The sequence below is a fragment of the Eleginops maclovinus genome, chromosome 5 (genome assembly GCF_036324505.1).
Source record: "Eleginops maclovinus isolate JMC-PN-2008 ecotype Puerto Natales chromosome 5, JC_Emac_rtc_rv5, whole genome shotgun sequence".
NCBI classification, from domain to species: domain Eukaryota; kingdom Metazoa; phylum Chordata; class Actinopteri; order Perciformes; family Eleginopidae; genus Eleginops; species Eleginops maclovinus.
The window spans coordinates 16,576,304-16,709,825 of NC_086353.1; the positions used below are offsets into that span (position 1 = coordinate 16,576,304).

The 133,522-nt window shown below is 39.8% G+C and overlaps 7 protein-coding genes and 17 non-coding genes across 33 annotated transcripts; 22 read left to right on the forward strand and 2 right to left on the reverse strand.

Moving 5' to 3' along the window:
• Positions 1 to 7,962: 7,962 nt before the first annotated feature.
• Positions 7,963 to 11,396, reverse strand: LOC134865295 (fibroblast growth factor 20-like). Its single transcript, XM_063884794.1, has 3 exons — positions 10,833 to 11,396; positions 9,518 to 9,621; positions 7,963 to 9,372 (listed from the first exon to the last, which is right to left on the reverse strand). Exons 1-3 carry the CDS (start codon positions 11,155 to 11,157, stop codon positions 9,127 to 9,129), a joined length of 675 nt encoding a protein of 224 aa, XP_063740864.1. The 5' UTR covers positions 11,158 to 11,396; the 3' UTR covers positions 7,963 to 9,126.
• Positions 11,397 to 16,575: 5,179 nt separating this feature from the next.
• Positions 16,576 to 44,939, forward strand: micu3a (mitochondrial calcium uptake family, member 3a). Of its 10 annotated transcripts, XM_063884347.1 has the most exons (16): positions 16,576 to 16,884; positions 20,572 to 20,719; positions 21,995 to 22,026; positions 23,159 to 23,237; positions 28,443 to 28,490; positions 28,877 to 28,959; positions 29,419 to 29,490; positions 30,959 to 31,000; positions 33,506 to 33,601; positions 37,171 to 37,185; positions 38,619 to 38,713; positions 38,822 to 38,993; positions 40,697 to 40,805; positions 40,925 to 41,082; positions 42,687 to 42,751; positions 43,493 to 44,939. In XM_063884347.1, the coding sequence occupies exons 1-16, from the start codon at positions 16,621 to 16,623 to the stop codon at positions 43,497 to 43,499; spliced, it is 1,485 nt and encodes a 494-aa protein (XP_063740417.1). In that variant the 5' UTR covers positions 16,576 to 16,620; the 3' UTR covers positions 43,500 to 44,939. The 10 variants fall into 10 exon arrangements, with proteins under 10 accessions (XP_063740417.1, XP_063740415.1, XP_063740418.1 ...); XM_063884345.1 differs by lacking the exon at positions 42,687 to 42,751 and having other exon boundaries at positions 43,496 to 44,939; XM_063884348.1 differs by lacking the exon at positions 37,171 to 37,185 and having other exon boundaries at positions 42,687 to 44,939.
• A 2,153-nt stretch (positions 44,940 to 47,092) lies between these two features.
• On the forward strand, positions 47,093 to 47,307 carry LOC134865349 (small nucleolar RNA U3). Its single transcript, XR_010165940.1, has one exon. It is a non-coding gene; the product is annotated as a small nucleolar RNA U3 (small nucleolar RNA).
• Positions 47,308 to 47,749: 442 nt separating this feature from the next.
• On the forward strand, positions 47,750 to 47,964 carry LOC134865350 (small nucleolar RNA U3). The gene has a single exon (XR_010165941.1). It is a non-coding gene; the product is annotated as a small nucleolar RNA U3 (small nucleolar RNA).
• A 444-nt stretch (positions 47,965 to 48,408) lies between these two features.
• On the forward strand, positions 48,409 to 48,623 carry LOC134865352 (small nucleolar RNA U3). The gene has a single exon (XR_010165943.1). It is a non-coding gene; the product is annotated as a small nucleolar RNA U3 (small nucleolar RNA).
• A 442-nt stretch (positions 48,624 to 49,065) lies between these two features.
• LOC134865357 (small nucleolar RNA U3) lies at positions 49,066 to 49,280 on the forward strand. Its single transcript, XR_010165948.1, has one exon. It is a non-coding gene; the product is annotated as a small nucleolar RNA U3 (small nucleolar RNA).
• A 438-nt stretch (positions 49,281 to 49,718) lies between these two features.
• Positions 49,719 to 49,933, forward strand: LOC134865371 (small nucleolar RNA U3). Its single transcript, XR_010165962.1, has one exon. It is a non-coding gene; the product is annotated as a small nucleolar RNA U3 (small nucleolar RNA).
• An 8,890-nt stretch (positions 49,934 to 58,823) lies between these two features.
• LOC134864157 (G2/M phase-specific E3 ubiquitin-protein ligase-like) lies at positions 58,824 to 68,143 on the forward strand. The gene is made up of 11 exons (XM_063882947.1): positions 58,824 to 59,234; positions 59,537 to 59,608; positions 61,106 to 61,531; positions 61,994 to 62,054; positions 62,192 to 62,339; positions 62,454 to 62,543; positions 62,639 to 62,928; positions 63,541 to 63,764; positions 63,875 to 64,075; positions 66,255 to 66,444; positions 67,209 to 68,143. The coding sequence occupies exons 1-11, from the start codon at positions 59,124 to 59,126 to the stop codon at positions 67,514 to 67,516; spliced, it is 2,121 nt and encodes a 706-aa protein (XP_063739017.1). The 5' UTR covers positions 58,824 to 59,123; the 3' UTR covers positions 67,517 to 68,143.
• Positions 68,144 to 68,175: 32 nt separating this feature from the next.
• LOC134864158 (uncharacterized) lies at positions 68,176 to 70,803 on the reverse strand. The gene is made up of 2 exons (XM_063882948.1): positions 70,513 to 70,803; positions 68,176 to 69,300 (listed from the first exon to the last, which is right to left on the reverse strand). The coding sequence occupies exons 1-2, from the start codon at positions 70,603 to 70,605 to the stop codon at positions 68,191 to 68,193; spliced, it is 1,203 nt and encodes a 400-aa protein (XP_063739018.1). The 5' UTR covers positions 70,606 to 70,803; the 3' UTR covers positions 68,176 to 68,190.
• A 1,573-nt stretch (positions 70,804 to 72,376) lies between these two features.
• On the forward strand, positions 72,377 to 72,591 carry LOC134865372 (small nucleolar RNA U3). Its single transcript, XR_010165963.1, has one exon. It is a non-coding gene; the product is annotated as a small nucleolar RNA U3 (small nucleolar RNA).
• Positions 72,592 to 73,031: 440 nt separating this feature from the next.
• On the forward strand, positions 73,032 to 73,244 carry LOC134865353 (small nucleolar RNA U3). Its single transcript, XR_010165944.1, has one exon. It is a non-coding gene; the product is annotated as a small nucleolar RNA U3 (small nucleolar RNA).
• Positions 73,245 to 73,686: 442 nt separating this feature from the next.
• Positions 73,687 to 73,901, forward strand: LOC134865365 (small nucleolar RNA U3). Its single transcript, XR_010165956.1, has one exon. It is a non-coding gene; the product is annotated as a small nucleolar RNA U3 (small nucleolar RNA).
• A 441-nt stretch (positions 73,902 to 74,342) lies between these two features.
• Positions 74,343 to 74,557, forward strand: LOC134865343 (small nucleolar RNA U3). The gene has a single exon (XR_010165935.1). It is a non-coding gene; the product is annotated as a small nucleolar RNA U3 (small nucleolar RNA).
• A 442-nt stretch (positions 74,558 to 74,999) lies between these two features.
• LOC134865355 (small nucleolar RNA U3) lies at positions 75,000 to 75,212 on the forward strand. The gene has a single exon (XR_010165946.1). It is a non-coding gene; the product is annotated as a small nucleolar RNA U3 (small nucleolar RNA).
• A 442-nt stretch (positions 75,213 to 75,654) lies between these two features.
• Positions 75,655 to 75,869, forward strand: LOC134865344 (small nucleolar RNA U3). Its single transcript, XR_010165936.1, has one exon. It is a non-coding gene; the product is annotated as a small nucleolar RNA U3 (small nucleolar RNA).
• Positions 75,870 to 76,311: 442 nt separating this feature from the next.
• Positions 76,312 to 76,526, forward strand: LOC134865345 (small nucleolar RNA U3). The gene has a single exon (XR_010165937.1). It is a non-coding gene; the product is annotated as a small nucleolar RNA U3 (small nucleolar RNA).
• Positions 76,527 to 76,966: 440 nt separating this feature from the next.
• Positions 76,967 to 77,181, forward strand: LOC134865346 (small nucleolar RNA U3). The gene has a single exon (XR_010165938.1). It is a non-coding gene; the product is annotated as a small nucleolar RNA U3 (small nucleolar RNA).
• Positions 77,182 to 77,623: 442 nt separating this feature from the next.
• On the forward strand, positions 77,624 to 77,838 carry LOC134865356 (small nucleolar RNA U3). Its single transcript, XR_010165947.1, has one exon. It is a non-coding gene; the product is annotated as a small nucleolar RNA U3 (small nucleolar RNA).
• A 441-nt stretch (positions 77,839 to 78,279) lies between these two features.
• LOC134865351 (small nucleolar RNA U3) lies at positions 78,280 to 78,493 on the forward strand. The gene has a single exon (XR_010165942.1). It is a non-coding gene; the product is annotated as a small nucleolar RNA U3 (small nucleolar RNA).
• A 443-nt stretch (positions 78,494 to 78,936) lies between these two features.
• LOC134865354 (small nucleolar RNA U3) lies at positions 78,937 to 79,151 on the forward strand. The gene has a single exon (XR_010165945.1). It is a non-coding gene; the product is annotated as a small nucleolar RNA U3 (small nucleolar RNA).
• A 1,992-nt stretch (positions 79,152 to 81,143) lies between these two features.
• Positions 81,144 to 81,358, forward strand: LOC134865348 (small nucleolar RNA U3). Its single transcript, XR_010165939.1, has one exon. It is a non-coding gene; the product is annotated as a small nucleolar RNA U3 (small nucleolar RNA).
• Positions 81,359 to 87,327: 5,969 nt separating this feature from the next.
• vps37a (VPS37A subunit of ESCRT-I) lies at positions 87,328 to 93,858 on the forward strand. The gene is made up of 12 exons (XM_063883876.1): positions 87,328 to 87,772; positions 88,910 to 88,984; positions 89,517 to 89,634; positions 90,112 to 90,215; positions 90,408 to 90,624; positions 90,941 to 91,011; positions 91,173 to 91,300; positions 91,409 to 91,467; positions 91,581 to 91,649; positions 92,011 to 92,154; positions 92,271 to 92,359; positions 92,572 to 93,858. The coding sequence occupies exons 1-11, from the start codon at positions 87,666 to 87,668 to the stop codon at positions 92,349 to 92,351; spliced, it is 1,173 nt and encodes a 390-aa protein (XP_063739946.1). The 5' UTR covers positions 87,328 to 87,665; the 3' UTR covers positions 92,352 to 92,359; positions 92,572 to 93,858.
• Positions 93,859 to 94,341: 483 nt separating this feature from the next.
• On the forward strand, positions 94,342 to 103,148 carry nsmce1 (NSE1 homolog, SMC5-SMC6 complex component). The gene is made up of 8 exons (XM_063883877.1): positions 94,342 to 94,538; positions 95,288 to 95,419; positions 96,688 to 96,809; positions 97,206 to 97,283; positions 97,524 to 97,670; positions 102,023 to 102,139; positions 102,465 to 102,591; positions 102,996 to 103,148. Exons 2-8 carry the CDS (start codon positions 95,302 to 95,304, stop codon positions 103,028 to 103,030), a joined length of 744 nt encoding a protein of 247 aa, XP_063739947.1. The 5' UTR covers positions 94,342 to 94,538; positions 95,288 to 95,301; the 3' UTR covers positions 103,031 to 103,148.
• A 3,609-nt stretch (positions 103,149 to 106,757) lies between these two features.
• caly (calcyon neuron-specific vesicular protein) lies at positions 106,758 to 119,331 on the forward strand. The gene is given in 7 exon segments (XM_063882950.1): positions 106,758 to 106,819; positions 111,144 to 111,371; positions 114,204 to 114,466; positions 115,128 to 115,247; positions 115,931 to 115,943; positions 115,946 to 116,043; positions 117,448 to 119,331. Coding segments are annotated over 5 exon segments (597 nt in total). The 5' UTR covers positions 106,758 to 106,819; positions 111,144 to 111,371; positions 114,204 to 114,337; the 3' UTR covers positions 117,685 to 119,331.
• The last annotated feature ends 14,191 nt before the right edge of the window (positions 119,332 to 133,522 follow it).

A 133,522-nucleotide genomic window follows, 5' to 3' on the forward strand; every position in this document is an offset into this window, starting at 1 on the left:
TATAGACAAATTAGCTAATTTGTCCCTGAATTGAAATGTTTTTAAAGCCACCGTCTGGAGTTTAGCTACCTTTAGTGGTCTTTAAAACTAATGTGTCATTGAGGTTTTTAGTATTGCTTGCCTATGTACTGTATGTGCTTAGCATGCGGGTGACATGATACACACATTTCAGTTACTGCAGAGAAACGCAAATGTGTATTTCACCCCAAATCAAGGTCAACTTATTGATAGCAATAATAAATGTAGAAATGCAGAATAAACAGAAACAGCAAATTGGTCAACGCAGCAATGATGGATGTTAATATACTGTAAACATCCATAAACATCCCAGCAGAATGTGTGTCAAAGTTTTCAGCTAAGTCTCAACTTACAAGTGTCTCATTTTTGTGTTCAATAACATTTTCAATAACTCCATAACTCATTAGTTGCAATACAAGTGGTTATTACAAGGGAATGAGTTGTGGTGAGCACTACTTCTCCCTGCTTTGAAACATTGAAATCTGCTACTCTTAACCCCCTCTTCAACACACACAGGTTGTACAATCAACCTGTCTTTGCCAAGTTTTTGTATTTCTCATTATTTTGCACTTTATTTTATTCTGTTGTGTTTTATATTTTTTTTAATCATCATTTATGGAAAACTAAAGCAAAAAAATACAAAAGTATAAACACAATCAACACATAAGGCAATAAGAATGGAGATTTTGTCAACAGAAAATATGCAGGACAAAAAAGCTTTATAGGAGCAGAGAGTCCCACAGTGGAAGATTTAAGCCAGTAGATGCAAACCCACTTAGGATTGATCACAAATTAGGAAATAATCAATTCAACTCCAATTGAATTCACATCAAGCAGAGGAGAAAGGCCTTTCAACAGAGCAGCAGAGGCATTCTTCCCCTCCACCATTGGTGGTGTGTTTGACACACATTTGTCATGTCGAGACCTTGTGGAGAATTCCAACCGATTATTCAGGAAAAATCCATAGCCTTCTACTCCCCTGCCGTTTTCTGAAAAATCTCTGCCGTCATTTTTGTTCTTGTCGTTTCTCATCTGTAGGGCTTTGTCCTCAGGGCAATGCGGAGTCACCTGGGGTATAAGATATTTATGGCGACTATACAGACTGTGTGAACTGAACTGAACAAACACACACACACGCACGCACACACGCACACACACACACACACACACACAAACACACACACACATCTCCCCCTTGATGAACACACAAACGATGTCCCATTGATCCACTAATCTAGTGGGGTGGGGAAATGCAAGACTCATTCAGTTAAAATCATTACCTCCCCTAAAAGATAGATAGAGATGAAGGGATTTTGAAAGAGAAGGGACAAAACTGGAAGGTGGAAAAGAAAATATGGTAGATGAGGTGACAAAGAAATATGAGAAGAAAAAAGAGTGATGGGGGGAATTAAAGGATGCTGAACGAGAATCGCATGAAGTGTGATCCTAAAATAGTTTTGTGAAAATTCTGCTACACAGAGCATCAGCTTTTTGCTTGTCTAAATTCTCCTGTCCACTGTGATTCTGATTCTGCCTCTGTCCCTTTCTCTCATTCTCTAACTCACACAAAAAACGTACACAAACACACATACACACACACACACACACACACACACACACACACACACACACACACACACACTGCTGAGAGGCATGTTTTGCAGAGGGAAGTCTTTGCAGCGGTCGATAGCACTTGGCGAGTGATCTATCGACAGAGTAGGAGCGTGTGAGAGATGAGTTCAATATACTTCAATTTAGCTCCACTTGCTTTAATTACTTCCACCCTCTGTGTGTGTGTGTGTGTGTGTGTGTGTGTGTGTGTGTGTGTGTGTGTGTGTGTGTGTGTGTGTGTGTGTGTGTGTGTGTGTGTGTGTGTGTGTGTGTGTGTGTGTGTGTGTGTGGCAGTTGTGTGTAGCCTAGAGGCTGACTGGTGTTAGACTACCCGTGAAGGCGGATAATAAAAATACAGCTTTGGCCATTTATTGAAATCAGGGTCTGATCCCTCAAGGTGTGAGTTTATTAAAGAATGTGATACAGTTTATGTTTATACTGCCTATGAAGAGTAATGTTTTACGCAGACTTTATATATAACTGCCTGTAAAACCAAAGGTTGTCCTTGCGTTTCTGTTCGTATACAGATTAAACTAGCAAACTGTTATTGTGTCAGATGTTCCTCCATGTTGCACGTTATCTATCTCCCTGTATTAATCCTCATCTGGCATGTAAATGGAGTTCTTGCTCCTATTAAGAATTGGCGAGTGAATTTGTCTGTGAATCCATAGCATTGAACATAAAGATTTTTCACCACAGGGGAATAAGTGTCGCTTTTCTAATATCTAAGCCCTTCTTTGCGCTCCTATCAGTTCCGAATACCTTTTTCTACGCATTTACACCTATGTACAAGTGACCATTCCCAGCTCATATAAGGGAGCTTGCATAAATGACAAGATGGACAAATCAAAAGCAGCTTTATGCAGAAATGGTAGCATTAGTCTGCAAATTCTGGTTAAAATACTCATACTTTTTATAGTTTTAGATTTGCAATTCAAATGCACTAAATACTGACTAATCTGAACATTTTCTGATTTCAAGAACATGTTAACGTCGTCTCTGTGAACAAATATTCAGATGTAAGCATGGATCTTAATGCACTGTAGTGTCATTGCAAAGCTGCAAGCACAGCTGTCGTTTCTTAGTGTTGTTTTGATAAAAGCATATGTACTTAAATATTTAAAAAGTGAGAGCTGATAATCCCACATGTGAATAACTTTGTTAACTCAATGGATGTGTGGCTGTAGTTTTTCTTTCTTACTTGACTGCCTAGTTTCCTCAGTCATATGACACTCAGTTATAACAGCCAAGTGATTTCACACAGACTACAACTCAAAGAGGAAATTAACTTAAACTTGCTTAGTGTTCAATAGGGGTGTCCAACTCCAGCGGCTTAAAGGGTTATTCCGCCTGAGTTCATCATGACAATAACCACTTCCTGAACACCTGCAGGTGTTGTTTACTGGCAAATGTGTAAATGGGGCACCCAGAAGCATAATTCAGTCAGTTAAATTAATTAAAGTTCTCAGATACAAACAGTTCGACGTTACAAAAACTGGTTTCTTGTAAAACTCTTGCACCACCAATTATGGCTCATTGATGTGTTTACATGACTGCAGGAAAAAAGTTGTATGTGCTCGCCCTGTTTTGTGACCTAAGGCCGATGTAACCAATAATGGCAACACCTATTGTTGCTTGATTTGCGTTATTATCTAAGAAACAACCTTAGTTAATCATAAAATAAAAAGAATGTTCATGATCTATCTTGATATCCATGAAAACTCGCTTTTACACCCAATCCTATGCCATGTTGTTTGTAATTTGTGGTTTGTGGACATGAGCTGAAGACAGTGGTTAGATGGGTATTTGACATGGAATCTGCACAGTGCTTTTTACTACGGCTGCTTCTGAACTGTCAATGATAACAGGGTTGAAAATATGTGCACCGGTGTGAATCTTTCATCTGCAATATGTCAAGTAACACTCTTTCATTGAAACAGACCAAGAGAAAACAGCAAGAGGGTGTGGACGTGCGCTTAAAGTACACTTGGTGTACTTTAGCCTGTGATGTGGTTTGACTCTGTATTGTTTCGTCTTCATGGATAATCAACACTTGTTTTGGACAAATTCCTCACACTGTTTAGGCTGCACTTTCTATTACTCAAAATGTATTCCGTTTCCATAATAACTTTGAATCTTTATCAACTAATAAGTTAATCAATGTTTTTGGGAGTCTTGTTAGTGTCTACCTGGTAATTGTATGCGAAATCGTCACCATATAAACTCTATTTTGTTCTCTGCCCACTCCTGAGGACAATATTCTTTAGCTGTTAAATTACCATGTTTACAAGTTTACAAGCCTTCAGTGGATTTTTAGAGCTTTTCCCCCCTAGCGGGAATCAACAGAGTAAAGTAAATCTAAAATCTTGACCGGAAAGACTAAGCTTGATCACAACGAGTGAGACATTTCACAATATCATTTAATTAACAGCTAACAGTCAACATTGGTTTCTTTAAGTTCACCTGCTGCACCGAAAACCACAAATTTTCCTGAAACACACAGGGAACACCTTTTGAAGGCCTTGTTCACGTAGAGGTGTTTCAATCAGGACGAACACATTAGAGCTTTGGTAGAGCTCTTTAGAATCTTCGATAAGACCTAGCCACTGGTGGTTACGTCAGGGTTTTAGAGGTTAAGTCATTTGTTAGTTAAAAATGGGATGAGTTCATGGCTGTTTCATTTGTCTAAGAATTTGGAAAGGAAGCTGTTATTTCTTTCTTTATGTCTGAATTCACCACAGCTGAGTCATTCACACAGCACCATTAATCTCACGCACAGTGAGGCGATGACAGACTGTGCGCGCACGTCTTAAATGTGTGTGCGTGTGTGCTTGTTGACGACTGCAGGAGGAACACCTGTGTGGAGGCAGATACGTACCAGCAGAGATCACTAACTTCTACACCTGCCTGTTGAGAAAAACAAAAAACATGCACATTTTCACACACACACGTGTTGCATGTGTGAATAGTTGTGCGAAAATGACGGACTTGTATTATATGTAAGAGTTTGTAATAGGACAAATTGATATAGTTTTAATGTTGTAAATTGCACACCAATTCCCTTAAATTCATGAAGGCTTTTTTTCTGTTTCTGATTTTGTATTCACTGTGGGGCCATACAAGAAAAGCACATCTCAAACTATTCCTTTAACTGCTTTCAGTGTTGTTTATTTCAGAATAGTCATTTGGACTTTAAAGATTAGACAGCACACTTGAGGGGAAGATAATCATTTTTCCCCTTATCTACTCCTTTTGCTCAGGTTATCTCCGCATTGACCATTACCTGCTTGATCCAACATTGGAGATCTAACCAGTCAATGGAAAACCCCAGAGAGGATAGACAGAAAGTAAAGAGAGGGGGTGGAGGTACGGCAAAACACACACAAATACACACAAGCCTTCACACATCAGTCAGACAGCCCTCTAGTCAGGAGAACCCCTGGCTCACCTTCACACAGATTTTCAGATCATACACACGCACACACACACACACACACACACACACACACACACACACACACACACACACACACACACACACACACACACACACACACACACACACACACACACACACACACACACACACACACACAGAGACACTCACAGAAGTTGTACTGACATGAATCTACACAGTCACTTTGACTCACATAAACATGCCTCCCCCTCCCTGCAAAAACACACACACACTTCAAAGGAAGATTGTAACCTGACAGGACGGCAACACTAAGAACCCACATGCAGCTCCTTTTTTTTCTAATTCTCCCTCTCAGAAACCCACCTGTTTCTTACAAACTTTCAAGTCATAGCTCTCTATCTCTCTTGCCTGGTTTCTGTGTGTGTGTGTGTGTGTGTGTGTGTGTGCGGTGTGTGTGTGTGTGTGTGTGTGTGTGTGTGTGTGTGTGTGTGTGTGTGTGTGTGTGTGTGTGTGTGTGTGTGTGTGTGTGTGTGTGTGTGTGTGTGTGTGTGTGTGTGTGTGTGTGTGTGTGTGTGTATGTATGTGTGCATTCATGTGTATATGTGTGTGACATACACTCTCAGTCAGTGTACGTATGCTGGTACTCAGGCGCTGTCTGTCTGATGTTCTTATCCTACACTGTATACCCTTATCAGAGGATTATACACACACTGAACCGTATCTTAACTAGACACAATGTAGCCGTGCTACTGCCTGCACAACTGGGCAGATGTGAACCGCAGCACCCTGTAATCTTATCTGATACATGTTGCCGCGGTGATGAGCCCGTATGCTGGCACCGGCCTATACATGGCAAAATGTCCTTGATGTGAAATGCAGCTGGAGACATAAAACAATTTGAAATAAATCTGACAGAAATGGTGTTTCCCTAGTGTCAGGCAAACATAGGCCAGATGTTGAATGGTGCGAGCTGACGGGCAGCACTGAGCTTAGCTTGAGTAAGGTCGATCAGGTTTAGTTGAGAATTTTCGATCCCATCTCAAGCACGCAGGTGTCCTATGGGTGTCAAAGCAGGTGGTTCAGACATTGTACTTACAAAACTCACAGTCTGTTTGAGCATTTAGCCTGTGCAAAAAAGAATAAAGGTTTCTTCACTTTACGTTGGGGTAAACTCCTACATCACACGTGGTCCCTAGGTCCTTCTCTCTGCACAGAAGGCTTAAATTGCACCAAGGTAATTCAAGAGATTGATAAATTACTGAGCTCTGGTAATTGAATTGTGCTCCAATGTCACTCTACTTTAGCTCAATCTGATTACACTTTGATTATCAATATACTTATAGACGCACTGAGAAAAAGACACAAACACACATATTGACTAAAGATCACACTTAAAGGCCCATTTAGTTGCTGTTTTGCTGCTTTTGATTATACAGCAATATAGTCCTCAGCAAAAAAACGTTTGCACAATTTTCACCAAACTGACCGTTCTAAGCTCCACCCCTAGTTACTGTTCCTGTCAATTTTTCTACTTTATTTTTTATTGTAGCATCTTTTCTCGTCACTCTAAGAAAGGCATCTTGTTCCGCTGTCTTATTTTACAATGGTATAAAGACTTTACAAGAGAATCGGTACCATCTATTGCTTCTCTCAATGAACCAACTTCTGATAGTCACATAATGGTAGTGCATACAAATACATGTTTGTGGCTATCTTAATGCTTGGAAAATTATTGGATCATTGAATAATAACTGTTAAGGGAAAGGGTTATCAAGGGTTTAATTGCTGCATGAAATGATCGTCTCCTAACTGGACTTAGAGTTGAGATTGTTTTTAAAACGTCTGTTTCTAAGGTAAACAATTAACTTTGGAAATCAACACACGTAGCTGCCTTCAATGGACTGATAAATAATTATTCTTTCTATTTATCATATTTGTTGTTTTATCTTCCTTGCTACATAATATCTTAACTCTAACACTCAAGCAAGAAGAACTCAGCCTAAAAGATGATGCTATCATCCAGCAACAGTTAGCCTTTAACAATGCAACCATACTAGTGGTACTCGGTCCTTGCCGGAGTGAACAATAGATCCGCAGAATTTTACACAAACGGACTCATTCTGTGTTATTTGCTAAATTAATCCGAGCTGCTACGGTATAAACAAGATGTGAAATGCTTTATCTCACCGAAAGATTTTATAAGTACCTTAATACGTGTCAATATCTCAATAACAAAGTGGTATGTTGGCAGCCATATAGACAGATACAGTGTGTTGAAAGGGTGCTCCAGGGATATAACATGTACTACTAGCCTGTATAAAAGAGTTGTATTTGGTTTTCTGTGACTCTCTGACATCACTACAGTATGTGATGCTTGTGGAGTTTAAGACGTAGTGCCGTATAATCACGATAAAACATTACTTTGATTGATTAGATGACGATACCATATTGCAGTGGCCTGCAATTGATATTAAACGATACTATATTTGCCATTTGAGACCATCAGATACATTTATATCGACTCACAAAAAGCAACTAAATGATGATTTGACAATTTTATTAGATGGCTCCTTCACACATTAAAATGAAAAACAACAATCTTTAATTTGTTTTAACTGTTGGTCATTAAAGTGCGAAGAAAAAATAATTTCCTTGTGTTTAAGTGCAATTGTTTTTGTATCTGTTAAGAAAAACGGTGTATCTTAAAGGTGATGATATGTACTGATATTTTCACTTTGCATTGACAATATTGGATTGTTTGATCTTTCAATTAATATCATCTTCATCCCCATTGTGATACCCGTAACGTTTACCAGGCAAGGAGGGGCTGAATTGCATTTTGGGAATTATTTGACCTTTTTAGGATCCAGTGTTTCCAATGCTTAACTACGTTTTTCTCTGTCACTGCTGCATCAACTTAATTCTCTTCATTTTTAATTATATTTGACACCTACTTTTAGGTGAAGGACTTGTTGCTCCAACAAAATCTTCAGATGTTGAAGGAGATAAAGCTAACCCAATAACAACAAATAAGTAAAAACTCTCTCATGGCTTGTTATTGATATCTTTTTTTTAATTTAATCTCATACCTGTAAAAATATATTCTCAAAATAAATAAATATATGAAATAAATATACTGTATGTCCTAGGAAACAAAAACTCATAAATAAGAAAACAATCTGTCAACTGGTTCGTAAAGGCGTCTTCGTCTGTCCCGTGCTCGGTGTTTGTTCTACAGTTAGTGGGAGAACCACAGATTTCCTTCACTGGGTTCTAGCAAGAGTCTCTAGAGTTCTAACAGGACACGCACTATTCCACCACAGAAGAAGTCCTTATAAAACTCCATTGGATTTGTCCTTCTTTTCTTTTTCCGCATGCACTTTTTAGAAAAGTCATATTTGCTGAGCAGCATCACTCTTTGGAGTAGTTTCAAAGTGAATCCATTTAAAAAGTCAGTCTGGTCAAGATGATTCCCCGAGCTCTCAGACCTGTTTCCTACAACAGACATGGCTAATTTCTAGTGCATGAAACTACCTTTTTGTGTAAACCAGTCACACTGTTTAGTGGACTAAGCATTTTCATAAATCATTAATTTAGCAGCCACAGTAGTGTTTTGAATAAAAATAACTGAAAACTGTGAAACTGACAAGAGTCACCAGCCACAGCATCTAAAGCTGGTAGCAGCATTTGTTAGTCACGTCTATTAGTTCCCTCACTTTCTCCCTCTTGAACATGCAATTTGGACTAGCAGGTAGATGTATTTAATGGAAAATCAATAAAATCCATGAATCATCAGTTTGGCTACCCGGGCTTCTGCATAGGCCAGTAAAGGGGCAAAATAAGGGGCCCAAGTTGTCAGTCATGGGGCCTTCACGTCTTCCACAGGAGATCCCTTGTGCTGAGTCAAGCTCCCTGACTAGTTTCCTTCCTCCAAACCATAGGATGGGGCTCTTGATTTGGCACACTGTTTATGAATCCATTTTGTCCTGATCTTCCATCTCTCTCAAGAGGGGGTAAGGATTAGGTGCACTTGGGTTGCTTTCCAGCTCAGACAGAGTCATGATAATGTCCCTTCAGTCTCAGCTCTGGCCCAGTATGTCCCTGTACAGCTCTGGTACTCTATCTGGGTCCACAGGCCTCGGGAGGAAGTGAGTGAACCTCTGATGTCGTCTCGACCTTGTTCCATCCCGGGATGTCCCATCTTTATTGAGAGCAACAAAGTAAAATGCACCTTTTTCTCCATGCCGGTATATGTTTGATGAATATGTGTTGTACCAGTTTTCTTCAAATTGCTCCTTAAAGATGGATTCAGCAGAGAGCTTTTCCTGCACAATGAAAGAAATGCAGAGGAAGAAATTAGTTGCGAGGGATGCAAAATGTGCCACCTTCTGGCCGTCAGATATGTTGGAAATTGATATAGTGATAATGGATGTGTGTGTTCAGTGTGTAGTCACCAATGTGTGTACTCACCGATCCGTACAGCTCTCCCTTGTTGTTCATGGCAAGGTAGAGGCCACTGTCCACTCCTCGGATGCTTACCAGTCCCACAGCTAGACTGATGAACTCCAAAATACCTGCACACATTACATTACATCCACTTGTCAGACATTTTGGTTCAAAATGGCATACAATAAGCATATTCATTCTCATTAACATATCTGATACTACACATAAGCATCACTTTTATATTTTAAGTACAATTTAAAACAGTCCTGAGGAGGTTGCACAAAATCCTAATACTGTATTTTTATGACATCATTTAGGTAAGCCAATGAAGCATTTCCGAAGAAAGAGCTATGAGACTAAAAGTGACTTGCACTCAGTACAAAGAAAAGTACAGTAAATATTACTATTCACACCAGCTGACTCTGTAGAGCAAGGCTGGGTGTCTGGAATGGCCTCTGGAATTAAGCAACATCCAAGTCTCAAATGGAATAAATCAAGTGCCAGGAGTGCTACAGCCTGCAGCACCAAGAAATATCTTCGAGGTCTACTTTTGATCTGCTGTAAACTGCAGATGTCTTTCTCTACAACTAAAGATAGGCTGGTAAAAGTAAAGAAAAGCGTCTAATCTATCTCAAAGAGGAAAACACATAAAATACTCGAAGCAATGTACCATCTGGTAAGCTCATTTATATTCTTGTAAATGTGAGTAAATTGTTTGAGTTATGGAGAATTAGAATATAAGTGTAGACTTTTTTGAACTCTTTTCTGAAAAGTAATAAATAAATTCACATTGTTTATTTATATTGTTTTAAAGAATTTGTATATGAAGACTTAACTATGTTTAATGTTTGTTTTATTGTTATGTTAAACTTATTTTTATATGTTTTTAATAAACAAAAATGCGATAAATCTAAAAATCTAATACATCTTGATGCTTTATAACATCTACTGTTAGATTATGTGTTACAGCAGCAGCTGCCATCACAGTGGGCTACTTCAATCATATTAGTATTGATCATAGTAACCTGTGCGGTGGAAGGATATTATCATGTGGTATTAATAGTTTTAAACATTCAATCAATCAGTTAACATTACGCTGAACATCTCTCTCTCTCTCTCTCTCTCTCTCTCTCTCTCTCTCTCTCTCTCTCTCTCTCTCTCTCTCTCTCTCTCTCTCTCTCTCTCTCTCTCTCTCTCTCTCTCTCTCTCTCTCTGTGTGTGTGTTCCAGGATCTCCACCATACCTGTCATTCTATTCTACAATAGTGCCAGTGGACTAGTAGGCGTACTCATAATAATAATTATAATGAATATAGATGTATTTTTGAACTGGTATTTACCGAATCTGCTGTGGTCTTTCCTGGTGCCCTGCACGGTGCCATCGGGCCGGATCTCCAGGTGGAAGCCGGTCCTGCAGTAGAGCTGACGCCGCCTCAGAATCCCCTTCAGATGGCTGAGGTCCGCCAGGCTCCGGGACAGCCTCTCCGCGGAGACCAGGTGGTCATGCTGCTGCCCCATCATCAGTCCGTTCACCGAGTTGTAGTCCACCGCCCCGGCTGGGGTGAGAACGAAATGAGAACCAACGGGAGCCGGAGCTGCACCCGCGGGGCCAAAGCTGTCCAGAAATCCGTTGACGAAGCTCCCCACCTCCGCCGCTGCCCCCATCACAGATAAGACCGCTGATCCGGGTTTACAGCACAGGAGATCCAAGTGATGAGCGGAGAGCCTTGATACGAACCGGCAAGCGAGGGTCAGACCGTGAAGAGGAGAATAAGAAAAGTTGGACGTGCAGGAGGAAAAAAATCCCAAATGAGTGCACGTTTTTGGCGCAGTCACCAGCACCTGTAATTAGATTGTCATCTAATTAAGATTAAACTTCCGCGTTATCTTGACGTATGCCGGTATCCCTGGTTGCAGCAGCCCGTGTCCCTCTTCTACTCTCTCCTTCTGCTATTTATCCCCCTCTCTCAAATACTCTGCCTCTCTCTCCTCCTCACCTCGGGATACTCCCCTTTGCTCCGGAGCACTTGAGGGTTTTCCTCTCTCTCTCTCTCTCTCTCTCTCTCTCTCTCTCTCTCTCTCTCTCTCTCTCTCTCTCTCTCTCTCTCTCTCTCTCTCTCTCTCGCTCTCTCTCTCTCTCTCTCTCTCTCTCTCTCACACTCACTCACTCACTCACTCACTCACTCACTCACTCACTCACTCACTCTCTCTCTCTCTTCATTTCAGCCTTTTATTTCTGCAGTACACTCTCTCAGCTCTCCCTCCAGCAGCAGCGTGTATCGCAGTGAGACCAGCACACTGCACTCCACCGCACTACTCCCTATGGATATTCACCCCGAGTTGCCTTCTTATGCAAATGCACCCTGATCTCCTCCCTGTATGGCTCATATCTGTTTCCCGTTTGATATCCCTATCTGCATCCCTCTGCTCATCGTTCTGCTGTCTCACCTTTGATGTTCAGTTTCAGTGCAGAGAGCGCAGGGACTTGGAGAGGAAATTAAAAACTACTAAAATAAATTAGCATCGCAGGGTTTTCCCCCTTCGCTTTCCCTGCAGCAACACAAGGGCTTCACAGAAGCTCATAAAGACGCAATATTGCTCATGGGTACATCAGCAGTTGCAGGTTTAACAGAGTTTGTTAGAGGGGAGTGTGCGTCTCAGCAACTACTTGGGTGTGAAATGGACATAGAGTGTGTGTATGTCAAACAGCATGAAAGTGATATTGCCATCACCAGGGGCGTAGCCAACGGACGGGCCCGTCCTAAAGATGCATAAGCCCCCTCAGTTAGGATGGAATTATTTAATTTAATACTACAAATTAATACGTTATTGTTTGTTAAATTGGTTGATAATGTAACTAAAATATCACCACAAACGCTCCTGAAATAAAGAAAATGTGTTCGATTTTTTATTTGCTTGACGGGTTTGACTGACATCTGTTTTAGCCAATTGTGAAGTTCCCTTGGCTCAGTCACGTTGCGCCAATGTGTGTAGTGTGTTCAACTAACTTCTCTAGCCAGTTCTTTGTAATGTAATGAAGTTTCCGCTTGCACTAGAGTTTACTTTCTTTTCTGTAATCCCTTTGGTGAGTTGCAGCAGCGATGAAGAATTACTTTAAAAAAGCCCGCACTGACACAAAGTGTAACCCTGATGCAGGCAGCAGATGATAATGCTAATTCACGAGCCGTTGAAGAATCCAGCCAGCTAGATGGCTCTGGCTCTGGTCCATCAACCAGAACTCAGCCATCACCCGACACCAACCCGTCCGCTGCAGGTCCTTTGCAGGAGTGCGACCCAACAGCTCAACTCATCCAGACACAGGTTTCTGACCCAACTGTTGAAGGATGCCCACCTACCTCTGGAAGTGACCGCAGCATCGAGAGTGGGAGAATGTTAGGACTGCCATCAGATCTGTCAGGAGTACGTGAACTGGCAACCCAACCACGTCTTAAAACATTCCCTACCAGTGTGATATCTGGAAAAGGACGGTGCTTCTCAAGCCGATGGTATGATGAATTCAATTGGATTGAGTACAGTAAGACTAGGGATGCAATATTTTGCAAGGCACGCAGGCACTTTCTGCACGCAGGTAGGCTAATGTATTATTTTTTTAATTTGTTTTCTCTGCCTGCGGTGGCAAATATTTGTGTATGTGTATATGTTTCTGTTGTAAGGGGAGGTTGGACATTGTGACTCCTGAACTTTGTTTGTGTTGGATTTAAATCAATCGATCTTAAAGTGTGCTTGATCCAATGACTGTAAAATAAGCTTGATCAATAAAAACGTGTTTACAGATTCCGTTTCATTAAAACCGGTAGATTGGACATGCTTGGTTATTGAGTACGCTACAGTTGCGATAGGGGGTGTCTGACCTGTCTTTCAGTTTAGCAGTAGGTTATAAAGATTAGGCTTGTGAGGTGGACCGTGAGTCGTGCCCGCTCACTTTTGCCGAGGCCGGTCCGAAAATAAATGTCTGGATACGCCACTGGCCATCACCCTAAACGCTTTACAACCCCACGCCCCCGTTTCAAAATGACTCAGGTGCAGCGGGGGAGAGAGACGGAGGAAAGCCCCCATTTGCGTAATTTTCGCACTCTGCTGTTGATTTATTGCCCCCGTTTTATGTAACCCAGTCGCACGTTTACAGCGCCCGCACAGACACAAATACAGACACACACTCGTACACACGCACCCACACACACACCTGTGCAAACGAAATCACTTGACTGTCAATCCCTTCATTGATCTTTCCACTGGGCTTTGAACAGCGCAGGAGCCCATATAGCCTTAATTGTGGTCTTAAAAGACGAATCAAAGACACTGAGGCTTCAAAGTGCAGGGATCTTGTAAGGGGATCAGGCAATAACAACCAGAAGAGGGGAATATACCTATTTGAACTCAGATAATACCCCGACACTTGACACTTGAAGGGCTTCAGAAGCTGGTAATTCTTTATGTAAATGTATAGTGATACACATCTGTTTTATTAAACAAACGTTTGATCGTATTGCATTGGTAATATATTAACGAAACAAATGTCGTCATGTTTTTGTCACGTTCTGCAAAAAACTTTAACTCATTGCAGATTAAAGACTTTCAATTCAATTTGGCTTGATTTGCAGAAAAATGATTAGTATTGCCCACAATTAGGCACATTTACATGGAGTATGTTGTATCAGACCAAAATGTTGACCTAATAAATTAATGGTTGACCTGTAGCCTTAAGAAAAACCTGATCTCCTTTCTTCATTCATGCCATATTATTTGTTCAGATCTGTGTTGCTTGGGGTCACACCGCACTTTGCATCTTTGATTTAAGACTGAGGTGTATCCAAGCAGTGGCACAGGGGCCATGTTCGAGCCTTTATGGCATTGATTTTGGCAGCTATGGAGACACGCGCTCGCGCACACAAACACACACGAGTGCACAGCTGCCCCCTCCCTTGGGAGTTGTGTTGATAAATGAGTTGAAGGTGCAGAGGTGTTTTTGTGCGCGCGTGTGGTCGCTCGCAGGTCAATTTGTATTCGTGTCGATTTTTCCAGCGTAGCATGACCACAACACAGAGGTGGGACAACGCAATGTGTTTTTATTTTATCTTTTTTTTTTTTTTTTTTACTGTTGTGCTCGTCTATAAATATACATAAGTGTATACTGGTTGTGTACAACCGTGTATAAGATAGATAAACAGGGTGTGCATGTTTGCGCGTAGCGTGCGTCATCCTCCCTCTATCCCTCGCTTTATTAGTATTTATGAGCAGTAAAAAACTTTTTCTAAAGGGAACACGATCGATCGGTATCGCCTCCAGGCTGATCAGATCCTGATGTATTGGATATCGGCCTGGCCACAATGAAAATGTCAACTACAATGCCACATTTTCACACACAAGGTGCAAGTAAACATTTCCGAGGGTCACATGGTTTGCTTTAAAATAAATGTTTTGTTGGTTTACTGCCCTGTTTGTGACATGGGACTGAGAGTGAAGCCCACTATGCCAAAGCAGTCAATGAGAAGGAGGAGGAGGAGGAGGAGGAGGAGGAGGAGGAGGAGGAGGCCCCTAGGGTTATACCCCCATCACCCACCCACACACACACATACACAAAAAATAAATGACAACCTAATCGAATGCCTTGATAATGGAATAACTAAATAAGTAGCCTAGAGGTTATTAATGCAAGTGGTTTCCAAACATTGGTCTAGGGAACTCCAGGGGTCCTCCTCAAAAGGTAAATGTAAAAGGTCCCTATCAAAATGTAGACTTGTTTAATTCCATAGTTAGTTATTTATGTCACTAAGAAATATGCATACGCTCAGAGATTTTACCCTCACCACTTGGATCGGTCTGGTTCAAATATAAATCAACCACAACAATGCATTTTGTATAGCTTTATTGGACAAACTGGTAGGCTATTACAGAAAGTTATAGCTTGGGGCAATAGGGATCCAAGGATTTTTTGTACAGCTATATGTTTCAAATTTGCAGGAATTATTTTGCATTTCCATCGCTGTAACTTAGGTGTAAATTAGGTGAGTATGTTACCAGTCACCGTGATCGACAAATCTTGTTTGGATTGTGATATTAAAGGGACAAATTAAGGCCTTACATGCTATATCAAACCCCCTTCAAGAGTTTATTTGTATCAATAGGTTTTGATAGTCATTGTTTGATCTGTTTTCAACTTTTGGCTAAATTGAGCTCATAGGTTAGAGTGATCCACCGTGCTTCATGTGTGAACAGGTGACAGGCCCATCTATTAGTCTTCTCTTCTTTATTCTCTCAGCTTCAAAGGCAAAGGAAAAGCCCCACCAGGTTAACATAAGTCTAACATGTAAAGACTTAAATGAAGAGTTCATCTTTGATATTTGTTTGATATCTTCTCTCCATTGGCTCCTCTGATCTTGAACTTCCCACTGGAAATGTGATACCCCCACTGACCCTCAATGGAAGGTGCAGAGTTTCAAATGTATATATCATTGGTCACTTAGAAACTCCCCTGTGTAAACCAAGATGTATTCAAGTTGAATCCAATATTTAGACTAAGGGTTATATTTGAGGCACTATGTGATTTTCAGATTGTACACGCTTGTCAAAGTTTCACATGTTAGTATAAACCTGGCCAATTTAGAAAACGTAGTTGCTTATTTTCTTAATGGTTTGTTTATACTTCAACTTTTGCGTTGATGAGTATCTACTTAATTTTTTACTCAAAAACACAAAACATTAATTTATAACATTCATACTTATAACAGAGTAGCCTTATAAAGATATACAATTCATACATTAGGGTAGCCTACACTTTTAGACTTTAAGTATTTTAACATCAGTTTTATTATGTATACAGAATGTATAGTCCAGACTCATGTCATTTTTCTTAGTTACTTAAATGTGGATGTTGACTACACTGTTTATATACGACGTATTCTTGTTTAGCATTGATCGCGTTTTAAATTAATCACCCACTCTCACTCAGTGAATCATCAAGTCCTCTCGAGGGACTAAACTCTCAGCCTCAGCATCAAGAGTGTCCACACATCTCGCGATGAAAGGCGATACTTTCTGCTGCCTGCAAAGTTGTATCACAGCAGCAGCACAGCGACAGCAGCAGCAGAAGCAGCAACAACAGCAGCAATGGCCGCTTTCCGCAGAGTGGCAGCACTGGCCAGTAAGCTAAAACTCAGGACGGCGGCGAATACCGATCTCATCGGTGGTCAGACGGCCACTGGAGGAAGTACACGGAAATGTCTGGCTGTTGGGATGTGTTTCGCAACGGGAGGCGCCGTAGCGGTTTACTTCTACAACGATATGTGGAGCGGTAGAGACAGGAAGAGGATGGGGAGTCACGGAAACAACAGACTGCTGCCGTCCATCCCGACCGTTATTGCAAAGGAGAAGGTAGGAGGCCGATATTTGTTACGGAAACAGTAGGCTTTAGAGACACGCAGAGAGGAAAGTCAGTGGCAGGAAACGCCTAAACTTCAGTGTTGACATAGGGGCCTCAGTGTCAAGAGCTGTGAGGTAAAAACGAGAGACCACTGAGAGAGAAGGCAGAGAGCTTTCACATCTACTTCCACTTAATCGGTCGGAGACGATCCTACTTGTTTTTTGCTGTCATAGTTTTTCCTTTCGGACGGATAAACGGTGTCATTTGTTCCCAGCACGCCCAGTGGAAAGTGCTCGCTCACGGTTTTGGCTGCAGGACGATGTGCGCACGCAGATGTGGAAATGTCGCTCTCCGCTCGAGCTGGTGCTGAAATGACAACACGATGGGGATGTTACTCTCAGTGAGGCAACATCTTGCATTCAAGGCCAGTGGTGTAAAGTAACTAAGTACATTTACTGTACTCAAGTACAATTTGAGAGACTTGTACTTTAATTTATTATTTCAATTTGTTTAGCTATTTTGTACTTCTACCCCACTACAATTCAGAGGTAAATTAATGATTTGAAATACAAACAACACTTTTAAAGGGCTTAAATTACATCACGAGTAACATTCACAATTAGCTGCACCTTTACCAACTTTGATAACACTTTAATGGCTCAATAATTATAATCAAAACATATATTATTAGAGTACTTTTAGTTTTGTTACTTTAAGTAGATTTTGATGCCACTACTTTCTTTTACTTGAGTAACATTTTGAATTCAAGACTTTTACTTGTAACTGTTGTCCTACTCTCTGGTATTTTAAGTACAATATCTGAGTACTTGTTCTGTTCAAGGCTTACACTTTAAAATTAAATACACACATTTCGGATATGTTACTAGTTTCAAAAAGGCCCAATTATGGAATAGCTTGAAACAGTTCCTACAGTTTGATGTTAAATACTTGGTTGCTTGAGAGCGTAATTATTTGTAACCTTTCCCAGCTGTGTAGGAATACTCAGATACTTTCAACCTCACAATTACACATGTTAAAAACAACACATTACAAGTTACAGTTTTCTTCTAAGCTTCTCAGAAGTTTATAGTATTATCCATATAGTATTATTTTAAAATGATTGACGTCTAAACATGTAAATAGGACTTTTCAACTACTTTCTATATTTGTATGTTTGCCATTCATAGGATGAAGATTTTTTTCTGAATCAAAAAAACGTGTACGTTAGTGGTAAACTTACTTTATACCATTGTCTGTGCCATTATTTTATATATTATATATGTATATTTAGTCAAGCTGAAACAATTAGGCCTAGTTGGTGACTGAATGTGGGCTTTGGACTGATGGTTGGAAAAAACAATACTAACAATAGAAGAACTTTTGGAAATGTTTACTATTTTCCGACATGTTAATAGGCCAAACAATTAGTCAAATGTGTTGGTTGCAGCGCTATTCCAGACAATGTTTATACTACTTTAATGCATGTATGCTTGATATGCCTGTATTCACAGTATGTATACATATGTGCATTCCTAAACAGAAATATATGCATGCACTTGCGTGACATATGAACATGCTAGCATATACAGCATGTCCAGGAATGTTGTTAATTTAGTATTTTTTTGACGATTTTTACGTGACCTATCAGGATTCTGAAGAATAAGCTGTAATTGTGAAAAAACCCTTGCAGGAAAAGAGAGAAAGAGAGATTCTTTTTTATTCTATAAGGAAACAAAAAAGCATGCTGCAAGAAAACTAGAGGGAATCAGTTGACGCTGGATTCAGGGGACTTTCTTACAAGATCTGGGAACATTTTCTTTGGAAACAGAAGCATGAGATGGACCAAACTTAGCTTAGCTTAGCCAAGGCATCAGAAAACAATTTGTCTGGATTTTGCATTACTACAGAGTGACTCAATGTCTTGTTGGACGAACGGCAGCCATGGACACTAGAAAATCACATAAGGAGACAATGGCTCCACCAGAGTTGGGCGCGGCTGGGTTCGGACAGACACAGGACCTCTTGGGAATGTTTTGGCAGCGTTGTGCTCATTTGCGCTGGAAGAACTCCTAACATGGTTTAAGGAAAGCCAAGCACCTTGGATAATGTAAGTCTCAGATGTCAGATTCTAAATACTTCTGAAGGAAGGAGAGCAAAGCAGGAGATTGAGCGGCAGCATTGATCTGCGGCGATCAAGAGACACATGCAGCAGAGGGCTGCTCATTATGTCCAATATCTTCTATCACTATATACTGTACATTTTTCACATCTTGACGAAGATATATATCACGATGAAACGTGTTTTTGGTAGGTCAATAACTAGATAGTCATAATAAAATCACACTTGTTGTATCACAGAGAAAACAGCTACTTCCTCTTTGTAATTGTATGATTCCAACAGGAATTGTCAGCTATTTTTAACATCTCGGACTCAAAACCTGGTTCTTATATGCTGGCACTTTAGCCAGATAGATTTACTTTAATATCACTCAATTAATAAAAAATGTTAAGAGATGGACTAAAATCTGCAGCTGTGATGGAGAACCCTGGGTTGCCTGAGGGGAAAACACCTGGAGCATCTGCTTTGCCGTTAGGAGAAAAAGGCTCGGCGACAGGTTTAGTTGTGGCTACGTATCATTATAACCGCGCAAGAACACAGTGTCCCACACTGACTGTCATTTCAAATCACTGCCATTTAATTATGTTTTTCCAGAGGAGCTCGCATTACTTTTTACATCATGTCGTGCCGCTTGGCATGTGAACCGAGCTGCCTTTGCAGAACTTTATAAACTTCATTCATTAGTGAGAGTCAAAGCCACGGGCGTCTGTGCTCTTACACTTGATTACAGTGCATTCCTATGAAGCCGAGCGCTCATCTCCTATTCATGCCTTCAAAAGCCCCCTCGGTGAAGGCAGCATCAAAGCTTTATGAATGAATCTGTGTGCTCATTAGCATGTTAGCTGTGCTGAGCAGGAACCTGGGTGCACTGGTCCCTGCGGCCAAACAGGTTTAAATTTGGAAACCTCTCTGCTAATTACACAGCTCCATGCAGCACAATCTGTGGGAGCAGCTCTCCTACACTGCAGCTAATCAAGTTGAAGCCCTGGCTCCTCACAGAGAGAGAGAGGGACAGATGCTAATCAAGTAGAAAGTAGTGACAAAGTATTTGTGTGTGTGTGTGTGTGTGTGTGTGTGTGTGTGTGTGTGTGTGTGTGTGTGTGTGTGTGTGTGTGTGTGTATTTGTGCGCCCCATCTCCTGTTATTGTACTGCATCAGAGGTGCTGACTGTTTATAATCTCAGAGAGCTAAATGTAGAAAAATGATGCCAAGAATAGATAGATCTCCTCATTATAGAAGTTCAAAAGCAGTGAAGAAGCACGGACAGTTTAGATTCTGCTGTCTGTGCGTCAGAGTTCCCTCTTATTGGATGGGGAAGCCTGCTGGTAAAATACTTAAAGTTACATCTTGCGTGTACCTTTGGTAAAGCCTATACTTTAACATCACTCACTATGACATATTGTAAGTCATGTAAAATGCACACGTTTGATTGTTTTGTGTCCTGCTGTTAACTGTTTTCTTGTTTTAATTATGAACTATTTTTAAATATCTTTTGATTATTTATTTATTTTGTTATATTTTATTAATATGATTTTATTTAAAAATAATATTTTGCTCTGTGTTTTGTTTTTGTCTGCAGGCACGTCTGTTTGACTTTGAGGACGGAGACGTGTACATGTCGTCCCATGAGCATCGCTTCCGCATGTTCAGCTCTGTGGAGTACGATGGGCAGCTTTACATGACTCCTCAGAACTTCATCGAGTCGGTCACCATGAGCGAACCCAAAAGTATGTTTCACGCAACACAAGTTTACCTTTTCACGTGGGTTCAACACTACCTACCTGGGACATAACAATGTGGGTTGAGTAGATTATTGTAGCTTTTATATATTGTGTAGAGACCTTGCTTTAATGGTCCAAAGTGTCTTTGAACTTCCAAAAGAGGATTTTTACAAATGTTTTCGCTTTTAGGGAAACTTCATTCTATATTTCTATATGAGCCATTTCAGTTTAATGCAGCTATAGAGGTTCTTGTCCCATTTTCGTTGTAGATGTGTCTTTATGTGCTTTTGATAACTGACGTACCCAACTTAATTATGACTGCGTTAAGGTGTTTTAATTAACCGATTAAAAAAGAATAATGTGTTTTTAGTTTATAGATGGACCTTTCTGATCTAAAATTGATGTCCCAACATGGATGCTAGTGCCAGGTGATAGATTCCTTTTTTACCAAAAGTTTTAAAACTCCTTAGTGGGTACGTCTTTGCTGTTTCTGTCAGCCTGCTGCCAGTCCTAACAGATTAGCCTTGGCCAGCCAGCCTCAAAGCAGATGGCTTTACAGCTAATGTTTAGTCTGAGGTTAATGTTAGTCACACACACACACACACACACACACACACACACACACACACACACACACACACACACACACCGACTCCCACAGACACACTCACACACACTCTACTTGTCCACATTCCATTTGCTCATATTGGCTCTTTCTCCAGTAAATATCTAAACCAGACACTTAACTTATTTTTTACTTTGTGAGAACTGCTTTAAAAATGCCCTCACAAGTGGAGATTATCACAACCAAAACTTCCGAAAGAGCTGCCATTCCCTCCTTCAGCGGGCATGTGATTGTATTGCGTGCAAACTGTGCACCTGTATGTGTGTGTTTACATCCAGCCAGGCTCACTGACACACGATACAGCTGCACATACCCTCTCAGCAGCCGACATCCTCTAATGCCCCCTTTGAAGTTGAATTAGATGAACTTTGTTGTATAAAACAGAACAAAAGTAGTATGTGCTTTTACGGGGACATTCCACGTACTACAAAGACAAGCACGGGGCACTTTAGACGGTACAAATGGGCCTGTGATGATGACAGTGTATATACAGTGAGTGTGTCTGTGCCTGTTGGTGTGTGTGTGTGTGTTGTGACTGTACTGGGCACATTAAGACCCATTTCTAGATCATACAGATGCTATCTAACCAAGCCCACCCAAACTCTCTTCTCCTCTTTCCCTTCTTCTTCTCTCCTCTTTGTCTCGTTCCCTGGCAGACAAGAGGCCCTGGAGGTCCCTGGCCAAACAGGTGGGACACACACTCCTGATGCTTGTTCCTTCTGCTGTTGCATGTTACATCTGTTGCACACTCTGCAAGGTCAAAATACTGATTTTGACAGGATTGTTTCAGAGAAAGAATCTAAATGTTAGCATTTATGCATGATTGCACGTCATTATTGGTTTTATTGTCACATTATGCAAAGAAAAAAAACACGGGAAGGAATCCCTTTAGGGGCCACCAAATGTAAACAATATGTCCTATGTATACTGGTCACTTATGTGTACTATGAAAAGCTGTCCAGGTATTTAAAGTGTGAAATACAGCGGCTGCAGAAAGTATCCTGACCCCTTCACCTTTGGAAAATGTGAACTTGTATTACATTTTCAGCTTAAAATGAATATAACAAATGAACATGGAAAAATAGATCGAGCATGTGTTCCATTAAATTGGAACAAATCAGGTGCCTTTTATAATGCAAATGTATTCATATCAGTGGGACAAACCATAGTTAACTTAGTAATTATATAATTATTGTATATTTTAGAAACACTGGAAATGATCATTTTCTCTTACCAGGTTAAAAGCCCAATACAATCTTAAAGATACCCTGTGTTTGATTTTGTTTGCATATGGAGCCTTTTAACCAACGATGTTGTGTGCATTACAAGATGAGGCACAAAACATGTATTAATTTATTTCCTGACTCAAAAATCGTTATTAGATTTATTTATTTATTTACATGTGTTAATATCCATGTTTACATTGACCCACAGTCAACTTTTTCCCAGTCAGCGTCCCTTGCAAACATTACACATTTGCATTTCTGCTCTCTGCAGTAGGCCCTAATATGTATCGTGTTACCCACATGGTCATTCTAGTAGAGTTTTGCATGAGATACAAGCAAAACAGGAACCTGCTGATCAAACATTGCTCCATTGTTCTACCAGGGACCTATTTACATCCGATAAATGGGTACAGCTCATGTTCAAAAAGCCATTTTCTTGTTTTCGAATGTTCCTTTGTTTCACTTTATTGTTTAATTGGGAATCCCTGCATGATACCCACTGTCTCTCTCTTTGTTAATGTCATGGTTTGCAGTTTGAAGGTGCAGGTTTGGAGTTAATTGATATTTGTGTGTTCGTTTTCGTGTGTTTATCAGGAGCTGGAGAAGATTTTGGTAGAAACTCCCCAAGTATGGAGAGGATCCTCCAAACTGTTCCGCAACCTGAGAGAACGAGGTCAGAGAGAGTACACACACACACACACACACACACACACACACACACACACACACACACACACACACACACACACACACACACACACACACACACACACAAACAGGAGCAATGGAATCTTGAGTAAACACACTCACACTTAAATATTACTGATGTATTTGCTAATCAGATAATAACAAAGTCAATAAATGTCAATGCATAAGGTTCCAGGATTTTGTAGCTATTCAGAATCAGAATCAGAATCCCTTTATTCGTCCCACAGAAGGGACATTTTCATTTGTTACAGCTAAAAGAGCCAAAGACAGCTTAATATTACACAAAGATACACAAATATATACAACAATTATACAATTTTACAGAAGACAACAATAGACCTCAGAAACCGTTCTGAGGTCTAGCAGCCAGGTAAATATTTCACAGTTGTTAACTGTATATATATTATTACAGTTACTATTGCATTAGAGATAAACTCATAATGCAAATGTTGCTATAACTTATAAACAGGTCAATTATTGCCTTTGGTCAGTAAGAATTTTTATATTTGTTTTATAAAAATGACACAATTTGTATATTTTAAGTACATTCACTGTATGAATACCAGGGCTTACCTGCTGATGTGTGACTAAATAGCACTTGTGAGCTTGTGTGTGTGTGTGTGTGTGTGTCACTGTAGGTGTCTCTAATCCGGGTTGAAACCATGCGGTCCTTCCTTACAGCCAAACAACCTGCTGAAAAATCTAAAAATAAATCTCCTCTCCTTTTCTCCTTTCATTCTACTCTTGTTCTCTTCTCTTCATTCCATATGGAAACAGAATAAATTAAACAGCACCAAAGACATAGAGAGAGAGAGAATTTCCCCCTTATTAAAGTATTGGATTTAGGAGTATGTAAAAGAGGAATCATACAGTCTGGGAGTGAGTCCCCATAGTGATAATTACACACACACACACACACACACACACACACACACACACACACACACACACACACACACACACACACACACACACACACACACACACACACACACACACACACACACACACACACACACACACAGATGCTAAATATATACCCTATCTTCATCTACCGTGACAATGTTTTACACCATGCAACTAATGGGTTGTGAGTGTGTTCTACATTTACACTTCAGGGACCAATAACCAGAAGCAGCGCCCTCATCCTTTTCTTAAAAACAGAACTGGAAAGGAGAAAATGAAGAGACAGAAAGAAGATTGTGAGAGGGAGCACGCAATAGAAAAATGACAAGAAAGACACATGCAGAGTAGGGAGTGAAAATTAGACATGTCAAATAGGAGTGGGGATAAATTGAGATGTTGAGAAATTGTAGAGAAGTACTTGGAGTGTAAAGGAAAAAATGTACACATAAAAACCCAGGGAGGAATGAAAGAGCACAACAACGCCAAACATACGAGACAAATAGGCATGGAGTTTGAACAATAATGAACAAATGAGTTAGTTGTTTTATTACGTGTCAGATTCAGTGTTTTTCTACCTAAAGATGTGATCAGACCAAGCTATCACAAACAGGACCCAGCTTTGAAGCTAATTTCATAGTGGCCAAACCATGGAATTACAGCTTCTTGGTTTGTGACTTGCTACCACTGGGCACAGAAATACATGTGCCTTTTGACTTTTATTGGCAAATAGACATCTGTAAATAAATTAAGCTAATTATTTTTATATTACTAGAATAGCTTTTATTTCAAATGTTTAAGTCATTTTTGCCTTCTTTGGGTCGTGCCTCCAACACTGTATCCGAAAGGTATTAATGCTCTGAATCTAAAATTGAAAACCTTTAAGTTCACCAACATCTGGCAGTCATTTCCTTCCAGTCGTTTGCTTCCTGTCTCTGTACATTCATAAAGAAGATTCATAAAAATATATTTTTTTGTAGTGGCTTGTCTTTGTGTGAGTACAGCCAGCGACGCTGGTATCGGCTTCACGTTGTGACTCTGTGTGATTGTCATCATGGCAAACTGATGCTGAAGATACATCTGGAACTGGAAGCTGTTTTAAGCCATTTGTCAGGTGTTTATATTTCTGTCGTTCAATATAGTGACAAACCCCCACTTTACACCCCTGTTCAAAAATGTTAATGGGTAGTGGAGTTCAAAACCAAGGCTGAGTTTGAAGATGGGTGTGTAACACATTTAGGAAGTGAGGAAGGGGCCATTGCCACCCCCGCTTTACGGCCATTGCCCAATTTGGCGTCATGGCTACTGTAATATCTTGCAACATGGTCTCAGGTTGTGTGTGTTTTTCTCAATTTGTAATACTCATTAGCTAAACACACACACACACAGACACACACACACACTCAAAGACTCATAGCGGCATACTGTACACTTCTGTCAGAAGACTCCAACATTTTGCAGAGAGCTTTTTACGAAGCAAACAATCATTTCAAGAATGATCACACAAGCACAATCGTCATCATCAGAATAAGAAACAGTTTGGAACAAAATGTATTTAAGCTCATCATTCATTCTTTTGCCGTCTCACTCATGAACGAACACACACAAGTGTACAGTCACATGGGACAATTTAGTTCTTGCAGCACCTCTCTCTCCTCCCACCCTCCAACTTGCTCAGTTTAATGAAAAGGGGCTCCAAAGGTCACATGCAGTGTGTGTGTGTCTGCATAAAGATGTTCTAAGTTGTTTAAGTATTTGTTTGACATCAGGGTGTTTATGTTTGAGAAGTTTAAAGATGACTTTCTTGTGTGCACCCTGCGCTGAATTCCTCAGGGTCTCACCTATAGGTCTTTATTAGAGGCACTTAATAAGGTTATTTGTGGCAGATAAATGGACCCCCCCTGACATTTCATTCATATGTTATTATTTTTATATTTTAATTGACTTTGTTTTCCGGATTTTAAGCTTTGAATGTTTTTGTATATTTACAAGACTGTGTTTGATCAATCACACAATGCGAAGAAGTTAGCTAACATCATTGAGTGTTTTTAAAGTGGCTGGCCTCCAACTGTTAACACTTCATATGTTTCTCACTGGTGAAAACAGTTCATTTCTATACCACACACACACACACACACACACACACACACACACACACACACACACACACACACACACACACACACACACACACACACACACACACACACACACACACACATTCGGCATTCAACAATACCTCTTTACAAATACTGTTGTTTTTAATACCTAAACCTGCTTTCTTGCTGTGTGTGTGTGTGTGTGTGTGTGTGTGTGTGTGTGTGTGTGTGTGTGTGTGTGTGTGTGTGTGTGTGTGTGTGTGTGTGTGTGTGTGTGTGTGTGTGCTTGTGTGTGTGCTGATGTCAGGACATGCTCTCCTCTTCATACCATGATGAGCGAGGACAGTTCAAATCCTTGGGAAGGATTTGGATTTCTGAGAATGACAGAAGTATGTCTCAGACAAAGGAATGCATAGTGTTGACTGTGTGTGTGTGTGTGTGTGTGTGTGTGTGTGTGTGTGTGTGTGTGTGTGTGCGTGTGTGTGTGTGTGTGTGTGTGTGTGTGTGTGTGTGTGTGTGTGTGTGTGTGTGTGTGTGTGTGTGTGCTTGAAAGTAGATAGCAGTACTTTAATTTAGAAGCATCCAATGTATTCAGCATTGTGGTGAGTTCATGGTTAGGTGAATATTAGTAATAAATAGCATGCTGGGCATTCACATGACAGTCTGTAGCTCATAGTAGATGGAAAAGCAAAACATTTTCATAACATGAACAGTTCCATATCTTGTCTTAGAAACCTTTATCTTGGTCAGAAAAAGTGATGATGTATAGACACCTTATCAAGTTGTGGCTTGTGGAAAAGATATTCAACAGCTATTGTTTTTTTACTTTGTGTCCATGGAATATTACATTTTGCAGTTAATTGTGAGTAATTTTGCAAGATAGGAACGTCTCTGCTTTATGAAGGGTGATAGTGAGAGGTGTTTGGACTGAGGTGTACCTGCTAAACTGCTAGAAGTGATCAGCTGAAGGCTACAGGAGACTGGTCCACTGTTGATTCTCAGTGAGATCAGATTTACCACTTTCATGTTAGACTAATAGATTTGGTTTACATTTGATTTCAAAACTAATGTGGATCTGAAAGGGTCTTTAAGATGTTCGAACGCCGATGAGCAGTGATATTTTATTATCATAAATGAGTGCTCCTGTCATATGAATCTTGCAAGTCAGGTTTGAAATTGATTTCCTACAGAAACTGTTATTAAAGACATTCTTTAATTGGCTGCAACAGAAGCTAATGATATGTTTTTATTTACCCTGCCTAATAGTTATTAGCACACTTTTCCAAATAAAATAAATATAAAATGAACAAATTCATAAACAGTGAATTGCATAAATGATGTTATGTAAATATCCACAAAGCAAACATAGTGTTATCACCTGCATTCAGTTTAGTTTGCAATGATCATTGACTTTGATGGACAGTTTTTCTCCAAATAATGATTTGTACCTGTAAACCCATCTTTGTATCCAGCCACATACCCCTGAAAGTCTGTGAGTACAAACATGCAGAATGTATTTGAGAAACCCGAGCCGTTTCAGAGTGTATCTCCTGGTCTTTACACAGCTCAGGCTACATGAAGAAAATAGAATTCAGTTCCAAACCAGCTCCTCTGCACAAAGCAGTCGGTCATCAGAAAAACACAAGGCTCACACTGGTTTTCACTGGTGTCATGTTCAGTGAAACACACACACACACACATGGGAAAGCAGTCTCCCGTAACACTCAAGCGAGTCACCCTGAACTATCTGAGCCATCAGACAGAGAACGAAAAAGCGGGAGAGAGAGAGAGAGAGAGAGAGAGAGAGAGAGAGAGAGAGAGAGAGCTACAAAGATTCCTAAATGGGCCTGAGGCAAGAAAGGATCACCTCCTGAGACATTTTTCACTTGCTTATCCAAACACAGACACATGCACACACACCACCAACCAGTGTCTTTACTTTGGACACTTGGGGTGTGGAAAAAGAAACGATGTGTGGCCAAATGGCTGTTGGCAGCTCAGCTCCGTAAGACACATTTTTAGATGCTATCTTTGTGAAAGGGGGGGGGGAGAGATTATGTGTGTGTGTGTGTGGGTGTGTGTGTGTCTGGTCTTTGAACATCTGTAAACATTGTGTGTGTTGAACGTGACCTTTTCTTTAACTCTCTCTATCTTGGTCTCATTACCAGGCATCATCTCATACACAGAGTACCTGTTCCTGCTCTGCATCCTGACAAGTGAGTCTTTTCAGTCTCTTGAGAAATCCTCTTCTCATCTTCTGCTTTCTGATTTTACTTTTAAGAAGGAAATTAAGAGAGAGACAAAGAGAAAAAAACTGAAAGTAAATCAATGTGTTAATACAAAATAAAATATTAACTGTTTGTTAAAGTCCACATAGATTTATTCACATGCCCCACCTCCCTCATGTTTAGCCTGTATGCCTGCTATTTTTGAATTTAGAATTGCCTTTAACACACACACACACACACACACACACACACACACACACACACACACACACACACACACACACACACACACACACACACACACACACACACACACACACACACACACACACACACACACACTCACCCTATGTTCTCTCCTCTCTGTTCTCCAGAGCCCCATGCTGGCTTTAAGATTGCTTTCAATATGTTTGATGCAGACGGCAACCAGATGGTGGACAAGAGGGAGTTCTTGGTGGTGAGTCTCTGATACTGGGAGGAAATCCACCCAATGAATGTTATTTTTAACATCACTCCTGGCACAGATGGGCAATGTTATGATATCAGGGATATATACATATGTATATATGTATACAGCCCCAGAAAAAATTAAGAGACCACTCCACATTTTTCTTAAGTTTTTATCTCTGCATGTATGGCAGCCATTCCGACAGAATAGTGATGAATTACTATTACGTTAGTTACACAACTGAAGTTTTCTGCCACAAGCGTTTCAGTATTGATTTAAACTTTGAATATACAATATGTGACAATAAATCCCTTTAAAGCCAAACTAGAAAAACCGACAATCTCTTTATCAAGCTGTCAAAAAGCCCATACTTACCGACAATTTATTGAACTACAACTTTGGCATTCAGTGAATTTATGTGCATCTGATCATTTCAATGCTTCAAACTCGGCTTTTCTCTCATTGTAGCTTCAGGAAATCTTCCGGAAAAAAAATGAGAAAAGAGGGAGGAAAGGAGATGCGGAGAAGTCGGCCCAGCTGGTAAGAAAGTCGGTAACGAGGTACAAGTGTGTGTTTGTGTGTGAGGAGAGGTACATTTGTAAGGATATACAATTCTTTCACTCATTGCTCTTAGCAAAGTCAATTGTGAAAACCATTAATACAATATCGATATGGACTTGCTGCTATATAACTTTTGGCTCTTTAACTAGTACAAAGAACACATTACTGTATTAAAGGTACTTCTTTTTTTAAATGGCATTTTAATGCATCCATCACCTCTCGCTTTCTGAAGGTGTAAAACACATGTTGTGTCATGTGGATGTATTTAAAATGACAGATCATCATCCAAGTTTATTGAAATCTGTATTTAAGCAAGTATTACAGTTAGCTTAACCCTTCATGTAACCATGTTTGAGTGCATGCTCCCTTAAAGACAGTGTTGTATCTCCTCTGTTTTTACTGTGTACTTGTTATATTGGATACACTCTTAAAAGAATTGGTCTTTTTTGAAACTTTTGTGATTGTTTTTTAACAACACAGGTCACTATGGTTTACTACACTAAACATTATTATCTGCATTATATATGCAGGCTTGAAAGCCTTCATGCTGTTTGAAAATATTTCAGCTAATGTCCAGAAATGCTGATACATTACTGCAGAAGATTTGTAGAGGTAGATTATAAACAGTGGTGCCATTACATTAGTATTTTTTTCACTTATATAGTGGCCCTCCCATTAGAAATGTTACGTAAAAATAAGAAAGATGACTCTGAAATGTCAGTGTCATACCAAATCTAGTTTATTGCCAAGAAGGTTTTCATATACTATGAAGAGGTATTGGTGCATAACATTAACATAGTGAGTAACTTAAATAATAAATAACCAACTATTTTTAAAAAATGTTATAAAGTATTGTGTATAGTAAACATTTTTATAGAATAAAAAGTGGAATACAATCAAACATGACAGAAATGCTATCAGAATATTTACAAGGAACATATATGTACAAAAGAAGGATCAACAGAAATGAATAAAATAATATGCAACATATGTATTATACATCTAAATAAGAAAACATAGTGTTAGTTCTGTTAAGTGCTAGTTCTGTACAGAAATATTGAAAATCTGCCCAACCCAAATATGGAATACGCTTTATTTTTAACTGTAAAATATATATTGTATTTTATTCCCAAACCAAGTTTTGGATGGGCTTGAATCTCCACGTGATAAAAACCCTTGCAAAGCATAAATCTGAGGTAGTAAATGTTACACTTTCCCTCACATGCATACAGTTTTACGAATCCTCCGTTCACAGTGTTGTAATGCAAAGTGCGTGTTGTTCTAAAATGTGATCACAGATGTGTTGAAAATGACACATCCCTCTGAAGAGTGTATCCACAGCCTCTCTGCATGTACTAACATGTCTTTTACCTGTTCTCTTCCTCCCTCCTCCTCTCTGGCTGCATGCTCTATGCTCCTCTTTCTTGTGTCTCTCTCTGTGTGTTAGAGTATGCAGCTCTATGGATATCAGGTTGCCCCCATGAACAGCGTATGTATCCAAAACCGTACCCCTCAGTCTCTCTTCTGTTCATGGTTTAAGAAATGGATGGAAGCACAAACAGAGGAACAGATAGCTAGATGTATCTGTCAGCCAGATTACGACATGATACTTTGTTTCTCTTGTAAAAGAATGCAGAAAACGATAATATTTTTATATATAAATAAACCACATATGGGATTTCAACATTGTGACGATAAAATAATAAGTGGTCATGTTGGACCGATATTTTCTAGACAATATTACATAATACCTAACCTCTACTGAATCTGTGTTAAGAAGATAATCCAAAAATCATAACTTCTTTGACCTTATTGTTTTTGGTAAAATGTCTCAATCAACAGAACATTTTGAACCTAATTTGCATTGGGCAATATTGTGAATAATGATGTCAATAATTAATCGTTTTTTGGCACTTTTTTGCCAAGAGTGAGGTCAGCAGATCAATACCACTCTTAAATCTGTAAACTATACGGCCAAAGCAAACAGCTAGTTAGCTTAGCTAAGCTTTAAGACTGAAATTGGCCTACCAACACCAATAATTAAACCATGTATGTTGTGGTTTTAATTGGGGATGGTGCATGGGACTATTTCTTGGGACAGTGATTTGACATTGATAATTCCTCTTCTGGTTGCCTGACAAACTCACAGTGACAAAAAGAACCCAAACGTCCTTGTACCTATTAGCAGGCTTCTCTTTTAACTTTAAACAGAGCTAGGCTAGCTGTTTCTCCCGGCTATCATGCCTTATGCTAAGCTCAACGTCAGCTGATTCTAACTTCATATTTACTTTTCAAACACAAGAGTGGTATAGACCTTCTCATCCAGTGTTCAGCGAGGAATCACTGCTGCCTCTGTCGAATAGACTGTCAAGTAAAATGTCAAGTTAAATTCACCCTTTCATTCTGGGGACTTTGGTTTTTGTGTAAGGTGTAGATGTCAATTATATGGGGATACTTAGAGGATTTTGTTTAATGCCCCTGTCACCCACGTTTGTGTCCTGACCTGGTCTTTGAAAAACGCCTAGACCTGACACAGTCCACCTGATCCTTTGTTGTCAGTCAAACGAACACAGTAGACAGTTGAAAGGATGAATGAAAAGAAAGAATAAGCGGGATAGAGAGACTTCCTTCAAGACAGAGCGCCCATCTGTCAGGTCATCTGGCTGATTGATCGGGGGACGATGGCAGAGGGTGGGATGAATGGAGAGAGGGATGGCACTGAAGGAGTAATAGATTTAAGGGGTCAGGAGAGATGAACTCTTGAAAAAAGAGAGTGATGTGATTTAAAATGACTTGAGGCACTCTAAAGCTTTAAACACAATCAGACACTGTCCATTTCAGACTGTTTTGGGATGCGTGCTGTTTGTTTGGCAATGTGTCTGTCTCTATTGGGGGTTTTGTTAACACCCATAAGGAGCAAGAGAATTTCAAGGCAACAGGCAGATATGATGATAACCATTGGACATGTTTGCCTTAACCCGAGGGGAATGAACATGCATTGATGCAGATGTAGTATAGTGCAGCAAAAATGTCAGAATAGATGTGTACTGTCCAGTAACTGTAAACTACCAGCCAATGGCCTCTTGTCAGCCTATAAGCACTCTTTTCTTTCTCTCTCTATATCTCTTACACACACACACGCACACACACACGCACGCACACGCACACACACACACACACACACACACACACACACACACACAAACACACACGCCTCCTCCGTCTGTCAGTTTCATGATTGATAGCTGCATTGTCATTGTGAAGTTAAGAGCGGTGCAAGGTCATGTTAAAATGGCTGCTGCTGCGTTGTCCCTGGAGAGACAGGCGAGGTGGGTGGTCAGGAGACTTTTATCAAAGCAGGATACGCTTAAAACAGAAGCAGCTCTTTTTTTGTGGAGTTTGGGACAGAGATGACTCATCTGAAAATGTTGTTTATATAAGAGAACTTGCTTTTTGGTCAAGGAATTTAGTATTTGCTTTAGAGGTTAATTACATAAACCTAACTCTGACCCTCCCTTCATTCCTGTTTAGTTTGACACAATTACAGGGTTTTTTTTATGCCTGGTGCTTATCACAGTTGATGGGGTGAATTTATTATTAATTCCAATAATACAAGTGGATACCACTACTAAAAAGTAAAGTGAAGTGGAGTGATGAAAGAAAAACTATTATAAAGAATTACTTTTTAGCCAGATTTTTAATAAAAGGATTGTCAGAGTTAGCAAAACATTTCCAGTACCTATAGTTTACTATATGTTCTCTCCGGTTTGTCAAAACTGAACAATATGAAGTTTCCCTTAGAAGGTAAAGTTCAATATCAGGTTTAAGACACTGTTAATGAATATGCACCTATATGTACAGTAAAACTGATATAATGATACAAATCTGTTTGTGTATGAGATTTGATAGATGAATATTGGAAGCTGATGTTTCCTTCATAAAGTGGTTGAGTTGTAGGTGAACTGACCCTGGCCCTGCTTGACCGCTCCTACAGGTGCTAAAAAAAGACAGTCAGGAGTTTGTGGCGCGGAGTTACTGGGACGTTCTGAGGCGAGGCGCAAGTCAAGTCCTTTTTTCTGACCTGGCAGAGGTACATAGACCCTACTGTCCTCTGTCCCTACATCCCACCATTCTTCATCCATCACTCTTCCTCTTTAGTTCCCTGTAGTTATTGTTGATCCTCTAACTCCCCCCATAGATCCAGAGTTATGTGGCCGCATCAAGCTTGGCCAGAATAAGACAAGAAATGTTTTTTGTTTCGCACCAAAAGCTTTGATGGCCTTTATTTTTTACTTTGGTAGTGCAAATCATCCCTAAATTAACGTTTTTGCGGAGAGCACCTTATGTTGTCATTGCTATAAAAAATATAACAAGACATATTTGTCCATGGGGAAATAACACTTATTCTGGTTTGGCTTGATACTGATAATTTACATAGACTGTCATCTTTCTTTATATCTTTATATACTGTTTTACACCCCTAAGTTGGAAATATACTGTCATTCCTCCACTCCAACCATTTATGTTTGGATGAGCTCTAAAAGACATTCTTCCACTGAACGGATTATGTTCATTAAATTGATCTCATCTGCAACTGATAGAAAGTTGTGGGTAAAGATAACTCCAGGCTCCTCCAAGCATTTGAAAGTGCCTTCCCCATTTCTTTGTGTCACTCATTTGTTCTTGAAAAACAAAACTCTAAATATTTGTTCTTGCTGATTATTGTTTTTTAAGGACTTACCTACTGTATTGGTGTGACAGTATTGATCCCATAATGGTAGTACGATAATAGATGTTGTAATGTGCCTACTCTGATAATCTGTTCTGTTTCTCACCTGCCTACTTACGTTTGGTCTCTTCGTAATGCTTTTGTATGTGTATCCGTGCCTTGTTATCTGTGCTGTATTGTGGCTAGTGTCGTAGCTTTGATGTCTAGTCCTTCTGAGTTTACTCAACAACATGTTTGAGACACTTTAAAATTACAAGAAGACTGACTGCAAAGCAAAATCAAAAACCGGTTTGTTATAGAACCTCTAAGATAAACGCAAACTTGAGAATGCTAACATGCTAAAAACAATAATGCTATTGATGTTACGTTGAGTATTCCATTTGTAGCGTGTCCAAATGCTAACACTAAACACAAAGTACAGTGAGGGACACCTTATTCATCTGGCAGGTATTTAGTCATAAACCAAAGTGTTTGAAAAATTAAAGATTTCCCAAGGCAATCCATCCAATAATTGTAGAGACAATTCACTTTAAAACAAAGAAATGTCAACTTCATGGTGGCAGAAGAGTAAAAGCAGTCAGTGGGGTTTATCCTCTGGGGAACATGAATGTAAGTACAAGAATGAATTGCAATCCATCTAAAAGTCGATGAGATATTTTAGTCTCGACCAAAGAGGTTGATAAAACAAACTTCCATTGCCATCTTGAAACAGCCTAGCATGGCCTCAAATCTGTTGAAACCAATCAACTAAAATCAAAAATGCACTGTTTGAAATTCTGTCTGTCAGCAGACTGTCCCACTGTGCATATGCAACTAAAATAGTCTTCCTAACAGAAGGTGAAGCTACTGGGAACGATAAATAACAGCTAACAGTGCTAGTAAGCTAAGTGACTAATGACAGGCTATGTGCTCTGGTGGCAGCGGAAGCTGAGGTGGAGATAATGACAGTGGAGCATAATGGGACTGACCTTGTATTTACACCCAGCAGCCTTTCATCTGACGGGATGTCAGACGAACAGAACAGACGAATCAGACTGTGGGGGAGGAAAATAAAAGCAAAACAAACAGGGATATTGAAAGTGTGATTCAAATATATCAAATGGAAATAATACAAGTGGAAGAAAATGTTAAAATGTAACAAGTCTTTGAGAGCACCACATCAGATAAGCATAGAAAAACCTGAGGGGTTAGAAAAAAAGGGAAGAGATAAAATCAGGGAGACAACAAACAGGTGGGAGAAGATGACACAGGTCAAATGTTAAGGAACAAAGTGTGTGGGGGAGAGAAGAAGTTCTGGAAACACTTTTAGGGGAAAAGAAAGAAGCAGGTTGCATTTAGAGAGGGATGTGTTTACTCAACAGATTAGTCACCATTATAGCTCTTTGCTTTTGTCTGGAAAAGGAGGAACTGACTGACAGGTTGAGCAGGAGGGAGGGAAAGAAAGAACGAATCACCTTCATGTTTGTCAGGTGAAGGAGGTACTGACGGGTAGCATGAGGAGAAAGGAAATCAGATCAGAGGCAGGGTAAGAGAGAAAGAAGTGATTGGGGGAGACGCAAGGTGAGAGATAAAACAGGAGGGGGGAAAGAAGAAGAGGGGAAAGGGAGGGTTAGCTGGAAGGTGTGAGTGACTGACAGTATGACTGACTTGACTAAAGAGCGACAATGAGCTCTTCCTCAAAGGTATTACTCACAGATAGGGAGGGTGAGGAAGAACGTTTAGTGTTTACATCAGTAATTACTGTTTTTACCTTCAGCTTCATGATCAAAGTCTGTTGAAGCACACACACTCACACAGATGGACAAATAGACACACCAGGTGTTGGCTCGTGCCTAGTGGGCGTGGTAACCATTACGTCTTCATGAGGATGATGAGCTCACACTGCTGCTGCCACACTTCCAGGAATGATGAGCTTGTTTTGATCAGTTTGGCATTATGTTTTACCTGAGGTCAAACTTAGTATTTTTTTGTTTAAAAGTTTACATTTGGAAACATTTAAAATTGTGTCATTTTTGGGCACCTACCTGGCTAGACTTGGAACACAACACACGCACATTCTTGCAGGGAAACAGACAAACTGGAAAGTAACATTAACACATGATCATGATTTGTGTTGTGCCTTAGAGCAAAAATGTTTTTCTTTTAAAGTCCTTAAACTTACTCCTCCACAGTTAAATTATTAAATTGGGATTTTGAGCTTTTTTTTAAGCTTAATATTCTTGCTGTGTTTGAGAATGATGCCAATGACCAAGATTTGAGATTCCGCAACAGAGGCAGAGACTCAGCACCTGGATGCTGACTAGATGTATGAAGTGCTCATGTGTCATAAGACATCCGTAATGTGTCAGTTACAAGATAAAAGAGCAAATTAAATTTCATCCCATTTGTCAGTAATCAGGGGCTTTAAGAGAACACCTTGAAATAAGTGAGACACCGAAAACAAGACACTTAGATAGGAGGTCCGTTTGTCTGTGTTTATATCAAAGAAAATGTCCTAATCACAGACTGAGACCAGACTGCAAAGTGAATCAGAAACAGGCTGAATGTTACGAGTCACACAAATGTTTGTGGCCCTGAAAGACATATTTATCCTCTGAGTTGTACCAATCTGTGTCCATTTAAATTAGCTTAGTCTCTAATGTGCTACATCTCACCATAGAGAATATTAAAAGTGTTAATAACCGTTCTATTGTTGAAATGGAAAAATATGCTCCTGATTTCCTTGTAATTTGTCTTTGGATTGTTACTTTCTCCATCATTTTCCCACCAACTCTGTTTTGATCACTTGTTAATTATTGACAGAATTAATACACATTTAACGACAAACAAACTCAACAAATTCAACATCTGTCAGAGATGCAAATCTTTGTAGTTTGTAAACCTGTGTGATTTTGTGTGACATTTTCTTCTTGTCCCACGTCGGATTTTAGGATTTTACTCTTGAGGTAGAACCACAAATGGCATTGTGGTTGTGATGATGATAAATATGTTAATAATGGAAATGCTCTTCCACTTTAGAAGGATTTGATATGTCTGCATATAGCTCAGCATGGCCGTGGAGTGGACAGAGGGGGTTGGCTGGGTGGGGCATGGCAGATAGAGAGAATAAAGATGGTCTTTTGACATCCTCTCTTTAAGCACTGACACTGGCTGGAGTTTTTTTCTGGAACTGCGCAAAAGCACAGTCACCTTTTTCTGAGATACATGTGAAAGGGTTTGTATCACCCTCTTTTTGTAAGGGGTTTAGAGAATGTTCAGCAAGAAATTACAGCATAACACCAAACGTCCCAAGCCTGTAAAATGGGTTTCAAATGACCCGGATCAATCATTAAAACATGCTTGCAAACTGTGGAGGCCAGACAGACAGTTAAAGTATAAAATTAAAGAATATGTAACCAGAGTCAAAGTATAAAAAGGAAAATTAAAGGTTGAAACTATAACACTATAATTCTGGTCCGTTGACGGAAAAAGGTGGGATCGGCTCACATCTTCTGCATTGTGCTTATGTGTGTTTGTTGCGTGCTGCTCTTGTTGATTTAAGGTTGTGTGTTACTCTCAATGTGGCATTGCAGAAAAGTGCATGTCTTTATGTGTCTGTGTTTGTATGTCTCACCGTTAGTTGTTCGTCTCTCTTTCTCTCACCTCTGTTGTTTCTATTGGCTACACTCTCCTGCTCTGGTCTCCTTCTTCCTACTTTCTTGTTCAACAGCTCCCGGCTCGATGAATATTTGCATGACTCTGTTTTTCATTGTGTGTCTGTGTCTCTTTGTGTTCTGCTGTCCAGATCCTTCTTGAGTCTTCATCAGACCAGCATTGGTCTGTGTTTCATGCTGCTACAGAAACTCTCACCACCAGTCTAAGCAGCATGAAATAAAACAATGTCTCCATGCCTCTAATTTAATATCCTTTCTTTGCTATCAAAAAAGAATGAAAAGGATAATCTTGATTTCTAGAATTAAAATGGACAAAAACATACTGTCCATTTACCTTATGGCCCCCCTTTGTTTGTTTTTTTCTTCATTTACTTTATTATATTGAAAGCTTTGAGTGTTAAGTGTTTCCACTATGTTTCATATTCTGAAGCTTCCTGTTATTTATTACAATACTCATTGCATTTCAGACGTTTAACCTAAACATAGTTGCTGCCTAGACCGGTATGTTTGATGTCATGATGGCCGCTGACCGTTTGTCTGAGCTGATCGTTTGATTGACAGTGTGTTGTTGATGCTTTTTGCTAGCCTAGCACCAAGGTTGCCATGTTGGATTGATGATGGACTTGACACGCCCACTGCTTTTCCTCCAATCACATTGCTCGATGTTTATTGATCAGTCACTCATTGATCCTCTCTGTCGCTTTTCCCTCTCTGATGATTCATAGCGAGCAGATGAGAGTATCACAATCGACACCACCCTATTGGTCCATTTCTTTGGGAAGAAAGGGAAGGCAGAGCTTACATTTGATGACTTCTACAGGTACAAAAGTTAACAGCATAACATGTTTGCTAATCCCACATATTAAAGAATCCACAAAATAGCAACATGATATATTTCTTCTTCTTTTCTGTCCTGGCTTTTTTTCAGGTTTATGGATAACCTCCAAACAGAGGTGTTGGAAATTGAGTTTCTGACTTACTCCAAAGGAATGACCACCATCAGTGAAGAAGACTTCGCTAAAATCCTGCTTCGCTTCACCAATGTGGAGAACATCAGCGCCTACCTAGAGAATGTCCGCCACTGTATACCTGACGAGAAGGTAAACTACTTACGAATTACGCCATTTTTTTTCCAGGAACACAGACTTAAAATACCTAAAAATCTGTGTCATTAAAATGAATATGACCTTACATTGACTGTTTGTCTGTGTATGTAATTTAACTATGTCAAGTAATTTATTTGCGTCTCTGCATGTTTGGTGTTAGTTCGCTATACTATAAAACTATCTTTATTAACAACAAAGAATAAATAGGTAACAAGTTAACTTTATTTTACGTTTAGCTTCTATACAAAACATTGTGTCCTAACCAATGGCTATGAAATGTAAAATATTGTCAATTAAGGTGGTAAAATTAGTATTTTACGACATTGTAGTTTCTAAAGAATACAAATTTAAAAGTATTATCTGCCAACAAATGGATGGCCTCCCTGCAGGGAGGACCCCATAGGGTTCACAGACCCCTGTTGAAAAACCCATGCCCTGTTGTAGACTGTAGTTTTGGGAATTAATGGCTTAGGTAATGATTTCAGGTAATAATCTGTTTACATAAAAAACAAAAAAGTCCTCTTTGAGGCATGGACTCAAAAAAGTAAAATAATACATGATAGCTACGGAATAACCAAAAGGTGGAAGTAAAATGTGTAATGAGAGAATGTTGGAAATTTTAGATAACACCAGACACCTTTCCTTATCCTTTATCTGTTTGATTTCTTCCTCCTGCGTTATGGTCTCGCCTTCCAGCCATCTAGAGCGTTCGTAATTTCCCACCACTGTCTAACCCTGAGGCTGTTGTGGCTCTCCACACTTCAGCGCTCCACTGCCTCACTTGATCACACACACACACACACACACACACACACACACACACACACACACACACACACACACACACACACACACACACACACACACACACACACACACACACACACACTTGAGTGCACCTCTATCTATCTATCTATCTATCTATCTATCTATCTATCTATCTATCTATCTATCTATCTATCTATCTATCTATCTATCTATCTATCTATCTATCTATCTATCTATCTATCTATCTATCTATCTACATTGCTATACATTGCCATCTTATGCAACCCTACTCTATTTCTGTCCCTCCCTTCTTTCCTTTTCATGCTGTGGGAGAAGCAGGAGGTTGGTCTCCGCCTGTACGATACACAGCCCGCAGTTACAATCTGTCTATCCTGCTATTTAGTTACTTATTTGTTTCTCCGTGTCTGGGAAGATACACCAGTAGTATTTTAATCTGCATCCTTTGATTTTAACCTGCAAAGAATGCATTTCCTTATTTGTTCAGGTGTATGGTTTTTGTTATTCATTTAGCCGTCACGAGTTGTATCTATGATGCGCAGCAAAGAGCATGGGGTTTCTACGGTTACCTGTTGAATGGCTTTAGCATTGAATGCTACTACTTTGTATGAAACACTGCAAGAAGGTTTGAAATTGTCACAATCATGCAAACACAATGCTGTTATTAATGACCTTTTATGTCATTAATAGGACTTCTTCACGGAATCTCTCAGTTATTGATTGATGGTATGATTTATGGTCTGCTGGGTTTTTTTGGTTGGTTAATATTTCAGACAACAAAGTGGATATGCCTGATTGAATGCTATATGCACGTCTGTCAACGTCCTTTGACAGGATCAATATTTCATCAATATTTCTCACTTGAGTCAATTTCTGGGGGGGTTCACATGTGTTGTTTTCTGGTATTTCAGGGAATCACCTTCGATGAGTTCAGATCGTTCTTCCAGTTTCTCAACAACCTCGAGGACTTTGCAATTGCCATGCAGATGTACAATTTTGCTTCTCGTTCTATTGGACAAGGTAGGAAGAACTGCAGGCTACAGGCCCTGGGGGTCTCTGCTTACACACAGATGGTGTGTTCTTGGTGTACAACATGTGGCAGAATTAATCAGTAGTGTTTTTGCTCTCTCTTCTACCAGATGAGTTTGCACGAGCGGTGTATGTGGCTACTGGGCTGAAGCTGACACGTCACCTCGTACACACCATCTTCAAGATCTTTGACGTGGATCACGACGACCAGCTCTCCCACAAGGAGTTCATTGGAATAATGAAGGACCGCCTGCACAGGGGAGCCAGGGTGAGAAACTGTGTGGAAGAAAAACAAAGAGTATTGTGTTAGATATGGTTTATTTTAAACAACTTGACCTAAAATGATAGAGCTGTGGTCCAAATATGATTCCCAGCGGGGACATTAAGATTATTGAAACTTTATTTAACCCAAAATTAGACTCCCTTTACACAGAGGTTAGAGTTCAAGGTTTACAACAGACGTCGTGGAGATGCTACCGATCTCACATTCATCTACTGGAAATAGAAAAAGGAGTCTTCTGCCTATGTTTTGCGGTTTTCAAATGTTTGAAAAAAAACCTATAAGGACTATTTTGCTGGAAAATGGTTTAAGTAGTAAAATAATTAAGCATTACCTAGAAGTCTTTCATTTCTTAATTAGAGTCATGCATGAAAAGGAGCTCAAGCTGTTATTTTGGTCAGGATGAACCAGTAATATCACTTCTCATATCATGGTGAAATTCACTGTTGAATGACTCTCTTTTGTGAACAAAAACCATTTCCAAGTCAAGCCTACAAATGTTATAATACTCTCTCACTCTCAACATTTGGCACATACAGTTTGACCTATTCATGTATAATTATTTTAAAAACATTTAAAAGTATTCTTGACCCGAAATACATCCAGATTCTTTCACCTGTGCTGAACCTTATTTTCACACATAAAAAAAACAAAACGTGGACAGTGGCAAATAATTAGAACATGGAAAACATCAGCATTAAGGTAGCAATCTAACAGTTGTTTTTGTAAAGGGGGCTTTGTTTGTTCCAGTTGTAGAGTAATTGCTATAACAACCAGACCCCCTGCTGTTTAAAGGGTTGTTCATCGTAAAAGGTTTTAAAACAACACTGGCCATTATCGCCCTGCTGCCCCTGCAAATGAACTCCAATAACTACGGGAAATGAATAATGTAGCCAAAATGGAGTAACAAAAAACACCCTTTAGAATAATCATAGGTGTAAAACTACACTAAATACCATAAACCCATAAATACATTTTGATTATGGGCTTTCATTAAAGACTAAGATTAAGGGCTTTCAATTAAACAGGAATGCAGGAACATAAAAATATTGACACGGTTGTACCATTTCTCAGGGGGTTAAATCATGGCCATGTGGAGTTTACAGCTCTCAGGAAGAAGCTGGTAACAACATCACTGAATTACATGAAGCCATAAAAAACTGAACTGGAAATCACCTCGAGTTACTTCAGTGTTCTTCCAGAGGAGGGATACTGCCCTCTAGTGGTGAATTGTGATTCAATACTAGTCAAGCCTCATTTACAACAAAATTAAACATATACATGAGATGTCAGGTTGTTAAAGGCTTGAAACTTGCAACAAAAAAAAGCAGCACTTACATCAGCAACATGGAGCTAGAAGTTATGGGATGCTTTGAATGCTGTCTGTCTTGGCCTCACAGTCATGGCTCATTAACAGTTATCTCTCTTTCTTTGCGTTGCTTACATCTTTTCTTTCTCTGCCACCCTCATCTGTGCTTCCATCCTTACAAACTCTCCCTCCTCTCACAAATGTTTTCTCTGCCTCTCTTATTCCCCTTACTTCTCTTCAACTTGTTTTCTCTGCTATGATGTCATATCTACTGACCTCTTAGGGATATAAATCAGTGGAGCGCGCCACCTCCTTTAAATCCTGTCTGAAGAAGGAGCTTGCAGGCAGATAAGTACCAGTATTTACAACATAATGTTATGAAAAGTTCATGATTTTCAATATTTTCATCATTTTTATTTGAAATGTAGAGTGTGAGTATTCTTTGTTATTCATTATTTGAAAGTGACAACATCAGCCACAATAATACCCCTCACCTTTCCAGTTTGACTTTTAACCATTTGACTTGAATATGACTTATCAATAGTTAAATGGCTTCAAAACTGATATCTTCAACCTTTACCTAGATTCTGTGCCTTTCCCTACTGTAATGCAGTTTTGAGTTAAGTCAGATAGTAACAACTTCATTTCAGTAAAGTGTTCTGTTACATGCTAAATGTGTTTTTCACCTTGCTAGCGTTTTCTCTCTTTGATACCATGTTAAGAAATACATGCCATGTCTAGATTTCCTCACTTTAACCATAACTTGTACTTTCAAAACTGGCACATTCTCAAGGTCAAGCTGCGTCAAGCTGCAACAGTGAGTTCCTCAGTGTCTTCATTTTGGAGAATCCAGAATGTGCGGACAGCTCAAATGTATCTGCAAAGTATTTTTGGAATTTTCGTAAACATGTAACGTAAATTTCCTCAAATTAACTTTATGAGATACAAAAAAAAACACCACTCAGTTTTGATGTAAATGTGATTTGAATATTAAGTTGTCACTGTAACAATAATATAACACACAGTTACTTAGGAAGAACTAACTTCTGGCTCCCAGTGTGACGGTGCCTCTCTCTGCTTTGTGTTTACCAGGTGAAGGGCCGACACCACTCTTCCTTCTCCGGCTGTGTCCGCTCTGGGGCCAGAAGACAAGTGCAGCAGCTGTGGAGGAAGTACAAGGAGAAGATGTAGAGGAGGAGGAGGAGGAGGAGAAAAGATGAAGGAATAATTCTGATAATTGAATAAATCAAATGAATCTCTTATATTGCGTGGCCTGAGTCCACAACACTGTGTTAATAAGACAGATCTCCATCGGACCTCAAACACAGATAATAACTACAAGCATGCCTGAACCCAGTTGACCGACATCAACACCATTTACCTCTGGTTTTGGCCGTCATTCCTGTTGATCAAATATAATTTATATTATATTCTAGATTAGATTATGAATTTACTTTCTGATCACCTCAACAAGTCAGTAGAGCTGCAACCAATGATTATTGATATTTTGGATAAATTTTAGAAACGTTTAGAAAAAAGCTAAGAAAACTGTTTTTTTTATTATTAGCTTACTGGTTCTGGATAATCAATCATTTCAAATGATCTTTAACAATATTATATAGATTACCAAGCAAGTTACAACATTTGCTAAGTTTTACCAACCCTTAAGAGGTGAGCTCTTTTAATTACTTATTAAATATATAATATATTCATTTTCAAGTAAGAAAACACACTGCACTACAAGGTATAACAACTGAAAAAGCACAACATTGACAAATAAAACACTGAAATTGAAAAATGAATTCGAGCTATAGTTCATATTTATTGACTTTTCTTATTTGTATCTATCTCGGTGTCTTTTTCACTTATATATTATTTGATCACATCCAGTATAGTTTATTTTATTGTGAGAGAGAGTATAAACACCATTACTACAGTTAGGATGCTATATTATTCTTATATTACTACAGCATGGGTTATGTCTTTAACCTGGATGAGACAGAACAGAACACAAAGGATATTTTGTATTATTGTGATTGAGATGTTATTTGCAGTATATGACATGACTGGATCTTTAATGGGGTGTACATTTTTTGTTGTCTTAGTTGCATGCATACCAGTTTATGTCAAAATATATGACATAGATATCCACATCAGTGCCTTATTTACATTCCCTTTCTCATCGGAGAAAATATCACATAGCAAATCAAACTCTGCTACTTATTCAGCACTGTGTAGCTCTATACAGCAACAGACTTGCCAAACATGTGCAATGACTACATTATATGTGCTACTTGTGTTTTGTGACCCAATCATTAATGTTTTATATACAGCACTGATCATGCAATATCATGTGTGAATGTTTGTGAATTTTTTAGTGTCTTGATGTGGAAATCTCGAATATATTTAAAATATATTGAAATGAAGGTTGTGTGCTGGAAACATTTTTTCATGATGTAAATAATTGAATTTGTCACCACAGTCAGTGGACCTGGTGAATTAATTTCCATGCATGAATAAACTATTTTAAGCCATTCACTGAGCATGCACATCGAAACACATTGAGTAGTTTATTTTTGACTGGCAAAGATGGAGACAGCAGACCATTTTATTTTATATAGTGTATTTGTATATGTTGAATTCTTGGGATTCTTTCAACTTAACATTAATGGAATATAAAACAAATGTTCTGCCGTCACAAAAGGGCTGATTACTTCGGTATGATTGTTGTCACATTGTTAGTACTTATGAGGCAGCACCGGGACTAACCTATTACCAGTGTTGGGTGTAACGCGTTACAATAGTAACGGAGATACAGTAATGCATTACTTTTGCTGTAACGCAGTAATATAACGCATTACTTCTGAAATGTGGATAATATACCCGTTACAATTCTCAGTAACGCAGTTACAACACATTTTAACCCAAAATGATGTGGGGTTTTGTTTTTAAGAAATCACAAGTATCGAGAGACACCAGAGAAACAATTGTGTCGGTAGAATAGTAACTCAGTAAGCCTGTTTACTATTGGTTAAGAGGGCTGCAGAAACAGATTCGCGATTGAGAGTTGCTTGCTTGCAATTGAGAGCTCCAGGCTCGGATAAAGAAAGAAAAAGACAGGAGTACGCGCAGGCCAAAGCACCAGAATGTAACTTTCTCTCGGTCTGCTATGCTGGTTGAACCCCGATAAGTGCAGAGACTCGTAGCGGAGTGTTGAAGATCTGCAGCCTCTGTCCTCTGTGGAATCACCGGCTTTCAGAAAAAGCTTGTCAGCCAAATCCCCGTTAACACACCAATGACAAGGTGAGCTAACGTTGCCATAGAGACTCGATCATATACAGCAGGTTACAGGGCCGTGCAGAGGCTCCACTGTTATTAATGACAAACAGAGAAGTCATGTTACCGGTATCAAAAATTATTTAGCCCACTTAAACGGAGTATGAGTTTAATTTCAGGATACTGCCATATATAGCTTTAATTAATGAGCTGCAATAAACTACAGTTTTGCATTTAAAGCCATACTTTTGCGTTATTTTTGGTGAAAGTAACTCAAAGTAACGCAAAAGCAGTGTAACGCATTACAGTTCAGAGACATTAATAATGTAATGTAACTTATTACTTTAAACACACAGTAATAAGTAATATGTAGGCCTACTGTATTACATTTTAGAAGTAACGTGCCCATCACTGGCCTACTACAAACCCTAAAGATATCACTTTCTGTTAGATACTGGTTATCTAGTCCCAAAGGTAGTTTTGTTATCTCCTCTTCCAACTAAATATATTTTAAAATGTGTGTTTGCTTATCTGAAATTTCTCTAACTAAGAAAAAACTAAAATAACAAAACCTCACCTGGAGTCGTATTTTTTCTTAGTCGGCACGTTGTGTTAATCAGCTTTAGCAGAAAGTTTAAAGTGTGTTGCTATCAGATGTCATGACTTGAATAACTATACAGCTATAATGATCATATTTGTGAGAGTTTTTTCCCCCAAATGTACTTGCGTTTACAGAGATTTGGAACTCTGGTCGATGAAGTTGTTAGTTCAGGAACTGCTGCCATCGTGTGTCGAAGGACAGACGGTGCTGGTGAAACTGCAACAGTAGCGGTATATTAAAGTCAAACATGAATGCATCGTACGCAAGTGTTTAAAAATAATATCGCTGTCAGTAATTATTTACCACTTATTCTGCATGGCTTTTTTGGTGGTTTAAATGTTAAAATTGGCAAACCCTAAAAAATAAGACAATCTGTCGTTGGAGATGTAGACGGAACTTAATTTCTCTGTCCTGTTTCTGTTAGGAACATTGCATGCGACGCACCGTTCAGCATATATCTCATATAATCGCCTTGAAAAACGTTTAGTGCTTTACATTTCGTTGATGTTGAGTTATTATTACGCATACAAAGCCCCCTTTAATGTCATAGCTTTGGCTCATACAATCCTTGAAGAATAAACAACATATAGCGCGTGTGACTCAATTCGCAATGCATTGTGGGTCCACGAAACTGAACAATAAAATTGAATAAAACCGTTTTTTAACACAAAGGGCTGAGGTTTGATGTTGGTAATATTGAAGGGGGTCAACTATTAATTTAGTAGCATTTGTCAGATACATTTGTAAGGTATAACCATTACTGAAAAGGGTTGTCATGTGAACCGGGTCCCCTTTTCGCCCGATGCAAAACTAAGACTATACTTTCAGGGATCATTTCTATAGTTTGTGACTTGAGAAATGTGTTTCTAAAGTGATTGGTCTCGCTACCCACGATGATGAGACGTGATATTCCCTTCTGAGCGTGAAGCGGACACAGAGTAATGATTCAGTTCATATGCTCTCTGTCATTGATGATCGTTCTGTGCTTCTTAGGAGGCATTGAGGATGGGAATATGATCAGAGTGGTAGTCAGTATCAGTATAATATAAAACTAATTATCTAGGTCCAAAACTAAGAGTAGATTTTTATGCCCTCAAAGTTATATTTAGTTCATCAGGTCATATCATTTTCAGAGACATTATTTGTTCCACCTCGTTGCTGTTTCCTCAGAAGCTACACTTTCAACTGCGCATGTTTCTTTTTCAGCAGGTCTTTGCTGTGTTCTCCTATAGAGGTCACTGTTACTGCAGTTAAAGTAAATCAGATACAGGAATGGATTCATTTACGTTAAAGGTCATAATGTGTATCATAAGGATAAGTGATGCTTTGCCACAAGCCAACTTGCATTGCTGTTAATAACATTAACCCCCGACATGACGAAATGGACACGTTTATTAGTTTTAGGCAGGGACCCTCAGTGATAGTAAGTTTCATGTGAATGAGACTCAGTTTTCACCCTTCAACAAACTAAGACTATACTTTCAGGGATCATTTCTATAGTTTGTGACTTGAGAAATGTGTTTCTAAAGTGATTGGTCTCGCTACCCACGATGATGAGACGTGATATTCCCTTCTGAGCGTGAAGCGGGCACAGAGTAATGATTCAGTTCATATGCTCTCTGTCATTGATGATCGTTCTGTGCTGCTTTGGGAGTATGGAAGAAGGGAATATGATCAGAGTGGTAGTCAGTATCAGTATAATATAAAACAACATGATTACGAGTATAACACTGAGGCGCGTTTGCTGCCCTCAAATGTATTAGTTCATCAGGTCATATCATTTTCAGAGACATTATTTGTTCCACCTCGTTGCTGTTTCCTCAGAAGCTACACTTTCAACTGCGCATGTTTTTAAAAAATCTTTGCAGCGATTTGCTGTGTTCTCCTATAGAGGTCACTGTTTCTGCAGTTAAAGTAAATCAGATACAGGAATGGATTCATTTACGTTAAAGGTCATAATGTTTATCATAAGGATAAGTGATGCTTTGCCACAAGCCAACTTGCATTGCTGTTAATAACATTAACCCCCGACATGACGAAATGGACACGTTTATTATTTTTAGGCAGGGACCCTCAGTGATAGTAAGTTTCATGTGAATGAGACTCATTTTTCACCCTTCAACAAACTAAGACTATACTTTCAGGGATCATTTCTATAGTTTGTGACTTGAGAAATGTGTTTCTAAAGTGATTGGTCTCGCTACCCACGATGATGAGACGTGATATTCCCTTCTGAGCGTGAAGCGGGCACAGAGTAATGATTCAGTTCATATGCTCTCTGTCATTGATGATCGTTCTTTGCTTCTTTGGGAGTATGGAAGAATGGAATATGATCAGAGTGGTAGTCAGTATCAGTATAATTTAAAACTAATTATTTAGCTCCAAAACTAAGAGTAGGTTTGTCTGCCCTCAAAGTTATATTTAGTTCATCAGGTCATATCATTTTCAGAGACATTATTTGTTCCACCTCGTTGCTGTTTCCTCAGAAGCTACACTTTCAACTGCGCATGTTTTTTTTTCAGCAGGTCTTTGCTGTGTTCTCCTATAGAGGTCACTGTTTCTGCAGTTAAAGTAAATCAGATACAGGAATGGATTCATTTACGTTAAAGGTCATAATGTTTATCATAAGGATAAGTGATGCTTTGCCACAAGCCAACTTGCATTGCTGTTAATAACATTAACCCCCGGCATGACGAAATGGACACGTTTATTAGTTTTAGGCAGGGACCCTCAGTGATAGTAAGTTTCATGTGAATGAGACTCAGTTTTCACCCTTCAACAAACTAAGACTATACTTTCAGGGATCATTTCTATAGTTTGTGACTTGAGAAATGTGTTTCTAAAGTGATTGGTCTCGCTACCCACGATTCTGAGATGTGATATTCCCTTCTGAGCGTGAAGCGGGCACAGAGTAACGATTCAGTTCATATGCTCTCTGTCATTGATGATCGTTCTGTGCTGCTTTGGGAGTGTGGAAGAAGGGAGTATGATCAGAGTGGTAGTCAGTATCAGTATAATATAAAACAACATGATTACGAGTATAACACTGAGGCGCGTTTACTGCCCTCTAATTTATTAGTTCATCAGGTCATATCATTTTCAGAGACATTATTTGTTCCACCTCGTTGCTGTTTCCTCAGAAGCTACACTTTCAACTGCGCATGTTTTTTTTTCAGCAGGTCTTTGCTGTGTTCTCCTATAGAGGTCACTGTTTCTGCAGTTAAAGTAAATCAGATACAGGAATGGATTCATTTACGTTAAAGGTCATAATGTTTATCATAAGGATAAGTGATGCTTTGCCACAAGCCAACTTGCATTGCTGTTAATAACATTAACCCCCGCATGACGAAATGGACACGTTTATTAGTTTTAGGCAGGGACCCTCAGTGATAGTAAGTTTCATGTGAATGAGACTCAGTTTTCACCCTTCAACAAACTAAGACTATACTTTCAGGGATCATTTCTATAGTTTGTGACTTGAGAAATGTGTTTCTAAAGTGATTGGTCTCGCTACCCACGATGATGAGACGTGATATTCCCTTCTGAGCGTGAAGCGGGCACAGAGTAATGATTCAGTTCATATGCTCTCTGTCATTGATGATCGTTCTTTGCTTCTTTGGGAGTATGGAAGAAGGGAATATGATCAGAGTGGTAGTCAGTATCAGTATAATATAAAACTCCTTAAATACGTCTAAAACACTGAGGCACGTGTAGCACTTACTACAAATATTAAAAGAGAGTTGTTGTTGTTACCAGAAACTAGGTTCGTAGGAAGAGCAGTAATTGGTTAAAATAATAATTAGCAAGAGAACAGAGAAAACACCACAGACCAAAAGATAAGTTTAGAATTGCCGGCTTTATCAAAAAAGGAAATAGAAGTAGTAGAAGTATTATTTAGAAAATGGTACCTTTAAGACATTACACATACAAAACATACAACACAGGAAAAACCATTTGCATAAATGCAAAGTGATTCAAAGAAGAATCTGAGTTTTACTCAGTTACCCTTTAAGTAAAGAAAACTATTTTGAATTCTTAATATCTAGTTAACTTAAACTCAGTCAGTTTCAGTAATTTAGCTAGTATCTCAGTTGAGCTCTTATAAGTGTTCTAGTATTAGTTTGTTATCCAGTTAGTTTGCAGTTATTTGGTATAACTAGTTCTTTAATTTTCCATCTTAATTATTGATCAACTTAGGCCTATTTTAGTTTTAATTAAATCAGAAGCATTTGGTATTACCCTCTATCAGTAGGTTATTACAACCAAGAAACATAGGGCATCTTACTAAGCCCACAAGAGAAAGTTAACACCAGTAAATGCAGTATCAATCAACCTTACAGTTAAACACATTCACAGTATGCACATAAACATCAACACAAAATGGTTAACTGTATCAATGTCCATTAAATCAATTCCTTAGTGCTAAACAGTCCTTTAGCGAGAGAAAGGGAGAAGTTCCCTTTCACACAGCAGCGCGGAGCAGTCCACGCACTGCTCACGTGATCCAGAGGGGAGAAGTATAGCGGCTACTACAAACACAGTTCAACGTTGCTCCTTCCTCGGGTGGCTCGCCATCCAATGTCGTTGACCACGCGCTGGATGCGTGATCTTCAAAAGCAAACTGTATCTCCGCGAATCTCCTCAGTAACTCAAAAACTAAAACGCTAAACAAAACCACAGTCTATCGACATAGACAGAAGGGTAAACAAAACACTCACAGCAAGAAAATAAATCGTCAAATACACTTAGATTTCTTAGCTCTAATATCTTCTTACTGGAGCTACTCTCAAGCGTGACTTCACCTGTTCTTGCTTCCTCGATTCTCCCGAGAATCTTCCGGAAGAGAATGACTATCAGCACTGTGATTAGCTGATAGATATGACCTTTCAACTTCAACCAATGATAAAATAAATTACCAAAACCATGAAATAATGTTTTTAATCCTATTTATCTGTTTAAGATGTTTTTAATATCAATAAAGTAAATTATTTGAAATGATGAAATTCTGTTTGATATTTATTCTTATTTATTAACTATTTAATAACCATGTCTATTTTCACCTGGGTTACACCCTCCCCTCTTGAATCTATGCAAGTCCCTTTGCATGAATTAAAAGGTTACACTACTTCTGGCTCAGGTAGTGGGGTTAACTTAGGTTCTACCAGGGAATTAGAAATGGCTAAACTCAAAGACTGGAATAAGTTTTGGACAATAGCTACTAAGGGATTCCCTAGCTCAGGATATGTCAGTTGTCTGGGGGGTTCTCTTCGTCTTGTTGATCTTCTCAGTTCAGTCTGGTTTTCATCTTCTTCTTGATCATTTGGTACTTCATCAGTCTCTGTTTCATTCTGGTCTTCAGGTAAGTTTCCAGCATCAGCTGTAACTGTTTCAGGTTCTGTTTCTTCAGCAGGTTGGTCTGCTGACGGTTCAGGTAAGTTCTCTCTTTCAGGTTGGTGGATTACGATCACAGGTTCCACTTCAGGGGTGTGTTGTGCTTCCAATGAAGGTAAGTTTTCAGATGAGGATTGATCCAGTTCTTCTGGAGCACTGCAGGAACCTGCAGGATCTGGACAGGTAAGTACAACAGGAGAATGGGTCTTTTCCCTAGGAGGCACAGGCACAACAAATTCCTGTGTGGATCTTGTGGTTCTGACAACTGGATCTTGAAAGGAATAGACAAAGTCATCCTCTTCATCAGAGTTGGGCTCTGGCTCTGGTTCGGCAGTGTCAGGGTTTGGACGTTGACGGGTGCTTGGCCTTCGAGGTTTAGGCACAGCAGGAGGCTCTTCGTTAGAAACTGGCAGGAACCCACAGGGTAGCAGGAGGTCCCTGTGCAGCGTTCTGAGAGGACCGTCTTTGTTCTCGGGCTTGACGGAATAGACTGGGAGATCACCCTTCCGGCTCACAACGAAATGCACAGTTTCTTCCCACTTATCCGCTAACTTGTGCTTTCCTCGTAGGCGTACATTTCTGACGAGCACTCTGTCTCCTACATCCAAGGTAGATTCAGTGACACGTCTGTCGAACCTGACTTTGTTCCTTTCGGCTGCTTTTGAAGCATTTGTCCTGGCAAGTTGGTAACTCTCCTGAAGGTGTTCTTTCAGGGTTCGTACATACTGGGAGTGAGACTTCTGTTCCCTGCGGTTCAATGGAACATTGAAGACAAGGTCAATGGGTAACCGGGGCTGCCGCCCAAACATAAGTTCGTAGGGCGTGAACCCGGTCGTGTCATGTTTAGTGCAATTATAAGCGTGCACTAGGGGCTTTACAAAGTCTCGCCAGTGGGTCTTGTCTTCAGCTTTGAGTGTACCAAGCATGCTTAACAATGTACGGTTAAATCTCTCGACAGGGTTACCCCTGGGATGGTAGGGTGTTGTTCTTGTTTTGTGTATGCCAGCAAGATCACAGAGTTCTTGGATTGTCTTTGACTCGAAGTCTGGGCCCTGATCGCTGTGCAGTCTTTCAGGAAACCCATAGTGGACTATGAAACTTTCCCAAAGGCACTTGGCCACAGTTCGAGCTTTCTGATTCGGAGTCGGTATTGCCACTGCATATTTCGTAAAGTAATCCGTTATCACAAGTACATCTTTGGTGTTACTCCGATCTGGTTCGATGGAAAGGTCCATGCAGACTAATTCCAGAGGTCTGGTAACTTGGATGTTCACTAAAGGTGCTGCCTTCTGCGGCAGGGCTTTACGATGAACACAGCGGCTGCAACTCTTGATCTTCTTCTCGACATCATTAGCCATTCTTGGCCAGAAGAATCTGGATCTGGTGAGGTCAATGGTTCGGTCAAAACCTAAATGGCCCATGTCATCGTGGAGGCTTGTCAAGACCATGTCTCTGTACTTCTCGGGCAAGACTATTTGGTAGTGAGTTTCATCGCCAATCTGCCTTTTCCTGTAGAGGATGTCATCTTTCAGCTCCAACTTGTTCATCTCTCGCAGGTAGATGGGGAGGTCGGACAGCTCTTTCTTGACAGCTGGAGAGGGCGTCTCCCCAGTGTCCATCAGATGGAGGATTTCATAGATGGCAGGATCTGCTCTCTGTTGTTGCCCCAAATCCTCCTCTGATACGCTGGGAATGACAGGAAAACCATCGCAGCTCTCCAAGCTCTCAGGAATAGCTGTAGCCGTCATGGAAAGATATGTGACAAGAGGGATGATGGGACTCCTCTGGCTGGTTCTCACAGGAGGGCAGACTAGATGCTTCTCACAAACTGCATTCACAGTCTTGGCAGAGAGACGAGTGAACTCATCAGACTCAGGTAAGTGATGGTGAATGAACTGACGAATTCGCTCCTCTTCTTTCTGAGACACTAAGTCATTGACAGGTTCAGCATGCGGACGTCGTGAGAGGCCATCGGCATCGAGGTTCCGTTTCCCTGCTCGATACTGGAGTTGAAAACTGAAGTTGGAGAGGGCAGACAGCCAGCGATAACTCGTTGCATCCAACTTAGCTGTGGTGAGCAGGTAAGTTAAGGGGTTGCTGTCTGTAACAGCTGTAAAAGAGATGCCGTACAGGTAATCTGCGAGCTTCTCTGACACAGCCCACTTCAACGCGAGGAACTCCAGTTTATGAGCTGGGTAACGGGATTCGCTCTTCGACAGTCCACGGCTGGCATATGCGATGACTCGCATGACTCCCTCCTGCTCCTGGTAGAGCGCTGCCCCGAGCCCAGTTGTACTTGCATCTGTATGTAACACATACGGCAGCTTGGGGTTGGCGAATCCTAACACAGGGGCAGTAGTGAGTTTGTCAATGATTGTCTCGAAAGCGGTCTGGCAAGCATCCGTCCATCTTTGTCCAAACGGCTCTCTCGGCTTGAAGTACTCACCACTGTTGTCTTTCTGCTTGTGAGTCTTTCTAAGTGGTGGGTACCCGGCAGTGAGGTCGTTTAGTGGCTTTACAATCTTTGAGTAGTTCTGGAAAAAACGCCGGTAATATCCAGCAAATCCCAAAAATGAGCGTAGCTCTTTCAGGTTTGTGGGGCTAGGCCAGGTCTTCAAGGCCTCAATCTTCTCGGGGTCGGTTTCGACACCATCCTCGGACACTATGTCCTAAGTACCGAACTGACGATTGGAAGAATTTGCATTTCTCCAAGGAGAGTTTCAAACCGTACTCCTTCAAACGGTTCAGGACATGAAGAAGGCGCTTCTCATGCTCTTCAATAGTATCAGAGAACACTATCAGATCATCCAGGAACACGAGGACTTCTTTGAGGTTGATGTCTCCCATGCACCGCTCCATCAGCCGTTGGAAAGTACTGGGAGCATTAGTAACGCCCTGGGGCATCCGATTGAACTCCCAAAACCCCAATGGACAAACGAAGGCTGTTTTGGGTTTGTCTGTTTCTTCTACCTCGATCTGATAATAACCGGACTTCAGGTCCAGTACGGAGAACCACTTAGAGCCTGTGAGTGCAGAAAAGGCTTCCTCCATGTTAGGCAGCGCGTATGCGTCCTTGATGGTTTGAAGGTTTAGCTTACGGTAGTCGATGCAGAGCCTCACATCTCCGTTCTTCTTTCTAACCACCACGATGGGTGAGGAGAAAGGCAACTCTGACGCACGGATTACTCCCGCCTCACTTAGCTCTTGAAGGTGTCTTCGGACTGCGTCAAGATCTTGCGGACGTATCGGTCGAGGTCGGTGCTTGAAGGGAGTTTCATCATTCAATTTGATCTGATGCTTGACTTTATCTGTTCGACCAAAGTCTGAATTGTGTAGAGCGAACACTTCGGGCATTGCACACAGCCTCTTCTTTATCCTCTCTCTCCAATCAGCTGGAAGTGGAGAGCCATCGAAGTTCAAGTCCAGCTCCACACTTTTCAGGGACTTTGGGAGGCTGGAGTGTGCTGGCTTAGCAGGGCTTTGCTTGTTTGAAACTACTTCCTGCAGGCCATGAATTTCAGCTATGACACTCTTTGCTGGAATGATGATGTCATGCTTACTCTCATTGCGCAGCACAACTGGCAGTTTTCTAGGTGGATCGTCAGATAAGGTGAGCAGACAGCTTGTGGCTAGCAGGCCTCCAGGTAAGGATGATGAAGGGGGTTCGATCACAATCCACCGGTCTAGAGCTTGGCTGTTGACATGAGCTAGTCCTTCTATGACGCAGCTTTGTCCAGCAGGGATGACCTTCGGTTCCTTTCCTGGTAGCCTTACTAGTCCTAAGTTACTGCCTTCTCTTTGTTTGTTTCTCTGCTGCATTACTTTCAGGACAACTCTGTACCCATATGGAAGGGCTTGAAGATTGGTGTTCACACTGCAGCAGTTCTCATACACTAAGTCCAAGGTGTTGGTACCTATCAGGAGTTGGGACTGTGTATTTGATCTTGTGTTCGGGACAACTAATGCAAGTGTTGGCACTGCGATTTCAGATCCAAAGCAGAACTTCGGGAATGTGATTTCTACTTCAATGAAGCCTGAATAGGGTACTGTTTGACCGTTCGCAGCCTCTACCTCCAACAATTCATTCAAGGGGTGGATCTTCAAGTGAGGGAGATTGTTCTCATAGAATGATTGTGACACGGTAGTCACTTGAGACCCTGTATCAAGTAGGCAGTTACAGGACTGTCCATCAATGAGTACATGAGCAGTGTATTTAGCTCCAATCAATCCCTTTGGAATTCTTGTGTCACTGTGTCTTGTTTGTCTGTGTCTAATTTCAGAGGTGGGACTGTCATTACTGGTTTCAGCTCTCATTTGCCCCACAATGAGGACTGAATTCAGTTTAAACGCTGAGAAAAGGCAGGATCGTTCTTACTGTCCCAGAGAGACTGTTTCTCTTTCAGCTGTTCTTTCTTGGCGGCTACTAATGGTGGGTCTGGTTCATTTGGACACACAGTGGCAATATGTCCATCTTCACCACACTGAAAGCAATACCATGGCCTTGGTCTGTAGCTAGGCCTTTGGTTAACAGCTGAGGGACTGTCTGGCGGTTTGTTCTTTGGTTGGCGCTTTGCACCTGGCTGTGGTGCATTGGCCTTGGTCTTTTGTGGTACATAGGCTTTTCTGCCTGTGAGCTGACTCTGGAGCTCAGCGACTTGTTTCTTTAATGCTGTAACAACAGCGTCAGGGGAAGGCTCACTAGACTCAGCTTTCTGTGTCTTTAGTCGGGTGAATTGACTCTGCAGCTCAGTGACTAGCTTTCTCATTTCAGTCGCATCATTCTCTGCTCTTGGGGGACTTTCAGCAGAGCTTGCAGCTAACAGATGTGCATTGGCTTTCTGCTTCACTGCACCAAGATGTTTGTTCTTGCGAGATTCTTTGGCACTCTGTCTGTCTTCTTCCACACGAAGCTGCAACAGCAACTCTGGGAATGGAGGGGGTGTGTCTCTCTTACGCTCAAGCTGGAGGTCAGCAATCAGCACATTGTCCCAGCACCCACGGCAGAACTGACGCAGTAGGTGCCTATCAACTTCATCAGCAGATACACCTCCTCTTTTCTGTGCTTTGGCAAGAACTGTCTGAAGTCTGTGTAGATACAGGGAGGGCTTCTCTCCAGAGTCTTGAAACGTACTGAGGAACACAGCAAAAAGCTCATCTCCATCCTCGACTGTCCCGTAGGCTGACTCTAAGAGGTTAAGGTAGGCAGTTGGCAAGGAATTTGGGCCTAAGGGCTTCACCACATTAGCTGCCGGTGGCACTAGGCTGTCTAATATCTTCCTGGAGCACTGCAAGTCAGACAGAGCTGGATCCCTGAGAATGAGTTCAGCGCTGTTCCGCCATGTGTCAAAGTCTGTTTCATGATTCGGGCAGGGGGATTTGCCTGAAAATTGTCTCAGTCTGAATGATGCGTTCACTAATGACACTGGAGCTTCGCTCCTCACCACATGCTCGACGACCATTCGTTGCACCTCTGGTGGATTAGCATAGCTCATGGCAGCGGGGGGAACTTCATTCTCTTTGGCATTGCTGAATATTATCGACTTTGTCGGGCTCTGAGGGGATTCAGCTTGCTCCACTGTCTTATCAGGAGAAACACGTTCAGCTGCTGGCGGCTGGGTCGCTGCTGATGGTGCTTCTTTGTTCTGAGCCTCCATGTTGGATGACTCGATATTAGGTTCATTCACAGGCTCTGGGCTCACAGCTGCTCCAGTTCCACAGCATTTCAATAGCTGTTCTCGCAGGATGTCTTCAAATGGTCTTCGACTTAGCTTTGCAACATTCTGCAATTCACTCAGGAAACTCTGGGTGGCGCTCTCAGTCACAGTGGGGATGTATTCACTTGACAGGGCTTTGATGAGGAAGGTGACTTCACTTGGGCTATTATAGCTATGGGGAAGTATGGGTTCTAGGGCGGTGACTGCAGCTCCACTATCATACTCTACAATGGTATGTTTGTGGTATGGGGAGTCAGGATCATCTATTTTAATAACTCTCGCTATATGCCCGTATTTTTCCAAGAAGTCAGTGACTTCATTATCTTGCTCTGTTCCTGTTAATCCACTTATAATGACTGAGTTTGGCACTTTAATGTTTTCGATATCAACTACCTCCATTTTGGCCGGACTTGGTCTAGTTTAGGTCTGGGTGCTTAATTATGTCTATTCTGATCAATAACTATCGTTATCTTAACGCAAAACCACTCCTGGCTGGCTCGCCAAAGTTTATGTAGCACTTACTACAACTATTAAAAGAGAGTTGTTGTTGTTACCAGAAACTAGGTTCGTAGGAAGAGCAGTAATTGGTTAAAATAATAATTAGCAAGAGAACAGAGAAAACACCACAGACCAAAAGATAAGTTTAGAATTGCCGGCTTTATCAAAAAAGGAAATAGAAGTAGTAGAAGTATTATTTAGAAAATGGTACCTTTAAGACATTACACATACAAAACATACAACACAGGAAAAACCATTTGCATAAATGCAAAGTGATTCAAAGAAGAATCTGAGTTTTACTCAGTTACCCTTTAAGTAAAGAAAACTATTTTGAATTCTTAATATCTAGTTAACTTAAACTCAGTCAGTTTCAGTAATTTAGCTAGTATCTCAGTTGAGCTCTTATAAGTGTTCTAGTATTAGTTTGTTATCCAGTTAGTTTGCAGTTATTTGGTATAACTAGTTCTTTAATTTTCCATCTTAATTATTAATCAACTTAGGCCTATTTTAGTTTTAATTAAATCAGAAGCATTTGGTATTACCCTCTATCAGTAGGTTATTACAACCAAGAAACATAGGGCATCTTACTAAGCCCACAAGAGAAAGTTAACACCAGTAAATGCAGTATCAATCAACCTTACAGTTAAACACATTCACAGTATGCACATAAACATCAACACAAATATGGGGTGCCGATTGTAAAAACTTGGTTACAATTTTTTTGCTGATACATTTTCAACATTTAGCTCCTTTTCCTCACATTTAGCGCATTTTCCTCACATTTGAGACAGAAATTCATGTTAAACAACAGGTTATGTAATTGTCAACAATATGTTCAAATGTAAAAAATACACGTTACATTTTATATCTAAATGTTATATCTAAATCTAAATGTTATATCTAAATCTAAATGTTAAATCTAAATATAAATGTTAAATTTATATCTAAATGTTAAATGTATATCTAAATGTTGAATTTATATCTAAATGTTATATCTAAATCTAAATGTTATATCTAAATCTAAATGTTAAATTTATATCTAAATGTTATATCTAAATGTGTCGCCAAGTGTAAAACTAAATATTTAGAAAATATTCAAATTCCAAAGGAAACCACGCCCACTGCAGCGGCACAGATCGCACGGCACCGCCCCCACCCAACACGAAGATGCTGAGAAAGGTCAAGGAGAAGCCAACTGCCAAAAAAAATCGAAAAAAGAAGAGGACTTTGAAAGGCAGGCATGGCAGGCATGGCAGGCATGGCCTTAGGAGACATTGAACGGGCGGTTACTGCGGGTGTGCTGGCTGCACTCAATGGTGTTGCTCCCCCGGTCCAGACCACAACATCAACGGTAAGTTAAGCTGTTTTAATTTTAGTTCTTTATGCATACTGGACGAGGGGGTTAGAACTAGCCACTATTAGCTAACCCAGACAGTTAGCTGTGTGACGGATGCTAGCTAGAGTTTTGTTATCCACTGTAAGGACTTTCTGTAGCCTAGTTAATGTGACTGAGAAAGGTAACTTAAGTTACCCATAACCTAGTTGACTTAGTGGTTACCAGTGACAAAACTGACAACTTTCTCTATGAAGCCTGTGCTGTGGTCAACATGTGTAATATTATTGTACTTTCTAAAATGCGGGCTCTTGTTTCAGGTTTCAACACCAGCGGTGCCCAGTGCCACACGCACTTCAAACTTTGCCTCCACCTTCTCATCACGGAGATCAGTAAGTTGTGATATAGCTGGATAACGTTTATGTTACCCTGAGAAAAATAAGAAGAATAAAACTATTGATATAAAATAGGTTGCTTGGTTAATATTGAAGTTCAACATTGGTCATTTGAGGTGTGCAAGCTGACAGCTAACTGGCTAACAGTGGACTGCAGGGATTTATAAAGAGATGGAGTGAGGGTGCAGCGGTGTGGCGGGTCGGACATATGTGTCGATCGCTGTAGGTTCTAGAGCTGGGTTAGCAGTTAGCAGTGTGAATGTAGCTGTTCATGTTTACTGTGATCCACATTTTGCGATGAAAATAAATGACGCAGATCTTCGAGCAAAGCAGTGTTCCTGAACGTTATGCTGATACATTGCGCTGATTGTAGTGCAATGAATGAGCTGCAATTTACTTAAATGCTTGTTGTTCTGCTGTTGCCTGTTTTGATAGTTTCATTTCATCATCAAAAGTTGGTTGTGTTACTAAAACATAATTGCATATCAGTCCAACCCCTTGTCATTCCCAGCTTGTCCTACGTACATTGATTATGTTGTTTGTGATATCCATTGGTGTCACTCACTGTAGTTATTTCTGGTGCAAGGTTATGACTGTGAAAAGGCAAACTGCTCTATCTTACATACAGCACATGCAATACAATCTGAACCAAAAAAGTTGAAGAGGATATTTAAACTCTTTTTGGTGCTATTTTATCAGTTAATCTTTACCAATTATGAAACGAATTATTATAGAAATGGAACTGCCAGCTTTGTTCTACTTATATTATGCCAATTGTAAAGGGTCACAATACAGCTCCAACTATTTTGGTTAGAATTTAAGTTCAACACTGGTCATAGTAGGCTTATGTAAGTGTTAAAGGTGCTACAGTATATGCGATCTTGAGCCGTTTCTAAGCAAAAACATTTAGTTAACATCTCCTCACAGTCCTCTAGCTGCCTGTCCACTGAGTATGCTGTGAAAAAAATTTGATGTCTGTGGTCAGTCCAGGCTCCAAAAACCGCAACAATACAGTACAATAACATTGTGGCAGGGGGGCTCTCCCTAGCAAATATTTACATTGGTGACGCAATTCAACGGTGTAGATATCTGTAATGCGTAACTGTTAACCTACAGTACTATAGTTGATTTTTTTGGGATATAAACTTCAACAAAGAAGTAGACATCTTCGTTAGCGTAAGCAGTTTAGCCAATATTTTCCATGACAAATATCAAGACGCACTGGAGGGAGCTCTACATTTAGTTTGACAACACAGTCGAATGTCAAGAGAAGCGACGTGAACAAACGGTGCATAGCGTACCTTTAATGTGAAATGTACTAACTTGATTGGCATATAATGATTACATCCTGTGCATGGCAAAATGACATTAATTGCTCCACAACACTAAATGTCAGCATGGAGGCCTGTATGCAGTTCTTTACAACTTTACTGTTGAACTTGGTCACTATCAGCTCTATTAAGAAAAGTCTCTTGGTCTGCTTGTTTTCAATAGGCTCCTCTTCCATCATTCCCTCGACGTAATGGGGCTCAATCGGGATACTTGAGACGAAGGCATGTCAAAACATACACAAAGGATGTTGTATGTTTACCTTTTTCACCAGGGTTATCGGTCTTCGTTATACCCAGAGGAGAAACTCGGACCAGGTTAGCTACGGCTGGCCTTGTTGGAAAAATTTCATTTTCCACAGAATGGTCTGAAGACCAAGTGAGAGCTGAAATAACAGCCATCTTCAGTGGAGCATTTGGGTTATCAGAGCACCAGTCACTTCCATTTCAGTTTTTGAGCACCATCAAGGGGTGTAAAAAACTGATGAAACCAAAGGTCACCTCCAATTTCCCCTGGGGTGGTAAAGAAGTTGCCTCCGTGTGTTCCGGCACTTGTCTGTATATCATGCCAGAAATGGAAGTTCCTGCGCAGGTGAGCATGTTATTGAAAACATTTGTGTGGTAACTCGGAGAACAAAAAGCTCAGTCAAAATGGGTTGCTGCCCATTTATTGAACTCAGAAAAAAATCATAATCATTTGCAACCAAGGATGCCCATCTTTGCTTTCAGCCCACACTAGTCCACAGATTTTTGGCCCCTACATTTCCACAGATCTTGGGCCTTGATCTGTTACTGCACATGGGACAGAACACACCCATAACCTGGTGATCCAGTGATCAGCACACCTGTACTCAAGGACAGAATCATCCCCCACATCCTATTCCAACACATAGCTACCTCTATCTCCATCTACTAGCTAGATGTTATATACTCCCCACACTTCGAAAATATGTAATTTTTCAATCAGATACAATTATCTCTGTCACACTGTAAAGATTTCACCTTGAAACTTGCCTGTTTTTACATAGGAGTTCACACCTTTTCTTTTGTGCAGAGCTGGTGTGTGGCAATGGATGATGACAGTGACTTTGAAATCCCGGTTGTACAACGGAGAGGTGAGTAAAAAGAGGTTAATTGCTGATCTGACTTGATTTTTGTGATGAATTGGTGACTTATTGCATTATTGAACTTATTGAAACAAGTATTGTTTAGCTTATTATTAAGAGTTACTGAGTAGATTCTCTTTATGTAGTGAGTCAGAGAGATGCACCGTCCAGAGCCCAGAGGGAACACTGTGAGAGGCAAGAGAGGGTGGAAGCCAGTGCTCCATCCGATGATGGGATGGAACTACAGGGACAGCGAGGGCCAAATGAAGCTATGAATCACTTTGCAGATTTCATGTACAGTTATATGTATTAACTTAAGGTTTTCTCATATAATATCTGTTACATTTTATGTTGGTCCATTTTGTTAGGGAATGTATCCTCTTTTATCCTCTTGTGTCTTATTAACAGTCCTATTGATATTGAGGAAGATGAAGCCTTTGAGGAGGCAATCAGATGCAGTCTTTTAGAAGAGTCTGTGCAGTCCTTACAGGATTCAAGGTATACTTGCTTAGCTAATTTTTTACTTTCAGTGTTGCACCAGTCAAAATAAGACATGTTTGTTGGTAATAACCATTATCCTTTTTGTTCGGAAGGTTTGCAGAAATTTTGAGCAAAGAAGAAGTTATAGGAATTGTGAAAGCTCACAGTGAGAGGGTTGTCACAGAAGCATACAGACCGATCTACATCAGCAGAGGGAACGTGTGGACAACTGCTCTCCGACAGTTTAGAAGACGGAAATTCACGGAGAGCACCGATCTGCTGTATGTCACCTTTGCCAGTGACGAAGGCACCAACGAAGATGGAGAAGACCTCGGAGGGCCAAGGCGAGAATTCTTCCGTCTGCTTGTGAAAGCCATCTTCAAAGAGAGTGGAGCATTTGAAGGTAATCTTTGATATGAACTTCATATCAAATGGATTTCTGTGCTGTGGGGTTAAAATTATTTTCTTAAATACTGGGTAAACTGCCCTCTAAAAGTTTGGGTAACATACATACATAATTAAGTAATTTATTAGCCGATTAAACTCCACAAGGATACAGTACTGGCTTTCTCTGTCGACATTACTGTCTTTTAGAGGCTATAGTGGAAGACTGGTATCATATGAAATTAGACCACATAAGGTATCCACTGCTATCAACCATGTCATGCTAGCTTGTTGGAAAGTGGCTAAATAGCAATAACAAATAATAATTCAGGCTACATTTTGGCGTTCGACTTCTCACCTTAAGATATCTGAATGAAAATGGGTTCTATGGGTACTCAAAAACTTAAAACCCAACACATCTTCAATAAACATTGTAACATGTAACTTTATGCCAATACCTTGCAGTTTTTGCATGCAGTATAAATGTGTTTTCGCCTATTCTAAAATTCTATTCCATATACAGTATTTCTGTTTATAGGTTAATGGTATTCAGATTATTGTATGATATCTTGAGTGATTATATTTGTATTTACTGTATAAACACAATTGTTTTTTTGTCCTTTTGTCCTAGAGTCTCTAAATGGCTTCACTCCAAGAATGAACATTTCTCATGTGCAGAATGGAGTGTACCGCACTATTGGCCAGATGATATCTACCATCATCGTCCAGGGTGGTGAACCTCCAGCCTTCCTTTCTCCTCTGGTCATGGACTACCTACTGACAGAATGCATCTTTCAGTTGAAGGTCACTCCAGATGATGTAGCTGACATGGACCTGAGAGAAGCCCTGAAGAAGGTATGATATGAGTGTGATCAAATTGTATTCGCTTCAATCCCAGCTTCTGAGACGTTTATTTGAATTCTGAATGCATCTATCATATCCTTATTTTTCAATTGCACCTTAAGGTTGATCAAGCATTAACCACAGATGAGCTGGAGCAAGCAGTGGAATGCTGTGACTCATGGAGATACCAAATCGAAGGTCTTCCGAACCCAGTCAGCATGGACAACAAATATGCATTTGTGCAGAATGCAATACTTTTCAATGTCCTCATCCAACGACAGAGCTGCTATGATCAGTTGGTTGAGGGTTTGAAATACTACGAGGTAAGTTTAGACTTGAATGTAACTGTAATTGTATTCTAGTGTACAACAGATAGTGAATTGCTTGTGCATGACTTTTATAGCACACTGGCACACTGTTCAGTCCCATTCGAAATAAACAATGTGAATTACCTATAGATTGCATGGGTATCCAGACACCGATTACAGTACTTGCCCACCGACCCCAATCGCTTTGCCTTTTTTATATATATACTGTGTATATATATACAGTGGGGCAAAAAAGTATTTAGTCAGCCACCAATTGTGCAAGTTCTCCCATTTAAAAAGATGAGAGAGGCCTGTAATTTTTATCATAGGTATACCTCAACTATGAGAGACAAAATGAGAAAAAAAAATCCAGGAAATCACATTGTAGGATTTTTAATGAATTAATTGTTAAATTCCTCTGTAAAATAAGTATTTGGTCACCTACAAACAAGCAAGATTTCTGGCTCTCACAGACCTGTAACTTCTTCTTTAAGATGCTCCTCTGTCCTCCACTCGTTACCTGTATTAATGGCACCTTTTTGAACTCGTTATCAGTATAAAAGACACCTGTCCACAACCTCAAACAGTCATACTCCAAATTCCACTATGGCCAAGACCAAAGAGCTGTCAAAGGAGACCAGAGACAAAATTGTAGACCTGCACCAGGCTGGGAAAACTGAATCTGCAATAGGTAAGCAGCTTGGTGTGAAGAAATCAACTGTGGGAGCAATTATTAGAAAATGGAAGACATACAAGACCACTGCTAATCTCCCTCGATCTGGGGCTCCACGGAAGATCTCACCCCGTGGGATCAAAATGATCACAAGAACGGTGAGCAAAAATCCCAGAACCACATGGGGGGACCTAGTGAATGACCTGCAGAGAGCTGGGACCAAAGTAACAGAGGCTACCATCAGTAACACACTACGCCGTCAGGGACTTAAATCCTGCAGTTCCAGACGTGTCCCCCTGCTTAAGCCAGTACATGTCCAGGCCCGTCTGAAGTTTGCTAGAGGGCATTTGGATGATCCAGAAGAGGATTGGGAGAATGTCATATGGTCAGATGAAACCAAAATAGAACTTTTTGGTAAAAACTCAACTCGTCGTGTTTGGAGGAGAAAGAATGCAGAGTTGCATCCAAAGAACACCACACCTACTGTGAAGCATGGGGGTGGAAACATCATGCTTTGGGGCTGTTTTTCTGCAAAGGGACCAGGACGACTGATCCGTGTAAAGGAAAGAATGAATGGGGCCATGTATCGTGAGATTTTGAGTGAAAACCTCCTTCCATCAGCAAGGGCACTGAAGATGAAGCGTGGCTGGATCTTTCAGCATGACAATGATCCCAAACACACCGCCAGGGCAACGAAGGAGTGGCTCCGTAAGAAGCATTTCAAGGTCCTGGAGTGGCCTAGCTAGTCTCCAGATCTCAACCCCATAGAAAATCTTTGGAGGGAGTTGAAAGTCCGTGTTGCCCAGCGACAGCCCCAAAACATCACTGCTTTAGAGGAGATCTGCATGGAGGAATGGGCCAAAATACCAGCAACAGTGTGCGAAAACCTTGTGAAGACTTACAGAAAACGTTTGACCTCTGTCATTGCCAACAAAGGGTATATAACAAAGTATTGAGATGAACTTTTGTTATTGACCAAATACTTACTTTCCACAATAATTTGAAAATAAATTCTTTAAAAATCCTACAATGTGATTTCCTGGATTTTTTTTTTCTCATTTTGTCTCTCATAGTTGAGGTATACCTATGATAAAAAATTACAGGCCTCTCTCATCTTTTTAAATGGGAGAACTTGCACAATTGGTGGCTGACTAAATACTTTTTTGCCCCACTGTATATATATATATATATTAATAAAACCCATTCAGTTGATTTTCGTTTATCAGCATCAACATTCATATAATAAAAAACATGCTTACTGTAAAACACTAAGCATGTTATCAATACGTATTTGGATGATGGTTCATACAACTATAAACTGAAAATGTCTGCTCCATGACCACGGAACAGCAGCGGAGTCGCAGCACAGAGTAGGGCAGTGAGATATCTGTCCTCCCTCCTGCTATCTGCTTTAAACACACGTAGCTATTAGCGAGAAGCTGCTCTCATGTCTCCCTGGGTCACAAAAAGCTCATGCATTTAAGGGTTAAGCTTCTAATGGCGCTTTTGTTGTTTTCACAGGTTCTGCCACTCCTGAAAGAAAGGCCTTGCCTTAGGGTCCTTCTTGATATGCCCAAAGAACCCAGTGATGTCACAGCAGATGTTGTGGCTACCCTCCTGAAACCTAACTACTCTGTTCTGGGAAGTAACAGAAGACCAAGAGAGGAGTTAATGGTGGTTAAGTTCAGAGAGTTTCTTCACTGTGTACAAGGTAAATGGATGTAAAATGTACAGTAGTATGGATAAAAAATGATCTCTTCCCTGATAAGCTCTAAGTTTGCTAACCATTATTTTCATTATCAGTTAATCTGCCAAATACTTGATTAGTTTGGCCCATAAAATCAGACACAAAAATGTTTCACTGTCGTCCAAACCTCAATATGACATCCTCAAGTATCTTCTTGTTCTGTCCGTATCCCCAAAATATTCAGTTTACTGTCATAGAGAACTTAACAATGAGAAAATATTCACATTTAGGGATCTGGAATCAGAATTTTTCCTACCGATTAATTGATTATCAAAATAGTTGTTAATTAACTTAATAGTTGTTAACTAATGGATTAATTGTTACAGCTCTAATCTTAAACAAGTCTCTTGATTGGCTGAATAAGGTGTCCTGGTGGTGGAATAGATCAAATGTGTGGCATGGATGGGTTTTCCCAGGACTGGTTTGAGAACCACTGATGTAGAAGATATTGCAGTGCATGTCATAGTACAATGTATGCACTATCATACTGCAGTCATAAGTGTTAAAATAGGCATTTGTGATAAGTGTTTGCTCTGCCTTATTTCTACATTCTCATATCTATGTTGAGGATAATTACAATGTCATTTCACTGTCTATAATCCATGGCACGTCATACATGTCATGTTATCTCTACATATTTTGAAGTCAAGCTATATGATAATTCTGTTTTGTAGATAACATTGTAATGTCTATATTTTCTTTTGTTCTTAAACTTTTCAACCTTGTAGAGAAGGAGCTTGGGGAACATCTTAACGCCAGGAACCTCACTGAGGCAGAAAAGGCGTTTATCCTGACATTGAATCCTGGACACATCCTAGCCTTTGCAACGGGAAGCAGCAACGTTCCTGCAATTGGATTTTTTCCCAGTTCAAAACTGACTTTTGTTCATGATGACATGAAGCACTTCCCCATTGCTCACACATGCTCAAATGAGCTTCAGATATTTGTGAACAGAAAGAATCTAGCAGATGACAATGAATTTGATTACAATTTGCTGGTGGCTCTGATGAATGGATCAACTTTTAGTGCAGTGTAGTCTACTACAAAAAAAAAAAACAATGCTTGGATTGTACATTTGGAGCCTGAACTTTTAATGGATGGACATTAGGTTTACAAGCTGAGAATCTGTTGTAGCATGTTTGGACAAGGCAGTGTATACTCGTGTTTTTATAAATTTGTTTGCTTTTATGAGGTTGCACTTCATGTCGTTGTCAGTATTGTGCATTTTTGCTGTTCTCAGGTCTGTTTTTGTCTGATTAATATTCATTGTAGCTGTATCAGACAGACTATTGTTTTCATTCCATTTAATGATTTAAATGCAGTATTTTAAATAAGTGGCCAGTTCCTATAAATAGACCATTCCAGAAACTCTGAATAAGTTGTGTACGGCTTTAGTAATGAACAAATGTTTCATTTGATTGATGGCATTTTGATTAAATGCCACTTGCAAAAAAACAGCTTTTGCTTTTCTTGTCCAGTATCAACAGGTGTGATAAAAGTTCATGGAAATAAATGAATCAATGAGAGGAATTTCAAAAGAAAAAAGTATATATCTTTAATATGTTCATAAAGCTCACAGGTGTCAGTCATCTTACAAAGCAAGTTACAGTTGGTTGCTTCACACTTTCACTGTTCTGGCATGATATAACCACCACACACCACCCCCCCCCCCCCCCCCCCCCCCCCCGCCATCTTCTGCTTGGCTGATAGTTACATATTTACAATTTTGTGTAATACAAATTCCTGTACTCTGTGATACAGTGTTTTCCCCTTGTTACCATCATTTTCAAGTGGGTTTATTGTAACAACTAATTCTTGCAAGTCCGGCTGGTTAAGCGGGCAAAAGGAGTAATGTGCATGAGGAGATGATACTGAGTCCACTGTTCTTTCCTCAGCTGCAGCTTCTGGATAGTTTAGTAACAGAAGATGTCTATCTAGTGTAAAAAGCTGAACTGGGGTCCTGTTTCCTTCAGAGGAAATTGAATGATTGTTAAATGCCGATTTAAACTCATCCAATGTGCGATTGATCCTGGGAATGTACACATAATGAAGAGAAAATAAATCTGTATCATTGTCCACATTCAAAGCCTCCATTGACTCTAGTTCATAGAAAATGGGTGCAAACACATGACTGCAGTTTCTGTTCAAGTCCCGATTGAATCGTTCAATTCGCTGGTTATGTACAGAGCTTCCAGTCAACACAGAATTTTCACCTCTGTGCATGCTCATGTCTTCCCAAACCTGGACATTCTCCCCTCCATGATCAGTTCTAATATGAAGGGGCCGGCCATGTTCGCTGATGGCTGAACTGAAGAGGTTCATAACAGTTTCAGCCCGATTGTTGTTGGAACACTGGAGAAAGGTTAACATTCTACTGTAACCATCCATTGCGCCATGTACCACTAATTTCCATCGTATGAGTTTATGGTTTCCGTCTATGTGCCATATATAGTTTGGACAAGGCACAGTGTATACACGTCTTTGTACAGTTGTGGTTCTCCTGGACTCAACACCAGCACCATCAACCCGTTGAACGGAGTCTCTGAGACGATGTCGCTGCACCACAATGTTTCTGGCACGCAAATGTCCATTTAGCATAACTTCTCCTACATGTGGATGTTCTGCTTTTATCTCACATATAGTTGCATCCAACTCCTCATCAGAAATGTTACAAAATGTTGTGTGTCTTATGTTATATACCCGCATGAGCTTGTATAATGTGGGTCTGGAGATCCGCAGGACTGAAGCTACTTCAGAAAGTGTTGTACCTAGCAGCAGCAAACCCTCAATGTCTTCTTTGGAGATTAAATTATCTTCATCCTAAAAAAGAAGAAGAAGGAAAAAACAGATGACATTCAATAATATCATAAATTGTTTTTTTTTGCCATGTATAGGATGTAATCATTATATTCCAACCAACAATTGGCAACAATTAAACTAGCCTAATTGCCAACTATTTTGATAAATCGATGAATCGATTTGAGTATTTATTTTTTCTTTAAAAAGTGCAAAAATTATCTTATTCCAATATCTCAAATATTAATAATAATATATATAACAACTAGTGATGCTCCGATCGATCGACCGCCGATCATGATCGGCCAATATTGGGTAAAAATGCTTGACGTAAAATGTTCCCTTTGCAGTGTATGTCGTGCTGAAATTTCTCGAGGTGGAAGACACCAATGGCATTTTAATACCACTAACATGATTAGAACATGCCATACAACTGAACTCACACAGCAAGTGCGCTTGTTTAGAGTCTGCGTCATCAGTGACAGTCATCAGGAAAGTAGAACGATTTGACTGGACGTTAGATCTGAAGTTTATATTATCTTCAGACAAACGTTCATAGAAAAGAACATTATAATTCCAGTAATCTATGCAGTTGCAAGCCCCCTTTTGCGTGCTATACATTTTCTAACTTCACGTAAGCGCAAGCTGGGTGGTTTAAACTATGAAAATCGCTGCTAATCATGTAGGTAGAACTAGGCTACTAGCATTACTAAACGGAGATTTCAACTGAACAAAGTTTCTTAAGGGGGCATACAAGCTCACATGTACTCCTTTACTTATATTAATGTATTTACTATTTATGTCTTATTTGAACACAGAGAGTGCGTTAACTTGTATTGTGCCTTAAGAAACGTGTTTTAGTTGAAATCTCCGTTTAGTAATAGTGTAGAACTACATGATTAGCAGCGATTTTTCCCTCAAATTGTGTCCGAGGGCGGTTGGAGGAACGTTGCACAGTGCACCAGGCTTTTTTTTAGGGCAGGCCTTTATTTCTGGTCAGTTTTGTCACTGGTAACCACTAAGTCAACTAGGTTATGGGTAACTTAAGTTACCTTTCTCAGTCACATTAACTAGGCTACAGAAAGTCCTTACAGTGGATAACAAAACTTTAGCTAGCATCCGTCACACAGCTAACTGGCTGGGTTAGCTAATAGTGGTGGCTAACCCCCTCGTCCAGTAGAACTCCTATGCATAAAGAACTAGAACTAGAACTAACATTAAAACAACTTAACTTACTGTGGTCTGGACCGGGGGAGCAACACCATTGAGTGCAGCCAGCACACCCGCAGTAACCGCCCGTTCAATGTCTCCTAAGGCCATGCCTGCCATGCCTGCCTTTCAAAGACCTCTTCTTCTTTCGATTTTTTTTGGCCGTTGGCTTCTCCTTGACCTTTCTCAGCGTCTTCGTGTTGGGTGGGGGCGGTGCCCTGCGATCTGTGCCGCTGCAGTGGGCGTGGTTTCCTTTGGAATTTGAATATTTTCTAAATATTTAGTTTTACACTTGGCGACACATTTAGATATAACATTTAGATATAAATGTAACATTTAGATTTAGATATAACATTTAGATTTAGATATAACATTTAGATATAAATTCAACATTTAAATATACATTTAAAATTTAGATATAAATTTAACATTTAGATATAAATTTAACATTTAGATTTAGATTTAACATTTAGATTTAGATATAACATTTAGATATAAAATGTAACGTGTGTTTTTTACATTTGAACATATTGTTGACAATTACATATAACGTGTTGTTTAACATGAATTTCTGTCTCAAATGTGAGGAAAATGCGCTAAATGCGAGGAAAAGGAGCTAAATGTTGAAAATGTATCAGCAAAAAAATTGTAACCAAGTTTTTACAATCGGCACCCCATACACAAAATGGTTAACTGTATCAATGTCCATTAAATCAATTCCTTAGTGCTAAACAGTCCTTTAGCGAGAGAAAGGGAGAAGTTCCCTTTCACACAGCAGCGCGGAGCAGTCCACGCACTGCTCACGTGATCCAGAGGGGAGAAGTATGGCGGCTACTACTGGCACAGTCTTACCGCAGTTGGTGATTGATTCTCGGCAGGGAAAGGAAGGGAAAGGCTGAAGCACCCGGCCCCTCACTACGATGTCCGCTCTCCTCGAATAGGAGAAAAGATGTTTCTTTCGACGTACAAACACAGTTCAACGTTGCTCCTTCCTCGGGTGGCTCGCCATCCAATGTCGTTGACCACGCGCTGGATGCGTGATCTTCAAAAGCAAACTGTATCTCCGCGAATCTCCTCAGTAACTCAAAAACTAAAACGCTAAACAAAACCACAGTCTATCGACATAGACAGAAGGGTAAACAAAACACTCACAGCAAGAAAATAAATCGTCAAATACACTTAGATTTCTTAGCTCTAATATCTTCTTACTGGAGCTACTCTCAAGCGTGACTTCACCTGTTCTTGCTTCCTCGATTCTCCCGAGAATCTTCCGGAAGAGAATGACTATCAGCACTGTGATTAGCTGATAGATATGACCTTTCAACTTCAACCAATGATAAAATAAATTACCAAAACCATGAAATAATGTTTTTAATCCTATTTATCTGTTTAAGATGTTTTTAATATCAATAAAGTAAATTATTTGAAATGATGAAATTCTGTTTGATATTTATTCTTATTTATTAACTATTTAATAACCATGTCTATTTTCACCTGGGTTACACACGTTTGCTGCCCTCAAATGTATTAGTTCATCAGGTCATATCATTTTCAGAGACATTATTTGTTCCACCTCGTTGCTGTTTCCTCAGAAGCTACACTTTCAACTGCGCATGTTTCTTTTTCAGCAGGTCTTTGCTGTGTTCTCCTATAGAGGTCACTGTTTCTGCAGTTAAAGTAAATCAGATACAGGAATGAATTCATTTACGTTAAAGGTCATAATGTGTATCATAAGGATAAGTGATGCTTTGCCACAAGCCAACTTGCATTGCTGTTAATAACATTAACCCCCGACATGACGAAATGGACACGTTTATTAGTTTTAGGCAGGGACCCTCAGTGATAGTAAGTTTCATGTGAATGAGACTCAGTTTTCACCCTTCAACAAACTAAGACTATACTTTCAGGGATCATTTCTATAGTTTGTGACTTGAGAAATGTGTTTCTAAAGTGATTGGTCTCGCTACCCACGATGATGAGACGTGATATTCCCTTCTGAGCGTGAAGCGGGCACAGAGTAATGATTCAGTTCATATGCTCTCTGTCATTGATGATCGTTCTTTGCTTCTTTGGGAGTATGGAAGAAGGGAATATGATCAGAGTGGTAGTCAGTATCAGTATAATATAAAACTAATTATTTAGTCCAAAACACTGAGGAGCGTTTGCTGCCCTCAAAGTTATATTAGTTCATCAGGTCATATCATTTTTGGAGACATTATTTGTTCCACCTCGTTGCTGTTTCCTCAGAAGCTACACTTTCAACTGCGCATGTTTTCTTTTCAGCAGGTCTTTGCTGTGTTCTCCTATAGAGGTCACTGTTACTGCAGTTAAAGTAAATCAGATACAGGAATGGATTCATTTACGTTAAAGGTCATAATGTGTATCATAAGGATAAGTGATGCTTTGCCACAAGCCAACTTGCATTGCTGTTAATAACATTAACCCCCGACATGACGAAATGGACACGTTTATTAGTTTTAGGCAGGGACCCTCAGTGATAGTAAGTTTCATGTGAATGAGACTCAGTTTTCACCCTTCAACAAACTAAGACTATACTTTCAGGGATCATTTCTATAGTTTGTGACTTGAGAAATGTGTTTCTAAAGTGATTGGTCTCGCTACCCACGATGATGAGACGTGATATTCCCTTCTGAGCGTGAAGCGGGCACAGAGTAATGATTCAGTTCATATGCTCTCTGTCATTGATGATCGTTCTGTGCTGCTTTGGAGTATGAGGATGGGAATATGATCAGAGTGGTAGTCAGTATCAGTATAATATAAAACTAATTATTTAGGTCCAAAACTAAGAGTAGATTTTTATGCCCTCAAAGTTATATTTAGTTCATCAGGTCATATCATTTTTGGAGACATTATTTGTTCCACCTCGTTGCTGTTTCCTCAGAAGCTACACTTTCAACTGCGCATGTTTTTTTTTCAGCAGGTCTTTGCTGTGTTCTCCTATAGAGGTCACTGTTTCTGCAGTTAAAGTAAATCAGATACAGGAATGGATTCATTTACGTTAAAGGTCATAATGTGTATCATAAGGATAAGTGATGCTTTGCCACAAGCCAACTTGCATTGATGTTAATAACATTAACCCCCGACATGACGAAATGGACACGTTTATTAGTTTTAGGCAGGGACCCTCAGTGATAGTAAGTTTCATGTGAATGAGACTCAGTTTTCACCCTTCAACAAACTAAGACTATACTTTCAGGGATCATTTCTATAGTTTGTGACTTGAGAAATGTGTTTCTAAAGTGATTGGTCTCGCTACCCACGATGATGAGATGTGATATTCCCTTCTGAGCGTGAAGCGGGCACAGAGTAATGATTCAGTTCATATGCTCTCTGTCATTGATGATCGTTCTTTGCTTCTTTGGGAGTATGGAAGAAGGGAATATGATCAGAGTGGTAGTCAGTATCAGTATAATATAAAACTAATTATTTAGTCCAAAACTAAGAGTAGATTTGTCTGCCCTCAAAGTTATATTTAGTTCATCAGGTCATATCATTTTTGGAGACATTATTTGTTCCACCTCGTTGCTGTTTCCTCAGAAGCTACACTTTCAACTGCGCATGTTTTTTTTCCAGCAGGTCTTTGCTGTGTTCTCCTATAGAGGTCACTGTTACTGCAGTTAAAGTAAATCAGATACAGGAATGGATTCATTTACGTTAAAGGTCATAATGTGTATCATAAGGATAAGTGATGCTTTGCCACAAGCCAACTTGCATTGATGTTAATAACATTAACCCCCGACATGACGAAATGGACACGTTTATTAGTTTTAGGCAGGGACCCTCAGTGATAGTAAGTTTCATGTGAATGAGACTCAGTTTTCACCCTTCAACAAACTAAGACTATACTTTCAGGGATCATTTCTATAGTTTGTGACTTGAGAAATGTGTTTCTAAAGTGATTGGTCTCGCTACCCACGATGATGAGACGTGATATTCCCTTCTGAGCGTGAAGCGGGCACAGAGTAATGATTCAGTTCATATGCTCTCTGTCATTGATGATCGTTCTTTGCTTCTTTGGGAGTATGGAAGAAGGGAATATGATCAGAGTGGTAGTCAGTATCAGTATAATATAAAACTAATTATTTAGCTCCAAAACTAAGAGTAGCGTTTGTCTGCCCTCAAAGTTATATTAGTTCATCAGGTCATATCATTTTTGGAGACATTATTTGTTCCACCTCGTTGCTGTTTCCTCAGAAGCTACACTTTCAACTGCGCATGTTTTCTTTTCAGCAGGTCTTTGCTGTGTTCTCCTATAGAGGTCACTGTTACTGCAGTTAAAGTAAATCAGATACAGGAATGGATTCATTTACATTAAAGGTCATAATATGTATCATAAGGATAAGTGATGCTTTGCCACAAGCCAACTTGCATTGATGTTAATAACATTAACCCCCGACATGACGAAATGGACACGTTTATTAGTTTTAGGCAGGGACCCTCAGTGATAGTAAGTTTCATGTGAATGAGACTCAGTTTTCACCCTTCAACAAACTAAGACTATACTTTCAGGGATCATTTCTATAGTTTGTGACTTGAGAAATGTGTTTCTAAAGTGATTGGTCTCGCTACCCACGATGATGAGATGTGATATTCCCTTCTGAGCGTGAAGCGGGCACAGAGTAATGATTCAGTTCATATGCTCTCTGTCATTGATGATCGTTCTGTGCTGCTTTGGAGAATGAGGATGGGAATATGATCAGAGTGGTAGTCAGTATCAGTATAATATAAAACTAATTATTTAGGTCCAAAACTAAGAGTAGATTTTTCTGCCCTCAAAGTTATATTTAGTTCATCAGGTCATATCATTTTTGGAGACATTATTTGTTCCACCTCGTTGCTGTTTCCTCAGAAGCTACACTTTCAACTGCGCATGTTTTTTTTTCAGCAGGTCTTTGCTGTGTTCTCCTATAGAGGTCACTGTTTCTGCAGTTAAAGTAAATCAGATACAGGAATGGATTCATTTACGTTAAAGGTCATAATGTGTATCATAAGGATAAGTGATGCTTTGCCACAAGCCAACTTGCATTGATGTTAATAACATTAACCCCCGACATGACGAAATGGACACGTTTATTAGTTTTAGGCAGGGACCCTCAGTGATAGTAAGTTTCATGTGAATGAGACTCAGTTTTCACCCTTCAACAAACTAAGACTATACTTTCAGGGATCATTTCTATAGTTTGTGACTTGAGAAATGTGTTTCTAAAGTGATTGGTCTCGCTACCCACGATGATGAGACGTGATATTCCCTTCTGAGCGTGAAGCGGGCACAGAGTAATGATTCAGTTCATATGCTCTCTGTCATTGATGATCGTTCTTTGCTTCTTTGGGAGTATGGAAGAAGGGAATATGATCAGAGTGGTAGTCAGTATCAGTATAATATAAAACTAATTATTTAGGTCCAAAACTAAGAGTAGATTTGTCTGCCCTCAAAGTTATATTTAGTTCATCAGGTCATATCATTTTTGGAGACATTATTTGTTCCACCTCGTTGCTGTTTCCTCAGAAGCTACACTTTCAACTGCGCATGTTTTTTTTTCAGCAGGTCTTTGCTGTGTTCTCCTATAGAGGTCACTGTTACTGCAGTTAAAGTAAATCAGATACAGGAATGGATTCATTTACTTTAAAGGTCATAATGTGTATCATAAGGATAAGTGATGCTTTGCCACAAGCCAACTTGCATTGATGTTAATAACATTAACCCCCGACATGACGAAATGGACACGTTTATTAGTTTTAGGCAGGGACCCTCAGTGATAGTAAGTTTCATGTGAATGAGACTCAGTTTTCACCCTTCAACAAACTAAGACTATACTTTCAGGGATCATTTCTATAGTTTGTGACTTGAGAAATGTGTTTCTAAAGTGATTGGTCTCGCTACCCACGATGATGAGACGTGATATTCCCTTCTGAGCGTGAAGCGGGCACAGAGTAATGATTCAGTTCATATGCTCTCTGTCATTGATGATCGTTCTTTGCTTCTTTGGGAGTATGGAAGAAGGGAATATGATCAGAGTGGTAGTCAGTATCAGTATAATATAAAACTAATTATTTAGGTCCAAAACTAAGAGTAGTTTGTCTGCCCTCAAAGTTATATTTAGTTCATCAGGTCATATCATTTTCGGAGACATTATTTGTTCCACCTCGTTGCTGTTTCCTCAGAAGCTACACTTTCAACTGCGCATGTTTCTTTTTCAGCAGGTCTTTGCTGTGTTCTCCTATAGAGGTCACTGTTACTGCAGTTAAAGTAAATCAGATACAGGAATGGATTCATTTACGTTAAAGGTCATAATGTGTATCATAAGGATAAGTGATGCTTTGCCACAAGCCAACTTGCATTGCTGTTAATAACATTAACCCCCGAATGACGAAATGGACACGTTTATTAGTTTTAGGCAGGGACCCTCAGTGATAGTAAGTTTCATGTGAATGAGACTCAGTTTTCACCCTTCAACAAACTAAGACTATACTTTCAGGGATCATTTCTATAGTTTGTGACTTGAGAAATGTGTTTCTAAAGTGATTGGTCTCGCTACCCACGATGATGAGACGTGATATTCCCTTCTGAGCGTGAAGCGGGCACAGAGTAATGATTCAGTTCATATGCTCTCTGTCATTGATGATCGTTCTGTGCTGCTTTGGGAGTACTGGAGAAGGGAATATGATCAGAGTGGTAGTCAGTATCAGTATAATATAAAACTAATTATTTAGGTCCAAAACTAAGAGTAGATTTTTATGCCCTCAAAGTTATATTTAGTTCATCAGGTCATATCATTTTTGGAGACATTATTTGTTCCACCTCGTTGCTGTTTCCTCAGAAGCTACACTTTCAACTGCGCATGTTTTTTTTTCAGCAGGTCTTTGCTGTGTTCTCCTATAGAGGTCACTGTTTCTGCAGTTAAAGTAAATCAGATACAGGAATGGATTCATTTACTTTAAAGGTCATAATGTGTATCATAAGGATAAGTGATGCTTTGCCACAAGCCAACTTGCATTGATGTTAATAACATTAACCCCCGACATGACGAAATGGACACGTTTATTAGTTTTAGGCAGGGACCCTCAGTGATAGTAAGTTTCATGTGAATGAGACTCAGTTTTCACCCTTCAACAAACTAAGACTATACTTTCAGGGATCATTTCTATAGTTTGTGACTTGAGAAATGTGTTTCTAAAGTGATTGGTCTCGCTACCCACGATGATGAGACGTGATATTCCCTTCTGAGCATGAATCGGACACAGAGTAACGATTCAGTTCATATGCTCTCTGTCATTGATGATCGTTTTGTGATTCTTTGAGAATATGGAAGAAGGGAATATGATCAGAGTGGTAGTCAGTATCAGTATAACATAAAACAACATGAATACGAGTATAACACTGAGGTGCGTTTACTGCCCTCAAATGTATTAGTTCATCAGGTCATATCATTTTCGGAGACATTATTTGTTCCACCTCGTTGCTGTTTCCTCAGAAGCTGCACTTTCAACTGCGCGTGTTTTCAAAAATCTTTGCAGCTATTTGCTGTGTTCTCCTATAGAGGTCACTGTTTCTGCAGTTAAAAGAATCAGATACAGGAATGGATTCATCTACGTTAAAGGTCATAATGTTATCATAAGGATAAGTGATGCTTTGCCACAAGCCAACTTGCATTGCTGTTATTAACATTAACCCCTGACATGACGAAATGGACACGTTTATTAGTTTTAGGCAGGGACCCTCAGTGATAGTAAGTTTCATGTGAATGAGACTCAGTTTTCACCCTTCAACAAACTAAGACTATACTTTCAGGGATCATTTCTATAGTTTGTGACTTGAGAAATGTGTTTCTAAAGTGATTGGTCTCGCTACCCACGATGATGAGACGTGATATTCCCTTCTGAGCGTGAAGCGGGCACAGAGTAATGATTCAGTTCATATGCTCTCTGTCATTGATGATCGTTCTGTGCTTCTTTGGAAGCATGAGGATGGGAATATGATCAGAGTGGTAGTCAGTATCAGTATAATTTAAAACTAATTATTTAGCGTCCAAAACTAAGAGTAGGTTTGTCTGCCCTCAAAGTTATATTTAGTTCATCAGGTCATATCATTTTCGGAGACATTATTTGTTCCACCTCGTTGCTGTTTCCTCAGAAGCTACACTTTCAACTGCGCATGTTTCTTTTTCAGCAGGTCTTTGCTGTGTTCTCCTATAGAGGTCACTGTTACTGCAGTTAAAGTAAATCAGATACAGGAATGGATTCATTTACGTTAAAGGTCATAATGTTTATCATAAGGATAAGTGATGCTTTGCCACAAGCCAACTTGCATTGCTGTTAATAACATTAACCCCCGACATGACGAAATGGACACGTTTATTATTTTTAGGCAGGGACCCTCAGTGATAGTACGTTTCATGTGAATGAGACTCAGTTTTCACCCTTCAACAAACTAAGACTATACTTTCAGGGATCATTTCTATAGTTTGTGACTTGAGAAATGTGTTTCTAAAGTGATTGGTCTCGCTACCCACGATGATGAGACGTGATATTCCCTTCTGAGCGTGAAGCGGACACAGAGTAATGATTCAGTTCATATGCTCTCTGTCATTGATGATCGTTCTTTGCTTCTTTGGGAGTAAGGAAGAAGGGAATATGATCAGAGTGGTAGTCAGTATCAGTATAATATAAAACTCCTTAAATATGTCTAAAGCACTGAGGTGTGTTTACTGCCCTCAAATTTATTAGTTCATCAGGTCATATCATTTTCGGAGACATTATTTGTTCCACCTCGTTGCTGTTTCCTCAGAAGCTACACTTTCAACTGCGCATGTTTTTTTTAAAATCTTGCAGCTATTTGCTGTGTTCTCCTATAGAGGTCACTGTTTCTGCAGTTAAAGTAAATCAGATACAGGAATGGATTCATCTACGTTAAAGGTCATAATGTTTATCATAAGGATAAGTGATGCTTTGCCACAAGCCAACTTGCATTGCTGTTATTAACATTAACCCCCGACATGACGAAATGGACACGTTTATTATTTTTAGGCAGGGACCCTCTGTGATAGTAAGTTTCATGTGAATGAGACTCAGTTTTCACCATAGACTGTATAGATGGACAGAGTGGCTCCATTCAGCTGTGTTCTATAGAATTGAAGCAACCGAGGCGACGCCATCTTTGAAAATTTGGAGCCAGTTCGAAGTACGCTTGCGCAGTAGAATCTGAAGCATGCGCAGTGAAGAGGAGGTCGCGATCAGACCCGCCCACTCATCGAGTGAAACACGCCCCTTATCGAGTGAAACACGCCCCCTTCTCCGTCCGTTCCCCACCACACACACATTCACATTCGTTCAGTCAGTCATTGTACGACATTCATTTGACTAGGCTATGCCTTTAATAAACTAGCAGAATGCCGAGGTACTCGGTAGCATAACGTTAGCGAAGTTAAACCGCCTTCATAGCGAAAACAGCTGTCATAACGTTAACATTAAATCTCATTAAATGTTACCAAGAACTGTTAATGTTAAAGTTTGAAATCCTTCACGTACACGGCTTCGTCTAAGAACTATCACACCATCGTTACATAAAATAAACTGACAATATACTGACAATGATTAGACTAGTTCTATCTTTAAATTAATAATGCATAGTACCGCTGAATGCTGAGGTAAATTAACCTGGTAACGTAACAGATTGCCAACTAGATCGCTATTCCTGGCACAATGTCAAATAAGATACATAAATAATAACAATAATAACCATCCTTCTACCTAATGTCACTAAGAATAATGTTATTTGTTAATTTCACCTCATGTATTTCACAGAGCACCTCAAACACCCTCATCGCAAAGCCAGCTGTGACAGCTGTCATTAAATATTCAGCCTAGAATATTTAAACGTTAACGTTAACTTTTTTCTCATTAGAAATCTCGATGTTTCGAGCGTCTTCAACATACAAATCTATCTGTTTTTCGTTGGTATATGACCATAATCCTTTCAAGGATGTCCGAAAATCTATAGATTACTGTCAAATTAAGTTAACTTTCTAACGTTAGCGGCTAAGCTATCGCTACCGTCATTTTAATGAGTTCGCTAGCTAATATTAAGTTAATATTCACTTACCGAAAAAACTGCACAGAGCTCCCCTGAGATGGCCTGTTAGTACAATCAACAGCACAACACGACATGACTGTCAATATATAAATGTAAAGTAATAACAGCAAATAAAACAAATATGAGTTGCCTGACAAAAGAACACCACTACAGCCGAGCCTACAGCTACTCTGAATGAAATGAAATGTTGAAGGAGGTTGCAAGCGGCTGCACTGTCAATCAAAGTGTAACCACGCCCCTTTTATATTTATTAAAATAACATTAAAGAAAATAATTTCTCGGGAAAAAGAAAAATGGTGTGATGTGAAGCACCTTGAAAGCTATTTTTTCGAATAAAAAGTTGTGGATGCAAAATTTGTTTTAGGTGAGTAAAGTGACATAGAAAGTTGGTTACTTGCCCATTGAAAATACATGGGAATGGGCGGAGCTACGCATTGTACTGCAGCCAGCCACCAGGGGGCTCTGGACTAGCGCTTGCTTCACTTTTAACGGACGAACCTCTGTCCATCTATATATACAGTCCATGGTTTTCACCCTTCAACAAACTAAGACTATACTTTCAGGGATCATTTCTATAGTTTGTGACTTGAGAAATGTGTTTCTAAAGTGATTGGTCTCGCTATCCACGATGATGACACGTGATATTCCCTTCTGAGCGTGAAGCGGACACAGAGTAATGATTCAGTTCATATGCTCTCTGTCATTGATGATCGTTCTGTGCTTCTTTGGGAGTATGGAAGAAGGGAATATGATCAGAGTGGTAGTCAGTATCAGTTTAATATATATTTTTAAAAAATACTTAAACGTTTCCAACACACTAAAACTGTTGTGGCAAGTTTTATGTCCTGATATGTTTTGATTATGGTGTCCGAGAAGGGCAAACGCGCGCACAACTGCTCAAAAGGCATACACAAGCAGGAAACACTTGCACATATAGGAATGAAAAACACACAATCCCCGAAAACAAATACAACTAAAATAACTGCAAATACAGATCTGATACAAAAAAAAATACAACACACAAACCTCAAAAACAACGTCAACAGAAACATGCTGCAACTTCGAAAACGATATGCAAAGTCAAATACACGTCAAAAAAAACCAAACAGGTGTCAGTATTAAAATGAATATTTGCTCTGTCCTGTGTCCTATTAAAGCTTGACAGTGCAACAATGAGCCAGCATTCACAATTCCAAAACCATGAAACTAACACAGTTAAATGTAACTCAGTCATAAGAAAAAAATGTATGTATTTACACCAATTCTTACTCTATTTTGATATGTCAAGATTGTTCCTGTTAGAAATATGTACATATAAAAGTCCTCCTCACCTGGTGTTACACCGACAAATGTTTTCACTGGACTAATTAGAATTCCTCCTAGGACTCTTTAGGCTTCTACAGGTTTTGCTTGAATCAAACCTATTGATCCACTTTAGATGTTTGTCGCTTGACAGGTCTTATTTTATTTTTTCTCAATTTATTAACAATTGGCAAACAGTACTCCTACCTCTGTAATTTTATATATATATATATTTAGATAAAAACTATACTGTGGTGTAGTTGCTATTCTTTTTCTGTACTTGTAATGTAATGATGGTATGAACGTTATCAGTTATATTACGCAGTGACGTGGTTCCGGTCTCGGCTGTACAGTGGAACAAGTTATAGAGACACGCGTGAGTTAGCTCCGCAATGCAGTTTGTAACGTGTTAATCCAAAGCCCTAATAAACTACACGATAAGTGACACAGTGTGTGCGTATCGTGACATGGTGTCAGAAGTTACGGACTGAACGCCGAAAGAACTAAGATGGCCAAGTTTGGACCGCCAGAACAGTTTGACTTTACCCGGCCAGGGGAATGGCCAGTGTGGAGGCGCCGATTCGACAGGTTTCGAGCGGCTTCCAAGCTCAACAAAGAGAACTGTGAGGTACAAGTCAACGCTCTTCTGTATTCGATGGGGAAAGAAGCAGAGCCAATTTATGAATCGTTTGTGTATACGGAGGACGACGAAAGTGATAACCCAGAACTTGACTACGATATAGTTATAGCTAGGTTTAATGATCACTTCGTGCCTAAGCGCAACGTGATACATGAGCGAGCATGCTTCCACAAGCGTGTGCAGAGGGCTGGAGAAATGGTGGAATCTTTCGTGAGGAGCCTTTATGAGCTAGCCCAATACTGTGAATTCGGCATAACAAAGGATGAACAAATTAGAGACCGACTCGTCATTGGCATCCTAGATAGCGAGGTCTCACAAAAGTTGCAACTTGAGGCGGATCTTACGCTGGAGAGGGCTATCCAGCTAGCCCGACAGAGCGAGCAGATCAAGAAGCAGAGCGAGGAGCGGGCAGAGTGCTCAGTGAATGCTGTGGGACAAAGGGGACAGGCAGGCTGGAAACGCGGCAAGGGCAGGTGGCAGCGAGATGGACGAAACGGTCCCAAACGAGAGGAGTACAGCAAACAAAATGGATGCTGCTCACGGTGTGGCAGGACACACGCACGTGAAGAACGTTGCCCCGCACACGACAAGGAATGCCGGGGATGCGGTAAGCTAGGACACTTTGAACTGGTGTGCAAAAGCAAAATGACAAAACAATTAATGGCTGTGACACACGAATTTGACGATGATGATGATGATGATCAAGCTTTCTTTATCGGTACAGTGACAAATCAGGCCCATACAGTAGTTGAGCAGCCAGATTTCAGTGATGATTGGCGTGTCACACTTCCCATCAACAATAGTCTAGTTGACTTTAAAATTGACACGGGGGCAGACATTACTGTAATGACTGAGAAAACGTACAACAAAATGCCAAACAAGCCCCAATTAGCTAAGACTACAGTCAGTGCCACAAGCCCAGGCGGGGAAGTAAAGTGCATAGGCAGATTCCTGGCCACATGCCTGCACAAGGGCCAAAAGTATGCCTTCTGGATAACGGTAATCAAAGGACAGTTTGCACAGAACCTACTGGGGGGAGGAGTGGCAAAATCCATGGGCCTTGTGAAACGGCTGAATGCAGTGTGCACCGTGACGGACGACCTATTCGGAGAAATAGGACTCCTACAGTGCGACCCTGTCAAAATCGAGCTGAAACCAGGCGTGGAGCCCTATGTCGCCACAACGCCGCGCCGGGTGCCGTTTCCCCTCCTGCCAAAGGTCGAAAAGGAGCTGGGGCGCATGTTGGAGATGGGCATAATCGAGCATGTCACAGGGCCCACCGACTGGTGCGCACCCATGGTGCCTGCAGAAAAAAAGAATAAAGACCAGGTCAGAGTGTGCGTGGACCTCAAGAGGCTCAACAAGGCTGTCAAGCGAGAACGGTATGTTTTGCCCACACTGGAGGACATTGCTCCCAAGCTAGCGGGGGCAAAGGTGTTCTCCACGCTAGATGCCTCTAGTGGCTTCTGGCAAATTCCCCTGGACCCCGACAGCCAAAAACTGACCACCTTCATCACACCCATGGGCAGGTTCTGTTTCAGGCGGCTCCCATTCGGGATCTCTTCAGCCCCTGAGATTTTCCAGAGACTGATGACCGACCTGCTCAGGGGCCATGAGGGAGTCGTGGTCGTGATGGACGACATACTCGTCTACGGTGCGGACGAGGAGGAGCACAACAGGCGGCTGAACACAGTCCTCCAGACCATCAGGCGGTCTGGACTGAAACTGAACAAAGCAAAGTGCCGGTTCAACAAGTCGGAGACCGGCTACTTCGGACACATAATCAGCGCAGAGGGCATGAAAGTAGACAAAAGCAAAGTGAGTGCAATCACTGAGATGCCCAGCCCAAACAACGTGGGAGAGCTGCGCCAGGTCCTGGGCATGATCAACTACCTGGGGAGGTTCCTGCCAGGCCTCTCAACCGCGCTACACCCAGTCACTGACCTGCTCAAGAAGGACAGTGCGTGGGCATGGGGTGACCTCCAAGAGAGAGCGCTGCGGAAAGCCAAAGACATGCTCTCGTCAGCCCCAGCACTGGCCTACTACGACTCCAACCGCCGCACCATCGTCAGCGCGGACGCCAGCAGCTACGGCCTGGGCGCCACACTACTCCAGGAGCACAGCGGTGAGTTGAAACCTGTTGCATTCTGCTCACGCACTCTTACAGAAACCGAGAAACGCTACTCCCAAATAGAAAAGGAGTGCTTGGCAGCGGTGTGGTCATGCGAACGCTTTGTACGTTATGTACAGGGGCTAGACAGTTTTTGCCTCCAGACAGACCACAAGCCGCTAGTCCCATTGATAAATGCATGTGACCTGGACAAAGCACCCGTGCGGTGCCAGAGACTGTTGATGCGCCTGATGCGGTTCAATGCGACAGCTGTCCATGTTCCAGGAAAGCAGCTGATCGTGGCAGATGCGCTGTCCAGGAGCCCTCTGACTCAGGAGGCCGAGTCAGAGACGGAGCGCCACGTCGAGGCGTACGTCGATGCAGTGGTGACAAACAAGCCGATGTCACCAGAGAAGTTGGAGGAGATAAGAGGAGCAACGCGGATGGATCCAGACCTTCAGGCGGTCATCTCCAGTGTGCGAAACGGCTGGCGTAAGAGACACAACTTTTCCTCCTTCTCTGCACTCTATTCTGCCAGGCATCACCTCTCTGAAGCGGGGGGACTAGTTCTGTACGACGACAGAATTGTGATTCCAAAAGGACTGAGAGCAGACATTCTGAAAAGAATCCATACAGGTCACCAAGGACTGACGAAGTGCCGTGAGAGAGCCAGGCTCTCTGTCTGGTGGCCTGGCATCGGAGGCGACATCAAAACAACCGTGACGCAGTGCAAGTTCTGCATAGAGCACAAGCCCAAGCAGAGGCGTGAGCCTCTCATCACTACGGCCCTACCAGAGGGGCCTTGGCAGAGGATCGCTGCTGACTTATGCGAGCTGGAAGGGAAGCAGTATCTAGTAGTCGTGGACTACTATTCCAGGTATGTCGAAATGGTACACTTACCTTCTACATCAAGCCAGCAGGTCATCACGCGCCTCAAAGCCATCTTCAGCCGATGGGGTGTACCTCTCGAACTAGTCAGCGACAATGGTCTGCAGTTCACGTCAGCTGAATTCACTGACTTTTGCAAAGAGTACGGGTTCACGCGCACAACCTCGAGCCCCCACTACCCCCAGGCCAACGGGGCAGCCGAGAGAGCAGTCCAGACTGCTAAAAGACTGCTGAAACAACCAGACCCGTACCTTGCCCTGATGAGCTATCTGGCCACACCCATTGCTGCAACGGGGGCCAGTCCGGCTCAACTGATGCTGGGACGACAGATTCGCACCACAGTCCCCACATTGGAGCAAAACTTGCAAATGACTCAAATAAGCCCTGAACAAGTAAGAACAAATGACTCTAAAGCCAAGAGATCTTACGAGTACTTCTACAACCGCCGACACTCCACCCTCCATCTCCCAGAGCTGCCAACAGGTCGGGCAGTGCGTGTCAAGCTGGACACAGACAAGGGGTGGAAGACCCCTGCGCAGGTGTTGGGGAAAGCGGAACAACCCAGATCCTACATGGTCAAGATGGACAACGGCACAGTGTTGCGGCGTAACAGGAGACACCTCCAGGCTGTTCCTGAGACCACCGGGCCTGCTGAGACCACCGGGCCTGCAGAACCACAACTACAGCCCGAGACCAGCCCAGCACGTCCCGTCAGCAGTCCACTTCCTGTGATGGTCACCAGGGGCCACACAGCATCACCGGGGCCTACACCAGAGACTACACAGGGAACACCGGCACGGCCTACTCTGTCCAGTGGCACAGCCAGACTGACCTCCAGGGGCCGTGAAATCAGACCACCTCTCCGGTTCAGACTCAATGAGTGATTTATGGCTGCTGACTGCTTTATTGCTAATGCCTAATCTTTTTTTTTCAGGTTTCCCTACTGAAACAGATTTGGTTCAATGGACAAAATGTAAAAAAAAAAAAAAAAAAAAAAAGAGGAGAAAGAAAGAAATGTTTTCTGCAGTTAATGTTGCTAATGCACTTAAGGGTAATGTTTATATTAATGTGTTACAAATACTACAGTACAGTAGTATGAATGGGGAATGGGTTCTGAAAAAAAAATGAGAAGAAATTGCTCTTGGTAAAAATAGATTTAATTTTGATTAAGACTTAATTTACTTACCTGAATCTGCAATTGGAGTAAGTATTGTTTATTTATGTTTTAGGATACTCTGAATGGACTCAGTTCTGGTAAAGGTTACTTTTAGTTTATTGTCTCAAAAGGGGGAGATGTAATGTAATGATGGTATGAACGTTATCAGTTATATTACGCAGTGACGTGATTCCGGTCTCGGCTGTACAGTGGAACAAGTTATAGAGACACGCGTGAGTTAGCTCCGCAATGCAGTTTGTAACGTGTTAATCCAAAGCCCTAATAAACTACACGATAAGTGACACAGTGTGTGCGTATCGTGACAGTACTTATTGTACCTTTAATTATTAATGCCTTGTCCATTCTCATACTTAGTTATTTTTTATGTAAGGTCATTTTCTTAACTTTATCTGCACTATATTTCTGCTGTTGTAATAATGTAAGCTTCCCCGTTGCGGGAAAAATAAAGACATTCTCATTCTTATTCTAATAAAACTCCAGAAAGGAATTATTCATATGAAAATATCATAAACAGTTTTTTAAAATGCAGCTATTCTCAGGTTATTTAAAAATTGGTATCATGAAAACAGGAAGTTGCGCTTTACGTAGCGCTGCTGCGTTACGTAATACGTAAATAAGTTGTTCCAGCTTCTGTTCTGCTGCCCGAAGGTTGTTGTCTTTCGTCAGCTTTATTTATCTCTCGCCTTAGTACGTCGAATAACAACGCTGAAATTAGATGAAAACGCTTGGAGAGAATACGGAATTGACATTGTATTCGAAAAAAATAAGGACATGCCATCAGACTTTGTAACGTAACTACAAAGTACACCCCGTGTGGACAGCAAATCGAGTCGCTAGTCAGCCAGCTAACAGGGGTTAGCGCCACAGATCACCACACTCTCACTTTCTCTTCATCTGTAATCGGCCTGTACATCCTGTTACTGAGTGCAGTCCGTGGTTTCTCCAGGAGAGGATGAACTGGCTCTTCCCCCTGTCCAAAGGCTCCGGACCTCTCCCTCTGAACAGCCTACAGCAACAGAGACAGCGGCAGATCGAGTCTCTCAAAGCCGCTCACCCCAGGTGAAGTGAACGGCACCCTGTCACAACAGACCCTGGTGCTGCTGGTTAGCTTGTTGACATTGTCGCTATATATGGTCATTACAAGCTTTACCGGTCACTTTAATAACATTAAAGTTAATTAATAAAACATGTTTACTTTTCTTAGCATAGCTAGCCACCAGGCTCACTGTTGAATAATATGAAGAACGTTATACTAATAAATAATAACGCTTGTAGCCTCGTTATACCCGAAATTTTTCATGGTGAGTCAGTGAATATATCATAATTATATCCAATAATTTAATGGAAACCACACTGTTTTGCCATGCCCCGGTGTGGTCTTTGAGCGGCTAATGTTTGCTAACTCAAAGCTAACTAGCTAGCTGTGCTAGCTCGCTAATCAAGTCACCCTGTCACAGTTCCAGTGTCTATATTTAGGGATGATGACACGTGTTGTGGCTAACTAGTCCTGTGATCATTCCCTTGTTTACCACGCCAACACGCATGCAGTTTTAGGAGGAGCTAGCTTATTAGACGTGAAGATTAGAGTCTTAAAGCCTTTGTTTACTCCATATATCGGTGACAAATTGCTGTGTCTTTTTCTACTCAGTTGGACAACAGAGACCTCAACAGCTCATGTGTTATTTTAAGTAATACATTGAAAGGTACATGGTCTTTTACTCCTTAAAATACAGTATACAGGTTGGCTGTAAGGCCAGGGCTTCTTGACATAAAGCTGTCTTATTTAGGGGTAAATTATTTGCTGTAAGGTATATTGAGCTATAGATTGTTTAAAAATCTGAAATTTATCGTGATGAGCCATTACTGAAAAACAGTAAACAGTAAAGCAATAACTTATAACAGACCGTAACAGTGGTTGACTGTTACAGGTGGAACATAGTGCTGTGGTGGTAATGCAATGAGTTAAAGTAATGTTGGGATGAGCATTACAATACATTTGCCGGTACATTTTGTAACTATGTTGTTTTGCGCTGTAGTGTTATCGGGTGAGAATGGGTGTCAAATGCCTCTCTTTATGAATAAGACTATGAAGAGAGTAATGTTCATAAAAATTGTTGAAGGACGTCAATATTTATACATGCTGATACTGATTATATGAACTGATCATGGTTACTGATTATTTATTTTTCCCTATAGCCTTGCAGAGATCCAGAAGGATGTGGAGTACAGAATACCATTCACTGTCAACAACTCGACCATTAGTGTCAATGTGTAAGTATGCGTTTTAAATACAGACAGAGCGACCGGCTTCGGTTAGAAAACTAATTAACAAATGACTCATCTGTCATTGAATGGATTATTGAAATAATGTTACACCACTATTTTACTCGTTTATAAGTTTTATTCCCTTTTTATAATAATGTTCCTACTTCAAAACAACCATATACACTGCATTGATTGCAACAAAAACACACAATGATTTAAGACTGTTGTTTTAACAACTCACTTTACTTGAGCGGTGCAGGCCAAGGCGAACAAAAAGGAAGGATAGTGGGATAAGAAAGTCAAGTAAAGCAGGAAAGGGCATTTAGCTCTGATTTGCTTTAGTCCTCCAACACAATGACATTTTCAAGTTGTGTTTGCTAATGAGAGCTGATCACAAAAAAGTAGACCTCTATCATATTTGCCTCCTGTGGTGTTCACACTTTTGAAACAAGAACCCAGAGCTGGGCAATATTTCAATATACCCACACTTCTAACCTGTTATATATCCTGTTAATGTGTTTCCTTCTCTTTCCTCTAGGCTGCTGCCTCCTCAGTTCCCCCAGGAGAAGCCGGTGGTTAGTGTCTACCCCCCTGTTGGTCATCATTTAGTCGATGGTAACAATGGCACCATGATAACCAGCCCCCTCATAACTAATGTAAGTAGTTATTTGGGTTTCAAGAGCTGCTTCCAGGAATGTTTGTATCTCTTCTGTTGATTAATTGGCATGTGACAAACAAGTAGGCTGACATTATTTTGACAGCTGAATCTCAGTAACGATTACCTAATTTCATATTGTGCAATGTAAATAGAAACACATTAATGAAACACCGCACAGGGACTTATCACAGGAAAGGAAACAAACCTCATCATAAAAGACATACTAGTGTGCATTAAACCATGCCACCTTTCAAAGCAGATATCGACTGAGAACTCTGATTACATAGCAGCTGCATGTAAACATGGGTTTTCAAACCCTCTCCTGTTTATCCCAATAATATCTACATCAACTTGTTTTTGTTTTTTCCCTCTGTGCCTCATACTCTCAATTAAGAATATCCACTTCTCGGGTTTTCATTATTTTTCTTCTTCGTGCCTATGTTTTTTAATATTCAATATGTCTTTGTGTATTAAGTTTGGGATGCACTCAGATCTGGGTAAAGTCATTCAGAGTCTGCTGGACGAGTTCTGGAAGAGTCCCCCTGCCTTGATGTCCAGCGGCTCTGCTGGCTTTCCATAGTGAGTTTCCTCTTACATTCGTGCACACTTATGTCATTACACTGCAATACAACTGGGGTTCATTGGGGCAGTGCATAAGAAAGTAGCCTTAAAACTAATTAATATAAATTTGTATCCAATAATATCCGAAGTTCCTTACAATGATGCTGATGTATAAAATAAAGCTGATATTTCTCTCCCGTGTTTGCCCAGCGGTATGTACAAGTCCTCAAGCATGGCGCCTTACCCCACTCAGGCTTACCACTATGGGCCCCGCCATGTTGGCCCCAGTCACACTCCGCCTCCCGGCCCAGCTCCAGCTCTCATGCCTCACCCAGGGGTCGATGGTGCCCATGGGCCCCCTCGAGCTCCAGCTCCATACGGACTGATATCTGACCTGCCACTGCCTGTTCCAACTGGAGACTCAGAGGTACGCTGATAATGGATAATGAACATTAGTGGGTTGATAACATCTTTGTTTAATACATACAGCCACACTGTAGCTTGTTTGCAAATGACAATAAACCATTGATCTTAAATATAGTAAATCAAATTCTTAAAGTGAGTGGTAAACAACTTTGTCTCAAATATTGACACTCTGAAAACCCAAGATTTTTCAAGCAAAGTTTTCAGTTTAGTTATTGGTTCTGGTGACTGATATGTCTGGTATAGACAAAGCTTGGGTCAACATTGACATAAATTCATTGAACAATGAGATTTAGAGATACAACTGCTGTCTGTTTCAGGCTGGACTGAACGGACACATGTACAGGATGCCTGAGATTCCAGAGTCTTTTCCCGAACTCTGTGACTTAAAGTAAAGTATTCCCAAATATTGTCAACTTAAAATATCTTTTCTATTATGAATTGAGACATTGTGTAAGCAAGTCAACCTTTTTGTTTTTGTATGTAATTAATGTATTTTTTTCCTCCTTTACGTCTACCCATCTCTATCACCTTTGCTGTACCCCACCCTAGTCGCACCCAGTTGTTGGACATGTCTGAAAACGAGGATGTGTTACTTGAGTTCTTTGTGACTTTGCCACAACTGAAACAGGTGACCAGTGATAAAGAAGAGCTGGTCACCAATATTGTGGACATGGCTAGTAAGTTCCTTTTCTTCCCATGGACAGGAGGTCTTAATGGTTAATCATGAACAACTGTTTAAATTTAGTTGAGCTTTACAAAGACTTATGCGTTCATCTCATTTACAGAGAAAAACCTTCAGATGGAGCCACAGCTGGAAGGAAGAAGACAAGAAATGCTCTACAAGGTCAGATATTACATCTAGTTTACTGTGCTCCCTATGTTAAGCAGACACAAACGAATACCACTTCAATGCTATTTTTCTTTTTATCTTATGTGTGTTTTTTTATCTGTTACCAGTACGAAATGCTGACTCAGATGAAGTCGGCCTTTGAGACAAGGATGCAGAGACAGCATGAACTCAGTGAGGTAAGAGGCTGCAATCATACTGTGGTTTGATTGATATAAGCTTTTGAGTGATTAATCTGCTGAATATTTACCATATCGATGACTCAAAATTGAACATTGGGTTTGTTCCTTGAATTGAAGGCAGTAGTGCTGTATAGTTTTAACTTAAACCATATGTACAGAGAAATCTGTCCCCTAATTCACATAAGCACTTGTTCTGAGGATGCTCTCCGATCACATTGGTTTAACCTTATCAAAAAACTAAAGGAGGAAATATTAGAGAGTTTAAGTAAACCAACCCAAACATTCTTGAAAGACTTCCCTGAAAAGTCCCGTCTTTCTGTTTCTTACTTTTGTCTTTTCCTCATTTATACCCATTTAGAGTTGCAGTCTAAGTACTCTACAGGCTCGGCTAAAAATTGCAGCCCACCAAGCTGAGGAGGAGTCGGAGGAGACAGCTGAAAACTTCCTTGAGGGACGTACAGACATAGACGAATTCCTTACCAGCTTTATGGATAAGAGAACGGTGAGAAGTGCAGTACGTGTGTCAAAATAGTCATGATATATTGTCTGTTTGGGTCTGAATATTATCAGAATTGCAATATGTAAAGTTGTATTGACTGTTTTTGTGTTATTCCACAGCTCTGCCACAGCAGAAGGGCCAAAGAGGAAAAGTTGCAACAGTCCATTAACACACATGGACAGTTTCCTACCAGCCACTAGAACACAAGGTACAACACTCACCACACCAATTACAAGTGTTATCACTGAACAAAACACTGTAAGAAGACTCTAACACCCCAACAGTCATTTGAGTCTTTTTGGAGGGGAACTGGTGATTTTCAGCTGAAAGTAAACAGACAAACCTCGTGCTTTCATCCGTTCTTATAAGAAACAGTTTGTTGTCATTATGTCCTAACATCATTTATTTTTTTCTGCTCAGGGTTGATGATTTCTCAGCGAACCGCTGCCAACTTAAAGGATAAAGACCTTTGAGTGGACAAAAGCACACTAAGTCAATGGGCACTTGAGAAATAGGAATACGGTGATGGCGGGAGTGGGCTAAAAAACAAAAAATTGACTGTGCCCATACCTGGCTTAAAATACTGTTGAACTTGGATTGTTTAAAAACAAGATGGAGAAGCTATTGAGTCACCACCAGAAGACAAAACTGGGAGTGACACTTGCCTCGCTTTTTCAACCATATTACTAAGGATTGATCACACTGTGGATAATTTCTATTGCACATGCTGTTCGTCAAGTTTTGAATTGACAGTGATGACAAAGTTTCTTTTTCTGAATTTCTTTCATGTTGCTCAATAAGAGCAACACCTGCAACAGATTAGAGTGGTTGGTGATGTGAACACGGGACTTCCAATATGGCATTTGTTTTTTCATGCAGTGAGCAAGTAAAAGTCACTAAAAAATGATTGTTAAAATATTAATGTCGGCGTCTGTACTTCCTCTCTGAGAACATTGTCAAGTCCTTGCTTTGATATCACAGAAAGGTCCTTCTGGACAGAGAGAAGAACAACCTGAAATATACTGTTTACATTGGATTGGTGGTTTTAGACATTTACATGAAACTCAAAAGTAGCATTGTCACTTTAACATCAGGCAATCCTAATTGCGTAACTAAGCAAATGTATGATTGTTCAACTAAAAAAGGAGCCAGGATGGGACAATGTCGTCAGAAGAGCTTAAAAGTTAAAATTCTGCATATGCTGTTTGATTCTTCATCAAGTTGTGGGGTCCCCTCAAGTAATGAAAACAGCCCTGATATCAGTGTGCTTGCAAAAACATGAATAATTTGATTAAACTTTCCAAGGCAATATTCTGATTTACATGTAATTAACACCATAGCCATTTTAAGCTAAGGCTATAGGAAATTCAGAGTACAGTAAACCATATAAAGGGTTTAATAACACTCTTAACTTCTGTGCTCTTACAATGAATCGAGTTATTTATGTACGTGTAAACATACTGATCATGACGGGCACCATGATGATAACACAACGATTTTGGGGACATGACATTTTTAGTGAAAAGCCTCATATTTTTGGGAAAATGTTGAGGAATATTAGGTTAAATGCTGCAGTAAAATGCTATGACATTGGATACTGTATTTAAATAATGTTAATAATAGGCTTTATTGTAATCAAAGACTTGGTCACCTTGTACTATATGTTCTTATTTAATTTGTTTAGAGTAATAAAGCATTTAGAATAAATCGTGTTTATGTTTATTGCTGCTCTGTATGTGTTAATAAACATTTATTTGCACGTTTAAATTTGTGATGCTACATATCACACTGATTTCTCAACTCAATTATTAGCTAGTGTAAGCCTCTGGACTATTACATCTACTTAATGCACGACTGTGTCAGGTAGGTTTAATACAAACAAGAGCTGCCGATGAGAAAATACTCTTACAGCAGATTTTGTAGTTGTATGGAAAACCATTAAAAGTCACTTAATGTAACGATCTAACTCAAACTAATAACTGGAGGTAACATTAGCCAAATGACTTATTGGTGTGTGTATCACCGTTCACAGCATTTATGCAATGAGTTAAACACATACATCTACAGTCTCTGTCTTCGTGATTTCTTATAATCAGAGCTTTTAAAGGGAAGTAGCATAAAGAGATTCAATAATATTTTTATTTTATTTTCGTTTCCTGCGTTTATTTTCAGGAGCTGTACGTGGCGCTAAAACACCGGCCGTCCATACCGGAAGTCAAAGGAACAGTGGAAGAAGTAGGGCAAACACAGCACAGGAGAGGAGGCTCGCATTGCTGAAGAGCAGTCACTACTTTTTTAACTTTAGAGGCTCGTTTTTTCTAAATATTTAACACTTGAGCCGCTGTTAAACCAAACCGGAAAACGACGAAGTCTCCCCACTGTTACCGGTAAGCAAACCGCTAACGGTTGTTGGAGCATAGCGTTAACGTTAGCTAGCTAATGTAACTACTAACGTTTCCTAAAACAGTGTTTGCCGGGACACATTAAAACAGAGATGGAATGCATTCAAAATGTTACTCAAGTAAAAGTACAAAGGTATTTGCATCAAATATACTTAAAGTACACAATTAAAAGTACTCATTATACAGATTGGTCCATTTCAGAAGGATATATTTTGACATGATATATTTTGATTATAATTATTGATGCATTAAAGGTGCAGCTAGTTTAAATGACTTTCTATACCTCAGTGTAGCTTGTGCATTTACTCCAGGTGAAACTAAAGTCTTATTTAAGTTTTGAGTGTATTTCACATCGTTAATTAAAATCTGCAAAGTAACTAATGGTACTAAGTACATGAAGTACAGTAACAGTATACCATTACGCTCTGAATTGTGGTGTAGTAGAATTACAAACGAGCAGAGAATTGAAATACTCAAGAAGAGTACAAGCACCTCAACATTTTACTTAAGTACAATTCTTGAACAAATCTACTTAGTTACTTTACACCAATGCATTAAACTATAGTTCAACTTTCTTTTATGCTTCAGCCACATATTTTGTTAGCTTGTTGTTTTGTTGTCTCAGTGTGAATTGGATAACCATGTGATTGTTTGGTTTGATAATACTTTCATAACTATTTTCATATATATTGTAGGTTGGAGACAGTATAAGCATGTGTGTTCTGTGTGTCCAGATCAGTCCAGAATCATGTCACGACAGATGGGAGACAGCCATCGACGGTTCCTGCAGACCATGATGGCCAATGGCATGGTTGATGAACAGGGGGCAAAGAGGGTCTACCAATATTGTTGTGAAATCCACAACAGTGAGTCATTTTAATTTGTAATAACAATACATTTTTATTTTATTTATATAGGCGCCTTTCAAGGCTCTGAAGGATGCCGTACAAGCTACACAAAACAAAACAAAACACCAGCAGAAAAACAAGACAGTATTATCAATAAAAACAGAGGATGTGTCGTGTGATCAGGGTGGATATGCCAGAAGAGATATGTTTTGTGACGTGATTTGAAAATGGAGAGAGCGTCAGTATTCCGGATGTCCGGTGGGAGAGAGTTCCAGTTTGTGGTTAAGCGGAAAGGTGGTGCATTGAGGTTGTGGATAGCCTTAAAGTTGAGGAGCACAATCTTAAAATATATGCAGTATTTGACAGGCAGCCAGTGAAGCTGCTGAAGAACAGGAGTGATGTGGTTAATGGAGGGGGTTTTAGGGATGATGCGGGCCGCAGAATTTTGACCGGTTGAAGTGGATGGACTTGTAGTCCATTCACTAGTTGTTGTGTAGTCTATGTGTGAAGTGACCAGGGTGTGAACAACAATGGCATTGCTGTTAGGTGTGATGGACGGGCGAAGGCGGTTGATGTTACGTATATTGAAATAAGCAGACCAAATGACATTACTGATGTGAGTTTTGAAGGAAAGTAAGCTCTCCAAGATGAGACCCAGACTCCTAACCTGAGGGGAGGATGAGACTGAGGAGTTGTCTTTGTATACGCATTAACAGTTACTTATCATCTACAAAGGTTACAAGAGTACAAGAGTTCAGCTCTGTATTCAGGATACATGAGTTTGTCTTGAGGAAAATCAATAAGTTACTGTTTGAATGTCTAAAAAACTATGTTATTTTCAATAACTCCATTCCTTAGGATACAAAAAGATCTGAAAGCAAAAAAATACGATTAGAAAAGTGATAAACTATGTGAAACCAGGAAAAAAATGCTCTGAATCTGAAAGCATAAAATCTGCAAAAAAAGAATGACTGAAATCTCAAAATATAAATGAATGTGAAAAAAACATTTTTTGTTTGAATACATCATTGTATATTTCAATGTTCAGGACCAAAACTTGAGCTTCCAAATTAATTACATTTTTTCAAGCTATCAAAACCTTTGCCTATAGACACAACCTGTATTTTTTTTATTTGGCATTCTGTTTAACTCTTTATGAATATTTGGATATAGGATTTTTTTCAACAGCTTCCATATCATGTGACAAAATTGTATAGCCACACTAAACAAGTTTGACTCGCATCATTTTGTAGGACTTGCAGTATTTGCCTTTTTTGTCTTTTCAGCCCAGCACGCTCCTGACAAACTGGATGATTTCATTGAAACCATCAACTCGAAGCTGCAGCCCATGTTCATGAATATTAGAAAAGGGATGTCTGAAGAGAGCGGTGATCAGTTCTACGCCTTGGTTAGTTGGTTCAATTCCTGTTCTTGCCTTTCATTGTCAGGCCTGTTTTCTAGTGACTAATTTATTTTCATAAGAATGTTGGTTTATGTTCTTCTAGATTGTTGCTACAGTATATGACACATCCTTAAATTATTAAATAAATCTAAATCTGTTGATTTTTAACTCACAATTTTTAGCAGCTGCTGTAATTTGTCTGTGGAATCGGTTTGAGAGACACATTATATTTTTATATCTTTCTGTATAGACTCTCAGTATGGGGTCATTTTGTGAGAAGAAAACAGTTGCAAAGTAATAGATTTATCAACGTCTAATGTCAGAAGAATGCTGTCTTTATTATAAGTATTTTAAACCACTTGGAGGCATTGTTCATCACTGTTTTACTTGAATCCTGTCCAGGTGAACATGGCAGAGACTCATGTCACCCGTATGACGTCAGATTATGCTGACAATGAGCTAGAGCTGTTCAGGAAAACGGTGAGTTAAAGTCATGAAGGGAAATCCTGCCTAATGACATTTTATATACTCTTTTGTCCAGGGCTTTTTTCTGCACAGTTCCAATACAATACTAAGTTTGTAGTAGGATATGAACAGTTAAATAAAATAAAATCTTTGTTTCATCTCCAAAACATATACCTTCACTGCAATAAGGAACAAAATAGTTTGCTTCTCCAGTTGCAAAGAATTTCATGTCTAACCTGAGCTCTTCTGATCCAGCTGGACTTGATCGTTTATTCCGAGAAGGGCAATGCCTCATCCACTGATATTCTGAACAGTGCTGACACCATGACCACCAAAAAGCTGAAGAAGAGCGAGACACAGCAGCTCTTGAACCGTCTCGTGCATGACAACTGGCTCAATGAGGTAAAACAAAGTGTCATGTTACGTTATCTCCGCTCTCCATTCTACAAACAGCTGACACTGTTTCTTAAATGTATTTTCGGTAGAGGACTGTTCATCAAAAGTGATTCAATTTAGTCTATCTTTTAGTTTGCCATGTTGACTAAGATTGATGTTTGTGACCAGTGGCAACTCGTCATTAGGGGCAGGTAAAAAATATGTTTAAAATATATGTTTAAATATATTTTAAGATCATGTTTAGTCGTCTCTACATTGCTGCTTCGGATGGCGTTCTTGTGATTAGTGTCCACAGTGTGCCTATTGAGCCGGGCTGAACGATGCGGGACAAGCTCCGGGCTGCCCCTCTCTCACTGTGAAGATTAACGTGTACTGTGAAAACCAAACATTGCATGCTCAGAGCATTTCTTTATTCAATGTGTGCAGAAAAAAAAAAATCACAAGATGGGCAAAGCACTCGCAGCCCCACTACAAAATCATCTCATACGTCAGAGCTGATTGTTTGAAGTGTGTGTGCCGCGAAAAGTGTAGTTATGAAGAGAAGACGAGAGAGAAAACAGTAAACCAAGTAAACCATCTACTGGAGCTTTGGTGAGCGAAAGTATAGTTTATGTTGATTGTCTGTGTTTACGGTGACGAGTGTCGGTGTTTTCCTTATATGTAGTCTGGTGTATTGTTAAGTTTTGCTTTGTGATAGTGCTCTTTACTCTATGGATTAAGGTACATAACATTATCACATCACCGCACTGTGTATGCTCTGTGTTGTTATTTCACTGCTTCCGACTGTCTCACTCTTTCTTTATATGTGACCATCAGTTAGCTGTTGCCTTAACACCATGGATAACCTACAGCTACAGTGGGGCAAAAAAGTATTTAGTCAGCCACCAATTGTGCAAGTTCTCCCATTTAAAAAGATGAGAGAGGCCTGTAATTTTATCATAGGTACACTTCAACTATGAGACAGAATGGGGGAAACAATCCAGGAAATCACATTGTAGGATTTTTAATGAATTAATTGGTAAATTCCTCGGTAAAATAAGTATTGGGTCACCTACAAACAAGCAAGATTTCTGGCTCTCACAGACCTGTAACTTCTTCTTTAAGAGGCTCCTCTGTCCTCCACTCGTTACCTGTATTAATGGCACCTTTTTGAACTCGTTATCAGTATAAAAGACCCTGTCCACAACCTCAAACAGTCATACTCCAAACTCCACTATGGCCAAGACCAAAGAGCTGTCAAAGGAGGCCAGAGACAAAAGTGTAGACCTGCACCAGGCTGGGAAAACTGAATCTGCAATAGGTAAGCAGCTTGGTGTGACGAAATCAACTGTGGGAGCAATTATTAGAAAATGGAAGACATACAAGACCACTGCTAATCTCCCTCGATCTGGGGCTCCACACAAGATCTCACCCCGTGGGGTCAAAATGATCACAAGAACGGTGAGCAAAAATCCCAGAACCACACGGGGGGACCTAGTGAATGACCTGCAGAGAGCTGGGACCAAAGTAACAGAGGCTACCATCAGTAACACACTACGCCGCCAGGGACTTAAATCCTGCAGTTCCAGACTTGTCCCCCTGCTTAAGCCAGTACATGTTCAGGCCCGTCTGAAGTTTGCTAGAGGGCATTTGGATGATCCAGAAGAGGATTGGGAGAATGTCATATGGTCAGATGAAACCAAAATAGAACTTTTTGGTAAAAACTCAACTCGTCGTGTTTGGAGGAGAAAGAATGCAGAGTTGCATCCAAAGAACACCATACCTACTGTGAAGCATGGGGGTGGAAACATCATGCTTTGGGGCTGTTTTTCTGCAAAGGGACCAGGACGACTGATCCGTGTAAAGGAAAGAATGAATGGGGCCATGTATCGTGAGATTTTGAGTGAAAACCTCCTTCCATCAGCAAGGGCACTGAAGATGAAGCGTGGCTGGGTCTTTCAGCATGACAATGATCCCAAACACACCGCCAGGGCAACGAAGGAGTGGCTTCGTAAGAAGCATTTCAAGGTCCTGGAGTGGCCTAGCCAGTGTCCAGATCTCAACCCCATAGAAAATCTTTGGAGGGAGTTGAAAGTCCGTGTTGCCCAGCGACAGCCCCAAAACATCACTGCTTTAGAGGAGATCTGCATGGAGGAATGGGCCAAAATACCAGCAACAGTGTGTGAAAACCTTGTGAAGACTTACAGAAAACGTTTGACCTCTGTCATTGCCAACAAAGGGTATATAACAAAGTATTGAGATGAACTTTTGTTATTGACCAAATACTTATTTTCCACAATCATTTGAAAATAAATTCTTTAAAAATCCTACAATGTGATTTTCTGGATTGTTTCCCCCATTCTGTCTCTCATAGTTGAAGTATACCTATGATGAAAATTACAGGCCTCTCTCATCTTTTTAAATGGGAGAACTTGCACAATTGGTGGCTGACTAAATACTTTTTGGCCCCACTGTATTTGATGATGTAAAAAAAAGCACAAACAGCCATATATAAATATCGAAGTTGTTCGTGCCCCACTAGTTTTATACATATAAAAAAGGCACTGTTTGTGACATCTATTATTAAGTGGTTATACTGATCCATGTTGGAAAATCTGGTTACTGAAGAGGAGAAAGGTTTTATGGGATAGTGGGAGAACAAGTATTTGATACACTGCCGATTTTGCAGGTTTTCCCACTTACAAAGCATGTAGAGGTCTGTAATTTTTATTATAGGTACACTTCAACTGTGAGAGACGGAATCTAAAACAAAAATCCAGAAAATCCCATTGTATGATTTTTAAATAATTAATTTGCATTTTATTGCATGACATAAGTATTTGATCACCTACCAACCAGTAAGAATTCCGGCTCTCACAGACCTGTTAGTGTTTCTTTAAGAAGCCCTCCTGTTCTCCACTCATTACTTGTAGTAACTGCACCGGTTTGAACTCGGTACCTGTATAAAAGAGACCTGTCCATTCACTCAATCAATCAGACTCCAACCTCTCACAATGGCCAAGACCAGAGAGCTGTGTAAGGACATCAGGGATAAAATTGTAGACCTGCACAAGGTTGGGATGGGCTACAGGACAATAGGCAAGCAGCTTGATGAGAAGGCAACAACTGTTGGCGCAATTATTAGAAAATGGAAGAAGTTCAAGATGACGGTCAATCTCCCTCGGTCTGGGGCTCCATGCAAGATCTCACCTCGTGGGGCATCAAGGTGAGGGATCAGCCTAGAACTACACGGCAGGACCTGGTCAATGACACTGAAGAGAGCTGGAACCACAGTCAAAGAAAACCATTAGTAACACACTACGCCGTCATGGATTAAAATCCTGCAGCGCACGCAAGGTCCCCCTGCTTAAGCCAGCGCATGTCCTGGCCTGTCTGAAGTTTGCCAATGACCATCTGGATGATCCAGAGGAGGAATGGGAGAAGGTTATGTGGTCTGATGAGACAAAAATAGAGCTTTTTGGTCTAAACTCCACTCGCCGTGTTTGGAGGAAGAAGAAGGATGAGTACAACCCCAAGAACACCATCCCAACCGTGAAGCATGGAGGTGGACACGACCCGACCTGAAACAAACAGCCAAGGCAACTAAGGAGTGGCTCCGTAAGAAGCATCTCAAGGTCCTGGAGTGGCCTAGCCAGTCTCCAGACCTGAACCCAATAGAACATTTTTGGAGGGAGCTGAAAGTCCGTATTTCCCAGTGCCAGCCCCGAAACCTGAAGGATCTGGAGATCCATGGAGGAGTGGGCCAAAATCCCTGCTGCAGTGTGTTCAAACCTGGTCAAGAACTACAGGAAACGTCTGATTTCTGTAATTGCAAACAAAGGTTTCTGTACCAAATATTAAGTTCTGTTTTTCTGATGTATCAAATACTGTCATGCAATAAAATGCAGATTAATTATTTAAAAATCATACAATGTGATTTTCTGGAGTTTTGTTTTAGATTCCGTCTCTCACAGTTGAAGAGTACCTATGATACAAATTACAGACCTCTACATGTTTTGTAAGTGGGAGAACCTGCAAAATCAGCAGTGTATCAAATACTTGTTCTCCCCACTGTATATAAAATATGATTTAAGATGGAAGCATTACAACAATACAAAGCATGATAACAGAAATAAACATTACTATATTTTGCTGGGTTATCATGAATGCATCTTTGACAGACTTGTTAATGTTCCCATAATCACATTTCCGTTTTCAAAATGTGAAGTAATAAAAAAGGTTAACACAAGTCGCCATGCTAGATTGGTTTTGAACTAGATTCATTTTTCAAAATAAAATAAAATGAACATCCACTCCTACTTACCAGATACAATGTGACCAGTCTCTCTGCTGTAATGGATTTCTGTTCCTTACTGTAGAAACGGGGTGAATACACTTTGTCCACCAGATGCATTATCGAGATGGAGCCATACATTCGCACAATGTATCAGGACCAGGTCAAGGTGTGCCACATCTGTCGCAACATTGCTTTCCAGGTAAACGTTTGCTTTGTTTCTCTTTTGTGCATACACGTATCACTGTAATAAATAGTTAAATGATCAGTTCTGTCATTAAGAACCATCATTTTATTGCTACTCTGTTATCATTGTATTAAACCTGAATTGTAGAAAGTAGAAAATCTGCCTTTCTGGGAGAAATATATTTTGTGATTTGTATGCAGGTTTGTTTTTGTAAATAATCACACATTTATTATTTTACAAAGAATATAATCCTTCCCAGTATTCTTTATTTTTGTCTTGGTGTATTTTTTATTCCTTGCATTGAAATTGATTACTTTACTAAACAGTGCTTTTTTTTCAGTGCCAAATTTGTGAGAACCCTACTTGTGGTATAAAAATTCACAACCCATGTGTGGCCCGATACTATAAAGGGAAAGCAGAGCCAAGGTGTCCAGCTTGTGAGGACTTTTGGCCCCATGAAATCCCAGGTATTTATTGTTTATTGATTGATGTTGTTTACAGGGATATTAGTCCTATATACATATATAGATACCATTTTAAATATTTACATGCATTTTCAAAAATCTTACATTTAAAAAAAATATACAGGATGTTTTTTGGTTAAAATGTAGAAGTGGTTCATTATGCTGACAGACTGCTTTACTTGTGTGAATCGTTTATGTTGCATGAATAAATGAGGACAACACTATCCACCATATGCATATGTTTTACTTTGTGTTCTTTTTTTTTTTAATCTTTTAAAATCACATAGCATGTTAGGCTTCCTTAAGATGTTTTAATGAAAACATTTCAAATGAAGTTATGAATGAATGTAACAAGAACAAGAAAATACTGACTCTGATTTACAGCTTGTTTGTTCTGTTCATTGCAGAAGTCAGGCGGCCCAGGTCTCAGTCCAGAAAATGAGCCCAGCTTCAAATGGTTTTTTAAAACTTGTTTTCAACTTTACCATGTTACAAAAACCTGTTAATATGATTTACTTTATAGTTATTTTTACAAAAATAAAATGTTTCACAAAAATGTCTTCAACCTGTTTATTTTGCACTATTGTTATATACAATCTGCACAAATATAGTATCTTATAGTGGTAGTTGTGAATACTTTATATCTGCTTTGTTTGTTCCCCCCTATGTTCTTTCCGTACATCATTTTCTTACAGATTGTTTTTCTACTGTAGTATCACAATCAACAAGACAAGGTAATGCAAAACTGCTCACATCAGACCTAGAATTATGTTGTATTTCTTCAAAACTAGACTTTTTATAGAATCAACATTTCTATCTATCTTATAGTACCGTCTTGATATATTTATGTAATCCTTGAGCACTAACAATGTTAGACTAAGTCCAAGCAAACCAATTCAATCTGTGGGAGCCCATCAAGTTTATATAGTTACAAATGTAAAGTTGTTAAACGTGCTGAATGAATAGACCTGATATTTAAAAAAAACAAAATCAATTTTCATAATTACTAGCTGATTATTTTCTGGTTTTATACACTAATATTTTGGTCTATAAAATATCTGAAAAATAACCATTACACTTTTCTCATACCTAAGGTGATCTGTTTAAACCCTTTGACCAAAATTAAAAGTATACCGTTCACTAAAATGTAAGACTAGGAGTAGCAGATAATAAACACGTATAAGAGGCTGAAAATATCATTAATTCATAAAAGACTGATTGCTCATCCAATATGATGTCACAATGCTGCATTTCTGTTAACATATACTTTACCATCGTCACATAATGTATGACCATCAACAATTGCGTGTTTGTAAAGGTCATTTAAAATGTGTGATTTTAAGTTATATTTGCAAGAGAGGAGTCCTGCACAAAAATCTTCAGGGTCACAATCAGTGTCTGTCCCATGAAAACTTTAAATTGTCTTTTAAAATCATCCCGTTGTAGAGAAATGAGCAGCCCCAGCACAGACACCTCAGTTCTTCTGCGAGTTATCTTGTTGGGGTACTGCAGAGGATAATGGATAGCTACAATGCGATCAATCCTGATGAGCACTATGATGCCGATCGAGGTTGAGGTGAGAGTAAAGCTAAGAAAGATTGACAGAATGCACATGTTATCACCCAGCAACCAGCAGGCTTCTACTAATCGCATAGTTTCAACAGGCATCACCAGCAGCCCAATGAGGAAGTCTGATATAGCCAGGGAGAGAAGGAGCAGGTTGGTGGGGGTTTGTAGCTGTCTGAAGTGGGAGATGGAGATGATTACCAGCAGGTTGAGAGCAACAGTGATCACTGCGAAGGAGGAGAACACTGCGTAGAGAAGGACAGCCTCAGATTGAGGACGCTCTAATCCCCTGTAGGACCAGTTCAGGAACCGAGGGCAGCAGAGCTCCAGACTGCTCATCTTACACTACAGTGGAGAGAGGATGGTCTGAACCTTCACTTAACTCGCTGGACAACATGCATCTTTCTTATCTCTGACGTCACTCTTTACTCCTCCTCTGAGCTGATAGGCTGGTGTTGACAATCTATTCCTTGTTTCTTAATTTTTCATCATCTATCATCCTCTTTGTCACCCCTTCATGCTTATTCCCTCCCTCCTTTCTAATCCCACTGTTACATGATGCAACATTTGAGTTCTATGCTTTTACCTAACCATTTTTCTCTTAGATTTGATCAAGTTTGAATAAAGTCACGCCATCTTTCTGAGTAAAGCTGCCCCCTTTACTGATTTTTGTGACAGTTTGATTAATGGGGACTCTCCATGACACTATAAACAAATAAAGTAAACTAAATTTATACCGTGATCATTCCTGCACAAATTGGAGGACGGAGGATCTGTTTTGGTTGGCTTTATCACACTTTTAGCCTTCACTGGGGCAGTTTGCAGTTCAGCGTGTGAAGGATAGAATAAGTCAAACCCTTTCTGAGGCCATGGTCTCTGCCAAAATACGATTGATGGCTTTTTTCGGAGTTGTGGCTGAATTGCTGCGAAGGAGTTCAAGTACTGCATAGACGTTTGTGCAGGATGTCCTGTCACCTACTAGTAAGTAGCCTGCATTGTCACCTTGAGTTTCGAGTCTGATTTTGTACAGCACCCCTTGCCAATTCTGGAAGAGTCTGACCAAAGCAAACTCTCCTCAGGTATGTGATGATGATAGCAAACCCACCTTGCTCGTCTGAAAACATGGAGTCTTCTTGTTTAAAATGCTTTGTTAACATGCAAATATTTAGTTAATTTATTTGGTTGTTAAGTAAACGTGTACAATAGATATACAATAGATTTAGACCCTAGTCTTTTTCTTTTTTAAATGCACCAGCTGCAGATTAATTTAAAATGTGGATTAAATATTCTTTATTGTATGATTGTTTCCAAAGATGAGGAGTTATCAACATTCATGTTTTCTGCTCCTGCTGAGGTAATGACTGTCATGTGTGAAGAGTATATGGTTGCATCATGTGTTGATGTTAAAATATGTTTATTAACACCTTTGACTGGGATTCTCCTGCGGTTAAAGTGTTATCAGACAATAAAATGTGTGAACAAGTCCCTCTGGTACACAACACAGCCATCAACCATGACAAGTTTTATTTGTAATATAATGGGTAGTGTTTTACTTTTCTGCCTCTTCTTTACAATTAATACATTTTAAATGTCCAGATCTAAATAAGTGAGTGTACTTAAATACTTTGTAGATTACACTCAAGCTGTATTGACCTTTATTTACAGTATTGGCCATTATTTACAGTATTGACCTTTATTTACAGAAACACAAAAGTAAAGCTATTGTAAGATAAGGCTTTGTTGAACAATGTTAAACCTTTTTTTAAATCTTGGCAAAATGTGTCCTGTGTGTAACCGGTGAGTATGGCTTATTCGGGTTGTTACTACATGTCATCCGGATACTTTCATGACTCGAGTAAGGACTTTGTCCACCTTCTCAGCAATGAGGCAAACACGTTTTTAGGGCTAGACCACACCAGGGTTGGCCTATGTCAATGATTTTGTTTGTGATCTGCATGCATAGGATTTTCAGGCTCGGATATGGGATGGTGAGTGTTGGCTTGGATATGTCCGAATTGCTTCACTTCTCTTTGCAGATGAGCTGGGATCTGTTTTGTTTTTTCTTTATCAAACCTCGACTTTCAGCACACACTAGGGGAGTTTTCAGTTGACTGGTGAAGCGGATAGAATGAGTGAAACACTTTCTAAGGCCGTTGTCTCTGCCAAAATATAAATGATAGCTCCATCCAGATTGTGGGTAAATTGCTACCCCGCCAAGGAGTTCAAGTATCTTGTGGTGTTGTTCATTGGTGAGGTTAAGTGTTATATGAACAGGTGAATTGGTGCAGAGTTGTATCGGCCTGTTTTGGTGAACAAGGCCGTCAGATGAAAGGCATATGAATAGGATTCCTCCATGGCAGGTTTTGGGGGTACAGCCACCCATCACCACATCAGTGGTTTAAAAAAAATAGAATTGATTAGTTGAAGTCCTGGATTTTCATTTCTTGAATATTTAGTAAAAAATGCTTTGAAATTCACACATGCTTATACACAGATACTATTTCACTAAACGGCACTTACATTTTTTTTAATGAAATAGACCGAACTGTTAACCCAGATCATAGCACTGCCACCAGAGGCTTGTACAGTAGGCACTAGGCATGATGGGTGCATCACTTCAGCCGCCTCTCTTCTTACCCTGATGTGCCCATCACTCTGGAACAGGGTAAATCTGGACTCATCAGACCACATGACCTTCTTCCTTTGCTCCAGATTCCAATTTTTAAGCTCCCTAGCAAATTGAAGCCTTTTTTCCGATTAGCCTCACTGACAAGTGGTTTTCTTACGGCTACACAGCTGTTTAGTCCCAATCCCTTGAGTTCCCTTCACATTGTGCGTGTGGAAATGCTCTTACTTTCACTATTAAACATAGCCGCGAGTTCTACCGTTGTTCTTCTATGATTTGATTTCACCAAACGTTTAAGTGATCGCCGATCACGATCATTCAAGATTTATTTCCGATCACATTCCTTCCTGGAAGATGATGTTTCCCCACTGTCCTTCCAGTTTTTAATAATGTGTTGGACAGTTTCAGCAATCTCCTTAGATGTTTTCTCTGCTTGATGCATGCCAATAATTTGACCCTTCTGAAATAGATTAGCATCTTTTCCACGACCACACGATATGTCTTTCGACATGACTGTTTAACAAATGAGAAGCTGCTCACTGCATCAGTTAGGGTTAAATAACTTGTTGCCAGCTGAAACATAATCACCCATGCAGTAATTATCCAATGGGAGGCTCTTAGCTATTTGCTTATTTAAATCCAGGTGGTGACCTTTTTTTTGGCCGGGCAGTGTATGTATCTTCACATTAACATACTTATATTTGCATATGATTAATGTCTAATAAAAAAAATCAGTACCATTTCAGAAAATCTTCCTCAATAATGTGTTGCTGCCTTCTGTTGATAATCATAGCAACTGATCCATGAATGATCATATTGTGAACGTGTTCAGCAGGGAACTGGAAACTTTCAGTGACATCTGAGCGGTTCATTAATCTAAAAGACCCACCTGCTCCCAGTCAGGAAGTGTACCATTTCCAAAAAGGACGTCATACTGCACCTGGTCACATTTAGCTGTTGGCAGTTTGTAAGCCAGCATGTTTTCTGGCTTTTCTGAACCACAATCCTTGGTGCAGCGGATACATGAACATGAAGATCAAAGCTTGAGATGTGATGTGATTACAAAATAGAATGCCTTGAAAGGGCAGCTGCAGTATTAAAAGAAAAAGAATGTGCCTCTGTTGTTGGCCTCAAACACTACTGTAGTGATAATGTGGCTAATCAGTCACTAGATGGCCCCGTTGGTAAAGAAGTAGACTGCAATAGTTTTGACAAATACAATACAGCATGTTTAAAAACGTCATAGTCTGAAAAAAGTTATTTCATAGCTTAAACAAAGCAAACATTCGAATTTATGACAACAATACAATATTTATATTGGTTTTGTTCAGAAATCTGAAATCAACACTACATAACAGATATAATACTCTTTTTTAAGGTCAGGCATCTCACTAATGTTCCTACTGGTATTTAGAATTTTGACTGCTACAATATAAGATTAAGCCATTTAATTGGTGTTATCACACTGTAGAATGAGGAGTGGGGAAAAAACAGGAAGAAACACTGATGAGATATTCTCGGAGAGCATGGATAGCTTACATTCTTCAGTTGGAAGAGGGTGACATTGTTTTTAAGATGAGTATTCTGTGAAGAAGGGAAGAGAATTGGTACTCTGTTGAAGATGGCAGAAGAGAGCTAAGTGGCACGGACCACTGCAGATCTCCTTTCTGTATCTCTATCCCTGTAGGTACCTTTTACCTAAGGTTACCTGTTTATTGTTTAATTCACTGGCCTTTATTTCTCCAGCATAGAACTATACTATAGGCTTATAATATATATATATATATATATATATATATATATATATATATGTTTTAGTTCCTTAGCTTTTCCATCTAAACTACTGTATGTGTTGAAAATGCCTTCAAAGAACACGATAACTGGGTATTTTGATAACAATAAAATAACAATCAATCTTCAGTGATTTAGACTGTTCTCATTAAACCTGTAATAGTGTTTTTTTAGTGTAAATGTGTTTACGTACATCTTTAACATGTAAAGATAAAAAAAAACAACAATAGTAACTCAAATATTCTAACATAATCATCAAACTGAAATAATGTATTCCAAGATGTGTAGTTATAAAAACTATACCTAACCTTATAGTTTAAAAACAAATTAAGTAATGGTTGTCAATTTTTAGTTTATGAAAAGTTGTGGTTCTTGTACATTTTCTATCAAGGAAATATAATAGCTTTGTAAATTGTTAATGAAAATATGTATGTCTTTTCTTTTTTACCACATCGTCACCAGTTTAAATTGAGATGAATCTTTTTTTTTTCTGTAACTTTTGTTTTCCATGACATAATTCTCACAATTTGATATTTTGTTCACCTACACATTTTTTAACTCACTTTTCCAATTGGAACCAATTTACTCCCTGGAAATATGGGGCTCTCATGCAGCTTTTTGTCTCGTCTTAACTATTAGAGCTCTAAAAAAGGTAATTAAATCACCTCGAATGACAATATCTGAATCAGCTATAATAAATGAGGTGAAGATTATTGGTTGATTTGCTTTTAATGCGTACTGCTGAGTCAGCTGATTTTACGATTTAAAATATAAACAAGTCTAATTTCATAATTATTATCATACAAACAACATATTCTAATGTAAAACAAACAAATAAAAATCATGTTGTTTCACAATAGAGTGGACATGGACAGTGGATTGATTGTGATTGTTTAAGATTGAAGTAGTAAGTATGTAAATCTAAAATAAACACATTTGAATTAGTAAAATATCCATTCTTCTAAACATCTCATAGGCTCTTAAAGACATAAACAAAAATGCCTACAAATTGACACGCCTGGTTTCACACAGTTTTTCTTCCATAGACTGTGGCCTAATTGATTCTCATTTTAATTATGTTGACCCAGAGTCCGTCTCTCCTCTTTACTGACAACAAAACCAGCGCAGGCCAACAGTCTGCCTCTCACACTGTGAGGATGACACCTCCGTCTCCTTACAGAGGAACTAGTCGACAATCCACTTTGATGTCACTCCCCCCTTAAAGGAAAGGTCAAAATAATAAATGTAGGCCCAATTGATGGGTTGGCAGGGGGGCGCGGGGGGTTCAGTGCTGATTTTTGGACGAGTGCTCCACTAAAGGCATAATGAATTCATACAGTCAGGCATGGCCAAAAAGGAAAACAGCATGGGGCCTCTTTCCATGAAAAGGTTGATCTAAATCTGCAGACAAGTCTGGCTCCTTCTTCCCACTCATTCTTCACACACATTACTCTCTTTTCTCACTCTCAAACACTGGTCTGTCTCACACTCAGATACCCAAAAGTATAAATACTCAAAAATATCTCTGTCTTTCACTTCTCTTTGACACACACCTATGCATGCATCACCTCCTCCTTACCTCACTGAGAGAAGTGAACCACATCCCCTTGGAACAAAAACCCCTCAGTTAGCTGCTCCACCTAACTCCTCCTCACAGCAAGACAACTTTGAATAAAAACACAATAACCCAGTAATACACAAATTCTTGAATATGCCTTTGAAGCGTACTTAGGTCACCAGGGTCACGGGATATCTGATATAGGTCAAAGGAAACTGAGCTACACCATGCGTGATGGCTGTCTGTACTTTGTTACAAATTCATGTTTTTAAAGTGAGGTTCAGATTCTAACCTTCACAAAACTAAATATTGGCTTGCTAAATTACATGCTAAGTTGAATAAACAAACACATATTGCATCAAGAATATTGACATTGCATCTAAAATTGTCACTATTATACATTTACAACAGCTTTGGCGGGATTATTTCACACAAATGAAGCAGTCAACATATCAAACCTTAATATGTTCAAGTTCACTTACTGTAGCTATATAAGTGCTGCTACACATTGTTTTTAGACATGGATGAGTACTTAGCTGTCTTTATTTTTATTTTTAATGTGTGCCTTTTCTCTATATTTAACATGTTAGCGACTTTATTATTGCTCGCCTTTTATCTGCTATCTGACTTTCGCTGTAACGCTGTACATTTCCCAACTGCAAGACTAATAGAATAATTCTGATTCTGTTGTCTAGCTAACTTGGATTTTAATGATCCAGTCAGCCCTTTTACCATGTAAACAAAGAAAAGTTTAGTTAGCCCAAAAATATTGCCTTTTTTTATCCCAGGGAGAAGATAAACATTAATTATTAGCCTATAGCTCCCTTTTAATCTTGTTTTGTAAATTATAATTGCGTCATTGGCTTGATCATATCACTTTTCATGTGAACACACATTACAATGTGCTCAAGCTATTTGCAGCAATTCAATAATGTGGTTTATAAAATGTGTTTTTCCACTTACACTAACTGCATCAATGACAACATTACAGCGAGATATGATTATTTCCCACAGACAAAAACGCAATTTCCTGCTCAGCCACAGTCCCTGTGAGTCGCGTGAAGATGCGCATTCACATTGAGCTGTTTCCACCGGAGCGCGGAGCAGCGCGAGGCGGAACTACGTGCGCAGTCCTGCCGTGAATCACACATCACCACGGCAACCGGCGGTCACACCGAGTCCCTGTCAGCATCACCCGGGTCTGATCACATCCAAAGCCCACCGGAGAGCACCGGACACACGGTAAGTTTATATTATATTTCATTAAAATGTGTTTCTGAGTGCGTAGACGTTTATCTGGGTATCAGACGTGTTTGCGGGTTAAGAGAGCAATGCATGCACTGCTGCAGTAAACCTCCCCATAGGAGAGCTGTTTCTACATGACGTGATTTAGGGCAGGTGATTAATGAATTTTTATCTGCTTTAGTGAATGAATGGACAAGCATCACACCAGGTTTAATATAAGGCTGTATGTCTCTGTAGCAGGCGTAATTGTGTTGTAATATGCTCTCCATGTTAAGGCTTCAGAGAAATAGCCTACGCATGTATTTATTGTCCTTTTTGTTTTAGACTACATGCATTATGTCAGCAACTCATCAAACATGCCTGTTATGTCCTTCAAGCCTTAATAAATAGAACATTTACAGTGGTTCATTGAAAATCATAAATTATGCAACTGGAAAAATATTTCATTAATATCAATAATTATATAGATTATATAGTTTTATCAGCCTTCCATGAATTTCCTGTGATGCTGCAACAGCTCTGCTTCCTGATTCCTGGTTACACAGCCCATACATCTTGTCGCAGCAGTCTTCAATGCAGCAAGTTCAGATATGCATGACCAGTGAACCCTGAAGAACTTGAAAGGCATGGACAGGCCACTCTTACTTATTCATAACACAGTACGTCTTCACCTTTAGAAACCTTTCCCCCTTATTCCCTGTTCTTAGCTCATAATCATGCCATCATTTGAATATTAACAGGATTTTACAAATCTTTATTTAAATTAGGAAATGTTCTTATTTTCTAGACTAATTTCCAGTGAGTGTGGGAGCGCTGAGTGTCTGACAGACGGCTCATTTGTTAATCACAGATTCAGGATGATTCATCGTACCCACACTTCCCTCCAACTGTTGGGAGGAAAAATGTTGGTCACCACAGATGACCACTTAAGCCACCCACACAAGGACACACCAAGCAGTACTGTAGTGTTGAGTCATTTTCTCACTTAGCATCCTTTTTGTCACTTGACAAAAGCTGCTCTTTAACAGCTTGAACATTTAAAAATGTGAACAAATTCTGCATTGAAGAAACAGCCCTCATCATTTACGACATTTTAAATGATTCTCTTATAATGATTTAGAATGTGTTATTATTAACCATGTAATAATGGGTATTATTAACCTGGGTAATAATTAGATTCTAAATTTCAAATTTCCAGAATCAAATTTGTTGATATGGTTTAGGAGTTTCCACTTCATGACAACACTTCCTTCATTAGCAGATCATTTATTCACATTGGTTGTGTCTGGAGGCCTTAGTTAATGATCTTGTATCTCCTTTGTAACAAATACATTTCCTGTGCACCAGGGATGTCTCCTGCAGCATAGACTTTGCCTCCTGGTGAGTGTATCATCATTGTGAGTCACCGGCGTCAGTGGGGCCTGTGGGGTCCTTGGCTGTGGGAAGGTGTTGTGTTGCACTGTGTGAATGAGATAAGTGGATCCTCGCCTCTCCTCTCCACATTTAGATGATCATTTGATCGACAGAAAATAGAAACATTATCAGCACAGAGAGGCGTTCAGCGCAAAGATGCATTCAGTGCCGTGTTGGTGGAGCACTAGATTTACACATTGATTTCAAAACGCTGTAACAGTTTGAGAAGAGGATTGGGCTTAAGTTTACAAATGAAATAATTCACAGTGGTTATGAAACATGTTTACTTTAAATTTTTGGATTGTATAGCAGGAGAGCATATGTTTGAAAATAGAAATCAGAAGTTTATTTTCTCCACTTAGTTATAATTGTACTTAGAATAACCTCACTCAATTACAAATTAAACACTAACGTTATTAAGTGTTATTTCATACCCTTTTTTAGTTTAATTCAGGTATTTGGGGTTTTTACTACAACATATTCACAATTAATACTTTGACATTTTGGGTTATTTGTTATTTTGTGCTAAAAGTGAGATGAGAGCTCTATATTATTTTCATATCTTTACAATAGGAAGCTCCTGCAAGAACAGGTAACTTAGCGTAAAGACTGAAAGCAGCCAGCGTAGCTCAGTTCAAAGTTATCTAAATCCTCAAACAAACACCTTTCATATAGATTTTGTAGTGTAAAATCACATGTTGTGGTTTTACAGTGGTCTTTGTGCTGGACAGTGTAATGGTTCTCAGCAGTTGCCAGGCAACGAGTCAAGACCACAGGAGGTCAGGGCTTCCAGCCAAGAAATAATCCAGAACATAACCAAACAGCAAACAGTTGTTTTGACTATTTATTTGTATTGATAGTCTTTTATTTGCTTTAACTAGCTAAAAACATAACGTTTATAGTCATCTTGGTGGTTCTGAAAGGCTGTACTTCAGCACAGTGATGCTTTGAGTTTAATGCTTACATCGACATGATCATCTCTCCAATGATATTTCAAAATGGTGATTTTTAGTATAACGTTGATCCACGTTCACTGTGTTAGTTAAGAGTGGTAGAATGCTAATATATGCACTTTATTTACACTAAACACTAAGAATGCTATAGGCTCATGATGGGAAGGCCATATGTTTTGTAGATTCCTATTTATAAATTAAAATATTGGCCAAATCAAAATGTTGACCATTAAAATAAGAAATATTCTTTCTGAAAGGGGAATCAATTTAGATTTGAGATGCAATCCATACATTAGTTGGTGATATGTATGTAAAAGCAAAAAGGCTAACTTCTCAAACTAATTTCTTGTAGTATAAGACATTTATTTTTATCCTATTCTTCGTTGTATGTGGCCTATACTCTAGTCCTGTCCTGTTTTCACAGTACACTGTCCTCTTTTCACCTTCTTTTGTGTCCTGACAGCATCCCGGATTTGAGCTAAAGCAGCTGTCACATTTGGTTACAAAGCACACAAGCTGAGTCAGTCTGACCTGAGCGGCCTGTCCCCCTGCCATCTCTCCAGACCAATCTCGGCATTTTCAGGCAGCTAAGCAGCCATGGTGAAGTTAGGCAGCAATCTGTCTGATAAACTGGAGAAGCAGCCGTCTGCTGACGACGGATTTGATAACATCCCCCTCATCACACCCCTGGAGGTCAGCCAGCTCCAGCAGTCGTACGCAGACAGGGTAAGTAAGGCTTATTGGGTCGGTGTTTGTGAGTTTGCTTATGTGTAATTCTCCAGTTTGTTTTTCTTTCAAAGGCTTTGTTTCTGATTTGCACGTCGACCACAACAAACCCATTACCGCTCACAGAAATAGCTAAGAGATTACGGTTTAGAACTCGCCTGGACAAACACCATTAAAATTGATGTGGGCGTACTTACCTTCCAAGCATGAGCAAGCATCCCAACACTGAGACTGCTGTAATCACCCTTCGTTACGTACAGTACCATGTTAAACCCTTCGCATCAGCCCATGCGTTTCAAGCACCTCTTCGAATGGGTAATGCAAGAAGAAAGCTCTCACGATAATATTTAAGTTTGATGATGCAGTCAGCACCCCCCAATCTTCCACAGGCTGGTTAGAGGTTGATGACACATTAACATAAAAACAATTTGCAACTCCCAGATGTGTTAAGGCATCAATTAAAGTTGGTTGCTTTTGCAAATCCTGTTTGTGTATTTTCAGACATGCTAAATAGTCTTTTCAGTGGATACACAAACCGAACCTGAACTGAACACAACATCATCCATCATCAACCATAAAGTGAAATTAAACACATCTTACAAGTAGTTCTCAGTTTTGTTTCCACAGAAGTAACCGTAACAGTGCATTGTTTCTACTACAGGTCATTGTGAAGACATCAACACAATATCAGCTGCAGCAGAAGAGAAAGGACAAGCCTTACGTGCCCAATATCAAGAAGCTGAATATCAACTTCTACAGTGATGTTTCAGAGAAAGCCAAGGTCCGTACAACAGCTTGATGTTATGATTAAAAGAGGAGCCTGGCAATATTGTATGTTTTTCAACAAATCTCTGATATGATAAGACCATGATCAACAATTAATGGATCACACCTTCATGTATTTACTGTCCAGCTGAAACCTGATGTTGTTTATTATGTTAAAGTCACAAGACAGCATAAAACTGGCATAGTGTGTGCAATACACTACTGAACAGGACACAAAATAAGCAACCTGTCATGTAACCTTCATCATGGGAAGACAGTGTGTTGTTATTAAGTTTTGAAGGGTAAGACCACACCATTATCCAACCTGATCGTAGTGACACATTTTAGAAATGTGCTGCAGCTGAGCGGATCAATAGCTATGTAACACGCAAACTGACACTAGCAGTGCACTTTCACCAATTCATTTAGACCTGTCTGCTTTTTGAACAAGCTAAGATCCAGGAAAAGTTGTGAGTCCATGATAGTAGGTTAGTTAATAAGGACAATATAGGAAGACAGCCTTTACCTGTCCTCAGTAGGAACAGAGTGTTGGTCACAGATATCTTTGGAAAGCCAGGAAGTGTTAGGAGACTAATGCAGGTCTTTTTATGACATTTTCAGACAATACAATATATTACAAATCCTATAACTATTAATGACACTAAACTGATGTCTCTGTGTGTTTGTTGTGTGTCATAGGTCACAGGTCTGATCTCATCACTTTGGCCTTCCTGACCAGCTTGCTCCTCCTGCTCATGTACAAAGCTATGTGGTATGACCAACTTACCTGCCCAGAGGGATTCATCCTGAAGGTTTGCAACACACACACACACACACACACACACACACACACACACACACACACACACACACACACACACACACACACACACACACACACACACACACACACACACACACACACACACACACACACAGATATTTGTGGATTTATATGATTTAGGTAGAGAAAGAAACATCTTAATGGCTTTATCATTCTGCGGTTCAGCACAGATGATCAGAAGCATCTTCTGTAATATTCAAAGATTATAATATATTACAAACTTTTTATTTGATTATCCAGGCCAAAGTAGTCCCAGCGGCTCCCCCTAAAAGATTCCTTACACAGTCTACAATGCAGTTGGTGCTTTGTTTCTCGGCACACCCTCACATCAGTCACTTTGGGTTGATTCCATTGACTGTAAAAATAAGGTTGATTCTCAGAAAACTGGAGCTGGGAATCCAAACTCATTATCACTAAACGACACCTTGGAGGCATCGTGTAGCGAGCTGCCGCTGCCACGCATGTTAGATGAAGAGGCTGTCTCGCAGAGGAAAATGAGAGAGAGGGGTAGCTTCAGAGCCAGCTTTCTGCTCAGGCAGAGATTGGGACGCCCGCCTGCAAATCGGAGGGGTCTTTAATTAGGGCTGAGCGTGACTAAACTGTGATTAAAGGCTTAACAGTGAGGGGGGAAGCAACGGAGGGAAGGGGGAAGGGGGGACCTTCCGGCTAGGCTTTTGAAGTGTTTGCCGTTTACAGTTGCTTTCAGCATTTTTTCATGTTAATGTGTTGTTGGAGACATAAAAAAAAATTTTTAAAAAAGGAGCGAGGATCGAGGGAGGCGAAGTCTCTGCTGTGCCTTTGGGAGGTTCCAGCCCTTGCTGAGAGTGGATCGAGGTCAGGTAGTGGATCCTCCACGAGGGAAACTCTCATGAAGACAACTCAGTGTGCTCTTTCCATAACAGTATACTAACAGGACGGATGCTCAGTGTGTTTGATTTAATTCACATTGTCTTGTACATAGCACCCACCTCAAAAACAAATAGTCCAGGCCCTCAAACTCTGAAATGACTTAGGCCTACCTGCTGACCTCAGGTTTGGTTAATTTCCTTTTACGCCTAAAGATGCACAGGATGCTTTGTCTTCTAATGAAGGATCATGCAAAATGGATATGGCCTGTTTTAGTAAATAAAATGCTTTTACATGAGGTTTTTTAACGGCCTCCAATCTGATTTGCAGGAAAATGTGCGGTGCATACTAAAAGAACCGAAAAACAACATTTGTTCTCACTTTTTTTTTAGAGTTGTGCCTTATTAGAAAACGCCTTTTTTATTTATTTATATCCCACTGGGATAGACTTGTGATGTTATGTTCAGAGCAGTGTGTCCACTACATTGAACCAGCAAGATGTGAACTTGTATTTCTTTTACAACAGCAGAAGCACTGCACCCCAGCCGCTCTGGAGATGTACTACACTGAGCAGCAGGAGGAGGAGGCGGGGGTCCACGGTGGCACCGGGCTGTACGCAGCGCTCAGCCACCTCAACCAGGTGAAGAAGACCGGACCTGAGCTGCCATCGGCATGGTTACCAGTCCCCAGTGCCCTGAACGAGGCCGATGTAGCCAAACAACGCAGTGAGCTGCTGACAGACGAGCAGGGGGCAGATAAGTGAGGGGCGAACAGGTGTTAAAGGAGCAAATGACGAAGGGGAGGCAGTGTAGGTTATTTTTTGACTGTCCTTTAAATCAAGTGTCTAAACTGGTGCTCCAAAACCTTTAAGGTACAATGGCATGTTAGGGCCAAGTCAGAAAATAGTTTTAATTAAGTTGTTAATTCAATAGAATATATCTTGAGATTATAATGTACATTAAAATAAGTTTAAAAAAATCATTATTCACAAAAAGAATATCCAAGTTTCTCCTTTTTTTGTTGTTGTAATTATATAGCCCTGATATGCCGTTGTACAAAGGTGTCTGTATAACTAATGAAAGTTCAACCATCAGCTATGTAAACTACACCGTTACATTCTGTTATTACTTAATTCAAGCTAATACCTGTGTGTGTGTGTGTGTGTGTGTGTGTGTGTGTGTGTGTGTGTGTGTGTGTGTGTGTGTGTGTGTGTGTGTGTGTGTGTGTGTGTGTGTGTGTGTGTGTGTGTGTGTGTGTTTGTGGTGAGTTGTTGTGGTTGGAGGCAGGAATGTTATTAAAGTGTTGGAGAATGTGCCTGACTTTTACAGTTTAACTGAGGCATGAGAAAATCTCTGACATCTGCATTCAGTGTGTTTGTATACCCTCGCGTATATACTTTACATCGGTACATATAGATTATGTATCATATTTATATTTGCATTCATGTGTGTATGCGTAAGCTGTATGATTTGTGTAGTTGTTGGAGGTGAGAAAAGCGAGGCAAGAGCTCAGAGTGAGAAGATAACACGTTTTTAATGAGATACAGCAAGTTTCTCCCCATCACTGCATCTTGTTATCTCACACTCAATTCATTTAGTTTTAGAGGGTAACGTATGAAATCAGCATTGAATGTGCTCACAGACAAGGAACTATAATTGACCATTTACATTTTCTGTCGAAAGGAGTCAATTTTTCAACTTGTCATCTGGAGACTGTAAATTGCAATTCAGTGTATGTCTGCAATTAAAAACTGAATGAATGTATTTTAAATAGTTTTACACAATGGTTTTGGATAGTCTCATAGTAGTAAAAATCACCAACTACTACTTTGTCAATACCAGTATATTGAATGACCCTGAACACTTTCTGAACAATTTTTCATTTGATAACTGTTATTATTCTACATGATTGTGTGAGCTACTTTCTGTTATAATGACAAAAACTTGAGATCTTTTTATGTATAACTGAAATTACAGCATTATGGGAGATGATTGTAAAAAATGGCAAAATATTTGTTTTGTTACTAAATTGTGTTTTTGGTTAATGTTGCTGCCGCTGTAAATGAGCATGTACAGTTTACTCAGATGTTTGACTCTTCATGATCCTTATATGAATGTATGAAGCAGTGGCTCTAATCTTGCAGTAGATTTAATAAGTGCTATGATATACTACCTAAAGACTTCAATCGTCTTCACATGTTTCTATTTATTCCATTAACAGTGTTACGTTGTTATTTTTTCAATCCATTGTACATCGTTTTATTTGTAAATTACATATTGTCATTCAGAATATCTCAAAATATTCTGACAAATCTTGTAATTTGTCTAAATTGTCTTCTGTCACTTGTTTGAACCAGCTATTTCTCTTTCATTATTTTTGAGTAAAGTAAAACTCTTCATGTGAGATCACAGCACAGCTTGTTCTTTGGAGCTTAAGTGCCAAACATTTACATCAGCGCCATCTGCCCAGGTGTCACCGACTGAACAGAAATAAAAGCAAGTGTTGAGCACTCAGCAGTACTTCAGTACAACTTTAAGGTACTTAAATTCAATGTTTATATTTCAAGTTAATACTAGTAAACTAAGGTAAAAGTAGAACCACACTGAGAAAAGTGAATATATTTATATTTAAAGGTACTATGTCAACTGAGAAAGAATTATCTTCCAGAAAAAATCTTGATGAATAGGTAAAAAGTATTTCAAGAATGACTCTGAATGAAGGTCACTTTAAAACAGACCACAGTACACTTTCTTAATTTAAGCTTTTATCTAAAGGTGCTATAAACTTTCTTCATGAGTCATTCCTCATTTAGTCTAAATCAGCAGCTGAGACACATAATAAATTACAACTTACAAAACAATTAGTTTATTATACGTAAATCATTATTTCTTTGTTCTGTGCAGTAACCCTCAAATACATCATGAGTGTCTTACCATTCTTTAACCTTGTACTCAGGTAAAATAGGGTAAGGGTTAGCTCCTTAAAATCTGGTTTTAAGTTAAAAAAAAAGAAGATCTAATCCTAAATAACCAACAGAACAAAAATGTACATCTCCTTGTATACTCTGTTGCTCAAAAATGATCAGCATGCATAGCATTCAAAATATGATTCCTTCCTCCTCATATTTAAGTTGAGCAATTCATAGCCAAGCCACATCCTCTCCTCTCTCTCTCCATTGCTGTGAGCCTGTCTGCATCTCATTTACACTCACATATTTTCACACCATCACTCTAAACCCAGGGATGTGTAGCTCGAAGTTTTGGTGTGTGCATTGCCTTGTTAGAACTGTGCCTGGGTGCGTGTGAATCTGAAATCATTAACCTTCTGTTATGTGTGTGTGTTTGCTAAAATTTATACTTCATCTTTGTGCTTCTGTGTCTGTTAGAGTGCGTCTTTAGTTTAAGCCTGTGTGTGTGTGTGTGTGTGTGTGTGTGTGTGTGTGTGTGTGTGTGTGTGTGTGTGTGAGAGTGTGTGTGTGTGTGTGTGTGTGTGTGTGTGTGTGTGTGTGTGTGTGTGTGTGTGTGTGTGCTCGTGCGTATGTGCGCGTGCCCATGCTTAGCTTGTTAATTAAATCTACATTATGCCCTGTTTTGCCTGTAGGGTCTTTTTTTCTCCCCTCTGTTACTGGGTGACATACTTTAGATGCTGTTGGCCCTGGGCATGGAACTAAATAAAGTGCTAAAAAATATTTATAGGGGCATTTACAGATCCCATGCTTGGTCAAGGCTTAACATGTTGTGCCAAAAAGGCTTAGATTCAGTGCTGGGGGAAAATCACGTAAAATCAACCGAGTAGTCACGTAAAGGCCGCCAAGCTCCATTTTCCTGCTTTATAGCATCAACAGATCTAAACAGTAAAATAGCAGGTTGGCTTTTTAATTTGTCCTGACCGTTCAGAGCTCCCCTTCCACCTCCTCCCTAAAAACTGCGAGGGAAGGCCTTGCCAAGAGTCATTCAGCTGTTAACATCACATTACTCCTAGCACTGATCTAACTTTGCTGAGAGGACGCAAAGAGTGTCAGAATATTACTAAGATATGATATACAATAACAAGCTGAGTAGATGTGGATCAAAGAAAAATAAGTTGTAACGGAGAGCATATTTATCAAACAGTTTTAAGCTACATTTCTTCAGTTTTACTCTATATACTTATTTGCTTTCTGTTGGAGCATTACATGAGAAGAATGATATCACTCTTGTAAATTAAAGGGGAGAAATTATGCCCTTTTACATTTACATTTTTTTTGGCAGGGGGTTTATAAGAATATGATTAAATGCATTTAAGTACTCTCTGTTTGTTAATACTTTCTACTTACCCTTAGTCTGAAACTCTCTGTTTTAGTGTCCATGTCTTTAAGGCCCCTCGTAGAAGTCTGTTCTGATTGGTCGCTGTCCCTGTGTCGTCCTTATCTGCATTGTTGCTCTCCCAATTCCATCATTACAGCCGGTAAATGTCTATAACGTCACTGTAGCAGCAACTATTGTATAACCTATATTTGTGACTTTTACTTTTTTTAATTGGCTATTTGTTTTCTATGTTAATTAGGCGTATTGATACTTTCGTAGAATTAATATAAAACTTAGAGCTGCTTTATAAACAATCAAAAACACATAAGAATCTAACTCTTTGTTGTATGGGACCTTTAAATATGAGTCAACATAAAGACTTGAAACAGCATCATGTTCAGGCCTAGAGAATGTCGTCTTAAGCAAAAAGAAAGTTAATAGGAATATTTCCCAAAATGTAGAACTTTTGTTGGAAAAATAAAAGCTTTTAAACATATAATTAAAACGTTTTTTAAATATTGATTCTTTCAGCAATCATTACAGATACATTTTCATTCTATGTATGTTTTTTTTATACAACCTCAAATTCCCAGGTTTAATTCAAACTTTTGATGCACTTCACACCTCTCTCTCCCGCAGAAGAAAATGCCACAAAAAAAGAAATCTATAAGTATATTGATAAATGTGTCTTATTATTCATACTCTCACAAAGACCCTTATTACTCCTAAGTTGCCTTTAAAGCATTTTTAAGTGTATCATGCAATTAAAGTGTAAGTTTGATAAATAGGATAAAAAGGAACAGCAGAGAGATGGAAGGAATGGAACCAGAAGAAAAGATGAACAAGGGAGAAAGAGCAGAGGAGAGGCGGCCAGGCCTGGGAAGAGAAGGCGGGGGGTGAGGGGGTTTTGGGTAGAAGAAGAGGAGGCGGTGGAGGCCAAGAGGCACAGAGGTGGAGGAGGGTGAATCCAGGCTGACCCCTGTGTCTGTGTGTGTTGTTGTGTGTCTCAGTGGGTTTCCTCTGCCCTGGCGCCAGCTGGAAATGCCTCCACTAAGCAGAGGCAGTACACACATCATCCTCCATTCACCCCCATTCAGTCCCCTTTGATGAGAGTAACACTATACATGCCCAGCGCGCCTCACAGATCCTATCAAGCTGCTGTTTAAACGGCGGCAGCAAGAGCCAGGGCAGCTGATCATAACTTATCGAGGTTTCGGACGCACTGTCATCCAGGTTCTCTGCCCTGCGGAGCAAATAAAAGGGAGGACAATTGAAGAGGTTTTGTAATTGGAGTGATGTTTGTTTTTACAGTGGTGGAGGTTTCAGGAGGTACGCTGCCACCTAGGGGTCATCTCCAATGGTTGCAGAGAGGAATGTGTCCCGTTGTGCTTTGAACCTATAGTTTGATGAACATAATTTAAGTGGATTATGCTTTCTTGAAGACCTTTAGAGCCACTCAGAAGCTGACATTGAGACATCTCAATACACTTTTTTCAGTACTCTACAAAGAAATATATGTTGTTGTCCTTCGCTAAGAGTACCTGCTGTCAGATTAGTCACACTGGCTCTTTAAAGTTGATGCTTGTGATGACCTTTTTAAAATGACTCATCAGCCATGAAATTAGTCATTAGTTTGTTATCCTGCAGTTTTGTTGCCCTCATGCATCAAAAACTTTGCCAGTAAACAATTACCCGATGATGGGGCGAGGTAAAGGCCCAAATCTGCAGCCCAGACATGGCGTGAGAAAGAAAAACAACCGGCTTCACTTAACGTAGCTTTACTTTGCTTTGTTCTGGCCATTACGCAGCTGAAATATTGTCATTACTCATAGACCAAATCATTTTACGACATCCTGCAATTAAACTTAAGTTAATAGGTTAATGAGACAAATGGAGTTTGAACGCTGGAAGTTGGTTTCTATTAGGGATGGTAAAGCATGGAGAAGTGCATTGTTGCATGATCTTTCCCCCTTTCGCTCTCTCTACTCACACACGCAAACACAAACAGAGAACAGACTGGTTTGATTTAGGTTTGCGGTCCCCTCCCGGTGGAGTCTCAGACAGGCAGAGAGGACCAGAGCGCAGTGAACTCCAGTTCAGCCTGAGCCCCGGCTGTCTCTGCTAAGCTTCAAGTTGAAACCCTCCAAATTGGGTTTAATCTGTGTTTTGCTTTGCCAATTATCGACCCGCAGAGTTGCATGGCAAATGGGGATGAATGAGCTTTAGATGGGCCTGGTTGAGAGGAAGGTCACGGTGTGATTAATGGTGATCTGTTGAATCCATGACTCTGCGGCTAAGACGTAGCACGGGATGAGTTATCAGAAAAAATCAGCGGGAAAAAATGCAGAGCATGACGCAGCAGAAATCTGAAGCTTTAGTCAGTATAAAAATGTCAAACTGTTGCTAAAAACTAAAGTGGGTTTACCATACACTGAATTTTGTTTCAATCAACATGGTTTCTAAATGTGTCCGGACTCTTTTCTGGTTTCTGTGTCATGTAATACCAGTGCTGTGGTAACAGTAGTTTCATGAAGATGAATATAGTGTCTGCGTTTATGGTAGTGCAATACCTTGATAGCCAATCCCTTTAAAATTAACATCTGAACCCGTTACTGTGTATATAATCAGGGCTGCAACTAAGGATCATTGTTGTTATTGCAGACTATTGTGTAGATTATTTTTTGCACTACACTACATGTCAGATCACAGTGAAAAAAATGCAAGTCACAGTGGTGCCAAAGGTGATAGCATCGGATATCCACTCATAAAGATTTGCAGATAACGTTCACGTAAAACACAAGATAACTCAGAAGCTATAATTAAGGGAATTTTTGGCAGATTTGCTTAAAAAACGACTTAAAGGTGCCATAGAATGGAAAACTGTATTTACCTTGGCAAAGTTGAAGAAGTGGCTCAGTCAGTAGGGGCTTGGACTGGGAATCGTACGGTCGCCGGTTCAAGTTCCCAAACAGACTTGAAATATGGAAAGTGGACTGCTACTTGGAGAGGTCCCAGTTCACCTCCTGGCCCTGCTGTGGTGCCCTTGAGCAAGGCACCGGACATCTCCAATCCCCCCTCCCCATTGCTCCCCGGTCGCTGCACGGTAGCTGCCCACTGCTCCTAGTACTAGGATGGGTTAAATGCAGAGGACCAATTTCACTGTGTGTGCTCTGCTGTGTGCATGTATGTGACAATAAAGAGGGTTTCATCCTTGGGGGATTCTTCTTCTTCTTCTAATAAGGAGAGTTCGGTACATTGAACTGACATACCGTGAACCTCAAACACCATCGTTTCCTCCTTCATGTGCAAATCATGAATATGCATATCACAGAGGTAAAACGGGCGAATTACAACAATCCCTCTGTGTGACGTCACACACGGTAGTCCAGCCCTAACATTTGCATACACCAGCTGCTGGAAACACTAATGCTAACACTTACCAGTCCGTAACGTTGCTCTCCAATCTCCGACCAACTGGCTGTTCTTCAAATTCATCGGTTTCCTCCTCCGATAACAGCTCAAACATGTAAGGTTGGATGCCAATAGCCTGCATGGTTCATCTCTCACAGTTTCGCGAACTTCACCTACTTCTGTGGGCTCTGAGGCAGCCATGGATGGCTCCTTGTAAACCAGCCAATCAGAGCAGAGCTCGTCATAATTATTTAAATGAGCCCCCAAATAAGGCAATTCAGCTTGTTTCATTCTAGGACCAAATCAAATGGGCCTGTAAAACCGCATCTGGACATTTTTTTGGATCAACCAAAGTTATACCTTCTTTGTAGACATCAGAGAACAATTTAAAATACCAGATAGATGCATTCTGTGGCACCTTTAACATTGCATACTATTATTCTGAATTATTAATCAGATTTGCTCTAGTTTCATATAGAAAGCCTACTGTTTTCCTTCCTCTTTGCTGTTATCTGTTTGGGGTATTTCGCTGTGTCTCTTTCTTTATTTCAAGATGTCCTCACTGACCTGTCTTTCTCTCCCTCCAGGGGTCTTCCTCTCTCTCTGCTGGTGTCATTTTTGACACACAGAGCATATTTGGGATTCCATTTTTTAATTAAAGGAACCCAATGTTGATATTGGATTACTCCTTTTATGTAACTGTAAGCAGAACATTGATTGTTCATTCTCATCTATTTCTCTTTCAAAGTCCTAAAAGCTTTCTGCGTTTGAAAAAGCTGCGTTTGAGAGCACTCATAGTTTGTTATTTAATATACTATTAATATTTGCCTTTTGACTGTCCATATTCTAAGAAATATTTGCATTGCATCATATTTTTTGCAAAATCTATATAATGTGCTATATCATATATCACTTGTGCTATCATTTTATTCAAATATTCAGTGATACATTTTGTTTTTCCTATCTTTTACATAGTGTTGCTCCATCCCTTTGCTGTTGTAAAAATGTCATTGAGGGATTTCAGACACCGTGCCATTATTCTGCTTTATGATCATCGAGTTTTTAAATCCACTGAATTACTGGAATGTAAAAGGAAGTGGAAAATTCAAGTTGAATCCCTTTTGACTTGTCACACACATAAACACAGAAATTATGTCATTTAAACCATCCTAGTCTTGAAGGCAGTAAACAGCTGCTATAAAGCACCTGAGGAGAAGTTTGGGGATACTGTGCGTTGCTCCCCGGAGTACTTGATCTTTTGGGGCATTAATAAGCAAATAGAGTCTTCACAAGCCTAGTAAAGCAAAGTTCCCATGCTGGGAGTCGAACCCCGTATGACCAAACTATCTAAGGACTCATTTAAGGACAATAGTTTATTGTATTGAATCCAATGTTACTTGTTTTTCCTATGACCAGCTATCTGACCAGTTTGCCAAGTCCGACCAGGAAACATGGGTGTGTCTATAAATTCAGGGACGCCTGACAGCATCTCCCCACCCCCAACAAATTTCTGACCCAACATGTCCCAGGGACTCGTCTAGCATCTGATCTTCCCAAAAACGGCGTCATTAGCCAAGAACCATGTGTGATGTGCTCCAAAACCAAATGGCCATTTATTTATGTAAAATTTTTGTATGTCACTGGAATGACAGAACCACCAAGTGACATCTCAAAACGCAACGGTTTTTAATTTAAGTCTGCAAAATGCATTGTTTCTAGCTGTAAGAGGAAACTATGAGTTATGTATCAGCGTTTGACACGGATATCAGAAATAATTTGGTAAGGACTAGATTTATGTCAGTGTGACTGTAAAATATTTTCTTTTAAAAAATGTAACCCTTGCATTTGAGGAAGCTTTGAATTCAAGATTACCAAATATTGTTCCAGATCTTTTAAACACAACTTATATATTAACAAGTATTTCTTTGTAAATTCTAACATGCTTTGCAACAGAACATGGGTGTCATGATTTTGTGTTTCATGTTTTCTGTTTTATTTTGAAATGCCTTTTCTCCTTGTGTCTTGTCCTGTTTTACTTCTTGTGTTTTCCCGTCTCCTGTGCCTGATTGCCTGTTTGTGGTCACTTGATGCCCCTGTATTTCACCTCCTCCCTCCAGCTGTGTCTTGTCTCTGTGATTGTTCTTGTGTGTATAGGCCTGTCTTCTCTTGTGTTTTTTGTCAGTTTGTGATTGTTGTTCCCGTCTACGGTCATGTCTGTTTTGCCCGAGAGCCTGCCTGCGTTCCTGACCCTGTTCCTTGTGCCCTTCCTGGTCTGTACATGTTCAGTTTTTCTTTCTTTTCTTTCTTTTGTTTTACCTTGCTTGTTCCTTCTGTTTTTGTGTTGAACTGATTTTAGTGTATCACCTTGTGTTAATAAAAGTTTGTTTTTTGTTATAATTACATGCTATCCTCCTTTATTCCTTGTAGGTCCAACATCCTGCCTACAATCTGACAATAGGGCAAGAGGGACAATATAGGGTTAGATTCTGCATCATGAAGACCACAAGATTTCAAAACAGTATACTACATGCAAATATCCCATTAATAAACCATCTTCCAACCATCTGTCATGCTCAGTAGTTTCAACATTCGCAGGTAAGCCCCCTTCACTACTTTCATTTGTACATCACAATCAGAATTCACTTTATTGCCCAGGAGAATTTTTGTAAGTTTTTTTTACTTTTGTGTAAACAACAGCAGAAATATTAGTTAAATAAATAAAAGGTTTAAAAAGAATAAATGTTATTATAAAATAAAAAAAGGTAAATACAATAAGAATATGAAAAATTACTGTATAAAAATATTATATATATAACATAACATCTTAATTAAATCTGCCGTCCGGTGTTATGATCATATAAGACATCAGTTAACAGTAAAGAAAGACACAACATTTTTCAGGATCACACTGCTGACAGATTCACAAAAATCTCTCAGTGGGACGATTCACTCTCACACTGAGCCCACTGTCAGCACACTGAGCTCCAGTTAACACTCATACTGAGCTGCTCAGCACCAGCACTCACTCACACAACACAGAAAAACCCTGTCTTTCGGTAATTAGGCAACTATAATTTCACTAACCAATCCTCCTGCTGATGTTTAATCTTTGTAGTTATCCTGATGAGGGAAGTAACTAAGTACAATTACTGGACACTTTTGAGATACTTGTACATGGCTTGCGTGTTTCCATTTTATGCAACTTTGTACTTCATCTCTACTACAACTCAGAGGTAAATAATGTACTTTTACTCCACTACATTTATGTTATACCTTAAGTTACTTTACACATTTGGATTAATGATGTGAAATATAATCAACACTTATAAAGGACTTTATTTACACCTGGGGTAAATTCACAAACTACCCTGCATTATACAATGTCATTTAAACTACACCCTGATTCTTCTACTTTTACTCAAGTACAGGATCTGGGTACTTCTTTGAGGGAAATAAAATGTCAGTCTCCATTCGAGGTGTTATTCCAGGTCTCTGTGTCTGGTTACATGGTGTAGCATGTAAGCCAAAACGAAACACATGTAAATGGTTTTTTTATGAGACTATCTCTTGAGCAACACTCTTAGCGTCACACAGCGATTGGTATTATGAGAATCCCAATTTATCTTTGCTATTGAAAATAAATCATGTTATATGACCTAATTCTTGTCATGTTTTCACCTCTCACTTCATTTGACAGTGGTCATAACTGCAGAGAAAAAAAAGAAATACTCTCAAGAACGCACAATAAATTTGGAAACCTTGATGAACAACTGTCAACAAATGATGACAGTCGCTATTAAAAACCGAAGCGACCCTCTTGCCACAAGCCACTCTCGAGGGGTACGAGGGAAGCCAAGAATAAATTGCCTGTCTGTAGTCATTTGAATGCAACATTTAGCTGTGATTTATGTGAAGTCAGAAAAGCATTATGAGAAAACATTTTCCAAGTGCAACAGCTTGCAGCAATTTACATTATATGGGGGGGAAACCGCTGAAACAAATATTTGACTGGCCTCTGTAATGAAATGGATATATTTATACACACAGAACTGAGTCAATGGCTCCGTAACAAACGCATGGCTTCACCAAAAAATGTCTCTTCGATCTTGTAGTAAACATTTTACCGATGCTTCAGGGGCCTCGGATGAAAGTTATTAGAGCCATAATTCTCCCAGTGGGCCAAGAGATACAAAGATAAGCTGCATAAAGATACGATCAAATGAAATCAATGCTGTGTTTATTGTAAGTAACAGAAAAAGTTACAAATTTAGTTACAATTAATTTTAAGATATTAGATTCTAATTAGTGTGAAGACTGTGTTACCCATTAATGTCCAACATGTTATTTTTAGGCAGAAAAGGTTGCTGAAAAAAAGTAAATACATTTGCAGGTAAACCTGGTGAACAAAGTCAAGCATTCAGCAGCTGAGACACATATTTCTCTCAGTAGTGGCTGGGATAACCAAGCTAAAAGGAGAGTCCATTTTTAACCCTTGTTTCCACTGGGTTTGTTGTTGTTGTGGAACGGCTCCTCTTGACTCACTCTTTCTTACCAGGACCTCTTCTCTATTTTGTCCAATTTGTAATATTACATTTCTAATGACATGTTTTATATAATATAGATTGTTTTGATACCCCTCAGCGTCTACACATCATTCCTATACAGTCTACGTGACTTGTGCTTCTGTCAATTCTCTCTGTCTAATCAGAGATCTGTAGTATTTTGTTTCCACTTTCTAGTATCGGCTTAGCTCACTTGAACTTGCCAAATAAAAATAATGGGTATTGAGTACTATACACAACTTTTGCTAATGTAAAACAAAAGAAAGAGCAAGTCCAGTAGAGTAGTGCCATGCCGTATCATGCAGTGTAAATGCAGCATTACATTCATCACATTTACAGCTTGTTTCACTGCTCCCAAGGGACCAAAACGTAAATGAATTTCATTCCGAGTAGAAAACCCTTTGAAACAACATTTAGATCAAGTTGGGCAATAAAAAGTCACATAAAGTACATTCTAACACTGAAATAAATAAAATATTTACATGATAAAATATTTTTTGGGTTCTGGTTATTGTTGCCTGTTGGGATTGTATCATGACCTCAGTGTTTGTTCCTCAGTGCCACTGCCCTGTTTGATTTAGTTAGAAAGTAATCCTTCAGTGTTATTGTAAGACATCTATGTCTTTAAATGATGAGCTGATGAGTTACAGATGGTAGAAATATGTGTACAGCTATCTTGTCCCTGTTCAGCACATATAGCATGAATGACACAAACACAAAACACAAAATTGCACATTTGCAAGCAAGCATGCAAAACTTCAGCACTCTGTGCGCAGGCGAGAAGACATGAACGCAGCACTCTAATTAATATGTCACAGAGAAAATATTTTAATGACTTACAAATGGGGGTGACTGCACACTGCCCTTTGCCATTTATTTACAGTGAGGCTGAGACTTACTGGCATGAGGCAGCACATACTGAAAATTCTTAGACATCTAAATTAGAGGGGGCCCGAAGTGTCGTGGCTTCGGATACATGTGTGTAACCCCTGTGGTCTCTAAGCCCCCTCCTTCAAATTTGCGTCTTCCCTAATCAGTGCCAAATGGACATTTTTCCCAGCTTGGGCAATTCAGCAAGAGAGAGGAAGGAAGTGATTGTACTCAATGAGAGCCTTCCATTTTTATTTTTTACAGCCCCGTCACATTGAGTCCCCCCCCACACATAAACGCAGCAACTCATACAATTACCAACGCTTTCATGTGTCTCAGGCAGCGGTCTGTGGGGAAGGAGGGCCAATTGCTTATAATTAAGAGGTATTTGTTTGGGAGCTGCGGGGTGCTAAATTCTTCATACATATGGCCCTTTTTTTGTCATATTAGCAGCACTGTAGGACAAAATCTCCAGCGCATGCAGTTCAACAGCACAGCTCAAGGGTTAACTAAAAATACTGTTGCTAAGAGCTTTGTTTTCTTTTGTTTATCTTCTGATTTGTTTTCTCTTCTTATATTTATGTGTATGTGTTTTACTGAAATGTTAGAGGCAAGCTGTCAGAGGTGCTTTTTAAAGAAAACATGTTGGATAGAAAATCATTACTGCACTTTTTATCTCATTTGCACCTAATGCCACAGTAAAAGATTTCCACTCTTCACCCAGCATATGCTAGTGATTATTAATTAGTGTTTTGCCTGCATTTTAGGTAATAAGAGAGAGAACCAGTAAAATTGTGAGTCCTCATACCCAAGGCAAATGCCTACAATTAAAGTTTACTATGTGTTTGTTTTTCAATAGGTCCTTAACATTCGGCTGATGCAACAACTTGGCAGACGCAGGCTCCGAGCAGCTAAAGTTCCTCCTGTGAGATAAACAGAGCTGCTGCGAGTCTGAACGAGGGAGAAACAAGTTAAAGAACTTCACTGCATCTGTAACCTGTCAAGGTGAGCAGGAGGAGGGGACATTTCTGACATTCATCGATGAAAAAATACTTGTATATTATGGCCTGTCCATCCTGTGTTGCACTATTAGCTCTGTTCCTGAAACCTGTCTTTAATTTTGATAAAGTAACGATAGCTCAATCAACTCTAAATGCGAACAAATGTTGAGATTGAATAAGTTATCTTACAGGTTTCAAGGTTTCAAGGTTTTATTGGTCATATGCACAGCATATACAATGTATATTTTGGCAATGAAAATGTTATATCCCATGCTCCTCCAGCAACTCAACATACATGGTGCGAATAAGATAAATAAAATAGTTCAAAAAGATTGATAACAGATTGATTATATGGTGATTGATAACATCTAATCATTTAAAAAAGTCCTTATTTTGGATCATGTCTTTATTAAGATTATAACCTTTCAGAATTCAAGTGGAAATGATTTATAACTAATAACATTACCCACTAAAAACACATTGTCTGTGTAGCTTTAGCTCCAGTATTGTTCCTTCATTACCATTAACACACACACTTTCATTCATCGGTCTGTGAATACTCAGTTGTCCACTGAATATGTATTAATCTGCATCTATAATGAGACCTCAACAAATATAGAGATTTCTCCCTTAGCAAATTCAATGACCATCTGTTTAAGGGGAACAAAAGCAAGTATATGTTTCTGACATGCTGTTAACAATTTACATCTCTTAATTGGGCTGAGAATTGCAGACAAGCTGTGGAGGTTGGGAAATATTGAGAGTTGGATTTGATTTTTATGACACTAAGAAAAACATCCAGCTTTATCATCTTACCATAAAAAAGAGACTGGGTGAATCCTAATGATTCAGTTTTGATGTCATCTCAAATATTTCACCTGCATGCACACACTTTTATCCTGTTGAGAAGTGTGTTGCTGCAAACACTGAACAGGTTTGGTGCACTGCACAAACGGGGGGTCACTTTTTCTCTGCTCATCTCAGCAGGCCCATTCAGCTGATCGACAACAGAGAAGATGTCTAATTCTCCTAAGCGACATTTGGTTGTGTATTTGTGTACTTGTGTGTGTGGGGGTATAACTACCATAGCACTGTCATTTGGCCCTGCTGACATGGCAGAAAACTGTCTGGGTCACAGAGTCAGCTGGCACCAGAGCTAATGGGCCTGGCCTCTGTGAGTGTGTATGTGTGTGTGTGTGTGTGTGTGTGTGTGTGTGTGTGTGTGTGTGTGTGTGTGTGTGTGTGTGTGTGTGTGTGTGTGTGTGTGTGTGTGTGTGTGTGTGTGTGTGTGTGTGTGTGTGTGTGTGTGTGTTTGTGTGTAAACTAATGGTTTTGTTGTATGCATGTCTATTCAATGTAATCAATGTGTGTGCATGCAGATAGACATTAAGGGTAGGTTGTGTGTGCGTGCGTGCGTATGTCCCTCCCGTTGCACCCCCCCAGCTCTGCTCTCCGTTCACAATGAGCTGTACTCTGAAACATGGAGCCGTGTGATGACAGGCCGATCGGTGGGGGACAATGCACTGTAATTTGTGAGGGGCCTTACCACGAGAGGAATGATGGGTAATTAAGAGGAAGACACTGAGAGACACGGCGGGGGCTCGGTGACAGGCGACAGGCCATTGGCTGTGTGTGCCGACAAGCCAACAAACCCATCTCTGGTTCTCCCATAACAGGCTCGTCCCCTGCTCAATTTCACACACACACACACACACACACACACACACACACACACACACACACACACACACACACACACACACACACACACACACACACACACACACACACACACACACACACACATATTGCTGTCCCGAATACATACCACATACTGATACTGATTGTGTTTTGAGGCCTTTGTACAAAGTTTAAAAAGACGACACAATTTAAAGATTAATCGTGTTTAATACAACTTGGATATTATTTTTCTCATAGATTTGACCATCAGTTATGATAATATTGTACTGACCGCATAGAAGGGACAATGCTTTTTTGAGGTGTGGGGGAATTATTGACATTGATTGTAATAATCCCAAATTACACAGAAAACTGTGAAGATTGTTTCCAAGTTAACTAAGTTTCCCTTATGGAAAAAAGGTTGCCTAACGTTAGATAGATATTGGCATTCAAACAATGCTACTTGGTTATGCTCAAGTACATTTGTCATCTAACTCCTCCTCTTCAATAATGGATATCTGCCTTAATAATTACCAGTAGCGAGTTCCTCTGTTCTAGACAAACAACATCAAAAGCATCATATCTCCGTTTGAAATCACATCATCTACATTTGGTCCTTTTGGGAAAAATAAACCAAACAGACAAAGTATATGATTCTCAGCAGTTTTAAACAGTGTCGTGGTGATTTAAGTTGCATTTCTCCTTTGAAATCCAAAGCCAAAATCAACATACGCTATGAATACCTTCTGTTTTTTATCTTGAAGCATTTCCATAGCATATCACAAGAATGT

Coding starts and splice junctions, on each gene's coding strand:
- LOC134865295 (XM_063884794.1), bottom strand. CDS start 11,157: ATGGGGGCAGCGGCGGAGGTGGGGAGCTTCGTCAACGGATTTCTGGAC. Junction 9,622..10,832: donor GAAAGACCACAGCAGATTCG/GTAAATACCAGT, acceptor TAATGTGTGCAG/GTATTTTGGAGTTCATCAGT. Junction 9,373..9,517: donor AGGGAGAGCTGTACGGATCG/GTGAGTACACAC, acceptor TTCATTGTGCAG/GAAAAGCTCTCTGCTGAATC.
- micu3a (XM_063884345.1), top strand. CDS start 16,621: ATGGCCGCTTTCCGCAGAGTGGCAGCACTGGCCAGTAAGCTAAAACTC. Junction 28,491..28,876: donor CCTGCTCTGCATCCTGACAA/GTGAGTCTTTTC, acceptor TCTGTTCTCCAG/AGCCCCATGCTGGCTTTAAG. Junction 38,994..40,696: donor ACTGTATACCTGACGAGAAG/GTAAACTACTTA, acceptor CTGGTATTTCAG/GGAATCACCTTCGATGAGTT.
- LOC134864157 (XM_063882947.1), top strand. CDS start 59,124: ATGGCAGGCATGGCAGGCATGGCCTTAGGAGACATTGAACGGGCGGTT. Junction 61,532..61,993: donor AAATGGAAGTTCCTGCGCAG/GTGAGCATGTTA, acceptor TCTTTTGTGCAG/AGCTGGTGTGTGGCAATGGA. Junction 62,544..62,638: donor CAGTCCTTACAGGATTCAAG/GTATACTTGCTT, acceptor TTTGTTCGGAAG/GTTTGCAGAAATTTTGAGCA.
- LOC134864158 (XM_063882948.1), bottom strand. CDS start 70,605: ATGGCAGGCATGGCCTTAGGAGACATTGAACGGGCGGTTACTGCGGGT. Junction 69,301..70,512: donor CTCCCCCGGTCCAGACCACA/GTAAGTTAAGTT, acceptor CTTCTTTTTTAG/GATGAAGATAATTTAATCTC.
- vps37a (XM_063883876.1), top strand. CDS start 87,666: ATGAACTGGCTCTTCCCCCTGTCCAAAGGCTCCGGACCTCTCCCTCTG. Junction 88,985..89,516: donor TCGACCATTAGTGTCAATGT/GTAAGTATGCGT, acceptor TCTTTCCTCTAG/GCTGCTGCCTCCTCAGTTCC. Junction 91,012..91,172: donor CCCGAACTCTGTGACTTAAA/GTAAAGTATTCC, acceptor ACCCCACCCTAG/TCGCACCCAGTTGTTGGACA.
- nsmce1 (XM_063883877.1), top strand. CDS start 95,302: ATGTCACGACAGATGGGAGACAGCCATCGACGGTTCCTGCAGACCATG. Junction 96,810..97,205: donor GTGATCAGTTCTACGCCTTG/GTTAGTTGGTTC, acceptor AATCCTGTCCAG/GTGAACATGGCAGAGACTCA. Junction 97,671..102,022: donor ATGACAACTGGCTCAATGAG/GTAAAACAAAGT, acceptor TCCTTACTGTAG/AAACGGGGTGAATACACTTT.